This window comes from Pelecanus crispus, chromosome 2, assembly GCF_030463565.1.
Source record: "Pelecanus crispus isolate bPelCri1 chromosome 2, bPelCri1.pri, whole genome shotgun sequence".
In the NCBI taxonomy this organism is placed as follows: Eukaryota; Metazoa; Chordata; class Aves; order Pelecaniformes; family Pelecanidae; genus Pelecanus; species Pelecanus crispus.
Window position 1 is genome coordinate 50,150,329 of NC_134644.1, and position 144,179 is coordinate 50,294,507.

Here is a 144,179-nt window from a genome sequence, read left to right on the forward strand (position 1 = left end):
GCTACCTGCTGTGCCACTGACCAGCGCTAACCAAATAATTTTTTAAATTAACACTGCCTAGTAACATTTTCTTACAACTTAAAATGTTGGCTAACGGTAGGGTCCCCAAACATGAGATACAGGCAGCAAAGCTGACCGTAGCACACCTAAAATTTGGTGTAGCACATGCTCAGGGCAGTTGTTTAGTCCTGGAATCATATTTATGCCTCTGCATTTAGCCAAGCCAACTTTCCAATAGGATATATTCCCAAGGCTGACACTAAACCCCCTGCACTTTACATCACTTACATTCTGTTACAATCATTTAGTCCTTCTGCACTTCCTTCTCATTCTCCCAGAGAATAGGGACAAACAGCATCTCACTGTGACCCGATAAGAAACTTTAATTCTCCACATTTTTCCAAGCTGAAATGAAGATTTAGCAGCAACCTGATTTTAATAACATTTCTTCCGTTACATGAGATTTAAATAACCATAACTGGTATTTTTGAATTGGTTTCGTCTCAAAAGATTCCAGTTCCCTTTTACAGCCCAGCAGAGCCTTTGCTATTCTTGCACCAAGAAGTTGATAAGGGCAGTTCTGGGAGACAGAAAGGCCTTCTTAATGGTTCGTCCCTGGAGATGCTTGACTCCAAGTTCACTTTGAAGAACTAGTTTGTGGACTTCTTCAAAATTGCGGGCTGCTTGCTGTGGCACAAAAACTTTGCCACAAGCTTTGTTATTGATCTGAAAAAGAGAGACATGAAAACAAGAAAACCAGAGGTTACTAGACTGTTTTATACAATTTCATTTCCTGAACCCAATCCATCACATTATACGTGGGGAAAAAATGTGGATCAAACTCTCTTGTCTCCAACACCAATCTTTCTAAGTAGAAGATAAAACTCTCCATACTTCCCATCCCTCTACCATAAAATAAGAGAATGAAACTCTGACTCACAATACTCAAGGAAAATTGAAGAAGTGGCCATAGGAAGTCTTAGTTTTGAAGATAGCAAGCAGCGTGTGACTATGAAACGCAGCGATCTTTTACATTTAAAAATGCGATAGTTACAGAAGCTGAATAATGAGAGTGAACATAATGGTTTGTCAGGTGGGAATCTTGGTTTGTACATACTTCTAGGCTGCAATTTGGATTCTTTACAGCTAAGTGATTCCTTACTGAGATTCAAATGCAAGATTTAGTAAAATAAAAATGTTTGTGGCTGAAAAGATATCTGAAAGATTCATCATCACTCATTTTTAGAAAAATAGGCTTTAACTCATTGTATGTTGCATTCGTACTAAATGCATGACTCATTAAGCCAACACCGACCACAAAGACGACAGTTACTCATAAGGTAATGCTTTCCTCTGTGTGACTGGTTTTCAGAGCAGCTTCCATACTTGTTTTGCATCAGCAGGGCAGAATCATGTAAGTAAAATTGAGTAAGGCCATCAGTGGGAATCACCTTAATTTATAAAATGGTCTTATAAATCTTTTCTGTCATCCGGTAAGAGGCAGAGACTGTTACGAAGACTTACTGAGCACCTTTCTGGAATTGGCATAAAATTCATTATTACAAAAGCTTTCAGGTTTATACGGAGTACTTACAGTGGATTAATGAAAAGAATATCAATCCCACATTTTAGCAAATTAAATAATTTGAATAATTTTAATTCAGTTCAATCAAATTGCACAAACATCTGCTGCAGGTACTGCAGATCTTTGACCTTTAGACATCATTGTAACGAGTTTTCAGTCATCTAAAAGGAAAATATGTTGCTTCATACAGCTTGGACATAAAAACGCACACAGCTTGGTTTTCACCTGGATTTTATCCAGGATACATGTATGCAACATACCACGAATGAGAGAGACCTACTTCACTTACCTAGTTAGTATTTTATTGAAAATAAAATAAGCTGTGCAATTCTCAGAGAGAGGAAGTTGGGACAGATTTTTAAGGAACAAGATGAAGTCTCAAATGCAGCCGGGATGAGTCATTTCTGGTTTTTGACTAGACTTGACATCAGTTTGTGGTGATAATGTAGGTAGGCTTCTAACTATTCCTACATGCATCCATAATGTGGTATCATAAAAGGCTGGCTGTTTTAAACTTTGCCTTTAGCACCTTGTGCAAAGTAAATCCCTTGAAAAACACGGAAGAGTTCATTTTTAAAGCTTTTGTGAAAAATAAATACAGTAGTTCTTTTTGACAGGGCACCAGAGAAGAAATGCATTCCACAGGAAAAAGAAAATGGTAAAATCCAAACGGATACAGTTTTAGTGAGAATATAAAGCAAGTTTGTGAGCTCGCTGCTAGGACACACAGCCTGCAGTTCAAAACTATGCCTGCTTAGTTAAAATGTCATTCAGTGTCCTCCATGATGCAAATTAATATGTCCCAGTGGATGGATGTTGGCAGGGGGAAACTTGCCACAGCTAGCCTATTTGGTGCTGTTCTCAACAGAAAAGCCAAGCGATCTAAATCAACTTAGTAAATAAATGACTGCTAGCGGTTGTGTTTTCCTAGAAAGGTCAAGAAGTCTAGGCGACCTGACACTGTGTACCTTCCCACAGCACCTCTCCTCATCTTCCCACACCGCACTGTGAGCTGAGTCCAAAAATCCTATCAAACGGCAAATTTGTTATGATTTCAGCACATTTGCAGCATGGCTTTCATTGTATTGTCGGTACCATGATGTAAAGTCAAACGTATTAATGCCATTCTTAAAATAAGCGTCTGCAGATTTAATCACACGCTGTGCGTAACAAGCGTCCTATTCGCATAATCTTTTAGTTGAGGGGTTAGATTCTCAGCAGGACAAATACCTTCTGCTACGCCTCCATCTCTCTCTCTGTATCTCACTAGACCAGCATAACCTTTGGCAGCTCCAGGTAGAAGTGCCAGCACAAGCAACTTGGGTGCTGGCAGCCTTGTTTCACTGAAAAACCACGGCAAACTGCAAGAGGCAAACTGCAATAAATGAGGCTTGGGTCCTTTCTTCCCCTGAGGAAGGAAACTGTTGCTTTTTCCTTTCTTTTTTTTTTTAAACATTTGACATTTTAGACTATTTTGGATCTGGAGGAAGCTAGAGGGAACTAGAGAGGTTAAGAAAGATGAAATGAAATCACTAAGGCTGAAAAATAAACACCTGGAGGCTGCAGAGAGGAATTTTTAGTTCAACTGAAAATGTTTTTTTGCCATTGACACATAATCCTTCTGAGAAGTAAAAAGGAAAATAAGTATCTGTGTACTTTTAGGCCTTCCTCACACGCCAAAGCAAAAAAAAATGACACCAACTTTTTTTTATTTTATAAAAACATCAGTTATAAGACCACAGCTGCTAACAGTTCTGCACCACCTAGAGAATGTGAGGAATGCTAGTCAGAAGCGTGTTCACAGGATGAAATGCCCACCACATTCAGGTCAGATTTTTCACAGCATTGACAATATACGGTACGATTACAAATACTCAACTTTACAATAACATTTAGAGTAACACATACCATGTATATGCAGTGAATTTAAATGTCTGTCTTACAGGCAATCTGTATTTTATCAGCCAAGGATGCAGTGAGTTGGTTGCTTTTGCTGCTTTGGGTTAAATATGGAAAGACATAACTCCAGCACAGACAGGAAATAATGAAGTATTTTGTGTCAAGAGAAATAAAACCATAATGTCGCAGCAGGCAAATCCCTGGCAGCCCGAGGCAGTTTGATGACTTGAGAAGAATAGGGTTGTGGCCCAAAGACTCAGTGTGACTGTGCAGCCTTGTGAAGAGACACTGCCTCTTTGCAACTAACCAATTCTTCTGTATGTTGAGTGTTTCTTGGTTTAATGAGGGCAATTTATTTTTACAGCCATACAAAAACCTACAGTGTCCACAAGACTTTAAAATATTCACATTTATGATGGTTTCTCCCTGCTTTTCTGTATTTCCCTTTTGCTTTACTCTTACAGTAGAAAGCCAGGCACACCCCCGGCACTATTTTTAAGAATTATTCCCAGTTTGAAAAAGGAACTTGTTTCTCTGGTCTTCCAGTCACTTGCTTTCTCAGATCTAAGGAAGGTGTTTACATACATCATATTCTTCCATGAATATATGACTGAGAACATAGGGATTGCTTTTTCTCTTATTACAAGACTTCCACACAAGGCTATGGCTTTGACAAAGTCAACCAGGAAAAGAAACAAAAATAATTTTCATAATGGTTGTTTAAAGCGAAAGTAATTTTTATTCTTCTGTTTTCTTTTTTTGAGATGGAAGTTTTAACGTCAGCAGAAAAGTATCAGTGAGCTGTTGAAGCATTTTTATGTTCAGTTGTACGGTCTTAAAAACATTGAGTTCAGTTTTCCCTGTATTGCTGAAGTTTTTATTTTAAAGATATATTTTATAACATGTTTGCTTTAACCACAATTGCAAAGAAGTTTCTATAATTACACAATTTCTCATTCATGACTTCCTTATAAACTGAACACTGGAATTTAAGATGTTTGCTAACTGTGCTTGAAGGTGAAGGTTTATTTTAAGCTTGCAAAAAGTGATTATACTCAAGTGAAGATTTTTGTGGCTATATGACCTTTTTACTGGTATAAATACATACTTATCACTTCAGAAAAAAAGAAAGGAAAAAAAAGCAGTAAACCCACAGTGAGTATCAGGCTAAGTCTGCTATTAACCCCAGCTGGCACTTCAGTCCTTCTCCTTTGTTTGGGAAAAGATGCCAACTGAAAATTTCTTCCAAAAAGACATATTCTGTGGCCTTTGCTAAGCATGTATGTTGAACGTTAGAAAAATTGGATTTTACCGGCATTTCTCATTCTATTCCAGTGGACTGTGATTGAGATATCTGGCAAGATATTAAATTATTTGTAAAGATACTTTGATTAAGGAAATCTACAGCAACACAACTTCCCCTAAATCCAGCCAGTCTCTTCCCTCCTCAAAAAACCCAGCTGAACAAAAATAACTGAACTTACTCCTTCTACCCAAAGGAGCTAACATAATAAAATAGATAAAATACAGATAAAATGCATTGCTTCCGTTTCCCTTACACACATGTGGGCATGTGCGTGCACACACACACACACAGAGCATGCAGTTTTATGTGATGAAACGATATTTCTTCTACAGGCTCCATCTCATCCAATGTCGGGAAACAGGATAAGTTGAAACATTTAAGTTAAGTTAAAACATTTACATTTAGAATGTCTGCATGGTATATTAAATATATATTCTTTGGTGAGCAGTGAAAAAGGCAGGAGTCCTGCAGATCTAATAGTATGCAACTATGAGATCACAGACTACCATAATGCCTGAGCATGAAGCACTTGAATGGAAGTTGACCAGGAGCCAGTTGATGGAAGAGCTGAGACACTACTCATGGATCTCAGCCCCTGGATCCAAGCCCCCGAGTCTCTCTATGGCCTGCAGGGGCACTTGCTGCTGCTGTGCTCCATGTAATGACAAAGCTTAACGATGCTGAATACAGACTAGTTAATTAGAGACATAGGAAAAAAGACAGTAAAGTACACTGTGCATGTGCACGTACACATTTTGGAAAACCACAGGTTAACTAAATGTAGTTTCATGTCCACTCTTCTACTGAACTGCCAGCTCTTTCCCTAGACCACAAAGGTGTTAGAGCTCAAAGAGAAACTGGAATGCAGTTCTAAGTTTAGGAAAGATACCTGTTCTTCCTCCACCTCATTCCTGCAAATACACCCTGCTGAACTGTGCCAGAACTTCAGCCCGAGGCAGATGGGAAACATCACTTGGCAAAAATCACAGCAACTTAACCCAGCTTATGATAAGCTGTGTTAAGCAACCATAGCACTACAGGTACCACAAGAAATGTCACCTAATTATACATTTTTGTACAGGGCCAAGATCATAAAAGCACTGTCAGGCAAAAAATCTGAGGGACCTGTATTGCGATCACAGTTTTGACTGTACTGTCCTTGCTCACAGCTGCTCATTGGTCAGATCTCCACAGGTACTAATATGCAGTCACTCAAAAAGATTTATATTTAGATCGTCTCCCTTCCAGACTTGCTACATTTTTTCATTTAGGAATCCATTTTAATTACTCAGCACAATGGTAACTGCAGCTTCTATTCTATCTGACCTCTCATTGAGCCACCTAGGAAGTGAACTGACTTCCACAAGAGCTGAAGTTTTGTCCTCCTCTGAGCTCACAATGCATTAATTGACCACCACTGAAAATAAATGAAAACACTCTCACCAGAACAGACATCTCCACAACATCTGACGGCTGAAGGTACTCTGGGTCTACTTTGGGCCAGGACTGGTGCAGCACATCAGCATCCCAGTGATGATGCATACAAAGTTTATTCTGCATGTGTGCCAAACCTGGAAAATGAAACCAATCAAACATTCAGCTGTACTGTAAACAGTCGATCTTTGGAATTTGTTTGATAAGAAAGATCAGAATAAAGTTGACTTTAAACGTTAAGTCCCTCAGGAGGCAAGTCCCTCAGGAGGAAAAAACATTGTTTAGATTAGCATACAGCACATTATAAACAAGAAAGACATACATCTTTGAAGCGCTTGTTTTATACCATGTGTAGGGATGCTAACATGAACGTTGTGGGCACATTTTAGATTTGGACTAGCACTCCAAAACCTTGCCAAAAGCACAGGAGACCACTGTTGGTTATTTTGTAATAAATAAATTGTAATAAATAAATTGTAATACTGCAAAAGAAGCTGACCTCTACTTCTACAAGTCAATCATAATACTGCAGGTTTTTTTCAATAACACCACCAGTTTGATTAAAATTTTACTAACAACTCAATCAAAATGATACACAAGTATGGCTTATTATTTTAGCATCTGTAATACGCTGGGTAGTTTCTAAATTGCAAGTCAAGCTACTTGCAATTTTCTCATATTTTGTGAAGTATCTATTTTCTCACAAAGTAAAGGTGCTACATAAGAATGCCTTGCACAGCTTGCTCTCCTTCTTATGATACGTACATTCTGAAATACTTTATCGTTTGATTTTTTTTTTTTACAAAACCTCCTAAAATGGCTACAAATTATCTCCTTTTATTAAACAGGCTTTGCTCTCCCCAAGACAATTCATTCCTGATTTGTTTAAGTAATAGGAGAATAGGATGCAATTCATTCTGAAGCTTCATTCTCTAACTGAATAAAAGCTTCTGAGTGGGATTTATGTTGCTGTTTACTCCAGCTGTAGGACAAAATAAAAAGATTTCACTTGACAAGAGGCTGTCAAATATGATCAATATTGATGATGATTGCTCTTGTGATTCTCACAAAGCCAGGGGATTTTTAAATTAAAAACATTCTCTGTGTATGAATAAGAATACAGACTAAAGCTTTTTATAAGCCCATGCTTCATCCAGAACTGCAAAATGTATTTGAAATCTCATCTCACTTAGGGAAACTCCAGCAAGAGCATAGAGAGGACCCGTCGACACAAGATTCACTGCTGAGAATGAGGCACGTGAAGCTGTTCAAAACACAGCACAACGGCAGACATAGGAGCAAAACCAACCCATGCATAATACCTACACGAATTTACCTAGCTGGACTGTTTAGACTAATACAGTGAATAACAGCAAACAGAGACATAAAGAGAATGCAACTTCCTCCAGAAAAATGCGCAAGATTTTTGTCAGCACTTTTTCAGACAAAGCACTTTGGTAAAATGACACAGCCTTGCTTTTTGCTGAATGATTCAGAAACGGGCAGTGGGGCGGACTGGTGGGAGCCGCTTCTAATGGCAAGCAAGAACATGCACATTTCCTAAGAATAACAACTAAGCCACAATCTTATTAGGTTACTAATTGATTAAAACACTTTAATGGGTCTGGGTTTGTGTATTTTTTTTTTGCTCTTGCGACAGTAGCTCAGAAACCGAAAGAACAAAAGATAGGAACTCCAGCAGAAAAAAAATCGTTGCATTGGTGATTCATTATCACGTTGACTTTAAAGACAACAGCTGCTAGACTCTTCCCTTTTTGGCTTTTGAACATCCAGATGAGCTCATTTCTTTCCAAATGATCACATGCCTTGTGGCAGAAGCATGCATACTGGCCACTCCTTATTTTCCTGTTGAAGTGGATTGATTCTTCAAACTATTTAAAAAACACCTGATAGAAGTCAAGAGCATCTATCTACAAAAGCAAAATGAGGGTCACTTTTAATCCCCACGGAGGCTGTCAGTCCTAATAAACCTACTAATAAAAAAATTAAAATGTATTCCGAAGCAGATACAGTGTGACTAAGCACAATGTCTATCTTTTGGTTCGTTTTCTTGCTACAAAATGAGCTATGAGCTCATCTGTATTAAAAAAAAAGTGCAAAAGTCAACAGAACTAATTTCAGAAAACAGAATTTGACAGGAAACCAAAATGGTTTGAGTTATGTTGCCTGTTTGGCTTCCTGCCTTAATTCACATTTTGCGAGCTGTAGAACACAGAAAACGCAACAATTTGGTTTGCATTCTCTAAATGCAACACACACAAAACCAGAAACTTCATCGCTATGATCCAGAATGGCGATAGTCCACTTGTCAGGACCTAGGCAGAACCCTCCTCTAGCCTTCCCACTTGATTCTGAGATGTTACACAAAAGCGCTGTTTGAGAAGTTAAGACCTGACCATGTCACAGTCTTTCATTGTGAAAAAACCTGTTTTACTGTCTTACTGTATGGAAAGCGCCCAGTGAAGTGCACATTACGAAGCACCGTGCATTTTGCTTTATATTTTTTGACATATTTTGCTTTTATGGCTACATATTCTCTTGCAGACATAGGACAGAAAGCCACCTGAGTACCTTTTTACTTACTGTAAGCCGTTTACTTGTATGTACACATCTGTACAGGACAGATCAAGGACAACACTTGTGCTCAATCTGAAGCCCTGATCCTGCAATTGGATCTGGACTTTTACTGACTAGCAAGCTAATACTAAAACAAGGTTTCCCTAATGAGTAACTCACAGCACTGGAGCCCAAGTTAAAACACCAAGTTAAACACGTATATTACTGTAAATGAGAGACTTGAGAGAAGGAGGGGACAGGACAAGTCTAACAACATTTCAGCTCATGGCAACGTTTTATTAGCATTACATGAGTATTTCATACGCATAATACTTCCCCTAAGGTGCTATTTGGGGGAGAAGAGCAGATTCTCATTTTGAAGACATTTATGAAGGAAGAGGTGGAAACAGTCGTGTATCAGCAAGGTAAGTTAGGACAGCAAGGTAATTCTAGTCTTACAGAAAAAAAAGCATTAGGAAAAATCATCTGTAAAATTCCAGCAATGGTGTAGCTAGTTTGACACAAAATTTTGCAGGCAAGAGAAAAAGATGTGATTATGGAGTAAACTGAGTAATGGGACAAGGGCCAGCACAGAGAAGTTAACAAAGCAGAAAAGGCAAGGAGGATGGAAGTCCTAACAGGTGATAAAAGGAAGCTAATGAAGGCATCTGCAGCAACATCAGTATCAGAGTTTAGAACTACAGATTTTCCAACAGGAGGTATAAGAAGATCAGAGGGGCCAATATAAGGTGACTATGAGGATGCGTTATCCAAATGCTGATGGCTTTTGGATTTAGCAAACTCAAAACAATAGAAATCTGTGTTAAGTAAAAATCAACCACACTAGCAGACAAGCAGATAAAGTTTTTAAAAAGCTCAGAGCAGGCATGTGTAAGGGTAAGTGGCGATGCATTCTGGGTCAGTATCCTACTTGCCTCTGCAGCCTCTTCAAAGGACAAGATTGGTACCATGTTACTTTCTTCCTGATATGCTTTTTTACTACTCAATGAATCTTCCTATTTGACAGATTCAGGCAAGTTGTGTATCCAAAATACCCTTCCACAGCCCAGGAGGAATACGGCTCTCAGTCATATGTGAAATGGTCTGCAATCTCAAAGAAATGATAGCGATACGATAACAGCTGTTTCCAGACAGCTCTGAGAAAAACTGTATTGTACTGCTGGTATAGTAGTACAGAACTGGGTAAAGTCAGGAAAATTTACCTTTACTCAGTACAGTGCTAGGGGATTCATTGTGTATGTTCCCTACTGACAGATGTGGAGCACCAAGGAGGGTTGTGAAAAGCCTAGGTTACTAAAAGTTAAGTCTAGAATGTGTTTCCAATTCAGCAAACTCCATGTGAATCCTTAACCTTCTGAAAATGACCTGCCTTCCTCCATTTGTATGGACTTACTATCCTTCACTTGGGGTTATTACTCTCAGATGAAAAAAATATTTTTTTATTCCAAATCATGTTTCTTCTTGGATTTGTGAAGGGAGATTTTTGCATTCAGATTTTCAATTAAAATCTGCAACATCAATTAGCTTCTACTCAGCTCTATTCTTTACAGAAGCCTTCTTGAGCAAGGACTGAATTCAGAAGAAGAAATTCTTGCAATAGAGCTAATGCAATGACAGTTAAAATGTTGCTAGGATGATTATACTTTACAAATTCCAATAATTATATTTCATTTCAATACATTTTAAGATGTGTTTATCATCAGCGTATATCTTTCATGTGCCATCTCTAATAACAATTACATTTTTACAATTATAACTCACAATAAGCAGTTTCATATCCTTGTCTGGACAGCAAAATACTGTACTACTACAAACAAACTAAAAAAAAATACGTCTCAAATGGTGTCTGTATATTCCTCAGATACAAGGTTTCAGGAAGGAAACAGATTTCCTCATCCTGTTAGTGTTCATAAACTGCCAAGATATCAGCCGGATGAACTCTTCCCACGCTGAGGGGCTACAGTCGCTTTTTATGTTATTAAGCGATAAACCAGTGTATTCACTGCACAATTAAGACCATTAGGTTGACACACCAAAATACTGAAAACTCTTCTGCCTCTAAGCAGGAGAAAGAACTACTTCACACACAAAATATCAAAGCACTGGGTTACTATTATTCAGCTGCTGAGAGGTGAGGCACTTATCAAACAGCATTCAAGCAGCTTTTCCCTTCACTCAAACTGGAAATATTTACTGCCAGTACTGAAGTATGCTCTTTGTCCAGCTCACAAAGGGACCAAACTCTTCATTCCTACCTGATGCATGAAAACAAGATGGTCATGTATAAACTATACCCCATGGGAGAATAATTCTTCATCTGCAGAAGAACAAAAATAGCTGTATCTTGAATCTACCTAATTTTATTGTAATAGTACTTAAAAGTTGAACATTACATCAGAAGCATCCTTGGAATATCAAACTGAAATTCTGAGTTTGCAAAGTTTATCAACAAGCTAACAAAGAAAACATAGTGGGCTAAAAAGCTAAAATTTCAAATGAACTCTGATGCAAGTCCTACAGAGCAGGACAGTGTGATTACAATCAAAATTACTTGTACCACTGATGCTAGTCACTACGTAAAATGTCAAGCAAAGCATCTTTAATTAACACACTAAAATTATATTTGTAATTTTCCTAATATTTTCATTAGTTGGCAATCATTAGGATGGACTGATTTGGAGTTAAATCCAGCTGTAAAGAACTTTTTTGCTAATCAGGAGGATACCTACCTACATATTTATACACTTAGCCAAGTTTTAATTTTCAGAAGCTATTGTATTAGAAAACACAGATTTTCAATTTGTTTTTTTTACATTTCATTGTGATCTGTGTCAAATAGCTTTTAGATTGAAACAGAAAAAAATTAAAATGCAAAAAAGCATTTTTTGCTATTTAAATATAAATGCATTCAGAGTGCAAGTATTTAAGAAAGTTTGTTAGATACTTAAAATGTATCATATGTTTTGCAGTTAAACGTTATTTTTTTGAGCAAAGGAGAATATTTTATGTAATTACTGAATAAAACTAATGGTATCAGATAATTTTGGATGTCAGATTCTTCAAGATTTTAATATTTATAGATGCTAGCCTCTTATGCCTAGCTTTTTATTCCAAAATTAGAAAAGGAAAAAAGGTTGGTTGATTTTTTCCAATTTCCAGCACACCTGTCATTTAAACTGAAAAAATACTGTTTGCACCTGCAGAACAGCTTCCAGTTGTCAAAAGTTATTCTATTACCTCCACAAAGCCTCATTCCATTATTCCAGGTGCTTAGCCAGAAAGTTCTACAGTTCTGTGGCTTAATTGTCTTCAAATCCTTGGCAGAATTAACTTAATATAATACAATACATTAAGTCAGGGTCTTATTGTAAGTTGTCGTTATTTCACATTTAGTTTTAAATTCTATTGTAATTTCTTCTTAAATGTTTCTTGGTCATAATCAGTGATCAGCGAAGCATAAAAGGAGAGATTACAATGCAACAGTCAAAGTATTATTCATCCTGTGAAGCATAATGCAAACAGTCAAAATTAATTAGGATGCTCTTTTCTTCTCCCTCTTTTAAGGCTGTAGTAAAATTACTATTAGGCATATCTGACTGTAGTAAACTTTCTAATGAGAAACACTAATAAGAAAGCAAATCCTTTTTCTTCAAAAAAAGCTTAAATACACAAGGAAGTGTAATGTGGTTCAGAGATAACACAAGAAGTCACTGTTCCTATCCGCCTTCCTACTCAACTGTAAAATGATCTGTTTGATATAAACTACAGGGCTTCCAAATTTCCCAGTTTCATTTTCCCCTGTAGAAAGAAAAATGCCCCTTGTTTTAATCACTAAGTCAAACAAAATGTAAAAGCTGCATGCAAGTTATTTTAGAATGAAATGTCAGTATGTAATTAGAAATACGTTGCTTACGTGTTGTTTATTATTGGCATTACAATAGGAGACATTAGAGGCTTCCATCAAAGTGTGGGAGTGCACTGCTATAGGTGCTATTTATAGAGCTAATAATATACAAAGTCCTTTTCCTGACTAGTTTATGAGGGAGGAAGCAGCACCATCCCTACATTTAGATGCAAAGCTAAGGTACAAAAAGAGAGACTTACTCTTGCTGTGTATGGGGAACTAAAGCACAAAGAAAACTAAATAGAGTATTTAGAAAGCTTAATTTTATACTGAAATTATTTAAAATAAGAAAGCATCATCACCTATACATAATAAAGTTTAAAGAAATTGGTTACACCAGAAGAGCAAGAAGACTTGGTGGAACCAGAGGGCAATTCAGAACATGAACTTGGGGAATCTGTCTCTAGACTATAGTTGGACATTTTTCACCAGAAATCCCAATCCCAGGACAGAATTGCTAGATGTTGGCTATTTCAAAATAATATAGTCTTCTTACCACAACGCAGTAGTTAAATGCACATATGTTCTCCTGATAACATTGTTTAATAACTTTCATGTAGTGTAATGATGACCATGCTAAAAGCGATTGTGATTTTCATGTTTAGTCACAAAATTCTTCAGGCAATAATCACCACACAATGTTTTTGTATGCTAGTTGCACTGAATTACAATGCACAGTCTTTGGACCACACAAGCAAAATTTTATCTTTAAATGCAGACAGGAGCGGAGGACAATACACTCCCAATTTTTATTATGCTTCCTTTTCATCCTTACATCAGAGATCCAAAAAATGTTTATCGTTCTCATTCTCAAGTGATTTTAGTAGTAAGAAAAGACTTCCTTCTCTAGAATTCAACACATTACAGGATTAAGCTTTACATTTGACAAATTACATTAATTAAGACATCCTAGTTTTCTTTGTCATTTTATCAAACATATTTGATAATTCTGTATTCTTTAACGTATACTGGAATTTCAAGTTCACAAGGCATTGCATGTGTGAGTAATTAGCCTGGACCTCTTCTGCCTCCATCTCAGCCAATGCAGTAAACAAAGTTGTGGCAATTACTTCCATTTAAGTATCCTTTTTTTTTTTTTAATTAGATGGTACTTCATATTGTAAGAGAATATTGACCAGGAGTAGCTTTCTGCAGATGGATCATGCCTGATGCCACTTTCTATTCTAAACAATAAAGCTTTTATTAAGTCATCTTAAAAACATTGGAAACGAAAACACAGAAAAACACCCACTCTCCCTAATGTATTTTGCTGTTTCCAGAGTCTCTGCCCTATGTTATTGCTTTGAACAAGAGCAGCCTTTCTTTGGCAGTTAACATTATTACAGGGCCATGCACAGGTCTGAAATAGAAGCTATTAAGTAGCTCTGCTCTGTAAACACTTGAATGCAGAAAGTTTTAGGATGACAGCTGAAAATAAACCAGCATCCAAAAGCTAACATTAGGTCCAAAACCACATAGCAATTTGTGGCCAGTCTTAATGCAGAATATATTCCTATCTTCCCACATACATCTTGGGACTTCTCCCAATAAACCTTAAAAGCAACTGCTGAACTCCGTCATGCACATCCTTTATTTCACAGGCTTTAACTGTAGCAGCACCACGCAACTTAACCCACTCGGGATTCAGACCTCAAGGTTTACAGCTGTGACAGGTCTTAAAAAAGACTTCCTGTCTACCATTCCCACTCTCTGTGAGAGGTTAATTTGCAGCATAACATCCCTGAGTCTCTGGAGAATTTTACAAGATTGGCATTTTTATTGAACACTCCTTCAGTCTTTTTAGTATACAGCCCTCTGACATGGTCCTCTCTGCCTGAATTTCTGAAAGAAAATATCTGTAGTCCAAAGACTCTGAAACAGTTGCTTGAAAAAGGGCTGTTTCTAGTCTCACGTTCAGCTTTTAATACTTTACATACAGGAGCAGCTAGCAGCTGACATATGAATTCCTCATGCAAGTCCTGTCTTGAATTTTTCTTCCTTCTCCCTTTCTCTGCCTAGTACCAAGAAACCCACCTTTGTATGCAAAGGGAAAGAAACTAAAAGCAGACAGATCTGGGAACACCGTAAGTTTCAAGTTTGTTTAGGAACTATGACAGAAGATGACACGATTTGAGGGATAAGTGACACGTATTATGTTAACTTTTTGCCTTTTTTCCTGCAACATGAACAAAAAGTGTATTTCTAGAAATACCTTTCCACATCTCTGATGCAATGTGCGGAGCCATAGGTGCAACCATGATGCAGAGTGTAGCCAAAGCATCTTCAAATTCTGTGCTGTGGAGAACAAGAGGCCGAGAAGCTTGCTAAGCGAAAAGACAGAAGGAAAAGAAAATCAGTTGTTAATGTAAATATTCTGGGGTGTGTGTGGGAAAGTAGTTTAATTAAGAAGAAAATGCAGTAATAAAATCTAAAATCAATGTCTATGCTCAGGACAGCGTAATTTCGTAGTAAGTTAGAAATTTATGGAAAGTTCTGGCGAATTAAAATCACAACTCTTGGTCACAGAGTGTTCTCTTAACACTTGGAAGCTAATCCCAAAGAGGCTGGGGCTGATGCAGACCCTTGGGGATCTGCTCTGGTACATGAGTCTGAACACAGACTGTGTGGACAACTGTGGCTCTCAAAACCATTTTGTGTGCTGCCATTTCTAGATATGCAATCTCAGGCAAAATCAGTGCTATCTGAGAAGATGTGAAGTACTTGTATAAAAGAGTCAAACTGTGCTGAATGCTGCATGTTTTTTGTTGGGACAAGGTTCAGTTGTAGGGGATCCCAGAGTGGCTTAAGCTGAATTTAGTGACAAAATGAAGTTTTAGAGCTGAAGGAAGGTTTGGGAATGAAAAGTGCAGCACAGCCTTTTACATGTGATGTTCAGATTGCTTTAGTAAAGTGTGCAGCTTCTCTAGTACAGAAAATTTTCACTTTCTTGCAAAAGGTGCTAGGCTGACAAAATTTGAACCTTCATTCCTCTATTTATTGTATCTTAATAGAAAAGATATAGCACTAAAAGCAGCCAGGTAAACTTTTTCTTTCTTTGCCTGTTCTGACTCAGAAAGATTACATCCCATGGTAAGTTCGGATTCTGCATTTCTTTTGTAATTAGCCTCTCTAACATAACAGCACAGAAGAACGTCAATACATGTCAACTTATGAGAATTATTCAGTGGGTGTGATGAACTCCTGTTCCCATCTGCTAGAAAATTGTCCAAACTCAGTGATTTGTTTGACAGACCATGAATGTTGTCAGATGGCTTCTTCTTATCACTGGTACTAATGAGGTCAGTGCAAACTAGATTTGAGTAAGTTTTAGTAACTACTACCTGTTTTCTATACTTAATCTTCACCCGCCTCCCCACTTCCTCCTTTCAGATGGGACTGAAAGAGGAAGTGTCACTATGCTATATGGAACCTTGTTCTTGGAAGATACTGCACTGACTTCTTTGGTCAAGAAATATGTCAGTGGTCAAACATCTGGCTGTCCAAGGGATTTTTATTTTTTTATTTATTTTTTGACATTCACTCATCACCATCCACCAGCCCAAAATGCATATGAATCACCGAGCTAGCGATAAAGAACTATGTGTCACCTTCCCAACACCACACTGTATCCCAGACTTATGTTATTTCAGTATAGCACTTGTGCATGCCCTACTTCACTTTTCATTAAGTTCCTTGACTTTGCCAATAATGTCCTTGGAATCCATAAAGTATAAAATGGTTTTTCAACAAAGAAGCTGAAAAACCCAAATTTTAATTTGATTTCTGGTCTAGCTCACATTACCGTTATATGTCTGAGAGAATGCTCAACCAGATCTAAGAGTTGTAACAAAAATGAAGGTAACAGTTTATTATATTTGATCTATCACCACTGGCTGACAAACAACAATCTAAATAAAAAATGCTACAGACTTAAGTTATTTTTATGCTTGTTTGAAAAAGGGGAATTTGCAAACTCTGTTACTAGCAGACAGTTCAGTGGTGAAAGCTGTCTCTCAGGAATGTAAGGTTATGTGCAATTTTCCTTGTAAAGAATAACCCTTGAATGCTTGATAATTCTACAATGTACTACTATACCCAGCTACCTATGCAACTTGTTTAAAAACAGAAGAAAGAACAGAGCTAAACAAAATGTATCCTTTGAAATTACAGGATGCAGGAATAAACATCAGAACCTAGTGGCTCTAATACCGTCAAGCTCATCCTGCAAAACAATATATCTCAGGGTTACAGTGAGACTAGAACATGCTACTTTTGAACCAAATAGTTCCACCTAAGTCCACGAGGCTCTCGAGTTAGTAGCAATAGTAATGACTACAAACAACTTTTAGAATGCTGGACCTATAGTTTGGGCAGCTCCTGCTTTGTATAAAAAACTTACAGGAACAGGGTATGACAGAAAAAATACTTTCATTCATATCACATACTTACATGGAGTATGTTAGTGAGGCTCATCAATCGAGAAATAGCCGCATTGAACAAATGATCCTTTGTAAAGTACTCTGTTACCTTGTATTAAAAGAAAAGGTCTGTCACTAATTACTTAAAATTCTCAAACGTGGAGTACCTTACCTCTTACATGAAAATCACTTCGGCATGCAAACACATCATATATGCAACCACACATGTATATGGGAAAATAATAATCACATAAAAATTCAGTTGATTATCTCTCCGTCTGGTTCAGGTTTTTAAAAGCTTCAATCAATGCCAATTAGAACTGTGTATTAATAATCACCCTTTATTTTCTTTAATAAAATATCTTCCTTTTGCCCCTACAAGAGGCCTTCATATTTGTAAATCCAGTTACACTGTTGACAGCTTGTCCGTCCATTGCAAGATTGTACTTCTAACGTCCGTTAAAACACTTGGAAGGTCCCTCGCCACAGGATTTAAATCAGGAAAAGTTTTTATCCATAGAAAAATATTTTAAGTTAATTTTGCAGGTATTTATGTCTACTTCTGATAATTGAATTGACATTAATCACAGCATGAGACAACACATAAGAAGAGATGAACAATCATTTCAATAGTTTTTTTTAGGATATGCTAATATATTTTCTCCAACAACTGTTTTTCATTCTATATGAAACAGCAGGCATGATAACGAGGTGTGAAGCAAACAGATCAAAAGATCTTGTTAGGGGTAATCTGCATAACTTACCTATAGTTTTGCTACTGGAAATGGAGTTACTCCAAACCTACATTGGCAATATTTTAATGCCATAACACTTACTCCTTTAAAAGAGGCACAAAGCAGAGAAAGTTTACCAATGCAGATCTTACTATTTTGCAAGAGTTCTGTCCCATAAGATTTGCAGGTAAATAAAATTACTTATACAGAGAATAATTCACTTAAAAATTATTTTATGAGATACTCATGTGGGGAAAAAAACTTGGCTCTGTAAGTCAAGCATATGGTTTTAGCATGAGCAGCAACTTATTTAGCCATTTACAAAGTATGTAAGTGTTTCTTTTAACCTCAGATATCACCAGATTCTTCTGCTTCCAGATCTTTCTGGCTTCAGCCTTCTCTTTCTTATTTAGAAGCTCAGGATTGGGCATGGTCCCTGAAGTCCTTGCTTCAATAAGTTTGGTTACAAGTGTCCAGAGGCGCGTCTGCCATCTCTGAACACCTGGCATAGCATCAGCTGAGATTAATGAAAGATTGCAGAAACAAATTTCAGTTACAGTGAATGAAACCAAAACTTTAAAGAAAAGTAGAAAGGAAACTGAACACTAGAGTTAAACATTTTAAAAAAAAAACCTGTATTTTAAATGAAAAATGCCAATGCAGTTACAAATGCCTTTACAAATAACGCTGGGTGGCCTTAATGGAGAGAAATCAGTAAGATAAAACAAACGTATTTTTCTGCAATGACTTTAAAACATATATACAGCAAGGATATTTGCTAAATCTGTAAAATAACCCAATGTTACGTCAACGTTAGAATGCTCATCTTGTGTTTTAATGCCTCAACAAAACAGTTCTACATGCTTTCATTTTTCAAACTCATGGAAGAATACAAACATACATATATACACACACACATGCACACACTTTTTGTAAATTGAGAGATTTCTTCTAAAAGTGGATTTTAGAAATTACATATACTTTTGTTGCTACAGAGATGCTACTGTGCTAACGAGTCTAGGCTCTGATCCTTGGTACCATCTTTTGACACAGCTCAGTTTGGGATGGGGAGATTATAAAGCTGTTCACCCTGACCCTGCAGGCATCAGTCCTGCACTATGGATGCTCTAAGAATGTGTTTCTGTGACCTAGGGACCACGCTACAGAGAGACCCAAGCTACTGCTGCTCACAGCTAGGTCCTCCATATGGTGTGGTGCAGAGCCACTAGTGAAGGTATGGCTTGAGGTATGGCACTGATAAGGCTTTAGCTCTCTCTTCCAGATCTGTTGTGTTTCTACTAGACTGCACAGCACTACGTCACATTGCACTGCACAGTATCAACATATCCTAAGATGTCCCAACTGGCAAGAGCTTCCAGTTCTGCTCCAGTAAATGCGCTTGAAAAGACCACCAGGTCTACTACTAAACTGGGAGAAGTAAAAGACATGTGAGTGACTGTAATACAGGTGGATTATCTGTATAATTGCACTAGATAAAAGACTTCCTGCACATCTAGGAACAGTAAAATACAACCTGATTGACTATGTCTGCATGATCCTCATGAACTCTCACAGGTGGGACTGGGAGTATGATGCTCTCCCCAAACTTTCTATCTCCTGTTCATACCAGAAGCATGTAGATCATCTGGACACGGTAAGCTTGGCATTATCCAGATTGTAGTAATGGTGTAATAAGCTGCTGGGTAAGTTTGACCACATCTGGTCCTGCATAGTCTAGAATATTGCTTGCCCACACCAGGGGACAGGGGGAGGGACTTGACATGAGGCCCTGCCTACATGTCCACCACTGAAAAGACAAGGAATCTAGTCTGGAGGGCAATCCTCAAAAGGCCATCAAAACACAGCCAGTGAAGAGAAGGATCATGGCAACTGAGAACCAGTATTTAATACTCTCTGAATAAGACAATTTTCTGTATTGGGTTTGTGTGGCAAGGTTTTGGTAGCAGGGGGGCTACAGGGGTGGCTTCTGTGGGAAGCTGCTAGAAGCTTCCCCTATGTCCGACAGAGCCAATGCCAGCTGGCTCCAAGAATATGTGAAAAGACCGACTCTGCAGACACCAAGGTCAGTGAAGAAGGAGGGGGAGGAGGTGCTCCAGGCGCCGGAGCAGAGATTCCCCTGCAGCCCCTGGTGCAGACCATGGTGAGGCAGGCTGTGCCCCTGCAGCCCATGGAGGTCTGCAGTGGAGCAGATATCCACCTGCAGCCCGGGGAGGACCCCATGCTGGAGCAGGTGGATGTGCCCGAAGGAGGCTGTGACCCCGTGGGAAGCCCATGCTGGAGCAGGCTCCTGGCAGGACCTGTGGGCCCATGGAGAGAGGAGCCCACGCTGGAGCCCGTTTGCTGGCAGGACTTGTGACCCCGCGGGGGACCCACGCTGGAGCAGTCTGCTCCTGAAGGACTGCACCCCGTGGAAGGGACCCACGCTGGAGCAGTTCGTGAAGAACTGCAGCCCATGGGAAGGACTCACGTTGGATAAGTTCATGGAGGACTGTCTCTCATGGGAGGGACCCCATGCTGGAACAGGGGAAGAGTGTGAGGAGGAAGGAGCGGCTGAGATGACGTGTGATGAGCTGACTGCAACCCCCATTCCCTGTCCCCCTGCACTGCTCAGATGGGAAGGAAGTAGAGAAAATCAGGACTGAACTTCACCCTCTGGGGAAGGCAGGGGTGAGGGGAAGGTGTTTTAAAATTTTGTTTTATTTCTCATTACCCTACTCTGATTTTGATTGGCAATAAATTAAATTAATTTCCCCAAGTTGAGTCTGTTTCACCCGAGATGGTAACTGCTGTGTGATCTCCCTGTCCTCATCTCAACCCACAAGCCTTTCATCCTATTTTTCTCCCCCTGTCTAGTTGAGGAGAGGGGAGTGATAGAGCAGCTTGGTGGGCACCTGGCGTCCAGTCAAGATCAAACCCACCACAACTTGCTTGATTTCTTCAATTTAAATATTCATTCTTTTGCTATCATCAAGAAATTCAGGCCAAACCTTAAAGATTTAAGAGATGCTTTTCATCTACTTTCCATTTTTTTCCCCTGGAAATATCTTTAAGCTGCTAACATCTCCTTTTGTTCACGTTTTCCAATACTCTTTTAACATGACATGATTCTGAAATCTTTCTTTGTATTTCTCAAGTGGTAAACAGGTTGGTTTGAATGATTAAATGCATTTTTTCTAGGATTATACCTGCATGTGGTTAGCTTTCTTAAAGAACATTTAACCACCAAGCTCTACTATACTTCGCAACTGAGATTTTGTACCCACAATTCTCATACTAATTTGGTTATTGTATTTTCAAGATGGAAAAACACAGCAAAAAGATTGTGTATCACTGAATTAGCTGCTTCAGAGGGAATTATGTACCTGCGTACTCTTAGAGACTCAGGAATTACAGCTTGATTCCAAGCAGTTGGTTTTTTTTAAGAGACATTACCTCTTCATATGCCTAGCTCTGTACTGTTACAATTAGACTGTGACAGAAAGCCAACTGAGAAAGGTCAAATAGCGCACTCCTCCAGTACATACAACAGTGCAGTAATATGTAAATAAACACATATGAATGTAAAGGGTGACAGACACCAACTGAAATAATGCTTAGTGCAGGCTGAACTAAGTAGCAAGAAGCTAACACAAGAAAGAATGAAAAAATACACCTTTTTAAACCAGGCATGGCGTGTTTTATTAAAGCCTTATGCAATAAGAGGGCTAGATTTAAATGTATGCATAAGACTACATTAAAATGTATGAACTACAGTAGATAAAATAAATTAATATCTGTCAGCATGACAAATTGCATGATGGCAGTAAATAAGTATGTAGGAGGGTAAATCTTATCTTATTCAAGAAGTAAGCTCATAAAAATGTGATGGGTGTACAAATATAAGTTACTAGGAACTCTGATTATCTTCTAATGAGATTCTTCTGAGAAGTATTTCAAGGTCCAGCTTACAAAAGCCATTGCATACATGTGTAAATAAATGGAAATAATAAAAAATTGCAAAGTTTTATCTGTAATCTGATATGATTAAAAAAAAACTTATAATGAAGAAAATAATCTTAAAATAATCATTTTCAGCCAATCTATCATAGCTAATAAAAAAATAAGAGAATGAGGTTCAGGTTTGCACTCTATTATTTCAGAAGAAAATATCACTTGAGAAGTACTTTTCATACATGCTTTTAGCTTGAAAGAGGTAAGCTGCTTGCAATAATCTTGCAAGCTGCCTCTCAGTGACAGCTTTGTGACCCCCTCTCTTTTAAAAGAAACAAACAATAAAACCTGCTCATTATACTTTTTTGATTCAATTGTTCCAAAACTTGGGCATCAGGAACTGTATTAATTTTGTGTTTAAAATATAACACACTAGGAAAAAAAAAAAAAACCAAACAAACCAAACAACAGAAACAATCCAACTTACTTTTAGCATCCCACAAAATATCTTGTTCTGGAGGAGCAGCAAACAGGATATAAAGACGTAGGGTGTCAATGCCATACTCTTTCACTAATTCTTCAGGGTTTATTCCATTGTGCTTAGATTTGCTCATTTTTTCCCAAGCAACTTGGAGCTTCTCACCAGTTTTTAGGTAAACTGGTTCAGTTCCTAAATATTAAGACACACACAAAATATTAAACCAAATTTTGCTTGTTTGTAACAACAATTAATTTTGTACCCTAGTATAAGTAGTATAAGAAGAAACAACTATTTCTAGTAGCCTTTTTTTGTTTGTTTGTTTCCAAACAGTTTAAAGAGGAAAACCCATTGTAAATTTAATAACCCTTTTCCCTCCCAAATTTTTCCTACTTTCATGTTTTAACACAATTAATATCCCAATGCTTCCATTGCATCATGACAAAGTCTCTTTTTACTGTTCGGGAGCTGTATCTGGCACTCATCCTCTGTGCTACCTTGATAGCCCCTGAGACTTAAACATTGCTATAACCATGACATTTAAAACCTCCTCCTAGATAGGTGTACTGATTTGGTACAATTTTGACCTGCATTTAGCTTTTAGAAACACCAGATTTCAATTCATAGGTTTCAATTGCAATAAGTTACACTGACAAGAACCTGCCTTCTGTTGCATGAACTTCGAGATGGAAAGGGGCATTTACACTGATAAAGGTGCAACTGAGCAAAAACACCTGCTACGGAAAAGCCCTAGCTTTTCTGGAAGGAAATAGGATAGCAGACAGTGGTAAATGTAAGGTGTTTTTTGGTTTGTTTTTTCACTGGCTTATGGGGTTTGGGTGCAGGAGAAGAACAGTGAAAACAAGGTTGTGCAAGAGGAGTGCTTAAGGAAGGCAAATTCGACCAAGCCACTCTTGTTGCTACAGCTCCCCACAGAAGGGCTGCTGCTCCAGCTTACGCAGTGAAGGCACTGGACAGAACTTGAGAAACAGCACTTTTTCCTATCCCTGTGTTACACATGCCAAATATCTACTGAATACACTAACATATGTGTTAGCTTTGCCATGGTGTTTTTGTAGGTTGTCTTTTTGCTGGGACTACTAGCTCTGTTCAGCAAGTTGCTGAACACTGTCTTAACAAAATGGACTTCTGGTCCTTTGGACTACACTGGAGCTAAAATAACACCATAGCACTGTTTATGTGCTTGGACGCAAATAAAAGTTGCGGGATTAGTAGGGTCTCTGTGCACTCAGAGTGGATACGAATCCAAAACTCACAGAAGTTGCTCTCCAGTTTAAATATTACAAGGATTCATTTTCTCTTCAAAATTTTCCCAGCACTAAGACTTCTACACAAATTCAGTCCCTGACTTTCTGGATGCATCTGTGCTGCTTTTCCCATGCAGTCTCTCTTACCAGTGAGATCAACCTCCTCCCTCTTCAAACACTGGCCTGTTGTTGTTAGTCTGAATGTCCGATTCTTGATAAGACCTTGAACCAAGAGCTTATGGAAAGGCTCCCTAAGGATGGAAAGAAAAAGAAACTTGTCTGTTGAAAAGAGCTGTCAAAAGCATACTTTATGATAAGCCTCAGGTGTTGAGCCAATCAGGCACAATTATTTAATGAAACAAGAATTTCAAGTTGACTATACATAACTGGCTGTCACCTCAGAAAGAGTACTTTGTGCATTTATTCATGGTGGCTGGCTGGCAAGTATAAATATTTATTTGTATTCTGCACACATTCTTGCATCCTGATTTAGCACTGAGTTATTCTAACGTCACTTTTCAAATTAGCATATGGATAATACACAAAAGTTTCTTGGCCAGCTGTGCAATTTCACTAACTTCAAGTTAAATCCCCATTTGTAAAAGCGTTCAAGTACCTCGCCTCACTGTCTTACAAATATTTAGTTCTAGCTTCTCTCTGAGGAGCACAGCATTTTGAACAAATTAAAATCTCGCTGCGCATTCCTTTCTATAAACGGAGAAGACAGTTTCTCTAACATAAGCACTTGCATTCATTGCCCCTTTGCAGAACTAGCCATGAAGACCTAGCTGTAAGAAAAAAGTACACTAGAAAAATGGCAATGCTGGAAAGTTCACATGTCAGTGGACTGATTTTTTAGCATCTTGAACATTAAAACTTTACTTTTCTATCAAAATTTATATCAGGAAGAGTAAACTCTCATCAAATGTGTGTACGATAGAGCTAAAAAGAGCCTTAAAAGGACCCAAGCTAAGGGCAGTGGTGCACTCAGCAAGAAATAAAGTCTAAGTAAACACTGCTCTGGTTGACAGATACATTATTGCTGCCACCTCCTTTAACGATACTGCATTTCTAATTCATCATGTCAGATGTCTGTCATTGTTTTCACTGAAAAAAAAGACAACAAAATTAATCTCCAGAGGTTTTGGTCCCCACTCAATAGGTCAGGAAAGTAAGGCAGTTGTAACAGCAACCCCAAGAACACTAGGGGCCAGGGAGGAGGTATGGAGCTAGACCCAGAAGGCATACACAGTCTGGGGAGTCTTCTCATGGGATCCTCCAACACAAAGACATTGGTGGCCACCATTTTGGAGGACATGCTAATCAGTGCTGGTTACTACTGACTTGCATCTCCTAATGCTGGCATGTGTGCTCAACATTAAGCAATCTGAATCCTCCCTGCTTCCACCTAATGAAGCCCCATGTATTTACCAAAACAACTTATGTAAAAAGGATGCATCACTTATATTTACATATTTTTTTGAAAAGCTAGAATAAATCCATACATCTAAAGAAGAAAAAGTAAAAATAGGTTTCGACATTTTACTTCACACGTACAAAAAAAAATCATAATCCAACCCACTACTCACTTCTATGAAGTCATTTTAGTATTTTACATAAGGCAATATAAAACATATGGCAATTTATCTCATGATTTGAACCAGTGTAAATTATTTAATAATATAGTTAACATATTATTAAATTATATAATAATTATGCATGCTTTAACTGTATTAAAGCAAGTATCTTCCAAGTACTACTCTTTAAACCCTTTTGATGACTCTGAAGGAAGGAGATATCTGAAAGAAAAGCTTTAAACTGGGAAAGAGAAAGTGACATGCTTCATACTTTCTCTTCAGCATATTCATATCTGAACACGAGTTTCCTTCCTTGCATATTTTGTATGCTTTTAAATATTGTGCAAGTCCTGGCACATAGTCCATCATTCAGTCACAAAGCAGCACTAGTTTTTACCATGCCACCTGGTTTTATCAACAATGTTAAGTAAGAGTAGCAATTCAAGCATCTTTATAAATATTTTTCTAAACAATATTTCGTAAGTTGCCTGAAAAATCCTGTTGTTTAGAAAGAAATTAAAGGAACTGAAGGAGATGACAACTGAAGTAAAATTCAGACAGTACAAACAAGAAAAAGTATTTTAAAAATAGGAGGTAATAATTATCTAAAATCTGAAATAATTATCTCAAATTATCCAAGTGAATTAGAAGATGAAAATCAGGAACAAAAATCTTGTAATCCTATCATCAACAAATGGTGTAAAAATGCTTCAGGAGATAACTGTTCAGGATAAGTTTCCTCTACAAACTAAAGACATTACACCAAGGAAAAATAAAAAAGACTTTTTCTCCCTATCATTCAGACTTCAGTCTGGTTAAGATCTCAAACAGTTATTAAAATAGCTACACTTGCTGCTATCTAAAATAAAGCTAACGAGGTAGCCAGAACATCCAAATCAGATAGGGCTCTCCACTGGAAGTGATTTTTCAAGGAACACTTATTTTTAATGACAAAGAGTTAGTTCAGATCATACACCAAGTTATTAAAAGCTGAATGCAGGAACGAGCATTTCCTATTTTTGTTTATGCTGACAGAGGCTACAAAAATGCAATACAAAATACATTACCAAGTATGGGGAACACCCCCCGCCCCAGCCCTGCGTGTTCCTAGTGGGAGACCGCAGGAGAATGGAGACATGCCCAATATGAGAAAGCCAGAGCCTGTCTAATAAACACAGGGCTCAGAAACAAATTAAGCCCTGTACTGAATTTCTCCTGAAGTGCACAGTGATACTGCCAGTGTTGTGGTGGCTCCATCTCACGGTCACATGCAGAGTTACACTTCAATTTACATTAATAAAACCGCACACCTAAAACCTTCCCCTTCGAAGAAGAGGAAGGGGACTGCCAAGAAGCCACAGCACATCAGGTGTGATGCAATTCTGATCTAAATACTGCAGCACCCGCTCATGGCCTGGCATCATACCTGAGCCATACCACTGGGAACAACTGCAACTCAGCTGCGTTTGGACAGACGGACACTTCTAGCACAGCAAGCGAAGAGGTGGCTTGAGTTTCTTTGAATGCTCGATCACAGTTCAAGTTGTAAGGATGCTGGAACGGGACATGCCTTCACCTGCCCGTAAGTCTGTCTGCACCCACTCTGGAGCACGGGCGCCGTGGTCTCAGCTCTGTGCAGCTTTTGATCATGTTGTACGTCAGATAGCACCCCACCTGTCAAGTCTGTCTGACACCTCCAAGCAGGATCAGCTGTGCTAGCCATGAAGTGTGTAATCCATTTTTTTCCTTTCAGTAACGTTCATATACAGGTTCATTTCTATGAGACCAATCTCTCCATATAGGAGCACGCGATGGATGGAGGGGCAAGCGTGACTGACAGACCAGGACCTCCTGCTCAGTGCCATGTCCTTGGGCTCCTCGCTCTGCTTTGTGCAAGGTGTCTAGCGAGACTTTCAATCCAATTACAAATGACCTGGCTGGAAGGAATCTGTGAAGCCTTCAACAGTGATAAAGTGGATGCAGAAGAAGGGATAGCTCTAGTAAAGGAGCTCCCTGCATGTATTTGCATCCCACACTTCTAGAAAGGCTGAGAGAGCCTGATGCTGTGCCCAGGCAAGACAAGACCTTGGTCAGTCACTGTCAGCCGAATTCAGGTGCTTGCGAAACCTGCAGTTTTTGTAACAATCTGGCAATCCTGTAGAAGGCCGGAAGTGATTGGGGGATGTGGGAGCTGATCATTTTAGGCAGAAAAAAGATCAAACAATATTGAACATTCAGATTTTACACAGTCAATAGCTGAGTGCTTTTACTTAAAATCAACACTGGTGATAAAGTCCCTAATGAATGTAGAGAAGCTGTAACATCCTTCCTTTCCAGAATAAGGTATTTCTATCACACATCTTCTTTTATTCTGTAATGCAGCTATGTAAAAATAGTGCCTTCTCAACAGATTTACTCTCTACCACAGTCAAATCTGCTGACTTAATAGCAACAATAAACTTTTATTGCTTTATAATCCTTCAGAGAGTGTGCTAGGTTCCATTTACAATTATTCATCAGACAGAACTGATTACTAAAGTCTAGGGAAGAGCCAAATTCTGTGTAACTTGTACTTGCAGTAATACAGTTGAGCAGGTGTAACCAAGTGTGTCAGCACACGCTTGCCATGGTGGATTAAGCTGGAACAGATGAGGAGGTTGCTGACTTCAGCTGCTTACCTGGCCCCTCTCCCAGTGGTGGTCACAGCTGGGAGGGCTGACTGGCTTGTGAATTAATTCGAGAACTGATGCACTTTACAGAACAGACTGCTAAAACAAAATTACATCAATTTGGGCTTAATGTGTTGTCACATGTACCAATACCCAGAGGGTGCTATTTATTCTGCCTTGTCGTTACTGAGGAAATGAGCAGCACTTCCCACCATCTCTAGTTCAATGCATTAAAAAAACAAAACAAAACAACAACCATGCCCCATCTTCATGGGATATTTAAACTATATTGACACCTTTACAATTTTGGATGCCTATAAACATTGCATCTTCTATGAAAGCATGTGTGAAATCTGTAAATAAATGGCCTATAATATTTCTATTGTAATAATCATATGTGAAGAGATTGCTTTGAAAATCTAAACTATGAAAATTTTGAACTTCTGTTTTCAACCTCATTATTATATTAATAGACATTACTACAGAATTAAAGACTATCAGGAAATGTTTCAATAGATTTGAAAGTCAGCGGATAGAAGCCAAACAATGAAAATTTCCATGAAGAGAACCTATCAAAATGAAAAATTACTACAGATTAATAGGAGAATCATAAAAATTTGTCAGGATACTAGATAACACTTTAAATGGTGGCAGCTCTCATTAACTGAGATATAGCAGAATTTTACTAATTTAATCAGTGAACAAGATCTGAGCTACTAGAGAAAGATTGAAAACGCACAAGAGGGCAGTGTTTTTTAACATGTTAATGTTTTCCCTTGGAGCTGTGAGCTTCGATATCATGACTTTAAGCTTCCTAACAATAAGCTTGTTGTTTCTAATGACCCTTTTCAGATCTTTCAGACCAGCCCTTGAGCAGTCCTGACAGAAGACTGAGCAAAAGTGGCTTCTGACCAATGCTAAAACATATTTAAGACACGTGGTAATATTTATGAAGGAGCTGAGATTTCCATATCAAAACAAAATCCTAATTCGACTTCATGGCTTAAAAGCACCTAATGCTTTAAGTGCATAGACCTAAAGCAAGCAATTTTGTGCATGTTGATGAATTTGTTATAGTCATCTTGCATTCTGAACACACATATAAGCAGTACATATAACAGATCCGAGGGGCAATGCTGTAAGATATCTGCCCATGTGCAACAGTTCTTGAGAGTGTACATGGCCTCAAAGGAATTCTCCACAGTCTTGCAAACTACTTCTACAGAAAGCAATTTTGATCTTCTCTTGTTGTCACTAGACAGTCAGTGTTTCTTGAGCATTTTTTTTCGTTGAAGTTAAGAGGGTTTTTTCTGCAATTGACCATATTTAGACCACTCTAGGCACAGTGCTTTGGTGCAACTGCTCTGTCACAGCGCTTTGGTGCAACTGCTCTGTCACAGCAGAGTATGAACAAAACACATTCCAAATTCATACAGCTACAGAATCTCGGACTCTTAAAATAACATAGGTTGGAAGGGACCTTTGGAGGTCATTCGGTCCAACCTCTTCCTCACAGCAGCTCTAACTTCAGGTTGCTCAGGGTCTTGTCCAGCTGCATTTTGAAAATACCCAGTGATGGAGATCCCACAACCTCTCTGGTCAAACTGTTACAGTCTGACCAACTTCACTGTCAAAATTATTTTCTTTCTACCCAGTTGGACTTTGCTGCAATCTGTGACTGTTACTCTCTTCCTTTCTCTGTACATCTCTGAGAAGAGTCTGGTTCTGTCTTCTCTATAATCCTCCTGTACTAGACAGCAATTAGACTCCCTCCTTTGCTTTCTCCTCTCCAGGGTGAACACGCTCAACTCCCTTAGCCTCTCCTCGTATGACACAAGATTCAGCCCCTGACCATCTTAGTGCCCCTCCACTGGACCTTCCCCAGTTTGATAGTCCCACACATCGGGGGGCCTCAAAACTGGACACAGTATTCCAGATGTGACTTCCTGAGTGATGAGCAGAGAAAATCAAAGCTGGACATGCTTTTCCTAATGCAGCACAGTATACTCGCAGGCTTACTGCTGACTCACATCTAACTTGGTGTTCACCAAGACCCCTACAGCCCTTCTCTGTTGTGCTCCTCCTCACCGAGTTGGCCCAGCCCTGTCTGTTTCTGCGGGCAATCTGCCCCATGTACAGGACTCTGCATTTGCCTTTGTTGAACTTCCCGAGATTCCTGTCAGCACTTCAGACTAGCTCCTCAAATGTGCCAAAGTCCTTTGCATTGCAGCCCCGCCATCCAGAATATCAACAGCTTCTCCCAGCACGCAACGAACTTGCTGAGGGTGCACTTTGTTGCCCTGCCCAGGTTGTTGATGAAGATGTTAAATACAATTGGCCTCAGCAGTGACTCCTGAGCAATATCACTTGCAAACAGCTGCCAGTCAGACTTTGGACATTGACTCTTTGAGCCTGATGGTCCAGACGGTTTTTCCATCCATGCTGTAGACCACCCATTCAGTCTGCATCTCCCTAATCACATCCATTCAGTCCACATCTCCCTAATCAGACTACAAGGATGCCATGGGAGAACTTGTTAAGAGCCTTGTTAAAGGCATGGTAAAAGATATACACAGCTCTCTCCTCATCCACAGAGGGAACCATCTCACTATAGAAAGAAGGCAGATTATGTTGGGCATAATTTCTCTTGGTAAATCCACAGTGGCTACTCCCAGTCACCTTGTCTTTCATGTGCCCAAAAATTACTACCAGGATGATTTGCTTTAAAATATTCTTGGAGACCAATGCGAGGCTGACTGGCCCATAAGTACTTTGGATCATCCTTCTTGCATGTTCTTGAACATGAGTTTTGCATCTGCCTTTCTCCAGTCAACAGGGATGTTCCCTGACCACCATGACCTTTCAAAAACAATTGACAGCAGCCTCACAATGGTAAAGGCCAGCTCCTTCAGCACCCTTGGATACATCCCATTTGGCCCTTGTATGGACTTGTACATGTCTGGTTTACTTAAGTGACCCCTAACTCAATCCTACTCTACAGTGGGTAGTACCTAGCTCCCTCAAACTCTCCTACCAAGCACAAACCTTGACAGCAAAGGCCAAGGCAAAGACTGTCCTTTACTACTAGGCTCTTTGTCTGATTTTGTATCAGGCCAACACTTTCCTTGATGTTCCTGTCAATGCATCTGCAGAAGCTCTTCTTACTGCCTTCACATTCATCACCAGTTTCAATTCTAGATGAGCTATGGCCTTTTCTAATTCTACGCTGCCTATCCAGTTAATGCTTCCACATTCTTCCAGGGGTAGCTCAGCCTCCCTTCCCCTTTCCATGCACTTCTTTTAGTGCTTGAGCTCAGTCAGGAGGTCCCTTTTCAGTCAAGTCCATACCTCTTCATTTTCTTGCACACCAGAGTGGACTGCTTATTTTGCAAGCAAACATCCCCTTCCTTGTGGTCTCAGTTTACAGTGACAATACTTCAGCCACCATAGTTAATGTTGTTTTGGGAGGTGGAAGAATCTGACTAACAAAAGAACATTTTGCTGCTGTGTGTTACAGCTCCACTAGATGGCTGATAGATTAGGATTGTGAAGTCTTTTGTAGAACTGATAAGCCTGAAATTGCTTGCACGGAAAAGCTCTGAAATTCTCTGCTTAAAGGAATAGTGCCTATGACAGAAAGGATCTGCTTCAAGAGGCCCACTCTCTCAGAGAAAGAACAGCCTTCCTGCTGCAGGTGTGCAAGCTGGAGACAACAGGGTAAAACACAGGTACACAAATCATCCACATCCAAAATCTCAAGTACAGCTTTCACTGCAAACTATTTCGCAGGCAAGAATGAGTGATGAAAACGCATTTCCTGTTTTCATCAAATAATTAAGAAATAACTCAGGGAAATAGTCTGCTGGCTCCACTAACTAGTCCATCTTTTTCTGGCGCACAGCTACTTAAGTTCTAGTTTTGTAGCAAAACAGCTGCATTCAAGAGAGTTCAGTGCCATGTACCTGTACGTTCCTCTTTTACATCAAGTTTTTAGAGCAGATACTGGTAAAGAATGAACGCATACAAGTTGCCAGCTCAGAAATTAGTGAGCAGTTGCTCTCATGGGATCACTTGTTTTGACTCAATCTGTTCAAAAGTCTCTCGTGATGGGAGAACTGGACAGAGCATGTGGCAGTATTTCACTATTCTGACACTAGTATCCCCCCTGCGGAGGCACTCCTGTCATGGCATTTTAGGGTAAAAAAAGGGCAGAATTTCAGTGGAAATGGGGATGTCAAGCTGGGAACCTGAGAGGACAAAGAATAGATGAATCAGGTAACTCACCTTCCTGCCTCAAACTTTACCTCTAACCAAAACAGAGGATAATGAATCACAGAATCATAGAATCATTTAGGTTGGAAAAGACCTTTAAGATCATCCAGGCCAACCATTAACCTACACTACCAAGTCCACACTAAACCAATCAAGGGTAGACTAGACTAAACCATGTCCCAAAGTGCCACATCTACCCGTTTTTTGAACACTTCCAGGGATGGTGACTCCACCACCTCCCTGGGAAGCCGGTTCCAATGCTTGACTACCTTTTCCGTGAAGAAATTTTTCCTAATATCCAACCTAAACCTCCCCTGGTGCAGCTTGAGCCCATTTCCTCTCGTCCTATCGCTAACTACGTGGGAGACCAACACCCACCTCACTACAACCTCCTTTCAGGTAGTTATAGGGAGTGATAAGGTCTCCCCTCAGCCTCCTCTTCTCCAGACTAAACAACCCCAGTTCCCTCAGCCACTCCTCATAAGGCCTGTGCTCCAGACCCTTCACCAGCTTTGTTGCCCTTCTCTGAACACGCTCCAGCACCTCAATGTCTTTCTTGTATTGAGGGGCCCAAAACTGGACACAGTATTCCAGGTGCGGCCTCACCAGCGCCAAGTACAGGGGCACAATCACCTCCCTGCTCCTGCTGGCCACACTATTCCTGATACAAGCCAGGATGCTGTTGGCCGCTTTGGCCACCTGGGCACACTGCTGGCTCATGTTCAGCCAGCTGTCAACCAACACCCCCAGGTCCTTTCCAGCCAGGCAGCTTTCCAGGCACTCCTCCCCAAGCCTGTAGCGTTGCATGGGGTTGTTGTGACCCAAGTGCAGGACCCGGCACTTGGCCTTGTTGAACCTCATACAGTTGGCCTTGGCCCATCAGTCCAGCCTGTCCAGGTCCCTCTGCAGGGCCATCCTACCCTGCAGCAGAATTAGGCTATAGCAGCATTAGCAACAAGAGTAGTTAAAAGTAATTATATGAAAGTCATTAAATAAAAAATAAATTGACAGCAGATACATATACTGCCTTTGCTTATCAAGAACTGTTTTGCGCTGTTCAGCTCCAATACTGCAGTGAATTATAGTACTTATTTTTCGACATATGCATGGTTCCACTGAAATTAATGGTATTATTCTGCATGAAGTTACCTAATTTGAAATAATAGCACTACTCAGAATGCCTGAAGTTACTAGTTTACGCAAACTTCTGCAGGCTGAAAATCTACAGCAACATTTTATCATTTGCTCTGAGCCAGTTAATGCTCATGTAATAAAAATGCTATGTATGTATGCATACAGAAAATGCAACTGCCCGTGAGAAACCAAGTAGTTAGCCAAGACTGACAAGCAGGAAAAATCAGGCTTATTCAATGTAATGTTCTATCATAACAATGTCCACTAACACTCTTGCTAGTCAAATGAAATATGAAAGATTTTTATAGAAATATAGAAGGCTTACTTGTGTTTTGTCATCTTTAGGTCATGGCAAAAATGGCTGAAAAACCTCGCATAGAATAAGTGCATAACTGCATGCTCCTTTCCTCCGATGTACAAATCCACAGGCATCCAGTAGTCTGCTAAGTCATTATTAAAGGGCCTGAAAAAAACACAATTATAGAAAAAACACAATATGGAAAAGAAAGATCAGCTCTACTGAAGCAGCTCATCACACTTGACAGACACCACTATTTACTGAGAGCTATACATGTGTAATAAAACTTTTATTTTGCTATCAGATCGCTTTAATTTTTAAGAAGTGATATGCTTATTAAATTGTAGACCAAATTTTAATTGCCTCTGAAAAGAAGATCCACAAAAATATTATTTTCATATATTTTAGGGAAGCAACTAAGATTCCACATGCATTACTTGAGAAAGTGATGAAAATGTTTGCTTGCTCTTTAAATGATTTTTTCATAAATACCCTGTGGCTAGTCTTTAAATTTTTTAGTATTTATCAAGTTTTACATACAAATATATTACAGTGAAAGACAAAAGACATGCCCACTCAAAAACAGTTGATCTTTTTTTAATTAGAAGTTTGCATTGTTGCCATTAGGGGGCAATGAAGCAGTTTACTATAAGCCTGCAAAACATTTTGAAGTCAGATGGATCACCGTACTCCAACTGAAGGATGCTCTATGAATTTACAGTAAATTTGTCATTTAGAGCATATTTACTCTTGTCATTAGAGGTCACGTTCATGGTTTCCTAGCATTGCTTACCGCTTCATTAAATATTGTTATGTCTCCTGTAATGGGCTCCTGCCTTCAAAATACCATTTGTATGTATGTTCTTCTTTAATGTATGCTTTATGGCCCTGTTCTAACAAATGTACTTGTTTTGTCAGCTTGTTTGATTATTCCGTTTGTAATTTTTGTAATAGCAACACTTTTTTTCCTCCCAGATGAACCCAGAAGCAAATCATGGATCTGGGATTCATGTCTTTAGTGGAACAAATCAAAACTAACTTGTTCACAAGGTTCCAAAATCAACAGAGTAATTCTCCCAAATTCTAGACCTGTGAAATATGACTTATGGATATAAAGGGCTTACGTATACCCAGCTTAGCTAAAAAACCCCAAATAAATAAATCAAATGGAGGTAGCAATCTAATGCAGAAGACCATAAAAATGTTACTTCAATATAAACCAGATTTAGCTACACTAAGCTGTTACTTTGACAGCTGGATGTTACATCTGACTCTTTCATCTTCAACTTCTGGAAAAGTCCTTCTTATCCATGCACAAAAAAATATTTTAAACTGTCACTGGAGAGGAAGCAGTCTGCATAACTTAATATTAATAATAAATTCACAGTATCACTAGAAAATAATTAAAATTAATGTGAAATAAAAGTGTTCACAGAAGATATTCCTTTAGTTTAACTAAAATGGTGGTGCCAATATAAAAAGAATATAATTGGCCCAGCTATACTAAATCACTTGGTATGTAGTACCTACCCAGACACTGCTGTGGACAACAAAAAAATAAATAAATCCCCAAACAGCCCTACATGTCGTATCAATACCTAAAAAATGCAACTCTTTCTATCTTCCTCAGACTACATAGTAGAACTGTTCCACTAATTCCTCTTTGGAAAAACCAGTCCTATCAGCAGTGCTCCTACAGGCAGACTATGAAGCAGAAAACCAGCTAAATAACTATATCTATCTTCCCACACTCTCCATGCTGCAGCCACTAATACGCAGCACATGAAAAATCTCCTTTCATTAATTATGCATACAGTCGAAGTGCCGACACAGCAGGAACTTGCTGCGATGCCACTTGACTTTAGGTCTGCACACAAGGAAGTAGCAAGAGTTACCAGAATTCAAAAGGAGAGAAAGAAGGGTGTTGTTCTTGGCAGCTGGATGTTACACCAGACTATTCCTCTTCTTAGTGGTGGGAAAGTACTCTCTGTCCATGCACTGAAATACTCAGGGTATTGCCAACTTAGCACAGTCTCAGAGACAGTAATGGCCCACGGAGGTGGTGGAGTCACCATCCCTGGAAGTATTTAAAAAACGGGTAGATGTGGCACTTCGGGACATGGTTTAGTCTAGTCTACCCTTGATTGGCTTAGAGTAGACTTGGTAGTGTGGGTTAATGGTTGGACTGGATGATCTAAAGGTCTTTTCCAACCTAAACGATTCTATGATTCTATGGCAGGCTGTCATTCTTGATGGCATCCTCCAGTCAAGACTATCTTCAGCTCCTCAGCTGAACATTTCCTCCATGCCCTGCGCCATAATGCCCTTTCACGCAAACTTCTGCCCCTTGCCTCGTAGCTCCTGTGCTTACACAGTTGTGTCTGCACCTCCTGCTCTTCTAGATCTCCTGGCAAGGGAGCAACCAAATGCCACATTTTTAAAGCAATTCCTAGCCTACCCTGTGTCTACCCATGGGCACAAAATCAGGGCAGCCCAGGGGTTTACACCGCCTTCTGCAAAGGCAGCTAGAAGGACCAGAGCATCTGGCCTCTTCCTTCCCTTCCATGCTGTGAAGCGGGCTGGCCCAGCCGATGGCCCCGCGCCTGCAGCCCTCACCTGTCTGTGTTGTGAGGGTCGGTGTACCTCAGGTAGTACCAGGCGGAATCAACGAACGTGTCCATGGTATCGATTTCCCGCCGCGCTGCTGCCTTACACCTGAGCAAGAGAGAAGGAGAAAAACTATTCTTAGATAAGTGACAAGCTTGGACACAACCAACCGTGTATGTACAGCGTGGCCATGAAGACATTTAGATTGAAAACTGAATGGGTCTGAACAGTCTGAAGAGTGATATGTTCAGAAGCCCAACACAAGTAACAGGGCCAACTCTCCCCTTCCCTCTCCCTCCCAAACCAAACAAAATGCAAACCAAAAAGAAGCCTGAACAGCTATAAGATCCAGCAACAGCAGAAGACAGCACCACACTGGACAGCCCTCTCCACCCTATGTTCCTGGAATTTTTTAGAATTGCCATTTTAAAAGAAACAAAGCAAGTCTTAAAGCACAGACAAGCGTACTTTGCCATAAAGTTAATGGGAACTCAATATATCTAACACTCGTTAGGTACCAGCAGACAAATAATTTTATAAACATTCAGCAGATGGAGCAGGTGGTTGCCTCTGATTGTCTGTACAAAAAGGTCCTTGCAGATTCCATTTATCATCTCTAGAAAAAATGAACTTAGTTTAATTTCAGCTTTCACTGAGATGTAGCAAATCTCTTCCAGACCTTGCAGCACAATTTTAATTTGTGATTACTGCAAATCAATTTTGCTAGGAGTTATATTGGCAGCCCTGAGAAACATTTTTAAAATAAATTTTAGAAGCTCAGGTTACTTTCTGCTAGTGTCTCTCTGAATATAAATTATTTGTTTGTAGGAGCCAATAAACACATTTAATCAACCTGCACTTGTGGTAAACGATTCCTCTCTAAAACTCTTACTGTTAAAACAACGGCATTATTCTAATATAAACAAAACTTTGCAACCTGTGACAAACTTGCACATAAATACCACTGGCTATATGTAACAAATGGATGCAATTTATAAATGTATGTAAATGTAAATGTGTATATATGTATAATAAACATACGTAATATATGGGCACTGGCTATTTAATATTTTCCAACTGCACATTTAGTCTGTGATCAGGCTTGATAACTGAGCTGCAACATGTACCTGCCTGTCTGCCTGATACTTCAGCTTGGCTTGCTGAGGCAAGTTTAGCAGAGTATCACCAATTAATATTTTCCTTCTCTCTGTCTCTGCCCCAGTTTTTCTTTCAACAGGAATAATGTAGTAAAGAAATTTTACTTCTAACTGCTTTTTAATACAGAATACCCATTTCATTAAATTGTATATATAAGCAGAGACTTGTCCAATGTACAATAATACTGTATTACACTGAAACAGAATGCCTTTTCAGTCAAAAGCAAGAATACTTTACAGTCATTGAACCCTAATTATATCTGTTTCATGCCTCTGACGTTGCCTGTACTCTAAATGGACACGGCTCACTAAGACACAGACAGAATGGGCATCTTTCAAAATTTATACAACAGGCACAATACTATAATCTCATTAGACTATCTTCAGACAATTAACACAATTACCTGGACTTGTATAACAATGAAGAACTAGGGCATCTCCTCGCATTTATGATTGCTTACATTATTGTCACTCAAATACTCAGAGACTTTTGTATCTTTCCGTCTTGCTTTCCTTATTAATTCTAGATATTAAAAGCAACTAATGAAAAAACCCCTATTACTGGAGAGAAGGACTAAAGGAAGAGATGACGTAATTTCTCAGAGCAAGTTAAACCAAGGAAGACTGCAGACACAAAGGCAATAGCTCAAAGGATTTGAAACTGTAGCATACATATGGATGAGCAATACTGATGATAGCGGTCAAATAGGTGAGAACTAAGAGAATTAAAAAAAAAGTTAATTTCAGCACACACATATTAGGCTAAGAAACCAATCCTGTACGCTTTTATTTCTGACTAAACAAATGCCCTTGATTAACTTCTAAGTAGGGCAGCCACAATAAATATCCAGAAACCATAAGGATTTGCTATACATCAAAAGTACCTTGTTGCCTGGTAAACAACAAAACCATTTTTGAATTAAGGTCAGGAGGAAGCCAGGAGTGCAGACAGTGACTTTCAGTAACATCAGGAAAATTTTTCAGTTGAAATTAGGAATCGTAGACCAAGGCATTTCTAGGGATTTTACTAAACCTGTGGACCTTGTTTAGTAAGGCTGCCCTGCAAGAGTCACACTTTAAAATACACCAACTGTATGTAATTTAAATAGGCATATCTGAGAAGAAATTTTCTATGCAGGAACATGGAAGTAAATGTGTGTTTTACATAAAATACATGTTATCAACAAAGGTCAAAATACCCGTTCCCAGAGAACCACAGAACTGCTGTGTTTAAGCTACCTAATTAGAAACGAAAACCACGCTAATATTCTACCCTGCAAATGTTAAAATACAGTGAGATATTGCAAAACTGCTCATTATCAATGAGAGTCCATTTATAAGTCTGATTCCCCTGCCTGGCAGCCTGATAACGTACTTCCCATTTGGTCATCCTGTTAGCAGCAGCATTGTGTTGCACTGCTGATGAAAAACTTCTCCGGGATAACTTATGTTCTACCAGTCCTTCTGCAGAACCTGTATGCAAACTCCAGTGTACAGAGTGTCTAAGCAGCCCTCAAGATCAGACAACTGATTTTCATGACATCTCTCTCACTACTTGATTTAGGCTGTTTTATTTCTTAAACCGCTGGACTACAAACAATAAAGATTACAACACTGACAAGATGCCTATACTTACTATCTCCTTCAATCTGAATTATATGCTGTCATCTCTAGTACACAGTGAATGTGATTCTTCATGATAAGAATTATATAGCTGAGGAAACACTTTATTGTTGGACTATTGCTAAGAAAATGAACATGATGTTAGCTTCCTTAACAAAAGGAAATAATGCAATAATCGTTATAAGCTTTACATGAACTCTGCTGGTGAAAGATAATGAAAATTCTTGTAGTAAATGAAGTGAGAAGTACTGTTAAGAAATAGAGGGCACGGAGAAGATCATTCACTTTTTCCTTTTTTCTTTCTTCCAACTTAAAACCAGCAAGCTTTCAGCTTGTTTATGAAGAAATAGCAGTGGGTGTCTGTGTTGCAAAAAAGGAATTTTACAGAGTATGTAAGAAAAAAACCCAATGCTGGGTCAGACTAAACATCATTCTGGAGTGGTATCCTGGCTCAGAGTGGTCAGTTGTCAACACTTACAGAAAGAACACAGGAAACGGGCAGCTACAAAGAGATCTCTCCCAGTCTGCAGTAAATGCAGCACTGGCTTACCTTGGACAGGAACAGTTCACCCATTCTAGAGCTGTTTCTAAAGGTGAGGCTCCCTTTCCTGTGAAGGTGGTTACACTGGGCAACACCACAGGTAAGTCTTCATAAGGTACAGGGACAGTGCCACATGTCTGGCAGTGAATGATAGGAATAGGTGTTCCCCAGTAGCGCTGTCGAGATATTAACCAGTCTCTTAATTTGTCACTCGTTAGGTCTCCACCTATTCCTTTATTTTTGGCCTGCTGGGTAATAGCTTTTAACGCCTCCTGACGAGTCATGCCTGTGATCTGATTAAAAAAAGAGAGAAGCAGAAGAAGAAAGAAAAATGTGTATTTGCTGTCAGTGAAAATGCAAGAACAGACAAAAAAGTCACAAATGCAATTTCTGAGAGTCAAAGTTTATGAGCCTCATGTTAATTTTCCCCTTCCTGCTGCTTAACATCCTTCTATCCAAGAGACTATTCACATACCAATTACTTGATTCATTTAAACCCTCTAAATCAAAGCATAATGTTCTTGATGGCCTGAATAGAACAAGGCTGAGAAAGAGCCCTGTAGACCCCTTCAGCTTTTATTAGCAGATATTTGCATTTACTGCTGATATTTTAATCAACTGCTGTATGCTGAAACTTCCAGAACATCACCAACACAAGGTAGAGACTGAGGAAACATGGATGGTAAAACAGCTTTCTTTCTCCTGTGTTCATGTGGGGTTTTTCCGTTCTTGCTTTCAGATACATCTTAACCACTTAGACCCTACCTGTCATGTAATTCTATGAGCTTTGTGTCTGCTATCAAATGCATTTTTTCAAGAGCTATAACACCATATATATTTTATATTTAAATATAAGATTTCTATGTCACTTCAGGCAGATATGTTACCAGAAAGGCTTACGCCACATTTCAATGAATATGTGGAAGAAGGACTAATATATTAATATTTAGCTTAAAAATGTACTGAGATGATGAAATAAGAATCAACTTTTAACATAGGATCAATTATTCAGTTTCCATTACAAAACTCAGACCAATAGTGTAGCTGCTTCTCCGGCACAAAAGGAAAATAACCTCATTTTTTGCTACAGAAGAGCCAACATATTTCATCATTAAATTATTCCTAGAAATTTGGTAGCATAAGCCTGGCTTGATTCTTAAAAAAAAAAAAAAAGCCTTTAAACATACAAATCATTTGGCACTCTTGAGAAAACAGATTTAGTTTGCATTGTTACTGTAAGTTGGAAAGAACTCCATACTTATATACCTACCTCCCCAGAATTAATGACTTTCTCCAAACCATTTGGCAATGTTTCAGTGACTTCAGTGAAAGAAATACCCAGACTGTTAGCTACTGCAGCATCTTCTGCACTTGTACTAGGTATTCCTGGGGGGAGGGTGGTGGGGAGGGGGATTAAAAAAAAAAAAGAAAATTAGTTCTGGGATTGACTAACATGGATATCAATCATCAATTTGAGGATAAAATTTTTTATTTCTATGATACTCTTTTTATAATTACTCATGTTTGCCTAAAGGAGTTTAAAACTCTAAGAACAATAAAAATGTTTTAATGTTCTTTAAGCAGTGAAATTCAAGCAGCAATAATTACAATCACATTTTCTCAGTTTCTCTGTAATCCAAGTATTAATCAATGTGACACCACAGAAAAGGCTGAAAATTAGATGGTTCAGACAAAACATAAAAGTAAATCTGCAAAATTTGGATAAACAATAAAATTTTCAATATTATTATATTATCTAAATATAATATATTTAAACAGTACAAATTTAAAATCTGTTTGCTAATATGAGAAACAAATACTAAACCAACAACCCAAATAGTCCTCTTGTTTCAATAGTAAATTTAATCTTTTTCTAATTTCATAGTTTATCAAAACGTACCACAATACAACAGTCTCTAACATTACTATCCCTTTAACTTATTATGAAAGACATGATTTGTTTATAATCTCAGGAAAACAAGTAACATCTATTTTCTATTCAGAATATATCTACTTTGGAGAGCACTTCCTACTGCTGTTCAAATCAGTTATAGAAGTCACAGTATTTAAGGCCCCTGATGCTATCTTTCCCTTTGCATCTTATTATTTGGGTCAGTCACACATCTTGAATACAAGTTCCTCTTCTAAGCCATGTAGACTTTTTTTTATTATAGCAGTTTACCAGCACCATAGAATGACACATTATCTTTAAATATCTCTTACTCGTATTGATAGATGATGACATCTTCCCTCTGATTTTGCTGCGTGTATTTTGAAAGATACTTTGTTCTACTTTGGAGGACTACTTTACAGGGTGAGTTAAGAAATTTCTTAACTTTATTATCACATGTATTCTGAAATAACATTGAAATACTAACAGATTTATTATTCCCAGAGGGAGATACATCTTTCTGCATATTTTTTTTTCCTTTCAGTGAGAATTTATTTAATATTTTGAACAATCTTGCACAATTGCTGTCATCTTTAAAAGGCAAAGAAACTTACTTCAATAAGCCCATGCCAACATTAGGTTGATGAAAACTACAGACAAAAAATCTCAAAATATTTCTGAGCACATTAGAATTATTAACATACAAGCTACTTCATTCAAAACTGGTTTAACAATCATCTGTTCAGGCAATGAAATGCCTGCTATACATTAACTCTGTCAATATATGGAAGTTTGGAAGCAGATAACTAAAGAAAACCAAGCCAAACTGCCCTGTGACAAATAACTCCCTAACTAGCAAAATATGGAATCGCTATTTCACCTTTCCAGCAGATGCATGCTCTTGCCGTTTCAAGGCCCTATTATAGAATAATGTATGTATCTTAATTTTTCAGAGCCCTGCAGCCTGCAACAGGTGGCTTCACAATATGCTCTACAAATGGAGAAAAAGCAGGCCCCACTTTTTGGTCTTTCTTCTTTTGAAAAGTTGATGCTATTAATGTACACTCGCAAAGCTCAACAGCTGGCATCCAGAACGTCCTGGGAAGAGCTGGGCTGTTTCCAATAAACATAAGGCCAAGGTACGTGCCAGTGAGCAAGTTGGAAGCTTTTAATGAAATATATGATTAGGTATCTCAATTATTTGGCTTCTCTTACATGAGCAGAGGTTCTAGTTCTCAAAACCAGATTTATTCCTAAAGCGTAAGATGCGGGCATGTTGTAAGTAAGGTACAGAGCCCAAGCGAATAATTTCTATCAGCCTTGTGAGGGTCATCCAAGACATTTTTGCAGCATCAGCTGGTTTTATTCAGTCCAGCTGTTGTGCAGGAACAGCCAACATTGGCAGTGGTGTAGAGAAGAAAGAAGTAGCTCCAGGGCAGGAAAGAAGTATCAACAACAGGGAGGCAACAAAAGGCACTCAAGGGATAAGGATGTAGTGGAAAGGGGGAAGAGGAGATAAAGAACTATTTTCCTATTAGGACTGGCACAGAACATTACCTACTCATTGCAGCTGAGATGAGACCACAGCAAAACACAACAGTAAACAAAAAGCTTGGTGGGTGCTACTGATGAAGGCACAGTTTGCAGATTAAAATGGACACAATTTTTAAAAGTTAGTACAACTTCTAATTTTACTTAGAAGGACAGTCACACCATCTAACCATATGTATTTAACTGCCTAAGTTGAGGGGCTAGGTAAGACAAGCAGCTTCACAGGATGACTTTGAGAAGAGAAGCCCACTCCCGGCGATTCAGAGTATCCTCTAGCAATGCCCTTCCCCCTCTGTCTATGGATGCTCAATCCTAAATTAGGCACCTAAATTATGGGAATGCTTCCTTTAGAGATAAAGGGTCCAAGATAACTGTCCAAGACTACCTAAAAAGAGTTGTTACCTCTTCTGATTTATTTTACTGATCTCAAAACAAATATTATCAGATAAACTCGGAAGTTTTGTACATTTATGGTCTGAAACATTACTCTATAAGGATGCACATAATTTATGTAAACATAAGACAAAAAACAAGCTAGAAGTTTGGGTTGTTTGCAAAATGTTTATGTCAAACAATGGTACAGTTCTGTTTTGATTAAAGATGGTGAGAAACAGCCAAATACACATGCACTGCAGGTAATCAATCCTCCTAAGATATGCAGATCCTCAAATTTAGCTCATGAAAAGTACTAATTTTATAATATTTCAATTAAAATTTATCATCATGTAAATCTCTCCCCCAGACAGATTCCACACAGCTACTTTTCTCTTCGTTTTTCACTAATGAAGAACAGTAATGAAGAACAGGATTCCAAAGTCCAGAAGAGAGCCACCATGTTCAAAGATTTGCCGCAACAGTATCTGGTGCTCCAACACAGCAATTGAAAACTATACTATTTCACTTACACATTAAATGTCACATACCTATTTTAGTATCAAGAAAACTCTCAAAACTGTTTTTTGCTGAGATGACTACAGGAATCTCCTGATTGGTAAGCAAATTCACAGCTGTCACTGAAGTAAGCGAATCTGAAAACAAATGTAATGATCACAGTAAGTAAAATATGACATTCCTAAAAAGTTCAGATGTATTAAAATCTTCAGTAAGTCTGATAAATTTTCATGATTAGAAAGCATACTTACAACAAACACCTGAATAAAAACAGAGGAAGATTTGGACTATAATAAAAAAATAGCAAGTCCTTGACCACTATTTGTGTGCTGCAGAGTTGTATGAATTGGCTCTAGTAAGCCTTGAATTATATACTAGCAGACATTACAAAATTAAGCAAAAAAAAAATCCAGTTATTCAGATGAAACTGAAGGGGAGCATATATACTATGCTTATGATTTACTTTCTTACAGAAGAACTACAAAGCACGAGAAATATTGACCAGTGTAAAAAAAAAGAAACCTAAATAACCAATTGATTTCCAAACAGACTATTCATATTACAGATGAGGAACCTAATGTCCACAGGGAAAGGAAGAGAATAGAGGAGAGAATCAAGGGTGATAAACTGAAAATGATTTACAATGTGTAGCTTTGGTGGCTCAGCAAGAAGAAAATCAAACTTGAATACTCCAAGTTTTGAGGATTCAAACCCCAAATCTCAATTTGGACCTCTTTCTAACTTTTTCAGTGCCGTTAAGTTGATGATAATTAAAAGAATTAAATAATTAAAATAAAATACAGACTGCTAAGAGCTTCCTTCAACCCATCTTCATAGCTAAGCCGAGGAAAGTCTCAGTCTTGTATTGCTAGGCATAAAATCTGCTTGAAATACAGTAACAGCATTTTAGAGAATCAGGCTATTATATCTCAACAGTCTTGTTAACACAAACATTATTATTTATTTATTTCTGATTACTACTTTTTCAAGTCTCTGAGATACCCATATTCTAGATAAAATTTCTCACATTCAAACCACTGCACAGAGCTTTCCTCCTCTGTTTAAAAAAAAAAATGCACAAAAGGAGTCATTTCACTCTTCAAAAGCAACTAAGTAAAAAGCCTCCTGAACAGGATGCTGAGTGGGTAGGACAGTCTGCTTTTAAAAATAACTTCTCTCTTCCACCCAGCATTAATTTTGATTTTATGCTGAAACCCAAAATAATAACTCCAGTTTATGAAGGCACTCACTCTTTTGCTCATTTGCTCACATCATTACTGTAATAGCCATAAAGAGATGATACCACTGTTACAAATGTAAAAGAATGTATGCACAGTATTATAATGAGATAATGAACAATGTAAGGATCAAATCTTTGTCTCAGATACCTCACACTGACAAAACTAGAAGACTTACCAGATGCTAAATTAACATAAAATTTTCTAGGCTAAAAAAAATGAATGTTTGAAAACTGGTTGCTCGCCTCTATTTACATAATAATAGCCTAAAATACAGAGCTGTATTCCAAGAGTAAAGGTATTAGAACTTTAAGTTACTTTGGCATACAACATCATTTTTTTTCCTCTCCTAGAAACATAAAAACATACCGTCCTAATTATTTAAATGAGAACACAGTGAAGAAATGGAGTTACAAGACTATCTCTGCTGAAAAGAAAACAATTACAATTTTAATGTTACTAGTGAACATTTTACAAAAAATCTTGGTTAATGTGAAAATATAGTCTATCCAAGGCCATCAAAAATCTTTTTACTTAAGTGCCATTGTTGGCCCTTCATGTGTACCATGGCTGAAATGCAAATCTGAAAGTCCATGTAGAAATTCTTCTCCTTTATGTTCTCTTCTTTGGAAAATACTAGTCCGTGCCTTTGAAATGCTCAAGAAATAGTAAGAAATATCAGCCAATTTCAACTGATGAATGCATATATTTATGAGTAGCAGGAGTACACAACAATAGCAGAGTTACAATACTGGAATTGTGTCCACTTTAAAGCCTCTTTTTCAAGGTCTTATGGCTGTCATTATTCTGGATGAGAGTCCCTTAATTTAGCCCAACCAAAAGGTGAAGTTTATTGTTAACAGGCACAAAAAAAGCCTTTCAAGTATTTTCATGTAAAAATAATATAAAAAGTATATTGTAGTCCTTATTAAAACCAAGTATGGCACCTGTGTGGTTTGGCTTAAAGCACAAGATCCAACAAAGATGTAGGCATATATACGGATGTGCGTTTCTGGGGTTAGTGCTTTGATTTCGCTCAATTGTAAGAACTGCAAATTTCTTCCTTTGTTCCTTAATAAAAATTCTCCAAGCTTTACTCTGCTCTGAGACAAGGACTCTACATACTCACCACATTCAGGCTCCATTTTTTTCTGCTAGCAAGTGAACTTTATTAAGGTTATAGAAATTAAGCACTCAAAAATAAAGCAGGTGCTGTTCAACCATCACAATCTCCCACAAGGTTCCTGCTTCATTGCTGTTGATACATAGACAATGAAGCCACATGTTTACCAGTGAGGAAAAAGTAAATACTGAACACCAGCCTGAAGTGGAAAGAGAAATATTTAGTACATTTTGTATTTATTCTTATAATTTCCAGGTTTTCCAAAGAACAAAAAACTAGTAGGCCAGGGATGCTAAATAACTGGCAGAATTGGTGGTAGGAGCCTTCAGGAAACCAATCAACATCAATTAAAGAATTACTTCTTATTTGTATCCTCTGTACAAGTCAGGACCTGCCATAGGGCTACTCCGAATTTACTCCATCAGAATCTTGTATTAACTAAGGATCAGCACAGCAGAGTATTGTTTTGCTATCTATCAGTGATCCACTTTGCTATGTATTAATGATCTCTTGCCCTCTTTATATTCCCTACGACAGGAAGACATCATCGTTGGTGCAAGAGTTGGTTCTGCTGTCTTTGTGCTAATGACAAATTACCATATAGCCATGTGATTTTCCAATGGGCTGACATAGTCAGAGTTGGAGTATTCCCTTCTGGTACATGAGGAAACAAGAATCTGTTCCATTGCTTTTATATACTATGACGTTTTATAGCCATTATAAAAGGAAGAATTCTAAGGAAGCTGCTGTTACTGTATCTGAAGCCAGGACAGGCTGATGTGATAGTGTTTGACACATACAAAGAATCAAAAGACCTGTTCCCTCTCAACAGGAACAGCTCATGCTCAGCTTGACATGCATTCTCTGAAGATCATTCTCTAAAATTGTTACTCTTCTACAACAAAATGCAGTATAAGAAAAATCCCACCTTTCCCTGGGATGAACTCCCTCTGCAAGACTTCCTTGAGACTGCTATTCCCATGCAGCAGCCTGTGAGTCGGTAAGATATATAAATGGGAAGCTCCATAAATGGCTTCAGGCGTATAGGTATAAGCTGCTAGCTTCTCTTCTGTTACTGTACCATTAACCTGAAAAAGGGCAGAAAATATCCCAAATGAATTTATTTTTTTCTCCATTGGAAGCGCAGTGGTTTTAGACTCCCCTTCCTTTCTATGCAACTAACAAATACACATCACCCTGTAGAAATAAACAATTCTGAATATCAAAGCCAGATGCATTCCCACTATAGGGAGTTGCCAGAATCAAATCTTGACAAAATTTACTTTTAAGACCTTGAGAAAGTTGCTTTACACTCTTGCCTCGGTTTATCCAAATATATATAAAAATACTTGTATTCTAAAATCATATGTAATATTACATTGTGCTACTGAGCTAGATTCAATCCCTGGTTAACTAACCTGGAATCCTTCTATTCCCTTTTAATATGCATGCCCTGCTTCCAAGAAATGGAAATGAGATGTTACCTCTGAAATCTAAAAAGAATTTAAGATTTTTCTCAGCTACCAGGCTTTCCACCACACTTCCCTGATTAAGTCAATGCTGCAGCTTACGTACAGCAATAAAATAATAAAAGGTGGCGCAACATTAAAACAACTGGACATAAAATAAAGAGTAATAAACCCAGAAGACTGCTTAAGAATTATCACCCAGCACTATCAACAGGCTTTATATTTTAGGTCAATTAACTGTGGAGTGTATGGGGGTCTTAGAAGGTTTTACTACAACAGGTATTGATATACATTTTCAGAAACAATTGACAAAACCAACTTAAATACAAAAATGCACCTTCTAGTAGTGCGCAATTCAGAGATATTAAGAAAGTTTAAGCTGTCTCAATTTGAGGTTCGCAAAAATTCAGTATTTTAAAATAAGAAGTCACTTTTAAAATGTTAGACCAGAGTAAATGAGCACAATAAAGCTTTGAAGCCCAAGGGCTGAAATTCCACCAGGGTCTCTTAAAATCTCTCTGTCACTATCATATTCAAAAAGCCTTTTGTATCTCTTCAGAAGGACTTCAGATCTTACCATTTTTCTCTAGATAACTATAATTCTCTTACGGTTTCTCTTTCCTTCCTCTCCTTTCTTTCTATCCAGACTTCTCTGTAGCTCCATCACTACCTAATTGTCTGGTTTTCATTATTTTAATTACTGTAGGTAATAAATGAAATAATGGACAAGTGTCAGTAAAGTGGCTTGCCTGAGGTCAGCTTGGGTCTCACAGGGATGGTGCTGTGCGGAGCGGAGCTAAAGCCCAGGCAGATCCCAGCTGACTTGTGCACTGCCACTTGATACTGCTCTTGGTACTGCTCCCTTAAATGTCCTGGCTTTCAGGAATGCTTATTAGCTGGCATGTATTTTGGCACAAATACACACAGCCAATTTGCATCTGACATTGCACTTGAACACACAAACACTTTCCTAAGGAGGACAGCAGGGAGTATCTCTTCAACCCACAAGTGGTGTTCTTCAGGATCTGTGCTGGTCTGGGCATGAATATACAATAATCTCTTTTAGTAGGCTTCAAGCTTTTTAGATCTGAAAATCCATTCCCGTCACACATCTCAGGGGTTGGGGTTAGGCCAACCAAGACAGCAGCATTGAAACTTCTGACTTACCTTTAGTAAGAAGTCAAGAGAACATCCAACACAGTCACCTATCCAATTTGCTTGCATTTCTTTTATACCATACCACTCAGGGAGATCGGACAAAGCATCAAACATAGCCTGATGCAATAAAAGAAAGAATTAGAACATTCAGCTTTTGTAAGCATACAAATTAAGACTATGGGTTTAATTATAACTAACAGCAAAATGATAAGATGCTGGTATAAACATAGGAAGATGTGTTTTTATACTGCTGCTGCCCCAAATTCATCTTCGAGAACAGAATTAACATGGCACAAGCCAAAAGTATGACGACTCCAACAGAGATCCTGTTGTTATTAAAAGAGGCCTTCCTTTTGAGTGGACTAAACCTGAAACACAGAACAAAACCCTTAGATGAAAACAAACACAGGAACCATCCCCAATGGGTGTAAATTGTGGAACGCGTAAGTGACCTAATGAGCTGAACAAGACTACTGACACATAAGGATGTGCTTGCAGGTATGAAGCCTGCATTTGGATTAGTTGTTCTAGACAATAGCCTGGAGATGGCAGTCAGACAAAAGACACTTACATGTCCTAAAATTTTCAAGCTCTGACTTAAAATGGCAAAATAGAGTTTCCAGCTGCCTATCTGTTTTTCGTATTTCATATTGGCATTTTACAGGCTGTAAAATTGAGTGGGATCTTTAGGTGATATCAGTAAAAAAAAAACAAAACCCAAATGATAATAATAAGGGTTCATATTAAATTCAAAATATATATAATAATATTATAATAATATAACAAAAGTATAATACATTATGCAGCAGAGAAGAAATTAAGTGTTGGCTCCTTCATTAGCCATAATGTCCAACAGCCAGCCTGTAACTTCTATGTATATTTATACGCAGCAAGAGATATATCCATATATTTATATGTTTTCTGATGTGTGGCATAGAAGCATAACAGACTATTCCAAGTCAACTAATATTTGCCTAAACCATTTGAACATATGTGTTTAATAAAAGAAATCTATAAAAAAGGAGAAGACATACAAAGGGATAGATAACTCAAAGCTCATCTCATTTTTCACTTCATAACACTTCACATTTGTGTTATGAATACTCCATGACTGTCCAAAATCTTTACTTTGGCAGAAGTACAGCCAGAGGCATGAGTCACTCAGACAGATGGTGGATATGCTGAACAATTATAGTTAAAATCTAAGAATAAGGCAACATGTTGCCTTATTTTTCCTTCAGCTGTGACTCCCAACGTCAAATGTGCAAGCTCTTTATTACGTCATTAATTGCTAACAACCTGCAAGGATGGACAGTAGTTATTATGTGCTGCTCAAATTAAATAGTGGGTAGTTAGATAATTAGTGAATATACAACTCATTCTTTTTCAACTGTTGTATTTTACCTGCATTCTTAAATATTTTCAGAGTGAGATGCATAAAAAACATTATAAGGATTACCTTCTGGGTACTTGTTGTATATCTATCATTCAAAATACAACAAAGGTCATGTCCTTCATAAATCATAATATTACACCACCACTTGGGATTATTACTGCTTTCTAAGTCCTTAAGAATCAAATTCATTTTCTGATGACTTATAAATAAAAGAATGGTAAGGTTTTGGAAGGTTTTTAATCATACTGTAACTTTAATCAGTTGTAGCTCACAATTGCAAGTATACTATATCACAGAGAATTAAAAATTCTCATTATTCTTATTAATTTTAGTGTTCCAGAGACTACTGAGCTTTATCTGACATGAATAATCCATGTACATATATACCTACCAAAGCAGAACAAGTAACTGGAGATACATATCGATACAGAGATATATATACACACTACTTGGATACACTCTTTGTAAGAATTTATGCATTTTAGAAAGAATGAAATTGTGCCAACAGACACAGAACTGGCTGGACACATTAGCAGAGTTTTATAAATTCTCCTGCTTGGATATCCATCCTAATCTACATTACACTTTGCTGGCAGAAGCAGCTAAATGTGCATGTGCTCTACTGAAACTGTACAGTCTCTAATTGCTTGCCAGCAAAACTTTCTACATGTTTTTTCATGGCAGGATTAATACATCAAGATCCTTAATACCAGTGTGATAATGATTTTAAGTCTAGTTAGTTGGCCTTATTAGGAGCTATAGGCTACAGTTTGACTTAGCCCAATTCTTCTCTTGATAATATAATTGCTTCATGCAGCTAAATACAGTAAGAGCCAACTTAGCTTCACCTGAACAAAGATAACAAAACTTATTCTGCATGATGACACAGCCCAGCAGAGTTTGCAAACACAAACCCGTCACATATTCATAAGCACATGAACAGTAGTACAGCATGATAAAAAACCAACCAAACAAAAACTTAAAAAATTTTCAATATGGAAATATGATTCTCTGTTCTTTGTATTCAACACACTACTTTGGTTTCTTGTCAAGGCTACAAATAGCAGGTGAAGTAGAAAATGAACATGTAAAACACTACATAGTGTTACAGAGGCAAAAATATATAGTATGTATACTGCTGGCATGTTAGTGTTTCTGGATGGTAAATTAACCTAGGATACTCACTAAGAGGAAAGTAGAAAAACACATTAATTCTTACACACATTAATGCACTGTACATTCAAAATTCATCCGTGCAAATTAGGAGGTTTTTAAAAATTGCTTAAGGGAAACCCTTTTAAAAAACTTTTCACTGTCAAATCCAATTGCACTACACCCTGCAAAAACATACATCTATAAATATATGTTAAAAATATTATTAATTTTAAAGAGTTTTATGCAGCCTGCTTGGGTATACGAAACTCTTGAATTGAAGCTGACCAATGCTAGTGTAGAAATTCCTGAATATTATAAGCTAGTGTTTGAAAAGTTAAGTATTAACTCCACGAATTTTGCTTCCATGCTCTTTTTTAAAATCACTGCCATGTTTGGTAAAACAGCTTATGAATCATTAAAGTAGTCCCATGAATTCTGCTCCAATTATTATTTTGCAATTACTCACATGATTCCTTAAATAAAAATTCTGTCCCTTAAGGTCATGCACATAACTCCTAGTCATCTGTGCCCAAGTTTGTTAGCTAGGTAACACAGAAAAGACAATCAAGAAGAAGATTCCCAGCACAAAGGCAAATAAACAAAAGTAAAACCATGTTGGATTCTGCAAGGGACAAAGAACTACAGCAGCATTACAATCCAGTAAGCAGAGAGTGATAAACTTATCAAATAAATTCCATTTTCAAATTTCTGATGATTACTTAATAGTGAGAAACTTGGAAACATTAGGTAGCAGAGTCTTTGTACTTTCATTTTTCATGGCTCAGGAAGAGAAGATAAAACTTAAAATGCAAATGTCTAATTACAGGAGAAATTACTCCTATCTTAATTAAACACAAGTCAAGGTAAAACATAAATACATTTTGGCAGTCTTTCAGATATAAAGATAGACAGACCAGGAAAAAACTAAAGAAATCGAAGTTACATTCAGGGATGAGAATGACTTCAAGGCTCTTACACTTTTAGGAAAGTTTGACTTAAGTGCTGGAGAAGTTAAAGATTCAGGATAAACTAATGTTTCACAGGACTACTTTACTCTTTCAGAACACCTAGAAAATTCTGGCATAGCTAGAAGATGAAAGCCAACCAGTTCAGATGATCAGAGTCACAAAACCAAGACTGTGCTGAAAATTCATCACACACAACAATGACCAAGTCTGAAACTAGATGTTTCTAGAAACTAGAAAGCATCTGAAAGTGGAAAACTGATCTCACATATCCAGCTGTTTAGTCTGTTGAAGATTCACAGAGAAACAGAACTTCAGTTTAGCAATCTTCAGACAAGAAAAAGTACATAAAATCAAAGATCAGAAGTGCTTTATAATTTCCTAAGAGTATCTCAACTCCAAAAGTCCCCTTCCTCCTTGTAGCTCAAAGGAAGAGGATTCTGCTGGGCACCTAAAAAATTCAGAGTCTGACTTCGGGAACTACAATTTTTAGTATGATCAATGCCTGCCACTAATTTCATATTTAGTGAGAGGATTTCAACTCCTCCATGACAGTAAATGAAATAAAGTGAAAAATCTAAATATAAGCTATAAAGCCAAATGTTTACTCTTTTTTCAATGAAGACACTTTAATGAAATTTGACAAATTTGCAACATAACAAGACTAAAATAAAAAAGGTCAGCAAAAGGTTTCATTTCAAAAGCATTCAATTCATTAGCAAAATAAAATTGTCTTCTGCTAAATTAAAATAAAATTAAACAGCTTTGTTTCTGATGAAGAGTCAAAGAAATATTCAAGATCTGTTTAGATTAAAATGATATTCTTCACTTTATTTGATCAAGCTCCCAAAAGAGTAACCAAATATAAACTAAAGATTACACAAAATCATTTAATACAACTTAATATATTAACTAAAGTACAGGAAATTAAAGTTAGGCTGCCCACTGTTTTATTTTGCATTCTATTGCACAGTTCCAACTGTGATTATGCAGTACAGCTTCTGCTGGTATTTAATCTCTTCTTGTTTTGCTCTGTTTTTTTTTACCTTCAGTAGTTTCTGCCTGTGCTATCGTAGAGGTCACTCTTGACTCATTTCCCGTGTGTGAAGTATACTGAAAACATACATTAAAAAGGAGCAACAACACAGACACTGTGTGCACTTAAAATTCTTTCTTGTAAATGTCTGAACTGTCAGAGTTTTTCTCTTTCTTCACCGTAAAATTTGTGGTCAACAAACACCTTTGGTTTGACTATGTAGAACTGAGGCAAAGAAATGATTCCTCAAAAGCAAAAAATAAAGCCAGCATTCTTCTCCAGATTTGCTCTCCAGAGTTGTTCTCATTGTAGCAATTACCAAAGAGAAGACACTCCCTTTCCAATATAATGAAGCGTACCTCTGGGATAAATGAGTAATTGATTCCATAAATATAAAAGGTCTTTAAAACATTTGTTATCATTTTTAGTAGTACTGAGCATTCACTGTTTTGATTAATCTTATACCAACAGGAACTTAAATTTATGTTGCTGTAGCATCAAATGAGATGCTGCGTTTAAACTTAAGGTGAAAAGATCAGCCCGGTCTGGATATCCGCAAACAATTTTCTGTCTTGCCAAGCTGACAAAACAAGTGTCATTTTTTTATTAATGAAGTGCTAAGCAAGCTGTGGAGATGGTGCTTTTGGTCCCTGTCCAGGAGAGAGCTCTCAGCCTGACTCAAGAGGAAGAGTTTCAAAGCGAGGTTTATCAGGCCCACTCTGTTGGAAAAAGACAACTATGAGCTAGACCTCAAGTGTAGGAAGTGAAAAAAATCACACATAAAGCATGAAAAACTAGGAAAAGGCAGCATTTCTATTCTCCTCAATGATGAGGCATTACCTCATGCTATGAAATCCAAAGTACTGTCAAGGTCTTAACATCCTAAAACGCAGTACTTCAGTTTCGTTACATTTCATTACCATTCTGCTTAATATCTCAGAAATAAAATAGAAAATAAAAAATCAAGCAAAACACGATTACGTAAAACAATTCCAATTCTGTTCAGACCAGACAAAGGGGCTGTCAGATGCAGTGCAAACCCAGAGAAAAGCTGGAGAAGACCTGGTAGATCTTTTGTTGTTTTCCCTTCAGAAAGTTAGCACCATGCTAAACATCTAAGTTCCTGCGCTTCACAGAATGTGAGAAGCAGTTTTCTCTAAATATCTGGGGGGGGGGGGTGGGTGGGGGTGGTGTGGGGAAGAGTACTACTTATCTGTATGGCAACTGTAAATTAGCGTGGCAGAATTTTGTAGGCCCTGTCACTTTCCCCAGTATTTAAATTAAGCATACATATACTATCTTATTACTGTACAAAAAAGGGAGATGATTTAAGACAAAACTTGAAGTTTCAAAGTTGCTTCTATTTTATTTTGTTCAAAAAATATTATTTTCTGGTTATTTGGGTGATTTTTTAAAAGTAAAATATGAAAAAACATTGTATAAAATGAATTTAGGAAGAACAGGGACTATGCAAAGACTCACCTTACAGATTCACATCTGAGGACTCAGTTGACTGTGCATAAGAAAACCATAATAGCAATTTACAGGTACACACAGAAAATACTAACATTTACAGATAGATTTTTGCAATGAATCTGCCTACAGATTCAGCTGGGTAACCATAGCAACTAAATGTTTTAGCTTAAATATCTTAAATGCACAGACAACAATTTGAATAATAATGCCATCAGTTAAGGCATTATACTTTTATCAAAGAAATCTGTCCAAAGAAAAATGACAATTAAAATGTTCTTTAAAAATCCACAAAAGCTGCTAGACCATTTCATATGTGCTTCACAGTTTAAAAAATGGGTCATGATTATTTTATTACTTTACATAACCAAAATGCTTTTTGCTAAGCGTTTAAAGCATGGTCAATATTTTTGCCCTTTGAAAAAAATGTATTGCCAATGGTAAATTGCCATGTGAGCAAACACTGCTTTGTTTGTTTGCATTTTTTTATTTCAAGAAAGGACTATGAGCTGGTACAGTAACAATAAAGAAATCAAAGCAAATCCACAGAAGATGAATCCTCTGGACACAACAGAAATCTAAAGAATAGTGTGTGTAGGAATGAAACACTGACTCCTGTAAGACATGGGATGATTTCACAGCCCATTTCTGATCATGTAACTCCTTGTTGCTATTTGACTAGTAATTTAAGCATTGCAGATGAAGGTTACCCTTACTAGTATTTATTTTTATTAAGGCTGTGGGATACAGGAGAAAACATAAAATGATAAATGGGTGAAAGAGAGGAACACGGATGACTAGAAAGATCATCAATATGCAGTGTAAATAGGTTGAATAGTTACAACAAAATAATTTATGGATGCTCCAAGTAGAAAATACGTTGTACGCATACATATTCAGCCATTATTGCTAGCTGGTAATTTGCACGAAGAATTAAGAGATAGCAGATTCATTAAATGTATTTTAAATGGAACCTTGTCTATGAAACATGGTTATGAAATACAGACTTACATCTTCCTCTAAGCCTCACAGGAAAGGAGTTACCAGAAATAAAGCTTTTTTTCAAGATGCTTTTCCACTATGTCAACTTAAAGAAAACTCTGGGATAACTTCTGGAAGGAATAGGGAACAGATTTCCAGAGAGCCTTGTTGCAGAAAAAGGGCAAGGAAGGTGGAGCTTTCTGACATTTCATCTTGAATTTCTGTAAACTTTTCAGAAGAAATAACAGTCACCATGGAAGGTGCAAGCAAAAGGTGACCAGAATCAAATGGCTTTCCCCATGAGATACCAAAACCAGGTTAAGGCCCAAATGGAGAAAGATGAGTGGGAGAAGTAGAACACACTTAAAGAATACTAACCCTCTGAGTCTAAAAGTAGCCAAAGTGGGGAAAAAATACAAATCTTCCCCAAAAGGTGCAAGGATTAAATTACTATCAGCGAATCTCTTAGTGCCTCCCATTTTTTAATTTCAAAATAAAAAGTAGTGAAACTTCAGTGGATAACAGAAATCTAGCCATACAACTCACTGAAAGTCTGATCCACTTAGCTCTCTACCTTTTCCCAAACCTAGTAAGAACATCTCGCACAAAGAAGGAATAAATCTGCTCTGTGCCCATGAACTTGTACAAGCTGTGAGATACAGGAAACAGAGGGCCAGGTGAGTTCTGATACAAATTCTGGCAGTATGGCTCAAAGCCCTAAAAGCTACTCTACACTGACAGAAAACACAGGTCTTCAGAATGATTTTGACCACGTTAATCTGGCACCATCTTGCCTTAACCTTCTAGATACCTTCGAAAGAAGCAGAACTGGACAAAAGATGTTCAACAGGCAATTGACTCACAAATGGGGAATAAAGACCTCAGGGCTAGACAAGTTCTGAAAGGGCAAACTGCTATTTCTATTGTTTTTTCAATGCAAAAAAAGTTGACCATGGATTTGAAATCCCCAGTCCCATTAAGTTAATCTTTATAATGTCCTCTCAGATTTCCCATTTACAGGAGTCTGGCATATGGAGTATCATAAGTAACCTTCACCACCTAAGCCCAGCTTAGATAAAAATGCTCTCTACTACTGTAGCATCCTGAGCGTTCAGGTGCCTAAAAATAACTGCAGAGAAGGTACTATACACATATTCACGGCGAGCCCCAGACAACTGAAGACAAAGGGATGTAAGATCTGTAAAGAACCTGGTATTATTCTAGAGAGGTATGTTCATTGGCAAACTGTCAGGTAAGGATAAAAAAACCTAATTGTTGTACCCATTTATCATTAGAAGCACAAATATCTGAAGTCTCTGAACAGCAAAGACTTTCAGGAAAAGGAAGTTGTACTGGTGTGCTTCTGGTCCATGATGTAAGCCAGGAAAATCTCTTTATGGAAAGGAGTGTCTTCAGGATCAAGAGACATGAAATAATCCCCCCTGCTGAAGTGAAGGAATTATCACCGCTGATGTTATCATCTTAAAATCATATTAGTGATTAAATATCTTCAGCTTCTTAAAGTTAAAGACATGTCTCTATCCTCCACACCTATTAGGACTAGCTCTGTAAAATCTGGACCCTCCGCTCCAAGATGAAAGGCTCTGTAAACGATAAAGGTAAATGAACGTCTCTCAATAAAGCCTCGTCTCCTGGCAAGGGCTTTGGAAAAGAGGTGGGGAAGAAGGCTTGAGGAATAGGCTAGGAAGAGTGATTGCTGTAACCATGGTGTTCAACACTATGCTGTTTAAGACGACATGGATTCAGATCAACTGTCAACAGCCTGAATCCAAAGAAAGAGTACACAAAAGAAACAGATTTAGAAGGAAGGACTCATGTCTCTTACCACTCCTTGAAAAGTACTGGAATGACTACTATAAGGAGTGAAGAAATGTGTGCAAAGTTAAGTTTTGAGGCTAATTAGTCAAGATATTCAGAAACAGGAGCAAAAGTTGTGGCATTTAAGATCTGTAATTTGGCTTCCGCCAAAATGCTGTTGTGAAGCTTCCTAGTTATGTCAGTGTGGGCACAGAGTCTCTAAGAGATTGAAGTACTTGTCCAGTGTTTGCTCAGAGACAGTCTTCCTCCAATGGACAATCTTCAATTGCAGCTTGCAGTTCATGGGCCAAACAGTCTTCTTCAGAAAGTAAGACACAACGTGCTATGTTATCTAGCCTCTTGCAACTCGAAAGAAAAAAAATTAAGTCAGAAAAAAGGGACTTTATTTATCTTAATCTTCCAAAGCATGAAATCCATCTAATATTAGATATTGGTCTTAGAATAGCAGAGCCTGGTAATCTGCTATGCTTATTTGAAGGTTTGGGGAAAAAAAACCAAAAGACATTTTTTTCACCCTCTACAACCAAATGTTTAAAGCCCTTGCCAAAAGAAGCAGAGTGAGACTGTTCAAAATGTGCCAGAACCACAGCAATAAAAACAGGAGACAGTGGAGGGTGAGTAAAAAGGAAAATCCAAACCACCTGCTGATACTTGGTAGCATCTGTCACTGTACAAGAAGTGGGAGCACATGAAGGCAATGCTTGCCAAAGCACTTGAGCTGGGATCAATATGGCATCATCCATCGACCTGGTTGTCTAGCATAGACCCTACAGAATATCAATCATGCACAGAACAAAATTTTGGGAAACGTTTACAGACAACTGTAGAGTACTCAACTGTTCTCTGTAGTAATGCTTAAAGGTTTTGTAGAGGTCGATATAAATGTTCATCCCAAATGAAAAGCAGAAGCAGCTCTCATTCATGATGCCCCTAAGATGTTCAAGAACAAGGGGTTGTTTGCACTTTTGCCCTTCATGTAGGTAGGGGATTTGGTAGTGTCCTGAGGTGACATCTTTGGGGAGAAGATGAGGGGGTGCTGTGGAGGTGCAAGTTCCTTCTTGTCATCAGCTGAGCCTACTTACTGGAGAATGACATGTGGGAGACTTGATCATCCCAAGAGCTGATGCCTTTCCTGTAATGACATTTCTCAGGTCAGAGTCTAAAGACAAAAGATAAATCCTCCTCCCTAGAGGAGGGTGGAAATTGAACAAGAGGTAATAATCCTGTAAGCCCAGGGTGTTTTCAAGGTTACTGAAAAGCTCCTCAGTCTTGTCTTCTGGTCTTTATGAGTAAAAATTTAAGGCTGATTCACCCCTCTTAGAGGGAGATCAGTAAACAATGATTTGGTGCAAGCATGGATACAGTCCAGAAATACCAGTCACTATTTCCTACAACCTCTATAAAGACAATAGACAAAAGCTGTATCAGTAGAAACTCTAGTGAAGCTCTAGCCTCAAATTAAGGGAAGCAGTGAGTTGGGGCAGACCCTGAAATATCACAAAGGTGACCATGAAATCTGGTGACAAGAGCACCAAGAAAAAGCTCAGAACGTTACGACCATTTTGTGATTGTGCAGACATGCTCTGTTTTTCCTGCAGCTATAGCAAATGTTCCCTCCTTACTGCCAGAACAGGCAGCACAATCAGAAAACATGCATCTCAAGTACCCTCTCTGTATATGAGGAATCAAAGCATCAGGCAGAATATCTATGGTTTTTCTCTTCATTATAAATGGACCTAGAGTGAGACCTGGATTTTTTCTCCCTGGATGATGGTGGAAATTTGATCTCTTGAATCTGAGGCTCAGAAAGAGGGTCAAAGATAAATTTTTAATATTTTCTTGGGAATAACTTTCTCAATCTGTACTTGAAGTCTCAGTACACAGAACACTTGGATGGAATAAAAACTTCACCCAGACAAAACAGGAAGTCGATACTTTCATCTCAGAGAGCATAAAGCCAAAAATTTTGTTGAAGAATTCCTAGGTGTGGAAGCTATGCTGTCCCATCACAATCAAAATTTGAGCTCGTAACAAAAAAGGATGTTTAAATAACTTGAAAATATTTTTAAATTACAGACAATCAAATAGAGTAGGGTATGAAGTAAAGTATAATAGAAGGTCCAGATGATCTTCAGTAAAGAGCAGTTAATCATGAAGAACTATGCTGCAGACACACATGGAAATGAACGCTAGGTGACAGGCTGTACTCCATTGCTTATACCATGCCCATAAGTCCAACAGGTTGACTAGGCAAACAAGTTTCTAGTTCAAAAGATTGTACAGCGGTACACTCCAAATATGCAGAAAAGCACTTGATGGTAAATATGGGATGGGAATGCATGAATGCAGAATTCATTCATTCACCTTAATTTATGCTTTTTGATTTCTTCAAAATGTAATCCCACACCAATTACTTAGAATTCTTAAAGAGGTGAACAGAAAGACTTCAAGGATAATAATTTTTATATACACACATACAGAGATAGATCACATATATTATTATACTATTATATATTACACAAACATACATATATAAAGGACCACATTCAGCTTCAGGAATACTTCTGGATGAAAAGTCCAGTTGCATAAAACTTTTAAGTGCTAGCATAATTTCCAAAAACTGTATTCTCATACCTTTGCATAAGCAGTAGTTTTGATAAACCACTGTTTGAGGTATTTCTGTTCCACTTTTGCTCCTGAACGCCATGAGCAACCATTGTCATCCACCTGTTCATTAGCTAGAACAGTCTGATCCACTGGATCCCAATTAACCAAGGCCTAAAAAATTGCAGGAAGAAAAAATATTTTCAGCAGCTATTTCAAAACCAGAATCTTACTTTTCAGAGACCAAAAGAATTATCCAGAAACTTTCCTTGGGCCCCTGAGTTTTCTACATTTTTATAACATCCATTTGAATCAGTGACATGGACTCAACTGAAGATGTTTTGAATATTCATCTTCTCAGAACTCTCAGAACTCAAAAAACCCAAGAATGCAGTTGGCAGCGTTTGCTGATTGATCATGCTAGCAGGATAGGCTGACACTTGAATATTAAATAGGTAAATGTTCCAGTTGACTATACTGCAAACTACATAGTCTGATGCTTAAAAGCTGGCCATCACTAATCCAAAAGCATTGAGTCAGACTGAGGGGGATGAATAATCGAGGATCTCCAACTTGAGAGGACAGAATCACAAAGAAGTGTTATAGTGGTCAACTATATTTCAAGTGAAAGAGTTGATATTTTCTGCAAATAACTTCTGTCAACTGTGTGAATTACTTTTGGAATCATCCTTCCTTATCAATACAAGTACATTAAAGAAAATTTAAAGCAAAATAAATGTTGGTGTTCAACTCTACAAACCTTGTTTTTTGAGGGCTAACTGAAATACCAGGCACAACATACTGGGGAGGGACCAAAAATCAAACTCACCCCAAACAGTGCTGAACAATTTAGCCCATCATTTATCATAAAGGATCTAAGACCACAAAAGAATCCTAATGGTCAGTCCAGAAGTGGTATTCAATGCTAGACATTAACTTGAAAAAATGAACAGAAAGAAAAAGAAAATAATCAAAGTGATAAAGAAGAGTAATCCATTATTTTGAGTGTTATTCAGTATTTGAGCTAAATCAATGTTAAATCAGCCTGACTGAAAAACAGTAGCTGCAGCTCCATAGGGTTCTAATACATTAAACATTATTTGAAAATTTCAAATGCATTCTTTGGGTATGGGGAGGACTTAGTATTTCAATCTAAAAACTGATCACTGTCCTCATATTACTCACTTTACAGTTTATTTATCACTGATCACCTTCTGAAATGCCCCAGTTTGCAAACAACTGATATTGCTTAGTTTTAAATATGCTACATATTCTGAGAAATAGTAAATATCACAACCATTTTACAAATCTTATAGCGAGGAGGACAGCAGAAAGACAGATGCATGGATCCTCTTCCTTAGGAATACTGTTGCTGGTTTTGTTATCAGTGTGTGTGTGTGGGGTGTGTGCGCGCGTGCACGCATTTGCGCACAAAGTCTCATTACCTACATCGATTTATACAAAATTTATTATAATGAAATGAATGAAGGTCGTTCTTTGATAAAAACAAACTCACTTTCAAATGAAGCTTGTGTGAATTCAGTATATCACTGGAATTTAATCTTCTTACAGTTTGCCTACCTTTTATCCGTTACCTACCAATAACACCACACTGTTTTTTATAAAAGGCTTCTGAAAATCCATTGGGAAATTAAAAGCAATCAATAAATTCCACTATTACAGATCTATTTTCTAGACTTTCAGAACACACAACTTCTTCAGTAATGATACAACACATTATGAAGTTGGCTCTGAAGTAATGATCTTTAATTTATAAGTTCTGGAAAAAAACTCACACCACTACAAAGTTAAAATAACAGCTAAAAAGAGATAAATCAGATAATATTAAGTAGTAATAGCATGCCAGTTGTATAAAGCAGTACTAGCATATGTTTGTATTAAATTGGCTATAACTCAAAGTTGAGAAAAAATAGTGTTTCTGTTTTGATGACATTGGATCAAATTTATGATGAAAATTTTAGAATGTATCTGAACTGATCTATATGAGTAGCCAGAATGAAATTGTAAGACAGAAGACTTCATGCTGTGCAAAAGTACTGCCTAACAGGTAGGTCATATATTGCAGGTAGGCTGAAGGCATGGGGTAAATATATACTTTAAGTATATATGACTGTTTGAAGGGACCCAGGGTTATGGGCTATCTCTGCCATCTGTTTCCTGCCAAAAAGCAACTGGTTTATATCCACCAGAAATTACATCCCCTACAGACTGACAAAGGCTGATTTAAGTCCTCAAACTGATCCTTGACTCTTAAGAGGGAAGCAGATCCAATCACTGGTACCCAAGCACCTCCAGGATCCCACAGTACTGGGAGCCTGCATGCAATATTTGTTTTGTATTATCATCACTACTTTTAACAAAGCAGCAAGCCTTCTGCTTTTCAGATTCAGCTGGGATCACTTGTCAAGCAAACAAATTTACAGATAAAATTAAGTTTGTTATGACAAAGCTAGAGGCTTAATTTTTTATTACAAACACAGAAAATAATTACAGAAAAAAAAAAAAGAATACCCTCCCCCAAACCCAGCATGTTAGGACATAGCAAATACCGAATCTTTTTGCTGGTTGTCATTTAAGATCTCTGAATACATCTTGCCTATGGAAATTGGAGAAGTAGCTCAGTAACGCCCTGCCATTCCAAATGCTACCTTTCACCATCAGCCTCTTTCTCTGGGTTCAGAGAATAATTAGAGTACCTCCCTAATTATATCCTATGGAGTTACCTGGTTTCTATAGAATACAAATGAAACGTTGAAGCATATTTAAGAAATCTTAAGTTTCCATTTTAAGTTAGAAACATTCACTAAATTGCGGCTTTATTCAGGTGCAGCTGTTCCGGTATTTTGGAACTGTGTTGCCTTGGCTGTACAGACAGTTCTTTTCAATGCTCATTTAACATCTTTGTTTCACGACTCCTGCTTAAGAAGTGTCCTGGTTTCAGCTGGGAAAGAGTTAATTTTCTTCCTAGTAGCTGGCATAGTGCTGTGTTTTGGATTTAGGATGAGAAGAATGTTGATAACACACTGATGTTTTAGTTGTTGCTAAGTAGTGCTTACACTAGTCAAGGACTTTTTCAGCTTCCCATGCTCTGCCAGCTGCACAAGAAGCTGGGAGGGGGCACAGCCAGGACAGCTAGTCCAAGCTGGCCAAAGGGATATTCCATACCATGCGGCATCACGCTCAGCATATAAACTGGGGGGAGTTGGCTGGGGAGGCAGCAATCGCTGCTTGGGGACTGGCTGGGCACCAGTCAGCAGGTGGTGAGCGGTTGCATCACTTGTTTTTCCTGGGCTTTGTTTCTCCCTCTTGTTGTTCTTATTTTCATTACAATTTTATTATTATTACTATATTTCAATTATTAAACTGTTCTTATCTCAACCCACAAGTTTTCTTACTTTTGACCTTCCGACACTCTCCCCTATCCCACCGGGGGGGAAGGTGAGCAAGCGGCTGTGTGGTGCTTGGTTAGCAACTGGGGCTAAACCACAACAAGAAGTTAACTGAACTCTTCCCTTTCCAGATAGCCTGGTATATATTATTACAAAATATTATTAGGTCAATATTTTCTTAATGTACTCGAACAGAAAACCAGCTGTGATAGTCTTATAGTATCTAATATTTCTGTAATATTTTAGAGCTCACAAATAGGGTCCAGGAATTGGACAGTTAGGCACATAATGACCAACTATCCTATCTAATCCTACCAGTTCTAAGACTGCATCACAGTAATGTTACACAGTTAAATAATCTTGCTGCTGAAGAGACTCCTCATGATCACATTATCTTACATGTTTTCATGAGAGGGAAGTTAAGACCTACAAAATTTTGTATTAAAGCCATGAAATAAACTAATAGTAACTAATATATTCTGATCCTGCACTTCAATGTAAATCACTGACAATAAATGTTTCTGATTTGACTTGCTACAATACCCATTCATGTTAGTTAGTTACATATAAAATTTACTTATATATAAAATGCAGTTATATATAAAATTCATTATATTTTGCAGTGATTTAAAATCAATATAGTACAATAAATACCTATCCACTTAATTAATGTGAATGGACGATCCAGGAATGTGCCAGTGACGAGTGACTTGAGTTAGTGCACCTGCAGAGTATTAAAGGTCAAAGTTTGTACCTACCTCTTTTTGATACACTATTCCAGCTTCAAAAAGCTTAAGAAAGAGATATTGTGTCCATTTGTAGTACTCTGGTAAGCAAGTGGTTACTTCCTGCAGAAATTAAATAAAATAAAAATTCCTGAAGCTATTCTTAGTATTTTCTTATGGCATTTTAACTTAAACACTTAACTCAGGAGTTATAATACGTGCCACAGGGAAAACATAAATGCAATTTTGGGTGATGTTTGTAACGAGTGATATTCACCTGTACACAAAACCAGAGAACATGGGCTTTGTGTGGGTTTGATGTGCAAAGAAAAATTCCCCTGTTAACATGGAATGTAAGAACCCTGTAAAATCAATGCTGACAGATATAAGAACAGAAGATTAATGGAAATGACTACAGCTGCCTGACCAGGGAAACAGCAAAACTAGAAGAAAGTAGAACTCTATCAAAGAAGTCATCTTAGCCACGCTGCCTTTTCCTCTGTTGCTCAGCAATGAAAAGCAGGAACAGAGACTGTCGACTGTTCCGAGGCAGCTGGGAGCTGGCTGCAGAGAAGCAAGCAGCCTGGAGGAGATCCAGAAGGACAGCAGAACGGCACTGAGGAACCGAGGCTGCTGACAGATAGAGCGTGTGGGGCAGACAGGAAGGAACATGGGGTAAGACTCTAAACTTCAAGATGAAAGACTTGCAAAGGGTATCTCACAATCCAAGGTCAAATAAGCGACCATTTTAAAAGGCAAGCCAGCTCAAGGTAGGAGAATGCTCTGGGTTAACGTGTGGAGAAAAAGATGAGTTGTGAAAGAAGTCACAAATGAGGGGGATTGTTAAGAGGGAAATAAAGACAGATAAAAATAAAAGACAACGTAAGAAGAAGGAATGGGAGTTAAAGAGAACAGCAGCCAACAATATAATGGATACCTTTCTTTAAACTTGCAAATATTTTATAAGTTTTTAGTGAACTCCACTAATTAAAAAACAACCTACTCATCACCTGCTAACAAAGTTCCATATTCTTAAAAAAAACCAAACTGCATGTCAAATAAACATCTCAAAATGTAAAGATGACTGACTACAGGATTACACGATTACCATGACTCCCAATTTTCTCTACACACACACAGTGTTTTATGGGCACAATGGATACACATACACGTTCACCCACATATTTTAAAGTTTGGCCAAAGCGAAAACAACTGTGTAACACAGTATTTAAGCTCTAATTACATCATAAATATGTAATAATAAACAGATCACATTACCCTCCTCAACAGCTTTCCCGTTTAACTTGCACTTGTTTAAAGGACAAATGTTTCTACAAACGTACTGTTTGACCACATTTGTACTTATTGAAGTGGAAGATGACTCCTATGCTGAACTTCAAATCAACAGGAACTTCTCTGGCTTTTAGAGTGTTACAGGGTTGACAGCAAGCCACTGATAAAATTTATTCCGTTTGCAAATAGTTATCAACTACCTGAAATAGTTCTGAATGTGAAATATCTTTCACCCAGGCTTTCCTATCATCTAAGCCTCCCACTACACACGACATCAGCAATATCATCTGCTACTCAAATGACATCTGAAACACTCTAGCATAAAAATTTTATTCTTTTTCTACAACTTTATATTCCAGTGCTGAAATGTTGCTTTGAACAATTAATATGACCTTTGAATAGATATGCCTCAGAAGTGTGTATAAGAGGCTTTCAAGACCAGAAAGAGACATTTAATGGCAAGTTTTCAGCACAGCATGTGAAGACTTAGTCATGAAAAACAGCTGCTTGATTAAATCCCTGTGCTCTGCACTGAAAAAACACTTGATAAAAGTCCGACTTCCATCTTTACAACTACATACTCTCCAGTTAATCTTTTTTTTTTTCCCTTGCTTCTCCACACAGTGGAGTTGTTCTGCCAGTGTGATGCCACTACAGGCAACAGAGCTTCATCACTGTAGTATCAGAGACACAAAAAAAAGAGAGACAATCCCTTTTGGTACAATATAAAATTATGTGAGCAACAGGCAAACAGGTAAGCCAACTGCAGTGAGTTGTCAAAGAAAAACTAGTAAAATGGGCTGAGATTTGTCCTTTTGGTCCTGAATGGCAGATGTGTCAACTGCAACAGAGATGTCATTTCACAGTCTGAACAGGCACGTTTAGGACGCGGTACAGGCTAACTCCTGGGAACAGATTCTCATGTCCATGCTCTCTCATGAGTTGTAAATTGACATTTTTTAGAAAGAAATGCAGCAGACTGTTATCACTGAAGAAAACCTGTTGTGTGGTCACTGAGCTCCAAAAAGATCACCCAAGCTCATCATTTAACTTTACAACCATGAAGGCATGACATAACATTTGACGTTAACAAAAAAAAGAGAAATTACATCACTACCAAGTGAAATGAGCTGCTGATGACAAGCCAGCAACCTCCTGTCTATCTCAAAATGTGTTTTGTTTTTTTCCTACTGTTTAGCACATTAAGACTTACAGTGAAAAATAATTTTCCATGTATGCCAGTTACTGATCTTGATTAAATAAATGAAGTCTGGTAAAAGGTTTCCATTAGGCTGCTATCATGCTTAAATTAAGGTGAACGTTAACGTTTCTATTTATACTTTATGAGCATGGCAAAGATTTGCAATGCATTAACAGAACTGACTTAAATCAGAAATACAGAAAACCGTTTATAAAAGGATTTGCAAAATAGCACGATGGAGCCCTTCCACCCTGCCAAAAAACGTAACTTTCTGCTTCTCATTTGTGAGCCAAGCACTAGTGTAAGAGCATACATACAGAACCCCATATCATAAAGCAGCTCAGTGAATATATATATAAGCAGGGTATTAGCATATTTTCTCCAAAGATAAAATATATATTAAAAATCAGAACCCTTTTTACAAATATGAAATATGCTGCTCAGCTGTCCACTGCATGTTCTCTTCAGCGCTCTGTGACAGATTTAGTGACAACCCATCACCCCAGCATTTCAGAAGGTACCATGAAATGGGGGGGACAGCATCTCTGTCTTGCCCCAACCATTTTCCCTTTCCCTTTTGTCAGCTTGCTAGTTAAAAAAAGTATCTGATACTGTCACCAAAATGTGTCTTGATCATGGGTTGCTGCTACTGCTCCTTATTCCTACAGGAAGGACACTCAGTCATTAAAACAAATAATTACAATTAAAACAAACCATCTTTAAAAGTGGTATGCTTTTAGAAATAACAGGTATTGCCAAGGTATATAAGAGAAAGATCCCTACCCTTACCAAAAACTACCTTGCTTAATCCCTTTATCGCAGCACAGCAATCTGTTCCTTGCAAACAGCATGAGGGGTTAGTATCTTATTTATTTTTGCAACTAAATTCTCAGTTAGAGACTAAATACAGTATTACAATTTAGATTTGACAGCAGTGCGACTTAGGAAACAACCAGCTCATGTTAAGGTTAAAGGGCCAATCATTATTAAAAAATGTGATAAAAAACCTCCAGCTACCAAAAAATAAGGGAAAACCAACAGTAAGGAATCCTGGATAAACAAAAAAACCCCAAACTGGATGGAAGATTTTGGTCATTAATAAAAGAAAAACTAATTTTCAAATGCCTTGTTTTACAATTCATCATTTGTCCTAAATCAGTTCCATTCTTAAAACTTTCTGTTATGTAGCTCTGGACCTAAAACTGTTTTTTGTTTGTTTGTTTTTTAAGAAGGTTACATCTTCAAGCTACGTTCATGGCTATTTTTTTAAAATAAAAATAACATTTACAGGCTGCAAAAAAGTGTTTGTTTGTTGTAAGATCCACCAGACTTTGTGAATAACATATAACTAGACTAGAGAGAAGTAATATCCTAGTTCATTACGAATAATTTTATTCCTAGCACAGTCTTATGCTACTCTGAAGACAGCCATATTGCACTTGATACTTATTAAAAAGGGGATAAGGAGAAAAAGTCTGAATGGATTTTTTCAAAATCTATTTGGGAAGATTAAACAGTCTTTAATCTATTATTTGCCTATTTTGGTATTAAAGGGCATGTACCACCTTATCTGGAAGTATAATTATTTGATTTTCAGAGGTTTAGAGCTAGACCAAACTACATTTCTAAATTGATTTGCATATTTGTATTTCAAAGGCCCTTAGTTTCATGCTTTATTAGCTACAAATACAAATGTCATGCAGTGCCTGCATTTTAGAGCATAAATATCTTTCCTGCAAAAAAGTAGCCTTGTATCAATGGTTTCCTTTTTTATTTAATTACCAGTAGGGTGACTGATTATCAGTGATATGTGGATAAAAAAGAAAATTTAATAGGCAATGCTCTATCTACTGTTACAGTGTTATGCATGCTCAGGCAGTGCACAGGAATGACAACTTCAAAACTAAACAGAAAAATATCTGCACAAAGAAAATGTACCAAAGATTTCATCTTTTCTAATGTACAGAGCAGAAGGGGAAGATTACTCTTATGCAAAAAATTATGTCACTTGGCATGCATGAATTGAAAAGACTAAAAAATGTTGGCAGTACGAGCTACCTTCGGGAAGAAAGTTACAGATTGCTAATACGGTGGTGAACTGATGGCTTACTGGGAACATGCATTCAGTGTGTCAGCACTCCTGAGCAAAAGAAAGGAAAAATGTTATACACTGTCCATCTCTTGTTGCCAATGATATGAATCTTTGAAAATGATATTGCTTAATTCCCCTGAAAATCATGTTTAAAAGAAGTGGCAGGCAGTTTGCTATGCTGTCTGGGATGGTATTTTGGAGAAATCTGCTCACTAGGAATGCCCAAATTATTGTTATCTTAAAAACAAAACATAACCACAATGTTTTTTATTTTCCAGGTGTTTTTAATGTCTCTCAAAGACATTTCTTCCATCCTCAAACTGCAGCTTTTCAACCCTGGATCTGACAAACATGAATGCTCAGAATAGAAATGTTTTCTCTCTTATTTATTATTTTTTAAAAATCTCTCCCCAAAATCACACCATTTTCAGAGTGATTTAAAAATATAACATTTATTACTTGAGGCACTTAAAATACATGTTTCAGGGAAAAAATATCAGAGGCACTTAAAATACATGTTTCAGGGAAAAAATATCAGATCACTATTAGTATTCAAAAGTACTCTAAAGCAAAGTACTTACAGAGCTATTTTATGCGTTTAATTACATTTTTAGTTTGCTTACATTTTGTTTAGGAGAATAATTTTCAAGTGCCTTTGTAACCTGGCTTTCTGAAATAATCTAATTAGTTTTTAATAATGCCTTATTTGTGGTGCCTTACTGGTTAAGTAATTTCACTGACTGCCAGAACATATTTTGCATTTTGATTTGTAAGACAGAGAGAACAATGAAAAAAATCCAGACAAATAAAAGGAAACTTCTAGTATCCCAGGTGCACTGGGATTTGTTCATAATAATTTTACCAAGCAATAAAACTACAACTAGTCTTCACATTCCTGGACAGGACTTTCTTGAACACCCGACATGACTTTATAAGCAGCCAGCTTCTTCAGCACAGCTACATGCACAAGGTATTCAAAATGTATTTTTTATTATTTTCCCACTTTTTTTTCCCCCTTAACATTTGTAAAATGGTAAAATTTACTTAAGTTTCCTTCACGTCATCTAGGCATATAGTCTAAGCTGGCCACAGAGGACAGAGACAGTTAACATAAAAGGTTCACACTTTAAAAAGGCAATTCACCACACTAAAATAGGGATCTGAGGCAGGGGAATGGGTTCCCTCCAGCATATATTTGCTAGGTACTATGCTCTAGCACAATGAAGGAGCACATTTAAGCAACACCAATGAAATTAAATTAAAATCAAACTCCTGTTTTGTACAATAGTCTTGGCCAATTAGACTAACTTATATAACAAGTGTTTTTCTTGCATTTTTCATAGGAGTCACTAACGCTAGTGGGTTTGTTTGCGTTGTCACAGTATTTTGGAAGCCACTCATATCCATACAAATACAGGATAACAACAAAAAAATACTCCTTACCTCAAAGAGCTCACTTTTAAGATAAGCACCTGCACAGTGCAGTGCAGTGCTGTGCAAAGATGCTTCAGTTAGCCCAGGAGCAGTGCAGCTGAGGCAGTAAGATGCTCTGCCCAGCCTAATTAGCCTTGCAGAGAAGCAGGCTTTATCAGCCTGGAAAATACACTCTGCCACAGCTTAGCTGTTCTGCTTCCAGAGGTAGTTCTTTCATGGCTAGCTCAAATATCCGTGCATTCGGAGATCATGCAGTACAGATGTATTTTGGGCGTCATACATTTTTTGCAATGAATAAACACATCTATTTTTAATGGTTATCATTCAGGTCACTCTTACTTCAGATAGTAAGGCAGGCTTTCTAGGTAAAATAAAACTTAACTAATAAGCTAAGGAGTGAAAACTCCAAAATTCATTGTGTTTCAAGGAACACTTTTTAGCTGTTTTAAAAACTTACCTTTCAAAACCACAAACTATGTGTCCCTAAAGCATTCTAAATTATTTTAATTACACAACTGTTCAAGTTAGCTTAGTTGTACAGCATCGAAGCCCTTTCCACAAGTATTCAGAAACTTCTGAAAGTTTGTTAACCAAAACATGGTTTACTAGAAAAGTGAAGGTAACCCTCAAACAACAGGCATAGAGATGAGAAAATACCTTCGCGTGTGTACTTATACTTCCTGACATGGTTTTCAGTACTGCCAGTTCTCCATCCCTTCTTCAGAATGGAAGGGTTAAACAAAAGTCAATAGACAGAAGTGAATTTTCTCAATTTTCTTGAAAGGCACTCTGCAACATTCAGCTCTGTTGTGTTCCATAATACAGCCTACACATATGATTTCACTGTTTTAAAGTATTGCCTAATTATACATACAGAAAATCTCTGAGATACTAACAGTTTTAAATATAAGAAAATAATTGTCAAGAATATGTGCAGTAAACCTTCCACAACAAACCTTTTATTTTCAGAGCAACTTTTTGCCTATCAAGAAAACAAAAATCTTACTGAAAAGGCTTATACTGAAAATTTTGCCATATATATGACACAATGAAATATGGTTTTTAGATGTAAGACATACAAATAAACAACTTCACCTTCAAGATTAAAGAAAACAGATGGCAGGTCTCAGACTGCCAGAAAACAAATCCTTTTCCTTTCAGATCTACAATACTGCTATAAAAATCCAAGATTAGCATCTCCATCACTCTATTCAGAATCATATTAAGGTGATAAGCAACAGTTATTGCTGAGAATATAAAGGTAGTGACTGACTTTGATTCACTGGTAAATGCAATAACCTTGCAATTGCTTCAAAAATTAATTTCTTTTTTAGCTTGAAGATGACATTAGCTTTTGTCTGATCACATTGGCAAGGTTTTTAAGGCGAACACCTGATTCTCAAGCATTAGTGTTTTACATAAAACTTTCTATTTTCCAAAACGGTCACCATATGAACACCTACAAAAATGCAGACATATGCTTCAAATTTAGAATAACATACCAAACCACCATTTCAAGTTAGTAGCTTTAAACCCTTGAGTACATTATAAAAACATACACATTGAAAAAGCACTCCTCAAAACATATATACCTTAACACAAAAGCATGCTGCTTCATAAATATCTATTTAGACTATTGCCTAACTTCTAACACAAAGTTGCTACTTTGAAAGAGCCAGAAAAGCAGAGAAAACAATTGAAAAGCAAAACTGAAATTGCTTTAAAGAAAAGATTTTCCTAAACCTCGAGATTATCAGATGATGCCAGTATGTCAAAAGTAAGAGAAGTTTGATAAGAAGCTTGAGAAGCTCGATTTCCCACTTTTTTCAAGTGTAATCTTACAGTTTAACAACTTAAAATGGTCATTTTCAGAGACTTCTATATTTTCATAAATAAAATTCCATGTTTTTCAATGCTCCATCATACAATAAAGCAGCATCCCTTAAAAAAGAAAATCTTACCCTTTCCCATGTAAAAGACAGACCTAGTGCATCAAACTGTTCCCTCATGTGTTGAATATTACTGCAAAATAATAATAATAAAAAAATTATTAACTTCAAAATATTTCTATCATGAGATCATATTTAAAATCAGGTGCTTATAAAGTTCTGAGAAATCAAAAGCACTAACCTCTAAACACTCTTAACTCACTAACAGTGAAACTCAAGGAACTGTCAGAGCACTCATCTTACATAATAATTTTAAAAGTTCCTAGTGTATTCTGGTTCAATTTCAATGGCTGTGTGTACAAGACAATGATTTTTCTTCTCTTGATTTGAGCACAACTGAAAAGCAAATATGGCACTGCAGTTTGAGGGAAATGTTCCTGAAGCATAAATTCTCATTATTTTTAATTATCTTTACTGCAGCTGAGGCAAAGGGCACTCTGAAGTCTTCACAATGCACTAGGATATACTCCCACAATCAGCTTAATCCTGCTCTATTCTGGTAGTGCTATCCTGGTTGTCTTTTGCTTTGGCTCTGGTAATTGTGTGGCTATAGGATGAACTGAATCAGCTTACCCATTCAACTGAAGACTTGTCCTACAAAAAGTTCTCCAAAATGCCCCCCACCAGTCTTCTCGCTCCCCTCTGATCGTCAGGCTGATCACACCAATACTGTGGCCCCAAAATCAGCTGAGACAACACAAAGGAGGTGGTGGGAACATATATCCTGAGAGGTGACAAGGAACCCCTAAACTTCTGGTGGCAGCACAGCCATAGATAAACGTAAGTCAACTGCGAAACTGTAGAGCTAGACATTGCCCCAGATGGATTATATTCAAAGTGTAAAATAAGATACATCAGAATATACAGTGAAGCTTTAGTTTGAAAATGTACTAAATACAGTTTACTAAAATACTCACAACTACACTATATTAACTAGTGACCCGGTGTGAATTCATTCAGGAAATTCTTTTACGGACTCACAGCTTCCACTGGGAGAAACCATACTTTCAGTAGTACTGCTTACATTAAAGTCCCAATCAAAATGAACTGTACCAATAAAAAAATTTCAAATTCAAGTGTATTTTCACAAAGCTTCTGCCACTATACTAACTCTTACTAACAAACATTTCTGTGTGTTTTGTATAAGTAACTCTGTTTTCAATTTGGTTTATGTTTTTTTTCCTAACTTTGAGAATATAAGAAGTAATAGTCAATCGGAGCTCATTTTAAATCACCTCTTCAGAAAATTATGATGGTCGGAAATTTGGTTATTCACTCCTGAACCGAGTAAGTTGAAATGCTTACAGTGTGCCCCCTTTTACATGGGTGGCTGGCTCTGCTCCAGGGATGACTAAAACACATCAGGTTGCTATCACACCATCACAGCTTCACATTCAGTTCAGTCACCCCTGCTGCAGGCACGAGAAACATTCAGGACAGGGACAGTGGACAAAACAGGAGACAGAGATTACTTCAGTGGTCAGAATTTAAACTGCTGGTATGATGAACCAACTCCCTTTCTTAGCGTAATCAAAAAAATTGGTTACCGTACATAATTTTCCTATTTGGTTGTTATTATAATCAGTCTCAACGATGATGTGCTGACTTGTCTCAGTTTGTTGTTATAATATTATTATTTAACTCTTAAAACTAGACAATCACTCTTTTCAGTACTAAGGAAATTTTCAAAGCAAAATTTTCTTCCAGTATAAAACATTTTCTATTTGTAACTACTAGCTGAACTGCTTTAAGTGTATGGAACAACATGCACCTATTTAAGAAAAGAGAAAAATAGAAGAGCACAGAAAGTAGCAGAAGAGAATCACATTAGGCTGTGCCCTGCCGCATGCGTTTCGATGCGACCGAGACAAACAGCTCGGATGAGACGGGCTGAGCTGATACGGCACTTTGCTATTGCAGCCTCTCCGCCCCACATGCTCACTGCTTTCCTACTGAGCCAGTTCAGCTCAGCTGGCAGAACGGCTTGCTTCTGAGTGAGCAAGCTGAGTCAGTTCAACAAGATGTCCTACCAGTGCCAAAGCTAGTACAATAGGTGAGGAGGGACCACGTAGTAGAGAGGACGGGAAACCACTGACCCTTTTGTAGTCACAAGTACTTAATGTCAGCCTTGTTGTCTCAAAACTACAACCTTCACCTCTTTGTGCCTCATTTGTCGTGTAGGTAAGGATCACGGTAACCCTCCAGCTGGTGAAGATGGATATCAAGATAATCGTGTTAAAAATGAGGCACTCAGGTAAAACAGATACGTAGATTTGTTTTACAGCTGAGCTTCAGTAGGCTTATTGAAGGAAGACAGAAATCATCGATTTACTGACCATGCTACAATATAATTGATAGCCCACAACACACTGCAGAGTGATGTTTCAAACTCTCAAAAGAACAAAACAGGTTTTTGTGTCTTGATGGTAACTGGTTCTCACGCATATTCTCATCACAACCACACATGAAGGAAATTTTAAAAAATGAGCATAAGTAACTTGGAATTTGTGTGTAGTGCACTCATGCATTCTCCCTAAGTGAAATCAGCTGCCATCATATTTTAGCTGGAAAGCTATCAAGTCTCTTAACATGGGACCAGAAGCATGAAAAAAAAACTTAAAAGAAACAGCATTACCAAAGAAAGAAATGGATCAAGGTCCAAAAAGATACCACAGCTAGATTACTGTACCCAGTGCACAACAGCCAGTTTCACTGAAGACAACTAGTTTCCTAGTCATTTATAGATATTAATGTTTACTTATGTAACTTTCTACTCATTTTAAAGACTATTAGGGGAACACAACACCCAATTCTGCGGTCTAAAGCCCAAAATTTTCCCAGAAATCAGTAGCAATAATGGCTGCTTATCACTTTCCAAGACCCAGTCTCAAATGAAAAGAACTATCTTCTTCCTCTTTTGCACGGTACTGAAAACTCCTAGTAAATCTAAGCATGTAGCTCGTAATTTTCAACTGTGTATTCTATACTAAGATTTAACTCACCATAATGAAATTCTGATTTATTTTTTACTCACTGATATCGGTGTTTGGGAAATGTCACTCTTTCAATATTCTACCTTTTGACAAGTTTAAAGTAATTGAGATGAAAACCTTGGAAATCATCCTAATACATTTGTTTTTCGAAACAATCATCTGCACAGTCCCATAAAAACACTGGCAAATAACCCTGGTTCTCTCTGTACGTTCTTCTACACTGTTTTTGCTCTGTTTTGTTGGTTTATGGGAGCCACAGTACAGGTATTCACAGTGGAAATGCCATATTACTTAAATTACTTAAAAACTACCTTTGTGTCCAGCTTGCAGGGTGAAGGCCATGTTCAACTGCAGCATTTTCTGCTGGTAAACCAAATGCATCCCATCCCATTGGATTTATCACCTGTAAGCAAAAAGGAAAAACACAATCTAATGTAACTTTCTGGAATGGCATCAACAACATACACAGGCCTCTAAATAACAAATGCTGTTTTGCATCCAAATAATGAACAGTGTTTTGCATTTCAGCATTTGTTTTGTCTGAATTGAACATCTTCAAAACATGCCCACTATGGCTAGGTCTGTTTTAAAAGATGAATATGAAGCCTACTTGCTATCTACAATGTGATGTTAGAGGGAGCTTAAAGTATTACGTAATAAAACCTCATGACTATTTCAATACCAGGTTAACAATGACAAAAATCAATCCGTTGTAGATTTGCGTGGTGGTCAAAATTAGCAGTTGATGCTACTGCTAAACAGAATCAAATATTCAGCCTACAGAAGAAGAAGAAAGCAAGCAAAACTAATTGAACCGATGGTTCATTTGTACCTGATGTGTAGCTTACTTTTTTTCTTTTTGTTGAAGAAAAAAAAAAGAAAAATACCCCATGATAACCTTAAATCCAACAGATAAAATGAAGGGGATGGGGAAAACTGTTTTAGTCAAATTTTACTAAAATACCTTTTGTAAATACAGACTGCAGGACTGACAAATTGTATTTCATGACCACAAAATAAAGGTGGAAAAACATGTTTACTACAAAATATAATAGATAATTTCTGTTGAAATAGATATATATCTTTCCTATTAACATGCAAATTATTTAGAAAATAATCTAGCAATACAGTAAGTATTCAAAAAACCTGTTTAATAACCAGTGAAAGAAAGGCCAGTGCTTAAGATGTTGTCATTAAATACACTTACATATTGGATACCTAATAAAACGAATCCCATTTCTTACACTTACGAATGCGCTATATATTCAATAACTATGATTAAAGTTACACAAGTTTAACAACAGCAAAACATGATTGAGTAACATTTTACAGGTTGTAAGAAATCAAAATTTTTACCCCTAAAAATATAAAGAACTTGTTCTTTAGTGGTGTGTAAGCAAACAAGCAATAAGAAAGCAAGCCCAGCAATACTAATCTCATAAGCTATCTCCATGTGAAAAATCTGTTCGGTTCCAATGCATAAAAGCTACTTTTGTCACTGGTTTGAATTATTTTTATTCTTCTTTGCCACAACCTTCCAATCTTCTAACTTCAATGGGTTCTTTCATAAAAAATATTTTATAGACATGTTTATAAAGGTGCCCTAGGCACCAACTCAGTGTAAAAGCAACAGAATTCAACAGATGTGACTCCTCAGCATTCTTGTTTTCAATGCTGAGCTAAAACTAAACCTTCTGTATATCATTACTCTGCTGGTGCAGCAACAAAACCAAAGGTATTAACCTGTGATCAAGCCAGTACTGTAAGGGTCTATGCACAGCACATTTTTTATGTATAAATCTAACAGAAATCGGAATGCCATGCTGTGTTACAAATTTTCCCCATAATCAGACAGATTATTGTTCCTCGTATCATATTGTCAGAAAATGAAAGACTCAGGTTTCCTAACTCCCCACTTCCTCACATTATAAGCATTACATGGAAAATCTCATTTGGAGCCTAAACCACTTGCAAACACCCCGCTGAAGCACACCTCTCCCTCCCCCTTCTCCTCTCCCTCCCCCCACCAGTAATCAAAACTATTGATATAAAAGAGAAAAAAGAAAGGTAAACTTTGCATAAACTACAAATAGGACACACCAAAATACTAGTTTCTGCAGCTCAGGTCTTTTTGACCACTACTATTGCTGACCACCTGCCTCTGGACAGAAATGATGAAATAAACCAGATTTTCTTTTTTTGTGTATAATGCATATTTTCTCTTATTTAAACCCCATTTATTTAGAGAAATGCCCTACATTTGAAACCCTACAAATGCCTACTTTTACTACAACCTGATGCACATTAAGTGAGATTAAAAAACCTCCTCTTGATTAATTTTTGTAAAATCTGGCTTCCGAAGACGTCCTGGATAAAGACAGGCAGCCAAAAGCAAGGCACAATCTCATTCCTCGTGCTCATGAGCAAAAGGATGTGGGAAGAACAGCTTCACTACTGGCTACAGGCTCCCCAAAAGGGCTGACTGATGCTCCAGACAGCTAATGTGCAGACATTTTATCACTGTACCATCAGCACTAGCAGGAGTTATCTGCTCACACAGATCTTCCCAATTCTACCATGTATATTAAAAATATCATAGTGTATTCACTTATCACATTCAAAAGACAGTTCAATTTAACAACCAACAGCATTCCTCAAGTTAGAGGGCTGAAGAAATAGGCTAGTTCAAGTTTCAATCAGAAACCTGAATTTAAAGAGACATTAAAAATATCCTCAAATTAATCTCCAGGATAGATCTATTTATGTAGTTGCTATAGAGATGAATGTAACACGCACAGTGGTTTAGAAAATTATTTCAAGTTTATTGTCTCTTTTACTTCTCTACCGTGAATGGATTTGAAAGGTTTGTGAAATGCATTTGTCTAAACAATAGGTCAGCCGCTTCTGGCTGGAATGTATGTTACGTATCTACAGCTAAAATGCCACGGTCTCCAAGCAGCACTTGGCATTACATCTTAACTCTACTTAGCCAACATAAACCACAAGGCTGAGATTAACTATATAGTTCCGAAAAGCGTCAAAAATCTCAAAAGACATGGAAGGGGAGAAGAAAATATACTACTAACATGTCAGAAGTTGGCACAAAGAATAAAGGAACAGTTCAACAGTTCAAAACAAATTAAAAATAGGAAGAAAGCAATTTTGAAGACCAAAGGGTATTCCTTGTAGCTCCTTGATGGGTTGGTCATAGGCTAGCAGAAAACATGGCTGCTCCCTCCAGTATTTCAGACAAGCAGAAAAAAAGGAAAACAAGTCATCCACTTTCTTGAATGCTGGCTTGATTGCTTCTGACAGCAGTCTCTAAATCTTACGCAACTAAGGGATCAATTCGGCTCGCTAGAGTGACCAAGCAAGTTTCTCTGTACAGACAGTATTTTCTCTAAGCCACAAGAAGAAAGAAAAACAAATAGTGAACATATCTTGTACAGAGAGGAGGCCTGCATATGTCCGAGGATGTCTATATCTGGTAAAAGAAGGCAGGCTATAGTTTCAGTCGTTTTAAGACAGCAGAAGCCAGTACTATCTCCAAAGGCAGCTGTGTGTTTCTGGTCTTCACAATGAATTAGACAGGTAAATTCCTGGTTAAAACTACTAGGTTAGTCTTGAACACAGAGGGCTTAAGATCCTCAGAAGTTCACATGATCTGGCAGGATCAATCAGGAAAGACTGGCATTTTCTACCACTCAACATACTATGTTTTGCACAGGAATATGAAGTTGCAAGGAAGTGATTTATTAGTGTGTTTGGAACAAAGTGCTTGGTAACTACTAAGCAGTCTTTTCAGGGTATTATTAAAAAGGAAAACAATTGCATTTTGAAGCATTTTAGATCGCAAAGACTCTGACTTCGTATTAGCTCAAGGCATCGCTGTAAGAATCATTTCACGGCATGGTCAAAAATCTGTCATTAATGATGGCTGGAGCTCTTAATGTGGCTGTGGGATGAAGCAGAGGAAGACACAGTAACTCCATTAATTCATTTCTGAGATCTCAGCTCTTCCTTTCAGAGGATTTTCATCTATTCACTGCTGTAACAATCAGCCCATCACACTGACATTAGTATGCGAGATCAGCAGGTACTATATAACACAAAGCTGACAATGATCTCATAACACTGAGTTCTCTGCCTCCGTCAACATAACTAGGACAGACGATTCAGTGAATTTTCCATAGTGTTTGTAAGGAAACAAAGAACTTGTTTGCTCTCCTGATGTGCTCAGTATGTCTCAAAACTATGACCAGGGAGTTGACGTATCTTTCTTACATCCAGATCGATGCATTCTAAATTTTAAGACAGACACCAGAATCAGTGTCAAACATGCTTGTAAATAAATGTATTTATTTCAGAGAACGTGTGCTAAGAGAACCAAAAATGAAAACAAAGAGGTTTGCTGACAGATTAGTGATTTGAATCAATACAGCAAAGTCTACATTCCTGTCTCTAGTTACAGCCCCATGACACACTCAACATGAACTAACCAAAAAAGGTTGACAGAATAGGTGATCTGTGGTCACAAGTTCCAGCTGCCAGAAAACACCCCTGGCTCCAGCAGCAACTTTCTGTCATCCTTCGTGCACTTGATCTCACGGTTGTGCAACCACACACAAATGAGACAGTAAGGACACGTGGTTGGAGAGCGGAAAGGAGAGGATGGCTGCTCCTCCCACTGGCCACCCACAATTAGACTGAACATGTTGAAAATCTGATTTGTAAATCGACAGATTACAGGTACAACGCATTTTAAATACAAGACCTCCACCTGAATGCAGCCTAGATTGTCTTCTAAGTGTACTAGACAATAAACATCGTCACGCAGCAGCTAAAAATTACCACCACCACACAAAAAAACCCCAAGCAGACAAGGCACACCTGGAAATAGTTGAAAATTCATTATTTTTATCTAGTGTGTACATTTTAGCAAGGACTATTTCAATGATTCTCTGCAACAGAATGCTGCATATTTGCATTCTGATAAGGCGCTTTCAAATTAAAAAATAATCAACCCACACAGATTTCTATCAAAATATAACTCTGCTTACAAAATGCTCTCATTTATTTCTTGTTCTCACAAGATATAAAATATAAGAAATTATTCTACATCCACACAGTACTACAAACATTTAGAAAACAAAGGTGTCATTCGCCTCCCTAATCTCACACATTCTTGTATAACATAATCGTATTTAAAATAATATCTCATTTTCTCTCTCTTTCTTTCAAAATGAAACAGAGTGAGCTAATTAACACTTTCAGTACTTCCTACTGGAAAACTAAATTTAAATAAGATTCAATTCACACAGGATACTTGTAATACTTTCCACCTGGTTCATACCACAGAAAATAACCTGGCAAAAGGACATAACAGCCTCACACAGAAACGTGGTGGAGAATAGCAACTAACAATGATCGGAAAATGGAACTGTATTGAAATAATTCATCCTACTGGTGAATTAATTACAAAGTTTTAATTAAATTTTCCTGTGTTTCTTCAATACCATTCACGTTTGCAATTTCAAGAGTATTAAGATTCACTGCTGAAAGGGAAAACAATAAAAATACATCCAATTTAAAAAAAGACATTCTGGATAAAATGAAAATGCTCTTTAAGGCATTTTGGGGTATTGTGGAAATATCACTGACAATACTCCAATCCCATCTATCAGGAGCAGTTTAAGTATAAATTAAGAAATCTGATCTTACTGTACAGGAATTTCACCCTGAATTGTCCAATGATCATTCTCATTTCTGCACAACTTGCATATGACAGCCTCGCTGTGGTATCAATTACAATTCAAATTTTTATTAAAAAGATATCACAGGAACTATTGAACTGAATCACTCTCTGTTTACTGATTGCTAAGGGAATTATCCTCAGTCCTCTGAGAGGCACAAATTATCCACTTTGGAATTTATCAAAGACATGATAATGATAGCATGATAAAGCAGTGGTAAATACTTTTTCCCCAAGCAGACTGGAAATCTGCCATGCTGAAAACCACCATGAATATCTCTATAATTTGTACATGGCACTCGCAAATAATGAATAAGAAATCTCTTAACTTCTTACAAAACTCGTACATTTGAATTCACAACATGCATGTAAATTTACGGAGAAAACACAACCAGAAACTTCACAGCGCAGTTCTGGATTGGTTTACTAATAGATACAAAATGGTAATTTAAAATATATAAATTACTTTTTCATAGCATTTTTAAAGAAATATGTTTGTAATAAGATCTGTGACTAGAACTCGCCATACACAAAAATTGTTTTAATTGCACTTCAAGAAAAATGTTATCCTTAACACATTTTTGGAAGAGGCTAGCTCAGTGCATTCATGCTAAGTAATCTATATGGTTTACAGTTCCCACGCAGAGACTTCAAACTTCATCTTCAGTAATTAGAATGTAAACAACTTCTCTTACAACAGATGTACTCTACAAATCATTTACCGAGCAACCTAATCCAAGTGCATGACAGAGTTTGTTTCCCATGCACTGCCTACAGGTACTTGCGGAGTGTTCGAACAAGACAATGCTTCACTCGCCAGATGTTCAGGTAAAATGAACAGGACTTTACCACCCATTGGCACAATCAACGTGCTGGCCCCCGTTATCGATACAACTCTGGTGATTACCTCTGTACTGCAATACACGCATTCATGCGCCTCCCACTGAAAACTCTGCAAACCTTGTCACTCATCAGTACACCGAAAAAGTGACTGCCTATTGCGATGTTACCCTTGCATTAAATCCCACCCCTGCACACCATTTAATAAATGACCAGACAGTCATGTATTGCAGAAAAGGTTGCTGCTCATTAGGCAATCTGTTTGATTGCCCATTTTCAGTGTCATTAGTCACCAACATCATCTACGGCTTTATGTTGAAGCAGTATCTCTTCCAAAAACAAGGGGGAAAAAAAGAGCAACAAATATTTATTTTCCCACTTAAAATGCTGGTGAAGTACAGGTTCCTGGCAAATACCAGTAGAGTTTGGTGTGTATTATCCCTCTAGAATATTTTAATTGAAAGAAAATCAGATCCTATCCAGCTAGAAAAAGGAAATAATGTTCCATTTTAGAAAAAGCAAAAAACCCAGCATCCAAATGATTTAACATTTTCCCAGTTAAGATTTCAAACTACTTCCAATATGAAGAAATTACATGAATGCATTCCAAAGAATGGTTCCAATTTACTAAAGGAGCTTTAATCCCTTTCTAAAGGCATTTGAGTGTATCCTTACTTAAGTAGTATAACAAGACAATTCTTGCCTGTTCAGATTAAATCAGTATGAACCAATTTACTATTTTCTCATGAAGGCATTCTCTAAGAAAAATATCCCCACCTTATTCAACATGCATTACTCTCTTACTCAACCATATATTCTAGTCAACTATGTACACACTATATATATTTTCCCTGATATTTTCCCTCACTTTTTATTAGACAACAAATATACATTGTAGTCTGAAGTTTTCCCTGGACACCATAAGTCTGAATGGTTTTGCCTGTATTTTTCATGGTAACAGTCCATCATTCCTTGTTGCCTTACAAACACTTTCAATGTACCTATATTGCTTCTAGTACAGCTTTATGACTGGCTAACCAAGGTCAGTTCTATGTTTCTATGTAGAGATATAGTTCCTAAGATTATTTTCAATGACTCTTCCTTTTTGTTAGTTTGGAAATGATCGAAGCAATTACTGCTCAAAAGTCTTACCCTAAACTTGCCTTGAATACCTGAAATGCGTTCACTTCTACTTAGAATTTTGACTTGGGAAAAATTAGCAGTCCCTGAACTTTCAAACGTGCAATATTAAAGCTGAATTTCCAGGAAGGAAAAAAAAAATCAATAGAATAACTTCAAAATTATGCATACTAACATTGTTTGTTTCTAAAGCATTCTTTCTTTTTAAGTACTGAAGAATTCCAGTAATTCCCTGAATACAGGAAAACATTTTTCTTGGGTATATCAAATTTTATGTATTATGACATAACCATGTCATAGCCTATAACCACCACAATAAAGAAATCTTTAACAGATTGGACAACTGTGACAACAGCCAGAAAAAACATCTAGAGGCTGATAGATTAATTGCAAGGAGAAAATCAATTATAAAGACTTTACTTCTAAGTGATGGAGAAATTAGCATGGCTAATAAAGAAAAGGTTTTTTAAGGTAAATATAAGTTCCAGCAAGTTAATGTACATCACTAACACAATAGCCCTTAGTCTGACATACTCAGAAAATAATTTGAGATATCTTTAATGTCTGTTAATCATACATGAAGGTTAAATTCTGTGGCTGCCCACCTCTAGTCATAAATAGATGTTCAAAGTGGTTAACACAACAGAAGATATACATATTTATAGAAATTCAGGATATTCTACAGGTACTCTAATATCCTTCAAAGTCATTTTTACATGAAAAGTAAAAATAAGCTGAAATGCAAGATTTAAAAACTTTAAAAGACTTTTTAAACTTTTCTGGAAAAAACAGGCAATCGTGGAAATAAAATCTTGCTTTCATAGTGGCTCTCGTATTTCATTGCAACTACATTATCTTCTCATTTTCTCCAAAGGTTTCTACTAAAGGTGCTTACTTCCTTTGTGTTCAAAAACTAACACCTACATCCTACTGGATGTAGACAATTGTATTAACTTTATTTTAGCTAGCAGAAGCATGTTTTCATCTCTCTGAGCAAAAATCTAGTGGATTATCTCCACTGTTACTGATGAGAGATGAGCTATGTCCTGAAACAACATCTCCAGTGGTCTTAACGTCAAGCAAGAATCAAAGTCCCTTCAAGAGCCCATTTGGCTCAATTTTTTTAATGAGATCTAAGTTCTGGTCATTCAGAGATGTTAGGAAAGATTAGTGTTACAACATACATGGGGGGTTTTTTCCTCATTTTAAGGCTAAGGTAGTTACTTCTTTTTCCTGTAATTTTAAAGCATGAGAATACATTTCTGTAAAGCAATAGCACATATTCAGTGCACGGTATGTTCATCATTGGCATAAAATACCTAGTATTTGGAAAGGCAGCACACTGAATAATTCAGTGACAATACCTTTAAGAGTCTCATGGATGGTGATAAATCCAGGAAACATTGCACTTCTGCAGCACTTGAAGCAAGGAAATTGCACTTAGTACCACAACCAGCAACTAACATTTATTTCTCCATTTCACCTTCTTTGTACTCTTTTGAGGGTCTGATCCCTGTATTCTTGAACTGTTCCTTCTCTCTCGTACATTAGAGAGAATTCCTCAGTCTCATCCTAGATTCTTGCCTACAGCTATTTCTTTCCTTTTGTTCCCTGCCCTAAAATTGGGTATTCTCTTTCCATACTCCTCCTTCCTACTGTTTCCCAGATTCTTAACATTTTCCCCCTACCAAATGTCATCTTCCCCCTTAATATGGTTGTCACTCAGGCCACAATTCTCCCACACCTTCCTCACATCCTTCAAATTTTACCCTGCAGTCTTTACAGCCAAACACCAATTAGGATGCCACCTGTAGAATGCAGGGACTAGGCTCTCAGCTACACCTTCTACCTACCAGAGACACACAAGGGAGCGAGGGAGAAATTATGGCAGGTATGGGGCGGACTGGGAAAGAAAGGAACATGGAAGGGAAAGTGGGATTTCTCCTTGCAGATGTGGCAAGTAGTTAGTTTTAGCCTACTTTGTAGACTTGCACCCTCAGAAGCCAACGTTTCATACATACAAGCAAGGCTGAAATAAGCAACTCAAGGGGTCAGCCACTACAGAACAGAAATTTCTACAGTTACAGCCAGGTGACATGATGTGTGACGTGACTGCATTCATCTGACCTGAGATGAAGTCATGAGAATGGGTTTCCTCCAAGCTGGCACAGAGGACCAGGATGTCCCCTCCAAGTCTGGCAAAGGACATCAACCTTTTGTCAGGAGCGGAAGAGGTGAAAGCAGTCAATTTCTGTGGTGTCTCAGTTTCCTCTTGCCAGCTACACTTTTTTTTCCCCCATGGTCCCACCTAGACGGCAGTAGGGTCTTCAGTCTCCTCTCACAGAAATGGTGTGGCCCACACATCTAATCAACTCTGTGCTGTACATCGATTCAGATAGCTGATACAGCATCAGCTGTATCATTCGAAAAAGCTTCTAAAAACGTTATCAACCGTGAGTTCTGAACACCACCTGTTTTAAAAAAGTCTCCAATTTCAATATTCAAAGCTCCATGGGTCATTATCTATGCATTTGTAGCATATATTTCAACTAAGTCCTCACCTTCATGGAATTTGGAAAATACTAATTTCCTGACCAACTGTGACATTAAAACATCAAAAAGCCACACGGTCCTACTGCCGATCTTTTCTTACCTGCATCCCTCTCATTTTCTGGAACCGAGCTACTGCATCACTGATGGTGTAGACACGAACATGGCCCATGTGAAGCTTTCCAGAAGGATATGGGAACATAGAAAGCACATAAAATTTTGGTCTTGATTTCTAGAAAGAAAATTTTAGAAAGTTTTAACTACATGAGTTAGCATTTCACTTGAATAAACACATGCACACATTATAAACTACACAGTGCCATGAAACCATACCAGGTTCTGCTGGAACTGATCCAAGTGAGAACTGACAAAGTTCCTAGGATCACATTCTTTGGGGCTGTAAATGGAGATGTTTTACCAGACTTTGCTGCCATCTTATCAATTTATATTGATATTTATATGACACTTGAAAATTGTTTTTAATCAACTTTTACTCAACAAAAGATATATTAGCATAACTACAGCTTAACAAATCACCATTCCCTACCACGGTGTCTGTCACTGATTATCTATGTGCTCCCAATCTGTCCCACCAAAAAATGAAAACATGACAGATTAAGTGGTTTACTTTGTATTTACAACAAACATGAAGCTCACACAGGGCCAGTCACTTTTTGTCAGCTGAACTGCAGTAACTCACTGAGTGACTAACTCAATCATTTGCAATTGCATGAACATCCACTGAAGTGGAATTGCTCAGTTCCACTATGTATGCTCAGATCCAAAGACATCCTACAAGCAGTATCTTGCATAGTGAAAAGAAAGTAAAAATTTCATTTAGTTAAGTTTGAGTAAATTGACACAAGTTACAAAGAAACCAAACATTATCTCTCTCACATAAATTATTCCTAATACATCTTGGTTACCATTGAATTTATCATTGATATGTGCTTGATAAGTTCCTGCATTATTTTTCTTATGTTAGTAATGCAAAAAAAAAAACAGGGCAGCTTTCACTATTCTGAACCAAACTGTATTCATATTTATCAAATATTACTTCTTTATCGCTTTTGTCCAATAACAGCAAAATTAGAAATAATCTGAATACTTCATTGCAGCACTATACATTATTTGCCTTTTAATATGAGATGTTATTAACTTAACTTCACCTGTAAGGATAAAACAAAAATATCACTAAAAATACAATTCAGAACTTAGCATTTGTATGACATATATATGATACCTATGTATACATGTATTGTCAGATATTAAAGACACAAGCCTAAATGAATGATTTCCCTGCTACATGTACGCATACACACCGTTTTCACCTCAGTTTTCTTCCTTGGAAAAAGCAAGCCCCTTTTCTCTCTTCAACACTTTGACAGAATCAATTTTTTGTTGGAGAGGGGGCACATTTTAGGAAAGAAGAACAAACAAACATGAAAGGGCATAGAAACGTTTTATAGGTATGTGACTGAGCATAATTGTGAAGGGAAGAAGAGTCAGAGACTGAGATTACAATTGTTTTCAAGATCTTTTATTGCTTAGGAAAACTTTTTTTTCTGCAAGTCATTCATTATTTCTGAGACACTGTACACCGGAAAATATTCTTAAAAAATCATCTTCCCTTAACACAGATTTCAATGAGTGACAGTGTGTACTGTAATAGATTTGTCATAACCACTGGGAGAAAGATCTTTAGAAAATCAATTGTTTACAAAAGTTACGAACATAGAAGATGTTTCTTTTAATACTTTAAATAATAATTCCTAAATGTGCTATAATATACAAAGAAAGAATTGATTACTTAAAGACTTCCTATATTTACAAGCTCATGCTTTGCTGATTGTTTTTTTCCCTCAAGAATTTTTATTATTAGTTTTCCACCTATTTCATCAACTGTTTTTAATAATCTAATGTCATATAAAAGTATTTTCCCCTGAAATGTAATATACATCTCATCATTATAAGCCAACTGTACTAAGTAACTTTCAGTTAATTTCATTCTGAGAAAACAAAAATATCAAACATGTAATTTCCAAATTTCTCATAATGCTTACATCAGTTTCTGAAATTTTGCAGAACTGATCCTTTATTCTTGGAAGCCACCAATTTTCAACTCTTTTTCTTGTCTCCAACCCATAGTCTTTTTCCCATTTCCCTGTCTCACTGTAAATAGTTCTGACACAAGCAGGAACCAGTCTCCTCTGCCATTTAATTAATCCCAGGAAGCCATTTAGTTGTCTCTTCAAACATGACGAACAAGAGCCAACTCTCTGACAAACCAACTGCATTCTTAAGGTTATGGTATCTGAAAAAGACAAAAATATGTACTTCAGTCTACAATATAACAGGAATTTAGTGGTTATGCTTATACAGAAATTTGGTAGCTATGAAACATATTTTAGCTTGATTTAGATTACTTGGCTGTTTTCCATGGTACTTGCATTTTATTCCCACGTGTTTGAATTATAAAAGCATTTATTTTTTAGCCAGGAGAACTAACTGTGGCCCTTGCATGGAACAAAACTGTTCTGTTAGATTTCTTCTCTAATAAGATACAATTCTTGCATTCAATCTCCCATAAAAGCAGGATTAGTCAACTGAAGGTTCAAGAAATTCGGCTGACTGAACAGAATAAGATGGCTAAACGGTGACAAGAGGAAGCTGGATGAAATTATCCTGTAAAACTAGTAAATTTTTCATCACTGAAAAGAGATGGGGGAGGATGACTATAATTAGTACATTTCAACTAGATATTCTAAATTGAGTATTTTGCTAAGGGCTTCCTTGTCTGTATAGTTTTCTGCAAGAACTACATGAGAAACTTACACTGTTCAGACACGATAAAATTTAACAAGTCAAGCAATCCAGTTCTCTTTCAGCTAAGAATTCAGTTAAAAGAACTCCTCATATGCTTTAGAGTGAGTCTTCTAAAATAAAACTACTCAGATGTGAAAAAGATCAAACAGTCCACAAGTTTGGGATCGGTCTCAATAGTATATTTACAGATTTTACTTCCTACAGTAGGAAGTATGGCATTAAAAAAAACCCTACGCTGAGAAGATTTCTTCCTTATCTTCACCCCTAATTCCTCTCTTAAAAATCTTGTTTGTTTATTTATATCAATATTACCTATTGTCGTGGTTTAACCCCAGCCAGCAACTAAGCACCACACAGCCGCTTGCTCACTGCCCCCGCGGTGGGATAGGGAAGAGAATCGGAATGGTAAAAGTGAGAAAACTCATGGGTTCAGATAAAGACAGGTTAATAAGTAAAGCAAAAGCTGCGTGTGCAAGCAAAGCAAAACAAGGAATTCATGTGCTACTTCCCATGGCAGGCAGGTGTTCAGCCACCTCGAGGAAAGCAGGGCTCCATCACACGTAATGGTTACTTGGGAAGACAAACGCCATCACTCCGAACATCGCACGCTTCCTTCTTCTTCCCCCAGCTTTATATGCTGAGCATGACGTCATATGGTATGGAACATCCCTTTAGTCAGCTGTCCTGGCTGTGTCCCCTCTCAACTCTTGTGCACCCCCAGCCTACTCGCTGGTGGGGTGGGGTGAGAAGCAGCAAAGGCCTTGGCTCTGTGTAAGCACTGCTCAGCAGTAACCAAACCACCCCTGTATTATCAACACTGTTTTCAGCACAAATCCAAAACATAGCCCCATACTAGCTACTATGAAGAAAATTAACTCTATCCCAGCCAAAACCAGCACATTCTCCACCCCCTATTCCATACCATTTACGTGATGTTCAGGTCCCACACTGTCCGATACATCCTCATTAACCACCACTCCTCTTTCCATTCTTTGATATGACACAGATATCATTCCTTTAGACTATGGATCACGTCTGTGAAATGTCCATAAAATGAAATGTCCACTGAGTTAATTTAGTCCATGACTTTGGGCTCCATCTGTTATGGTGGTCACTCAGGACAGGAGAGGTGGTGTGTTGTGTGGAATGGTTGGGTTTTTTTCAAATTCTGGCCTATACACTTGACTGGTGTACCAAGTGAGCTATTTCAAGTAGTTCATAATTTTTCTTGCAGAGTTACATCAGTAAAAGCTCTGTGTAGAGAAACTCAGCCTAAGAAACAGTTTTATTTATTTCCCATATGATAGCAACATTATCAGTAGAAATAATTGCTGTACCACCTAAATTACATCCCCAGTATAGCTAGTGGGAGTTTTACTTCCTTAACATTCACCATGTATGCATACACAAGCCCTCATTGCCTGTATCATTACATATCTAAAGAGTTGCACCTTTTCGCTGTTACTTATCAAACAGGCTCTTTCAAACAATTTTCAATTTCATATTCATAAGTCATGCCAGTGCCCTGAATTTTTTGTTGCTAATCTCTAAAAGCTTTCATATTTGTAATTATAACAAATCCAGGACTGAACTCAGAATTCATGGTGCACATACACATGCATTATTCAGAAGACACCCAATTTCTCCCCTTCCATAACCTTACACTTCTTCACTCAGCTCAAAATTAGCAAAAACATTTCAGTACTTCACTGTTTTGCTTATTGTTAGGAATTACTTCCCTATTACTTATTTCTATTATTTTGATTTATTTTACAATAGAAATGAGCACTTCACTTTCTTACGGTAGGCCACTTTCAGCATTGCTGATTTACTCTCTATATTTTAAAACATGAATGCTACATACACGTGAATCCTTCGTTGAACACAGAAAGGAAAGACACAAGCTAGACCCTGCGCCTGCACACAGCTCAAGAGAAGCTCGCCTGCCAGGGCACATGTGGGTGACCTCAGGCCCTACAGGTCACGCGAGCAGGGGTCAGAGCAGTGGATGCGAGTGGGAAAGGAGCCACAGCCTGGGTCACACAGCATTAGAGCAAAGCTCGTTTAAACACATGGAATTCCAGGATGAGAGAGAGATCTGCAGTCTCCTTCCTGCTCCCAGACCCCCTCATGGACAAGATGCGATCATCAGCAAGTCACACGCTGGGCTAAGCAAGGACATGTAGCACGTGCAAGAGATGTGGCCCTAAGTGGTTTTGCCTTTCCAGGCTTGTATGCGTGGGATTAGGACAAGAAGGGTGCCTCTCCCCGCCCCAGTTATGGGCACCCCAGCCCAGTCCTGTCTGGATCTTTGAAGGCGCATGTTACAAGCCAAAACTGTCCAACTCTGCAAGGTGTGCCAGGAAGGGAGGGGATGGACTGACAGAGCAACAAAGGCTGAGACCCTGCTTTGGAAAGATGTAATAAGCACACAGGAGGCCTTTACTAAATAAAGGCACTGAAAATTGCTTGGTAGGGGCCAGCACATTTCACTCACCCTGCAAATGAGACAGGCAGTCAAATTTCTTTCTTTTCCCTGCGGCTCAAATTTGAATTAAAAAATTAAAGCAAAAATCCCTACACTTTTTCCCCCTGCAATTCATTAGCAAAAGCCCTGTGGGGCGCGGCCCGCTACTGGAGAAGCAGGCACAGGACCAGGCCGCTCCCTCAGCGGCCAAGAGCGAGCGGGAGAGCAGTCACGGCGAGGCGGGAGACTTGGGGAGGGGTGCTGCGGGGCACCGGGCCGCTGCGGGGCACCGGCTGCGAGGGGCTGCCCCGCCGGCAGCGGCACGGCGGGGGCAGCGAGGCCAACAGTGCGGGCGAGGGGAAGCGCGGAAAGGCGCAAGGCTGCGGGCACCGGAGACAAAGGCCGCCCGGGGGCGGAGGGGGTTGAGCGTGAGGAGAAGCAGAGGCAGGCGGCAGTTAGAGCCGTTGGGCTGACGCTCGCGGCCGCCGCGGGGACGGTTACCTGCGCGCGGGAGCCCGCCGCTGCGCCTTCACACGTCCTCAACTTCCCCAACTCGCCATGGGCGCCGCCATCTTGGTCTTATTTAGGGCGCGGGCGGCCGTGAAGCGCATGCGCCGCACCTCCTCCCCCGCCCCGCACCGCCTCCCGCGCATGCGCCGCGCCGCGGCGCATGCGCGGGAGGCAGTGCGGGGCCGGGGCGGCTGGCTGGCTTTTCGCCACCAAGGGCTGGCGACTTGGGCACCTGGCTCGGACAGCCCTAAAAACCGCAGGAAACCTCCTGTGTTTCTAAGTCCTGAGCCTCACCGTAGGCGCAATGGGAGGGAAGCGTGGGCCCTCCGAAACGGCAGCCTTTCCCAAGGCCGCCCCGGGTGTGCGATGCCTCCTTAGGCGGGATCCCCTCAGGGCCTGCGCTGAAAATGTGCCCTGCAAAATGTGGGGCAAAAGTTGAAATCTCAGCAGCGATAGACAGTTATTAACCTACTCGAGCTAGGTAGTGACGGCTTTAATTAATGGTTTTAGGCACAGTTACGCATTTTAGAAGACCGAACGGCACCCCAGCTCGGAGTACGTACGCTGCATTTGTACTTTACAAGGGCTTACCAAGATCATAGAATTATAGAATCGTTTACATTGGAAAAGACCTTTAAGATCATCCAGTCCAACCATTAACCTAACATTACCAAGTCCATTACTAAACCAATCAAGGGTAGAGTGGCAACCCCACCCCTCCTGGCTTGGTGGCTGGGTCATTTATAATGAAAGTTAAAACCAGGAATCATTAAGATTGGAAAGGGCCTCCAAGGTCATCATTCCAATCATCAACCCAACACCACCATGCCCACTAAACCATGTCACAAAGTGCCACGTCTACCCATTTTTTGAACACTTCCAGGGATGGTGACTCCACCACCTCCCTGGGAAGCCTGTTCCAATGCTTGACTACCCTCTCCATGAAGAAATTTTTCCTAATATCCAACCTAAACCTCCCCTGGCGCAGCTTGAGCCCATTTCTTGTCCTATCCTTATTTACTTGGGAGAAGAGACCAACACCCACCTCACTACAACCTCCTTTCAGGTAGTTGTAGAGAGCGATAAGGTCTCCCCTCAGCCTCCTCTTCTCCAGGCTAAACAACCCCAGATCCCTCAGCCGCTCCTCATAAGGCCTGTGCTCCAGACCCTTCACCAGCTTTGTTGCCCTTCTCTGAACACGCTCCAGCACCTCAATGTCTTTCTTGTACTGAGGGGCCCAAAACTGGACACAGTATTCCAGGTGCGGCCTCACCAGCGCAGTCTTTGCCTTGGGAATGGCAGCCTGGTAGCTTTGAAGTCCTCGGCCCCTAGGTCCTGCAGACGTTTCAGTAGGTGTTTGACGAGGAGGACAGAGGATGAAAGCAGGCTAGTCACTGGAGTAACACAAGAGCACTCCTAAGGGTCTGAAGGGTCTTGTGCTGGGCACCGTGAGGCTGAATTTGTCACTGTATATTTGTATTTCAGATATTTAACATGAAAACCTAGTAAATATAAAGATTACATTAACTGTGATTTATGTATAAGTTGCACAGTGTTTGATTAATTTTGCTCACCTCCACAGCATATACAGATAATCTGTAAAGTGACCATACAGTTTAGGGATAGATCTCAGTAGCATTTTGTCTTTTTATTTTATTTCCCTTCTGTATTTTTATTTTTTTAGAGGCAGATTCTGAAATAAAGCCAATAGTTGTTTTGTGATGTCATTTTGACTAATGAGAAAAAAAAGCAGAAGTCAATAATGACAATCTAGAGCAATGTAATTAATTCTACCTCTGGCTGGAAAACAACATCTTACCCAGTTGTAAACATTGTACAGTTCAGAGTTGTTTTTAATTACTGCAAGTAGCTTGTAGTAGCCTCCAAGGAAGAAGAAATACTACTTTTTTTTTTTTTTTTCCTGTGCATTGTGCCCTTTTGCTGCTGGCAACTGCTGATTCTTTTTAATTTTTAAACCTCCTTCTTCACCGTTGTGTTTCCAGCAGAGTTTAAACCAACACATTCTGTTTATACAATGCAATACCTACAGTAAGGTGAACCTTTTTGTACTCTAGAGATAGGGGCTTCTTATATGACTAAAAATAAGTATTTACTGAGTATAAGTTTTGTGCTTGGTTGTGTGTACCTGTCAAGTATGCTTAAATTACAACCTTTTCACTGCTGGGGTGGATTGACCCTGGCTGGACACCAGGTACCGACCAAAGCTGCTCTATCGCTCCCCTTCTCAACTGGACAGCAGAGAGAAAATATAACAAAAAGCTCGTGGGTCAAGATAAGGACAGGGAGATCACTCAGCTATTACCGTCAACAGGCAAAACAGACTTGACTTGGGGAAAATCAGTTTAATTTATTACCAGTCAAATCAGAGTAGGATAATGAGAAATAAAATCAAATCTTAGAACATCTTCCCCCCACCCCTCCCTTCTTCCCGGGCTCAACTTCACTCACAATTTTCTCTACCTCTTCCACCCAAGTGGCACAGGGGGATGGGGAATGGGAGTTGTGGTTCATCACATGTTGACTCTGCTGCTCCTTCCTCCTCAGGGGAGGACTCCTCACACTCTTCCCCTGCTCCAGCGTGGGGTCCCTCCCATGGGAGACAGGCCTACACGAACTTCTCCAATGTGGGTGCTTCCCACGGGCTGCAGTTCTTCACGAACTGCTCCAGCGTGGGTCCCTTCCACGGGGTGCAGTCCTTCAGGAGCAGACTGCTCCAGTGTGGGTCCCCTGCAGGGTCACAAGTCCTGCCAGCAAACCTGCTCCAGCGTGGGCTCCTCTCTCTCCATGGGCCCACAGGTCCTGCCAGGAGCCTGCTCCAGCATGAGCTTCCCACGGGGTCACAGCCTCCTTCGGGCACATCCACCTGCTCCAGCATGGGGTCCTCCCCAGGCTGCAGGTGGATATCTGCTCCACCACGGACCTCCATGGGCTGCAGGGGCACAGCCTGCCTCACCATGGTCTGCACCATGGGCTGCAGGGGAATCTCTGCTCCGGCGCCTGGAGCACATCCTCCCCCTCCTTCTCCACTGACCTTGGTGTCTGCAGAGTCGTTCCTCTCACATATTCTCACTTCTCTCTTCCGGCTGCTGTTGCACAGCATTTTTTTTCCCCTTCTTAAATATGTTATGCCAGAGGCGCTACCACTGTTGCTGATGGGCTTGGTCTTGGCCAGCGGTGGGTCTGTCTTGGAGCCAGCTGGCATTGGCTCTATCGGACATAGGGGAAGCTTGTAGCAGCTTCCCACAGAGGCCACCCCTGTAGTCCCCCCACTCCCAAAACCTTGCCATGCAAACCCAATACAACCGCAAAAACCGAGAGCAGCTCTGATGCTTACCCTGCTTATAAACTAGTACAGTTTCAGCAGGACTGTGCATAATTTTGCTTTGCTTTCCTGTTGATCTCCCTTTCAGCAAGCAATGGTGACTTTGGTCTAACAGACCTTCCCGTCCCTAATCTCTCTCTGAATTTGCTGCTGTGTGAGTTCCTGGTCTGGGGGGGAATGGGGCATTTTGCAGTGTCAGGGAACAGGCAGTGCGGTCCTCGGCTGAGACCCTGCCTCAGGTTAAATGAGAGCTCCTGACAAGCTGGGATATGTTTTAACATTGAAGGATGATTTCCCTCACACCAGCCCTGATCCCTGAGCTCTCCTGATTCATGTGGGGCCGTTCGAGGGCTTGTGTCCCTGCTAGCCCCCTGCCCTCCACAGGGGTTACTGCCTGGTAAAGAGAAACAGGTGAGCGAGCAGTGTATCCAACCCCTGTCTGGCCTATTAAGATGAACCCTTATTGAATTTAATTTTCGTTTGTATGGTGGGCTGTGAGCTATGGCAGCTTGCAGCTCTGACTCGTGATCCCTGTTGGATTCAGCTCAGGCACCTGAGAGGTTCCCACTTCCAAAGAGAAGGGACCTCACACGGAAGAGCTGGCTGTCCTTGTTTGCAAATGAAAACCTCTTTACTTTGTGTGTGTAGTGCTTTTCACCTTGACTGGGGACAACATGGTAGAGCTCAGAGTGAGTGGAGGCAGCAAAATAACGAGAGAATTATTTTATGTTGTCTTGAAAACATTTTGAAAGTCCAATCACTGTCTCAAATTTAGAATTATGATTTTTTTAAGTACATTTAAATCTCTGGGCTGTTGAAATATCTAACGTTAAACATATTGACCTATATTTCTCTAGGCCTGCCATCAAGATTATAGCTGATTGAGTCGTCAGACCTTTGTCTTGTCTTTTTAATCCAACCATTTCACTAAAATATTGCTTTCTCATCCTGACAATCTACTTATGTATTTCATTTTCTTGAAGCTGAGGATAATCTGTTTAGATTAGTACTAAATTAATCACAATCTTAAATGCCTCCAAAGAAGTTAGATGGATGCTATACACAGATGCAGACCCGCCACACCTCAGGAGTACTTGGGTTTGGGCCCATGTGGAGCCTCCAGCACTTCTCTCTTCACCATATTGTGTAACAACGCAAACTGGGCTTGGTTGAAGTCAGACATAGCTTGTGATACTGCTGAAATGGGTACTGCCAGAGGGGTTTATAAATGGGTGGAGGCACGGTATTTTGCCAAGTCTTGGCTATAGGTGCCACACTGCACCCACTATTTCCAAGAAATAAACTGGAGAAAAATTAAAAACCAAAGAATAAGATTTTCTATCATTCCTTATTTTCTTCTGGGAGGACTTGCTGGTATGATTTTGATTAGCTGCTAACAAAAAAAGCCAAGCACTTTCGACACAGGTTTGAACTGTGTGTTACTTCAGGACACGTAGAAGATGACTTCTGTCAAGACACTGCTGGGAACTTACTCTGAGAATATATTGAGCTCTTAATTTGTGTCACTTTCCCATTGATTTTCTTGAGCTTATTGTGCTGTCTGGATTCTGATAGTGAGGAAGGCAGCCAATATCAGGTGAAGCTAAACAAGGTGCAAGATTATCTGTAAACGGAAATTAAAACTGGGTGAGAAAAACTGAGACCAACCAGAAGCATACTCAGAAAGAAGAGCAAAGGTATTTTGAGCAGCATGATAATCCATGAAGATCAAAACCCAGATATACACTGTTATTTGGCATTTGGGCTTGTTTATTGGCTTACTCATGGTAAGAGTAGTAGTGAGTTGCCTATCTATTAAACACTAATTGTTTGGCATCACTGTTTTAAAAACACCGAGATCCCATGTCAGCAGTAAGTCCCAGAAATGGCAATGAATGATTGTCCCATGGTGTGAAGAGGACAGCTAAAAGCACACCAAAGCTTTCCTCCAAAATCAGATACTGACTTTTTTCTGTGGTCTGATCCAAATCTGCTAACCTCTCTGAGATATTTTCCTCATCCAGCAATCGGAGGTCAGATTTTCCTGTCTGCTGTGCCCTGTCTGCATGTTTGGATGGGTGGAAGGTTGGCCAAGTTGTGAAAGGAAGGTAATTCACCTGCTGTATGTATGACAAACATAAAAAGAACCAGAGAAAATGACCAGGGGTAATTATGCCCTTTTTAAAATGAGAGGGAACTTGAGATATCGCTGAAAATTACCGAGAGCTTAGAGGCTGCTATGCCTCTGCTTTGTTCTTTAATTTCTACACTCAAGAGTGTGCAGATGTGCCAGGGGCTTAAGCTAAAATGTCAAACTAGGAACGCCACAAATGATGGGTTGTATTGTAATGGGACAGGTACAAGAGATCCTCAGACTTTTCCAAACAGGGGACCTACCCCATTCTTCCATGATCCCCACCTTCCCCATGTGGGTTTTGCTTGTTAACCTGGGCTGTTTGCTCAGTCTCCTCTCATTATGGGGAATTAATGATATAATGACATTTGCATTTGCCTTAATAATAACTTTGGTAGTAAACTATTTTCCATAAGGCTGATATTCCCCTGTTTTCTTTTTTAGACTTTACACTAACTTGCTTGTTAGCATTTTTGTTAATCAACACAAAGCCTGGAGGTGAATAAGCAGTTAGGTAATTCATTAGTTCCTGCATGGGAAATGTGCAGAGGTGTCCCAGTTGTCTGTCGCTTAAATAGACATGCTTCCCAGATTTCCGTACAAATATAATTTTGACTTTGCTCATAGTTACCAGAATTGATGCTTGTGTTTCCTGTCATTGCTCTTTTGCTCAAACATCAACAATACATGACTAGTATTTTTCCATCCTCTTACAAAAAGAGGATTAAACAACAGCATTTGGAATACAAATTAATTTTTATTGCTTGCATACTTCAAATCCCAGTCCCATTTCATGTAATTAAAGAGTTTGCTTGTTTTTTTCCATTAAACTCCTTGAGAGTGGCTTTTGCTGCTGAGTTTCATTTTGCCTTTGTTTACATATACGTGTATTTAGTGGCTTTGCTTTAAAACACAAGGTCAGATAAAAAATGCGGGTGATTAGATTGCAGGGATGTGAAAAACAGCACTTGAGAATATAAAAAAGCAAGAAATTAATAGACTAAATAATAAAAAAAAAAACCTCTCAAAGCCATGTCTACCATCTGAGCCTGGATCTCCAAGGGAATAATTCTGAGTGACTCCATGAAGGTCAATAGAAGCTTCATTTTTGCAATAGATTTTATTTAAAAAGCCCTCAAATATTGTGGTAATGGAAGAACAAACTCTCGAATCAGATAGAAGAGGTAGAGTTATACTTTTGGGATAGAAAGGAATGGATTTGGACAAGAGCAGTCACATTACTAGGGGTGGAGCTCAACCTGCTCATAACAGGTATTACATGATAGAGTTGACATCCGCTCCAGCCTGGGACTGGCCTTGACGACAGAGGAGGTTCTTGTCACCCAAATCAATGCAGGTTCGTCATCACTTACACAATGCATCAATGGAAGAAGAGATCAGCTAATAAGGTGCCAGCAACCTTCCTCCCCGCCACCTGTGCTCAGTGACCAGGATGGCCCCGTCTGGTTGGAAAATCCATGAGCCTGTGCCTGTCCCTGTGCCACTCATTAAACCACTGAATGATACGGAAGGATTTTGAAAAGATGCAACAACCAGACTTAGTGGAATTGTATTTACCAGCATTGTTCTAGCAGGCTGATGTTGCCTCCTGAGCCTGGAGCTGGAACAAGGGGCTGAGTCCGTTTTGAGTCCCAGGTGAGCCTTATTCTGAGGGGATTTTGTGCAGCACCTGTATTGTGTTGGGTGTTTGCAGAGGGGTGCATTTAATCCAAAATGCATATCCTTGATGTTCCACACAAAGGTATCAGACCAATGTCTGTAACAGCAGCTTCTTACTGATTCAGACTAAAGTTTGTGAGTAGGTATTTACTAAAAAGCTCAGTGCAGCTTGGAAACTGTTGTATATGCATATTTATGTGTATGTGTTGTCTGTGTGTATATATAAAGACATAACATACATATGCACATACACATGCATATATGTGTGTTATATGTACATACATATAAATATGCCCCAGATGGAAGTAAATGTGATTTACCTCTTTTTTTTTTTTCCCTGTATTTCTACACATAGTATAAATACCAAAGGAGAAAGAATGATTAAATTATTCTCTCTAGTTAAACAGAAAACAAGAAAGGAGCCTGGGTTTACCAAGGGAACATGGTGTCAGAATAATCTGATAGCTTTCCTTAAATGAGATAATGGATTTTCCAAAATAGAAAATGTAGTAAATCTCATTTGGACTTTAGCAAAGCACTTGGTACACTCCTAAATGGGAAAATATCAATGAAGCAAAAGAAGATGAAGGTTAACAGAAGACACGAAAGGTGGGGAAGAACTGACTGATGGAAGAGGGCAGCAGAAAAGGAAGAAAAGAGAAGAGTCACGAAGCAAGTTACAGCAAGAGTTCCTCAAAGATCAATTTCAGGACCAGTGCTGGTAATATTTTCATTAAGTACATTAGCATATGAAGTTGCTGTGCTCTTGAAATCTGAAGGGAAGAAGACTATCATGTATTAAAACCTTTCTGCCTCTGACAGGTAGATAAATGGGAAGAAATGTTTGATTAGAACAGAATGTCAGGGCATGCACTTCAGGGTTAATGAGGAATTTCTTCTCTAAGGGAGACAAGAGATGACTCAAGCAGAGAGAACTCTAGGTGTCGTAGATGATCACAGGGTGACAATGAATCAACCACGGGATGAAGCCATGAAGAAGGTGTACATGCTCATAGCATACATCAGACAAGGTATTTCCAGCAGAAGGAGAAAGTTTCATTGTAGAAGGGATGGATGAACACACATCTGCAACACATCTGCTGTCACATTTCTGTAAGAAAGATGAATTAATCTGCAACCAGTGTAGAGAGGTACCACAAAGCATGTCATATAAGAGATGACATAAAGTGCTGCTTAGTCTAAAAAATAAAGGCTGTGGTAGGATACTGATTTGTTTCTACAAATATTTTGGTTGGCCTAATACCAGGAACAGAGAAGAGCTATTTAAGGAAAAGAATTAAAAAAACCCCAAGTCACCATATTACATTTAGACTGGAAAGCAAGAGCAGGTTCTCACTATCGAATCAGAGACGTCCTCTAACAACCTTCTGAAGAGTAGAAACAGCCTCCCCCTGCTAATAACTCTAGAAACTTTTAGGACAAAATTCAACCCATTAACAGAAAAATGAAAATAAATATAATAAATAAAAATTAAAAAAATTAACAGATGTGGCATGATCTCTGTGGAGAGCCAGGGCCTGGTCTAGGTTTGGTAATGCAGGTGGCCTCTTGATATACTGTAACTGGTCACTCAAGTCCTTACTTCCCTGGAAAGATTCTAAATTACCTTGTGAAGTAACATTTAAAATGGGAGCCTTGCTTGCTAGCAATTAGCTTGGAATCACAATGTAAGGCAGATACACATGTGCTATCCATCCTACAGTACAGCAGGAAACCTGAAGGTCTCATAGATGTAATGCGAAGTTGGCATTTCTGTAAATCACTTTCTGCTCCCCCTTCAAAACTCATTCTGCTTTCATAAAAATGAAAATTTAAGTTTCAACAGAGGGAAGGTTCTTTTGCACATTTTCCAGCAGAACTGCCTGCACGGCTTGCAGGCCTACCAGATGTACCGGATGAGCTCACTCAGCATTCCCCACTTGCATCAAAATGACTTGCTAGAGACAGGCAGGAGAGGATGTTCCATGCCTTCCTGGCCCAAAAAGCAGATTCAAGCAAAGGAGATGCAATTTCAGGACAGGATATACCTTGATTCATACTTTATTGACGTAAGAAAACCACTTATTCACTCAAGAATGACCTAAGCCCAGGAATGATGGTCATGGATGGTGACTCAACGCTGTTCCCCATCAGCATTTTTTTACAATTGAGCTGTGGCAGCTCCTTGCTGTTGGGGTGATAAAGCAGGTAGTGCAGCAAAGGACAAACAGACTGTTTTCTTCTGCCAGGACATTGTGCCCATATTATACCGAAGGTGGCCAGAGTGTGTGGGTGACTTTGTCCCCAGGCCAGTGAGGCGCTGCATGTGGGAGCCCCACCTAGGGCCCTGTGGAGCCCAACCCAGACATGGGGCTGGGGACAGTGTTCACCAGGGCCTATTTTAGCTGAGGAAGGCTTAGCAATAAGGGGGAAAGGTCATCCATTGGCAACACAGGGTACCTAAGCCGGACCCCTGCTCTCTCTGTTGACTACAGAAGGAGCTGAAGAAGGGAGCTGGCCTCCCTTAGGATAGCTTTTGTCGACACCTTGCTCAGCTGTGCCCTCTGGGCACGGTGGACTGTTGTAAAGATGTGGAGGCTGCAGGACATGTCTGCATTTTAAAATTAATGTTTTATGTTCCTTTACCAATCTGTTGCTTCTCGTGATGCCGGGACAAGGAGGAAAATCTGCAGAAAAGCCAACAGTGCATAAGAACAGCATGATAAATTGAGTGTGAGAAATTTCATGAAAGATTGAGTGTGATGTTTTGTCCAAATCTGTGTGCTGCACTCTACTGATACAGTAAGGACTCCATCATCAACAAACACAAGAGATGATACGTGGGAAAGTCCTAGGAGGAGTGAAGTTGCTAATAACCTGCTGTCAGAAGTCAGACTCTCAGCCCAGTAGCGAAGCAGAGGGAGCAAACAAGCTGGGCTGGGAGCCCCAGGTCCCAGAAAGGGTTCAGACCAGGTCTGGGAACGGTGAAGGCTGTTTAGCTGGGGGACCCCAAGCCGGACCAGCACAAGCATAACTGGACAACTGGACCCAGCAAGCCACTCTGTCAGGGAGGTTATGCACAGGGGAGAGAGGACGCCTGCTCACAGTCCAGGAGAGAGACTGTTCTGGTGCTTTGGGATATTGCATGTATTACAGCTGGGAAAGTTATGATGCTATTAAGATCCCCTGCTGTCTCATGCAATTGCAGATAACTTATATTCTTCATTAGCACTATTTGCAGCTCTGAGTCCTGGGGTTTTTTTAATTTAATTTTTAATTTAGTTTTCTTTGGAAAGGAAGAAAAACAAGATTGGTAAAGCATTGTGGATGCTGTTTGAAGTCTGGCAGTCTTTCCTAATAATCATCTACTATGATTTAACTTTTGTCCTTTTTTTTTTTTATATTTGTATTAATTTATTAATCTGACTATCAAACAGAGACATGTAATGCCATCTAAACTACAGAGATATTAAGATATTACATAGAATGGTCTTTGTTATTAGCTATAATGCATATGCTATTCAAATCCATTGGTACTAGATAGAAATCCTCTTGCTTCCCAATAATTAGATAACTAATAGGACGATTGAATGCTCTGGACCGCAATTCCTAAATACCAATTAACACCTCCTTTTCAGGATTTTATGTTATAAAACCTGCCACTCATTTTCTCTTTGTAGCTGAAATTATAGGAAAAGATGTCACAAAAACTGTAAGAAAGTGGAGTATATTGCTTCTTAATAGAAGATGTTTGAGATTCATATGATACATTTAGAAAAACAGAATACATTTTAAATGTTAAGTAGTTATATTTCAGCAATGTAAGACTTTTTACATGAGTGCAACTTTTCTTTTAACAGTTGAATCATAGAATGCTTTGGGTTGGAAGGGACCTCTAGAGATCATCTAGCCCAACCCCCCTGCAGGGAGCAGGGACATCATTAACTAGACCAGGTTGCTCAGAGCCCCATCCAACCTGACCTTGAATGTTTCTAGGGATGGGGCCTCCACTGCCTCTCTGGGCAACCTCTTCCAGTGCTTCACCAAGTGAGAGTGTCTCTTTGGAGAGTACGGCTCACTTTAGATTCTGTTGCCATAAATAAACTCAATAATGCCAAGTTATATTCTGGAATTCAAGGCAAGTTTTGCTTCTAGCTATGCAGACCTACAGGGAAGCTGAGGTGACAAGTCTGTGTGTCCTGGTGTTGTGTCCTACATGAGACGTACAGGGTTGCTTCAGTAGCCAAATGCCACTTTTTTTTAGTTCAGCTTGAACTTGTGAAAAAGAATTTGCATAAAGTGAACAAAATACCAAAACACCATTCAGGTACTCTGTATATACAGCCCATACAATCAGATTCCTACTTTCGATTCTTACTTCTAAAGGGTTTTTTGGACATATTTTTTCCTATTAACATTCCCTAGTCTAAGCAGAGCATGTAATGTTTGCAGTTTTTACGTATGTTTTGCAAACCCAATACTTAAACTGTTAACCTTATGCTAATTTAAATATTGTTTTCTACTCTTTAACATTCAAAAGCCCACTAGAGGAGTTAAGATTAGAAGGTAGCTTGACACCTAGAATCCTCAGCCCACAATAGCACTGCTTTTACATGAACGCAACACTGAGATTTCTTAAGGCCTGTCCAGGATTTTTAGTGCCTGTTCTTTATTAAGTGCTTTGCTGTATGTGGAGTAAAAATGGCCCATTATTTGTATAAAGAAGGATAGAAAAATTGAGGAGTACTTCCCACTTGCTTTCAGGCTTCCATTGAAGTACTCCTCACTTCTCTTCATCCTAAACCAAGGGCTTCTCCCATGCTTGCCTGCTTGCGGCTGAGGTGTTAATCCAACACAGGACGCTTCCCGCAGGACACTGTGGACAATCATTCAGCAGCAGTTTCTGGTCTGCAGGACACGCTGGAACTCACAGCATGCTGGGGAGCAGTGACACTGCCCGCGCGAGTGGCGGTACCCCTGTACATCCAGCGTCACAAACGTACGTTAGTGTACTGAGAGCGTTCTGTGACCTGGACTGATGCTGATGAAGGGTATTGAGTGATGACTCCAAAACATCTTCCTAGTGCAGTGGAGTTTCAGGGAGCTTCTCTGTGTGCTGAGGGAGCCTGGAGCTAGGAGCCAGCACAGACACTGGCTGCACAGATGTGTTGGGAGATGGTTACCACAGGCTGTTATAAGTCTATGACTTACCAAATTGCTGGTGGGAAACCAAATGTCAGTGCTTTCCTGATAGAAGTCTACCAAGTGACTGCACTACAGCTTACTCACAGGTTGAAAGCTGGTTAGTGGCTGCCTGTCTATCCATCTGAGCTTTGACAAAACTGGAGAACACCAAATAGAAAGAAAAATTTACATACCAACAACTTTCCAAAAATGTAGAAGGAGTGATGGAGAATTAGGTGGGTAAAAAGGTGTATAAGTTGTCTGCATCATGCCTTTAGATGTGCCATTAGAGAGAAGAAAAGTAATTCAATTTCTAATAAAAGTTTAGAAACTCTAAAATGGTTTGCAATGCATATGCAAAAGCTAATTCTGGGGCAGTGCTATGGCTCAGTATCTTGTGAAGTACCAGCTGCAAACTGAATGCGTTATATCCCCTAGGCAAGTAGACAGTCTTGGCTTTCTGATGATACAAAGCAATCCATTCCTGCCTTAATGCCTCCAAGGGTTCCTAACTTGAGCCAAACTCCGTTTCAGTGCTGTGGACTTGCTGTTTGGGGGCTGCAGGCAAGTGTAGTAGGGGCTGCAGGCAAGTGTAGTTTTTGGAGATTAAATTCACATTTTAGGAAAGAAAGAGAAACCTTTGTACATCTGGCATGTTGTTTTGTGTTTTAAAATTGTAGCTGTGCTTTGTAAAATGTTGGTGTGAGAAGCCACCATGTGGTGTGTACTTGTTGGTGCTCTTCGTTTTCCCAGGAGGAAAGTCAGGAGGCCAAAGGTGAATAACGGAGCTCATTAGAAATTTAGCTGGTTGGCTAATGACCTACTTTCTGAACTGAGTATAACAGAGAGTGCTTTTTGTTCCAGTCTCCTGGCTATCACATTGTTAAAACTGACCACCAGGCTTTGTGAAACAGTAGTCATCAAATTTCTGTTCTGAAGGATGTTCACTTCCTCATCACTACACATTCCTTTTCTATTTCCCTTCTTTTCCCCCAGAAGTTGGGAACACCAGCAGATTTTCCTGATCTGGAATTAAGCAATGGTCCAGGATTTTCTTGACTACAAATATCAAGAAATAGAGAAAGAAGTAAAGGGTTTTTCTTACATAAAGCCTTTTATTTAGATGCTGAGAAGGGGTAGCACAGTACACGATGCCTCAGAAACATGGATGCTTTACCCAACCCTGGCAGTAGTCTATGGGGTGATCTCACATTAGTTATTTCACTTCTGGGTTTCAAAAACTTACATCCCTCTTATCTCATCTTCAAGAGGTTCCCCATATCCAGTGACTTACAGCTGAAGTGTTGAGACTCCGTATAACTTAACAAGAAGAGAGTGAACTACTCTAAATTTAAAAGCTTTCCCGGAGTCTGCAGGAACACATGAATGCCTTTACCAGTCAGAGATTTGCAAAAGCAGTCTAGACTTTGTAAAAGCAGTTATTATTAGCATTAGGTCTCATCTGAAGTAATGTATTGGAAAACACCGTATACACAGCAAGGGGAAAAAGAAAAGATTCTCAGACATGACAGGAATTCCTTTATGCGCCGATCTTTGGTTTTGTAATCTGTAGGAACTAGTGTACAAATCAAAATGCCAGCCAGTCTCTTCTGGAAATCTGGATTCTCACAAAGATGAGCATGTAATGATAGTTTTGCTTTTGCCCAAATTGGCAGCTTTTCTGTCCCATTGTTTCCTACAGTCCCTCACCTCCTCATTGAGCTGCTGCAGGTGAAACTTTTCTCCTCTTAAACCATTTTGATGACTCTCTCCTTCTGATGTTCGTGATTAAAAAATATGATAGGAAGATGCCACCTTACAACAGAAGAGGCTCCCCCATGAATTATCCTCTATAGCTATAAACAAGCAGCGATGGTTTCTTCCCCAGAGTTTATAACTAGGTGAGGCAGACCAAAGGAAGCAGTGGTAATGTTTTTCCCACTAACGAATCCAGAACTCTAAGAGAGAGGATTTACAAGGTTTGTGCAGAGGAGATCAGTAGCAGACCTCAAAACTGAACCCAGATCCCCTGACATCCAGCCCCAGCTATAACTGTATGCCGCTGTTTCTTTGTGATTGCCAACACAGGGGTGTAAATCCAAGCAAGTGGTGCTGAGCACTTTCAGCTCCCACCGAAGTAAGTAGGACTCAGAGGTGCTCAGCCCCGTGCTGCCCTCGGCAGGAAGGCGGCACTGGTCCCGCTCAAGGCCAGCACTGGTTCAACCTCCACCACCCCCAGGCTCTGCTACCTGCCTGCGTCAGCCGCCTTCTCCCATTTCTCATGTCTCTCATCCACCAAACACACGTGTGGGAGTATCTAAATTAAAAATAGCAAGGCAGAAAAAAATGCTGTGCAGTCGGAGAGCTGATTTGCAGCTGAATTATTCATCCCCATGTATCCGTCTCATCCCAGGATGATAGTACCAGGGCTGCGCAGGTGCAGCCTGGCTCAGGGACTGGCAATGCCAAGGAGAGGCAAAAACCTTGCGGGCATCTGTCCCCTTGGTCCCTTGTCAGAAAGCTTAATTCCCCACTGGTCATCTCATCTGTCTTTTTATACCAACTGCCACATGAAAACACCTTAAAACACCGCCCCACTCCCCTCTACACTGCCTCCCTTCGCTTATGGCCCAATAACTGGACTGATGCAGCTCGGCTCTCACAAACCCAAACAACTGAATTACTCTAACCTTTTAGAAGGTTATTGGAACATCCTGTTCCATTAACAACAAACCCTAGTGCAGAAACACATGAAAAACCTGCTCCCATGCTTTTATTGGCCAGGAGTGAACCGGGGCGCTTTGGTGGGTTGCCAGCATGCGAAATTGCAATTTGTAAGAGACCATGAGTGATTTTCCCCATGTATCTGCAGGAGTGGCCCTTGGTTTTAATCAGCACTCTGGTATCTGTGATTGCAGTGCGCATTACAAAAATTGCTGGCTGTTAATTGTCACTTTTTCACAAGGAATTTTTGTAAATAACATTTTCATTCCCACAGAGAATCATTCAATTGGCAGAGCAACCATAAAAACCTCAGAAGTCAGAACATCCTGAGACATGAGGGAAGGACAAAAAAAAAAAAAAAAAAAAAAGATTTAACTTCAAAGTAGTCTTCACAGTTCCTGGCTGGCATCCTGCTTCCCTTGCCTGGTACAGCGTATTTGGCATGGCCTTCCTCACCACCATGGTCCTGGGCTGGAGCTTTGTGGGACCCTGCTCAGGCATCCTCCCCAAGGATCCAGCTCTGCTGTGAAACTCATGGTAACGTGAAATCTGAATGATATAATAATAAGGAAAAACTAGGTGTTTGGTAGTGCTGCTTTGCTTCTGGTAGACAAAACCTCCCTGTTTAACTGGTAATATAAGCGAGGTGTTAAAAGCTTGTATCACCCAAAATGCAGTTCAGCCCCAGACTCCCCTGGGCAACAAGGTATGGTTTCTATGTCTGTGTGCTTCTCTCCATTAGCTCTCCTGTCTGTGGGGTCCCAGCCCCATTTTTAACTTCCATGGTTTCTGTAGGTTACCTACATGGGTGTCACGTTCCCCATCTTATTCCTGCAACCTGGTTTCACATGCCACCAACTCATTGACAATCCAGCTGTGGCTGCTTTGGAGATGTGCCAGCACCTTAGCAAGCTAATCTTCCCCCACAAAACTTCAATAGCTTAATTCTGAACTATAGCAAATTGTAGTCCTTAGAAACAGGTAATGGAGACTTGAGTCCATGGAAGGACGGTCCCACCTCACTTTGCCACATCCATTCAAAAAGGAAGACAGCAATGGCTGCCGTAGCACCCTCCCTCCTCCTGTGGTCCAGCACATTTTTCCAGCTTCCAGCTCAGCCTGCGTCATTGCACAGGTGGAGCAGGAGACCCAGTTTGGCTTTGGATGTTAGCCAAAGTGACCAAGGGACTGAAGTGACCAAGAGAAATGGGAAGAAACTCAGCAGTTCTAAGTCAGGAATCGTCCAAGGAAGCACTTGCTACTCGGATAGAAACGCTACAATCTCTGTCTTAAGTTTTCTGACCTACTTCTGCAGCTCAGGGATACGGGAGACTGTGCCAGACATCAATCTGGGAGCTTGTCTCAGGGCTTCAGCTTTGCTTTCTTCTACTAGTTGGCACTCAGCAGCGTCATCCCTTCACTGCAGGGGCCTCTTTCTTCCCAGTGGGAGCTGCTGGGAGCAGCTCTGCTACTCATACACAGCCAGGCATCCTTCACTGGGATCTAAATGCCCAGGCTTGGGCACTTCCAGAGTACAGCCAGAAAGAAGCCCTCCAGTTTTCACAGCTCTCTATTGCTTTTGCTAGATTTTGTATCACCTTGTCTTTAGCTGATAAATCTCAGCTGGGAGGCAGCTGTTCACTAACCACTGAAATGGGGCCAATTTCTCCAAAAAGGACCATTCAGTGACAGTCCTGCTACTTTCTGTATTCATGCATATCCTCCATACACTTCATTTATGCAGCTAAACGTTAGCTTCATGTGAAGATCTGCTGAGCAGTGAAAGATAAAGCAGGCTGCAGAGAGGAGAAGAGAGCCAGGGAATGCTATTTGTGTGATGTCAAAAGAGCACCAGATTTTACTGTTGCCTCTGATGAAATGTTGAAGGGCAAGGTGAGAAAATGGAGATTTGTTAGCACTGTTCATAGTTCCTCCCTGGCTGAACTCACAAAACAGCAAGGACTAGGGAAAAGAGAGAATTCTGAGTGGCATTCATCTATATATTTAAGCATGAATCATTCTCCATCTATTGCAAAGCCTCTTTTTTTTTTAATGTAGTTGAATTTTCATGAAGGAATATATGAACTTTGGCTACAACAGATGTCATCTTGGAGGTGGTTTTTTTTTTTTTTTTTTTTAGTATCTGACTGTAGTCTCAGTATAATAGGCAATATTTGGCTTTCATCTTTCACCACTGCTAGCTATGAAATCCAGAGCAGATGATCATTAGCATGCATTACTTGAGAGGTACAGCACTCAGTGAGTCAGGGTACAGACCAAGAACTGATTGTTAAAGAAATTAAAAAATAATCTATTGAAGAACAGACACACTTGAGAGTACTGCAGTCTGTCCAGACTCCAAAGAGCCAGCGCACAGTGAAGATAGCTGTGGTAATGTGTTTCCCTAAAGCTTCCCTGAAAAGATGCAGGGAGAATTTGCTGGGAATGCAGTGGCCAGTGGGAACATGTCTGGGCTCTGCAAGGGAAGTTCTGGCAACGCGCTGCAATGGGATTATGGAGGGTGAGGCTGGATGGTGGCAGCTTTCAGCTCCAGGCTTGAATTTCTGTAGGAAAAGGAGCCACTCGCTGAGCTGAAAATGGCTGAGATGGCTGCTGGAGAGGGGAGCAAGAGCTGGCCAGAGTGCAGGCTGCTGGAGGCACCTTTTAACAGGCTGTTGAGGAGCGGGCTTCAGTTTTCACAGCCTGCCAGTGTGGACTGAACCACCTGCAACAGGGCGGCGGACTGTGGGATGTGCATGCTTGGAAACACGTGGAGAAGCGCTGAAGAGGCCATGCTCTGTGGCAGCATCCTCAGCCAGCGCCCAGCACCTGGGGGCTGCAGCTGAAACAGAGCCTTTTAGTAGCTCCCTGTGCAATTGCCCTGCTGAGCTTTCCTTCAAAACATTTAAATCTCTCCCGAACAACTGTCTTGGTGGCAGAGCCTAACCTCTGCCACGCTTTCTGGATGCTGGGAGTTCTTTGTTGCTATTATTATTCACCCTGCCCTTTATGTAGTGCCAACACTGCTGCTGATTTATCTGCTATATTTCAGGGCTTTTTTCAAGAGCCCAGTTTCCCTTGAGAATATTTCTCACTGATTTACGTGGGCTGTAGTGGAACAGGCCATTAGGGACAGAAATGGCCACACAACTGGCCTCAGCCTGCAGGCTGCCTAGAGAGCTGTGCTGTAAATGATTTATGAAAGAGCTGCCCCAGAGCTGTGGGTTTTGGGGCAAGGAAGGACAGGTTCAGCCAGCGCAGACTGTTTCTCTCTTCACCCAGAGTAATTATAGTTGACCAAACAGCTGGGATTTTTTACCACTTTTTTTGATTAGGTCATCACTTTGTAAAGAAATTCTTTTTGACAACTGATCATCATTTTCTTCCACTAAATTTCCACAAATTCCTCCCAACTCTCTCCCATACTGCATCATGCATGTGGTCCCTAGACTATGCCAGCAGCTAAATTTCTGTTGCTTTCACGCCTTTTGTAGCTTGGGGAAGTCACAAAAAAAACCCCAGACCAAAACTATCTGAAACTAGACTAATTTAAAAGCTCAGATTCTGCCATCTCATGCTCGTACCCAACAAAAAGTGCCCCTGAAGCCCATTCATCAGTAGAATTGATGGACGGAAGATGCTGTCCCCAGAGCAGAGCACAGGTAGCGCACAAGGACAGTGCCCCTTGGTTGGCTCCGCAGTTGCCTCCGCTCAGCAGACTCCCCTCTGCTTTGATCAGAGTTCCAGTGTGAAAACTTTTCCCTCTTTTATTTACTAGATTGGTGCCAGGAGATGCATACGGGTAAGAATGACAGCTTGGAAGATGGAAATTGATTTAGTTTATGTGTGTCCTGCTCGCAGAAATTAGAGGAATGCTTCACATTGTGTTCACTCCACTAGCTAAGACTACAAGAAGATTATTTTTCTTCCAAGGACTTTGTGAAGTACAATACTGCAGAAATGCCCTGCTGACTCCTGATCAAGGGTGGACAATGGACTGTCCGTGAGCTCTTGCCAACGGGATGGGGAGATGTAGGGCACAGAAAGATATTTTCTCTTTTTTCAGTGCCACAGTAGTGATTATTTCTCTGATCTGGAAGTCCAAGTTCCTAGATGTTTTGGGTGCCCCCATTAGAAAGCTGTAATTTTTAGAGGCAAGGTTGGCCCAGCCTTAAAACCAAATAGGAATCTTAAAAAACCCTCTCAAGTTGTTTCCCTCAGACAAACCAGAAACTAGGCACTTCTGCAAATGAAGGAGTTAATTCATCACACTGAGACTTAATGAAAGTACGACAGTAGAAGTAGGGGGTTAAATGGTGGCCCATTTACTGGTTATCATTTTCACAAATTATAACTAGTTGACCTTTTTATTGCCTTTCTAAGAGGTTCCTGCCCCATTTCTGCCCGCTGTCTCCTGGCCACAGCTCTCTGCCCTCTCAGTTGTGCCAAAGACTGAATTGGCGATCTTTTTATGGCCTGTCTCTAACAGAGGGGACAAAATCTCCTCCCCTTGGGGGTTTGTGGGAAAGGATGATAAGCGGCAGTTGCTGTTTGTCCCCAGTGTACTAGTGCCTGAGCAGCATTTACGAAGGTAACAGCCCTGCTGAACCTAAAGCAGGGGTGCAGCCGGGAGCTTGCTGAACTGCTCTGGAAATGGTCCCTTGAATTGGCGATGGCTGATCTGCCTCCAGGAGCAAATAAAAATATTTGATCCTATCAGTTTCTCTGCTGTGAGCTAGGGATGGATTATTTCAGATGGAAATGTAGCTTGAGCACAGAGCAGAAGTGACGTTTCTTTACTGTGTCCTGCAGCACCTGTGACATGAGGGGGCTGGGCAACAGCGACAAAGTCCTTTCATTAGAGAAGTATATTAAGAAGTTGGTGTCAATTTAATTGTCTCTTGGCAGCACAGAAGACCTAGTGCTAAGAGAGAGACAAAAAGAGCTGTCTTATGTTACTTTACTGATTATAAGCTCTGATTTACTCCCTTGGTTAGCGGTTTGCAAAAGAAGGTATGCTGTGCCATTCAGAGGATGTATAGAGGCTGCTCACGTTGGTCCTACAGGATAAAGAGAAGGTCTAATCCTGCCCCTTGATCTGACCCATGCTACTTTTCTTGTCCCATCTCAGTAGCCTGGGTGTCTGTGCCATTTCCCTGCCCCTTGCTATCACAGCTCCCCTCCACCATTTGAGCAAAAGGGAGGTTCACACCCCACCAGAGGTGAACAGGGCTGGGGCCATCAGCTGGAGACCCTCAAATCCTTTTAATTTGAGAGTCTCCAGCTGATGGCCCCAGCCAGTGGTCCCAGCACTGTTGTGGGACTGAGGTTCAAAAGCTGCATTCAAGCTGGGAGGGGATTAGCACCATGCTCCCTGCCCATGGTATTTGCCTTACAAAATAGTCACAGATGTGGGTTATTTTCTGCTACTAACTAGAAGAATAGTTTTAAAGCTACGTGTCACCCTCCTGTTTCACTTTTAAGAGACAGTGCTTATTTTTAGAAGAAATTACTCACAAACAGTAGGTTTTCCTGGTCATATCCGCTGATAGAAATGTCTCTATTGCAGATGGCAGCACGTATAATCCTCATGAGACAAATTTCCTGGAACTGAACAGAAGACAAAGTGAGTATCACAGCATCATTTAAGTAACTGTGCCTGTTTAGTAGAAAATCAGTCATCAATACAAAACAATTATTTAAAAAAGCAATGTCTCGGACATCCATTTTAAGTTGCACATAAACAGCTCAATCTTTCTCAAGCTATTTGCGGCTGCAGAAGCAAAATCAGGTAATGAAAACATTGTTTTGAACTGGGAATTAATGAACAAGTTACTAATCACGGACATGTTTCTTCACTGGCTCAGCTAGACACCCTCTGGTTTCTTTCCCTTCTTGAGCCACTATAGTAATGAGACAAAATGAAAGCTATTACTTTTTTGGGGAGTTATTAGTTCAGAACTAGCTTGCAAGCCAGCAGAAGAAAAATAGGGTCTCAAAGGGCCTCCTGTCAACTTTCTCCTTGTTCAAGCTGAGTGGACCGGCCATGAGCTTTCATAGATGGGCCATCAAATAACCAGAGAGAAACACTACAGCTCTAATAGGGCATGCTTATTGGTGAAGGGCAATGCCTGATGAACAAATGTCTTTCAGATTAGCGTTTGCTAGGTAAGGATATTGTAGGAAAAAATATATTGTACAAACAGGTTGAGGGAAAAAAAGTAGCAGAGAAATAAAACTGAGGTTTTGACTGTCCTGAGAGATGAGGACTATAATGCTGGTGTAAAAGGTTTTCGTATTTACCTTTTAATATTGCTTGGTAACTACAAACTCATGAAGAGTAGGAACCAAGAATACCCAAGCATGACCAGTGCATTTGAAAACAAAGTATTAGCCCAGGTGAAGTGTTTCAAAGTGATCTGCTTTTCAGTGGAAGGTATGTGGGTGGATTTACTGGTACAATAAAAAGGGAAAAAGGATTTAATTATGTCCGAGGTAGGTATTCTTCGTATCTCTAAAGAGACTCAGTCCTAAGGCCATTCTAGAACATAGCAGAGGGTGACGGAGGGAAAGCTTCACTTCTTTTCCTGTCTCTGTCTCAGCAGGTTGGGCATCTGCCTTTTTAATCCCACCTTCATATAGTGGAAGGGGTCCAAGACATTTCCTCCTTAGCTGCTCCGCTCTGTGTCCTTTCCCATCTGGGAAGCAAGAGGTGTTTGGGATACCACAGGTGAGCAAGACCACTCCCAATACATGTGTGATAATTACTAAAAACCTTTGGCAGCACAGTCTGCCGGCAGAGGAAATAAAACTAATATATTTATGCAAATCAGTATGTTCAGCATAGATCATACATGACCCAAAGACTCTTTTGGCTTTTTTAGGTTTAGTGTAGGTGGGTGGAAGCTTCCTCTGTGCCTCTGATAGAGCAGAAAGACTAATGACTCGGAGAGAAGGGAGGTAGGATGGACTGAACACACTGGATCAATCACTGGAGCATGGCCCTAAGGAATACCAGACACCTCAGGGATATGCTACTAGGAATGCAGTGGTGCCCTTCTTGTGCATGGGATAGAAGCTGCTATCATTTCTGTTACCTAGTTTGATAAAGGAGATAAACAGCTTTTTTACAACTTTTTAAAATTATTCATATTGTGAGTTACTAAACAACAACTGAGGCCATGTGGAATATGTAGGAATTGTATGAGACTGAAGTTATTGCACCTTTCTATGTAAAATAATTTCAACATCCCTCACACTGGTTATGTCCTTTGTCACTACAGTGAATTGCAAATGTTTGTAGATGTCTCCCTGTGTACATCTGTGCATATATTTGTTTATATAAAAGAACCATCTTCAAATGAGTTGCTGGTATTCAGCAGTTCTGGCTATGGGCTCAGTCTAGAAGGCTGGTGAATCTAAGCATGAATCTCTCTTCTCGATGTTTTCTATCACAAGGACATCTCACATTTTAACATACTGTATTCTTTGTGGGGTAAAGGCTGGGAAAGGGGACACGTGAGAATAATCCCTCAGTGCCTGAGCAAACCACAGCCAGCAGCCAGGAATGTGGAGGATGCCTGGTCTTCTTTCAGCATGCCTGCTTTCCTGGAAGAGGAATATTAAGTCCACAAACCACTAGCTCTGAAGGCACGCTGCCAGCTTGCATCTTTAGTATTACTCCAGTCATTTTAACAGAAAATATTCAATCGAAGCCTTCTGTATTGCATATATGGAAAAAGATCTCATCTGACCAATGCAATTCATCACCATTAGAAGGAATATGTATTAAATCTTATCTGGATACAAGCACCAACTGCAAAGCCCTTTATAAAACTCCTCTTTGTGACAAAAAGAGCAAATGTCCTCTTTCCAGTCTCTCATGTCACACTTGCTCTATACTTTCCCCCTGCCTCTTTCCCAGGCATTCATTTGTCCTCCAAAGGAGCTGTCTTTACTCAGCATTGCATCCATTGACCCACACAGAACTATGTGGTGGGCAAGTTTTAAGAAGGAATTCCTCACTTTTGGTAAAAGTTAGCGAAAAGAAGGTGAAATGCCTTTTCATACTTCTCTACCAGTCTAAGGGCAGAGAGAAATAATTTTTCTTTCATCTGCATTGAGCTCTTCCCCTATTCACACACGATAGATCCGTTTCCACGTTCTTGCAGTCATTCGAAATAAAGGTCCCCTCTTTACTTTCCAAAAGGCAGAAATACACCAACGGGCTGATGTGTATGGAAACTATTTTCTTTACCAGACCAGATCTATGTATAGGCAGAGCAGACCACCTTCCCACAGCCGAGCCTCCACGGCCTCTGCCGAGCCTCATCCATGGTGGGAAGGGCTGCATTTTGCCTACCCTGCTGGGAAGCCTCATGCCCTCATGTTTTTTATGGAAATGGTGAACTCAACCCATGGCACTTCTGAGGCCAGAGTGGCTCACTGCTCTTATATAAATGAGATATTACAAGGCACTCTTTCTGTGGCAATAGCAGCTCAGCTAGTCCACAGGTTACCTTACTATGCATTAATCATCCGTGCTTAAATTCCCCTGGCAGTTTGCATCACCACATGACAGTCTCTGGAAATGCAACCTTTAGTGTCAAAGCAGCCCCAAGCAACCCTCCGCACGCCTCTGATGAGCGAATCTGAATGTTTAGCAAGAGGAGTGACTGCAGAGTTTTCCCCTGACTCCCAAGCCCCAATTGCTACTGCGAAAATTAAACAGGCAGCAAAAAAGACCCACGAGTAATGCCGTGCATAGTTGCCATAAGGATAATAGCTGGCATTTGAGTCTCATTGGCCAGTTAAGGATAGCATCCACAGTGCCGGAGAGGTCACCATACCAGGCCTGGGATTTAGAAATGAGATTAGAGGCAGCTGTTCCATTATCAGTGTAAAGATGAAAGCTCAGGGTATAAAAATAAAATGCAACTGATCACCACTTTCCTCGGAGGCCGTAGCCAAATTCAAGCAGCAGCGGCAGCAGCGTGGCGTGCCCACTCTGCCTTTGTGGAGAGCGCTTGGAAGCGTGTCCCTCAGCCCCATGCGGTGGCTGCTGGTGTCTTCAGGGGAGCCTCCCAGTTGCCACCGCTTTGCAGCTCCCTGGAGAGATGTGCACTGGGGAGGATGGCTGCCCCTACAGAAAGGCTTTGGAAGAGCTTTGCTATTGAGTAAACAGTGGTGAATGATGTTTGGAGCTGGGATGAAGGGCGCTTGCTTTTTGTTTTAATTTCACAGTGTCATTTTTCTGTAGTGAAAAGCATCCAAGTAACTTGCAGGATGGGGAGAAGCATCCTTCATCTTGCTTCCAGCCTCCTTGTCAGAGGTGAACAGAGTGGGGCCAAACCGCTCCATGTCCAGGGTGATCTCCAAGTCCACAGTGCCAGGGAACAGCCACCACAGAAATGCTGAAAATCGTGCTGTATGGGCCAGTGCAGACATGGCTTCTCCTATGAAAACGAAAATGTAACTAACTGTCACAATGCAAACACAAAGCAAGCTATTAAAAAATGGCTGATCCTCGTATGCCTTCGTCCAGGTAAGCTGTTTTCTTTAGAGCATAATAAATCTTAACTGTTTCTACAAGCTGTCTCTGTACAAGGAGATGAGAAAAGAATACAAACCTTGGGCGAAAAATTTCAAAACCTTAATCCAAAGAAAGGGTACTCTTAAATACTGCTTATAATTTCAGCAGTATTTTATTAAACAATTATTAACATGTCATTTGTTTAGGAAAAGTCAGATTATTCAAACCAGCATATCTTAAAAATTTGTCTTCAATGAAAAATGTTTTCCCTCTGTGAATATATCAGATTGCCATCATCAAGTTGCACAGTGAAACATTTATTGTTGGCCCTCAACGTTTGAGATGTTGAGTTACATGTACTCTCTTAATTCTACCCCTTAGCCTGTATCACCATACTTTCATCAGCAGATACCACTGTTAATCATACAAAACAATATGCTGATATAATGTGTTCTTCAAGCATCGATATGCAGCTAGAATGGTTATGAATATCTACAAGGAATCATCTTCAGGAAAGGACCAAGCAATGAAAAACTTCATTCCCCGAAGTGATTACATCAGAAAGTTACAAGACCCTCAAAACTGTGGACTTTAATGACACCTTCCTTAACTACCGATGCCTGATTTGTTTTATATACAATCTGATCATCTGCCTTGAGAATGTATCACCACTAGTCATAAGTCATAAATATTTCACTGTGTAACTGGGGAGTGCTGGTTTTTTAGACAACTCAATAAATGATTACCAGATTTCTAGGTAATTGACTTTCTTTTAGCTGGCACTTAAGTAATTTATTAAAACAAAAATGTCAGGATTGTGTCAGGTAATTAGGAGAATGATACTTAATCCTCATTTTGGTTCAGTTCTTACACTGGCCTTCATTTACTTCACTTCTGAAAAATCATCAAATCTCTCATTCCCACATTTAATGATATGCAAACTGACATGGCTAAAATTATGTATTTGATCATTCTGTAAAACTCTGGAGTCCTCCGCCATGCTGCTGTTGGACAGCCGCAAAAAAACCTCAAGTACTTTCTATAAAATACCGTGAAGCTTTGTGGAGTGTGTGTTAATCTTTGGTCTGAACATCAGAACAAGCAGGGAATCAAGCAGAAAACAAAATGAAAATGTCAAGAGTGAGGAACCTCAGTCACTTAATTCTTCATAGACTCTTTCTTGCTCATAAATTAGATTTAGCAGAGTGTCTCGGTATGTAAAATATACATGAAAGAAAAGTCTCCTAACAGGATCGGCAATTGTAATCGTCCTCATTTACTTATTACTTTCAACTAGTGAGAAAATTGCAGGCAGAAGAACAGGACCATTACTAGAGGACTGGCAGATCTGCTGCACTCTTTGGCCATGACAGTAACTGTGTTATATCCCGGGAGAGGTATCATACTGAGAAGCAGGGGATCAAAATGTGCTTTCCTTTACTTTGGCCCCTGCTCAATTCAATGACCTTGTGCAGTTTAAATGGAGTGAAAATCTGTTTGCTTTGTATGCACAGCATGTACAAAAAAAAGTACCATAAACCAGCTGAACTCCCCAGGTTTGATTACCACTTGCATATTTATGCAAATCGTCCCAATGATTTCTGTGGAAGTGACACAAAGCAGAAGGGTTTCCTACAGTTCATCTTGGAGGGAGGGGGGTTCTTGTCTAATCACCCTGAATAGGTGAACATATCAAAATACTTGCTGACAGTGGAGTATATCATCTTTTCCACTGGACTGTGCCTGTCCTAATGAGTGCCTGCTTGCTCTCTCTCTGCAGAAAATGGTCTTCCCTGTACTAAACAGCACATTTAACACTGGCACTCGTCCAGAGCCTGGGGAATGTCAGCTGTATGCTCTGCCTCAGTTGCTTTCCTGCCAGGTAGACTGGTATATGTGATCAAGACTGTGCATCTTAAAATAGCGTGCTGGAGTCTGTGCTGCTCAGCACTCTCCAAATGTTAGCTAATTGTCACAGCAGCCCAACACAGCACACGCCTGGGACCCGCACTCTGCACTGATTAAGAATTCGCACACATGGGGAAGAGTGTGGGGGAGAAGGACAGCAAAAGGCAGCGATAAAGAAAAAGAAGATCAAATCAGACAGGCAAACAGGGGGAGAACAACTGGTAGATAGAGTTAGGAGTGTCAGGGATGAAGGCAGTAGCTCCCAGAGGATGCACGAGTGTTACAAGCTGGAGGACAGGGGACAAAGTGTTTGATTTCTCCTTGCTTGAGAGAGCAACTACTGCTGCAGCGTGATGCTCCTGCTGGTGCCAATGCACACGGTGGCCACTGAGGAAAAAGACCAGGAGACAACAAGACCAGCCTGTTCAGAGATGACAGCACACACTCTGACCTAAGGGATGACCTCCAAACAAAATGATGGCTTTCAATGAGAAACAGATAGGTCAGGCTGCAGGAAGAAACCAAGAAAAATGACAAATACATCTGCAGAGCCCCAGTGGGAGTCCAACACACATAGCCATGGCCAGTCACCTGCCTTCATGCCCTGCCTTCCCTTATGGGCAGAGAGCCCCCTGGAAAGCCTTCAGACACACCGCACTTTCAGTGTGCATCCCCTCTGGGCTTAGGAGTGAGGACACACACACATTGCAGGCTTTGTTCAGCCCAGGTTTAGGGCTGAGGTGTTGCAAGACCAGGCTTGCTAGATCTCCCATAACCCTGTGATTTCCTGCTCATCCATCCCATGCTCACCACAAAATGTTCAAAGCATCTTGTTTGAGAAGCTTTTCTCATCTGCCCTGTCAAAGATGTGCTACACACACTTGTAATGTCACACATTGGTGTAACTAGACTCTCACTAATAAATATTAAAGTTAGGCACGTAGTTAGTATCGAAAGGGGCATAAGTCCCAGCTTCATTCCATCTCTGGCACATAATATTTGGATTTTTGTGTTCTTGAAAAGCATAATTGCAAAACTCCCATTATCTTTCTACTGACTAAGCCATCATTTTGTTCAGATGCAGGCAGCAGAGTAGCCGATGAAGATGTCTGTGTTTCCAAGGAGTTAGCCCTTGAATTGGTGTGGAGAATATAAAATAGGCCTGAACAGCTAGAAGTTCTCCCCTAAAATCACCCTTTGAGAAGCCTGGCCAATTTTGCTTTATTACAGTGTTTTGCAAGAGTGAAATTAAGCTGCATAAGCACGATGGAGCAGGGAAGTCCTGCCTCACTGAAGAACTCCCCCACACACCTGTTCTTGTAGAAATTGAGAGAAAACTCTTAAAAGAGATGAAATACCAATCTGAAGCATGACATCATCAGATGTATCTCGCTTGCTCGCATAAGCTATGAGCAGGTTATGGTTACCTAGCAACTCTTGCAAGCAGCTCACTTCAGCGCCAAAGCATTAGGGTTTAAGTGGCAGATGCGTACCTGGCTCTAAAGTCCCGCTCTATTCATTGGCAGAACCTGCTGTTCAGTGGTAGTAATCAAAAAAAAAAGTCAGGAATATCATTAAAGACCTCCATTGCAGCCTCCAAAGCTAACTTCTTCGGCGGCCCACCCTGTTGTGGTACTGCATGGTAGATGACAGGCTTTTTCTCCAACAGAGTCCACCCTGAAAGGCAAGCTAGGAGATGCTGGTGAGACAAACGGGTAAGCAAGAGGGTACAGTGAGTGTCTCATAGCAAGGGTTGCTTTTAGATGACACCAGATGCCAATGTCCATAAATTTCCCTCTGCAGCTCTGTATTGATCCTAATCGCATGTGTCCAGCTAATGCACGCATTCTAGGAAGACAGCTGGTTTTAATTGGAAGGCACCAAGCACGGAGAAATCGACCATCTCCCGCATTCTGCAGCAGGGTGTCTGCAAGCTTCCCTGGGAGCAGCTGTGCAGATTCACCAGGAAAAATGTTGCGGAAAAGCCTGAGCAAACCAACTACCAGTATAACTGCTCCATAGGCATCAAAGATTTGCCACATACATTGGCATCTGCAGAGAAATGAGATACCTCCCATTTCTACGTGTCAGTGTACAAACTGTCTCATTTATGGGGCAGCTAAGAAATAGCCAAAATCTGCAGCAGATAAAGGGTGAACTGATTGCAGTCTATACTGAGTAGCTGAGGAAACACGAATTGCGTGAGCATGGTGTAATGCAATATATGATATTATTTATAATCTCATCAGGCTTTTCGTGCCTTCAACTGCTTCCTCTCCAGATTGTCATAGATTTATTTCTACATGACAGTCACAGCTTCTACTTAATATTAAGGTGCTTTTTGTTTTTGCTGTTGAAACTCTGCAATTTAGGAAATGCATCTATCTCTTATGTGTCTAGCCCTTTTGATGGACTGTTGTCAGTCAAGCCTTTCATTAAAAAAGAGGTAAGCCGTGATGTTCCTTCTGGCAATATTTTCATCACACTCTCCTCTCCTGCAAGCCTGTCCTCTTACAGGATATTGCAGTCTTGATTAAGATAGGGCCTGTGATGGGGTGATAAATACAGATGTAGATAAACTCCTCGGAGCAGGGCAGAGCAGCACAGAAGAGGAGCCTGGGAGGGGAGGGGGGCAGGCCCACTGGGGGCACCCACTGATACTGCTCCTGCTTGCCCACAGGTCTCTGGGGACCACCGGTGCTGGTGTACATGGGTGCACCTCCCTGTAGGAGGAGAGCCTTTTTGGTTTGCAGCAGGACCTGTATAAAGATAAGCTGTATCATTACAGGGCTCTGGTGGATGAGTTTGGAGTCATACAAGAGGTGGATGATGAGGAAGGAAACTATCCCCTGACCATGAGACCCAGTGGATTGGGCTTGTATTTCACCACAGTCAGCTCACAGCTGCATTGATGCTATTTTGATTACTTTCTTTGGGGGGGGGAAGAGGGATTTGCTCTGCATCTACAGATGTTAGTTCTCTGTCTACTGCTTTGGCATTAGTGTATCTGAAAAAGCTTAGTCCCCCACCCCGAAATGTTACACAGGTTTATATGAACAGTCTGAGACCCAGGAGCGAGGTGAGCTATTCATGAGCACACTGGCTAAGTTTTCTTCTTGTTAGTAGGTTCATAGGTGAAAATGCAGGAACTGCTGTCAAGGAGCAGGTGAACGGTCCACCTGTTACCATGTCACTGATTCTTCCATTCCCCAAGACTGTAAGAGGAAGACGATGAAAAACCAAATAGTAAACAAAGAGGAGATTTGCCTGCTAGCAGGGAAGGGAGGCTACTTCTTATCCTTATGCTAGTAACTTGACTTCTCTAGAGACACAGAAGCTTGTAACCTTACATTAGATGGGATAGAGAAAATATTAAACGAATACTTTAATAATTTATACAGACATCTAATCCTTTTATAGCCTTGCTAAGTTCTTTGCTTCAGTGGTTATTGTAGGAGGTTAACTGTACTGTCTATAAAATTGACTTCCTTTTATCAGATTTCAATTTGTTGCCTTTAAGTTAACATCTTGTTCTTGTGTTATATGGAAGACTAAAGAGCAGCACCCATTTTACCTTCTCCATGATGTGCATGGGGCGGCAGGGATATGACTCTGTCACGTCCTTCTTATCCATGCCCTCTCCAGATTCAGTGTTGCTGATTGTTCCAGCCTGTATTCGTGCAAACACTATTCCTGTGCACTAAGGCAGTCTTTCAAGATACCAGCTTCTCTTTTATCTGTCGTGGTTCTTTCAGTGTGGTGGTCAGAGCTGCAGGGCACTGGGGGAGGATGTGCCATCCAAGTCTCCCAGTTTAATGCTGTTGGGGTATCTACTTCTGCTCAGCTGCACTGGGGAGGACTGACTTCACCTGGTGAGGCTGGCAGAAATTTTGCTTCATTGACAAGACTATGGCTGGGTTCCCCTAGCAAATAGAAAAGTCAGAATGAATGCTGCTGTCCTGTCTAACGCCTTCAGCAATCCTAGAGAGGAAAGGGACTGATTGTTCTTCAGCCTTCCCTTTTTCTTCTCAACAAACTGTTAGGAAAGAGTAGGAGCTGCTAGAGAGATAACAAGAATAACAAAAATCCCTGCAGTGCAAGATGTGTGGAGGCTCGGAGAGTCGTGGTACCATCTGTGCCTGTCTATTTACAGCCAGAACAACTAACGCCCAACTAATGGTGAAGAGAAGCAGAGCATCATGTCATGGAGACAGCTCTCTAATCTTACATAAAAGCAGCTTTCTAAAAAGCCTGAAGTGATCACATGGAGAGAGGAACAGTCACAATTTACACTTACGAGGGTTTATTTCCGGAATGGTGGAAACACCTTTGTTTCAGCCACGTCCTTGGAACGATCTTCATCTGAGACTCCGAGGCAAGTTTGGTCAGAACTTTTTCAGCCACACAAAGTTTACTACACACAAAACATGGTGTTACAGATAGGTCCATGGTTACAGCAAAAGATCAGTAATGAGGGGGAAAGCAAGTAAGCTGTGAAAGCAATCTGCTTGTTTTTATTGAAAAAAAGATTTTTGTATTTGGTATGAGGGAATGAATGAGCTCTTCCCTTCATACTTTTCAATGAAAATATGTTTTGAAAACACATATATTTAGGCTGCAATTTTAAAAAAATCATCTTTGAAATATAAGGAAAACACAGAGTTAAATCCACTGTATTTACCTCTATGGAGTTGTCCTCGGGGATAATTTTAGACCCTGTGACTCAGTTTGACTCCTGCAGGGATAAGAGACTGGACTGGAAGAAAGTATTGTTTTCAGGTGAAATGGTTGCAGGAAATTATCCACCTAATGAACGGAGCTGGGTGCACAGGGAAGGGGCAGGGACATGGTGTATTCTGAAGCAGGAGACACACCCGGGGAAGGGAGAACCTGGGGACCAAAGAAAGTCCCAGATGAGGGAAATAAAAGGTAGAAAGGAAGCAAAAAGCATCTGGACTGGGGAAGTCCCTGTACAAGGGAAGAAAAGTGCTATGTCTATGGTTAAAAAAAAAAGTATATAGAAAAACAAATTAGGTTTCACTCAAACCTCAGCGTCAGAGGAACTGATACACGTAAAGAAGTCTCTAAAAATCAAAGACTTTTTCAGATTCGTAAAATGTATGGATTTAAGTGCTCAACTTTTGCCATTGGAAATTTTAGATGCTAATGATAAATAAACATCGACCTAAGTAACAGCTGAAGTTACAAACACTACCAGAAAGTGTGCTCAATTTGCTTGCTGTTCTGTCTCCATGGACTTCAGTGGAGCAGGGAATTACTCTCTCTGTCCCTTTATGGTTTTTTTTATTTCCTTATTTCCGAACAGATATCTAGACCTCTGAACACTCGCAAAATTATAATAAGAAAGGAATAAAACCCACAATACAAGAGAAGAACAAATGGTCACCACTGAGACGGTACACTCAGATATAGTCACACCCCAGTGCATAGAGGGAGTATGCCATTACCATTGTCTTAACAAAAGTTCTGGAAGAAAAGATGATCTTTTCAGTATTATGTTTGCTCACAGAAACAGGCTTCTGCAAGAGGTTGGTCTTTTTCCCTTCTGACTGTCAAGTTTCAAGTGATGAAGGAAAAATAACTCATTTTGCTGATAATTTGTGAGGCTATAGAAATGTTCTGTGACCATCCAAATTACTGCCTTGAAACATCTCTGGAGACTTCCACCAGCCTCTCAGTACTCTAATATGTGCAGCCCAAACCTGCTAATTAACAAAAGTGCCTCTGAAGATTGTACCACCAAATAGATGCAAATTACTCCTCTAATTTCGTTCTTCATTACATTCCTTGTTTCCTTTGATGCTGTAACACCTTTTTCTCCCCATGACAACACACTAGCGATGGTTGATAACATCTTGAAAGTAATTGCTAACATTTGAAATTTTATTTTTCAGCTTTAGTCTTGTAGGGACTTTTCTTTGACCATGTCTGGGGTTTCTTCCTACTCCTTCTTCAGCTTTCTCCAATCTTCCAAGGACTGATTCCTCTTTTCTCTGGAATTCCAGGACTCTTTGCTCTAGTTCTCTGCTTTTCCCCACCCCTGCTTCCTCCCCGCTCTTCCCCTCTGCCCCCCCCCCCCGCCCTTTTTTTGGCCAACTATGGCAAATAGTTATCAGAACAAATTATGCTGTTTCTAAATGGGGGAATGCCACCAAATTTAGTGGAGTTGAAGCATGGCTACATGGCTTCATCCTGTATTTTTTGTGAGGAGTTTATGCTCAGCTTCTCTGTGATATTTTAGGTAACAAATGCCCTTTGATATCAGAGTTGCATAAATACCTTTGGGGAAGTGGACCTCTGACAAGGATGCCAATGTAACTTGCCCGCATTGAGTAAGAAAATGCATGTTTGTTAGAAAAGGAATGGAAATAGAAAGAAATGCCCCAGCAGCTAGTCAAAAATAAGTTTATTTCTATATATAATAAGGACATATATATCTCAATATATAGGTATGGATATTACACATTCTTACAAAGACAATAAGATACTTTTATCTTTATATATGTCCTGTAGTTGTTGAATAGCAACAACATTTTCAACTCTTAGACAATTTTACATAAACCAAACTCCTAATAATAGGAAAATGAAGACATTTGGAATAATTTGTTTTTACATGAGCTATGAAAAGATGTCCTTGACTATCCAATTGTCTGCTTTTTACATATTTGGGTTCTTGGCAGTAATACATTTGGCATCCAGCAAATTTCTCTGCTTTTGGCATTTCTTGGTTGTTTCTCCTTTTGCAAGCCAAAGATAATGATAGTAACAACAGGAAAAGATTTGCACCTTTCATTTGTTAAAGTTCAAAATCAAGCTTGTTCCATAAAGGAAGCACAGGATGAACCACTGTGGCATAGCTACCCAGATCCCACATAGGAGTGTGATCAGAGGAACTGAATGTCCTACGTGGGCTAGAGCTAAAGAACATTTCAAATGCAGACACTCAAATAGTGCTATAATTTGTCTACGGAAGAGGTTGTGAAGACATTTCTTTGTTTAATGGACCATAATATATCAAGGATATGTTATAAATTAAGTAGCACTGACTTAGGTTTCAGTGTAATGCCAAAAATAAGTATACCAAGTACTCCTAGAATGGAGAGTGAAAATAAAAGCAGGACTTAATCTGATGGTAAAATGGGATATTACTGAATCCATCCAACTTAACAATTTAATCACTGAGTAAAAACAAAGTAATTGGTAACATGTACACTAAATAAGTGTTTATGCATACCACAGAAGAGGTGAAGGCAAGACGAGATGTCTTATTACCAGAATCAGCATAAAAAGCAGTATCTGGACTGCAGAAAATCATCACACAATTGTAATAGACATCCACTCAATGTTCAGGAAATCCCTTTAAATAGTGGCAAACATTTCTGGGTCATGAAGTTTTCCTGAGTATAGTCATAAACATGTAATATGGTATGACCACAAATGTCTGTCTTTTGGAGAATTGTAGGAAACTAGTTACCCTCCAGCACTGAAATCACAAATGAAGGTTTTCAACTCATAGCCCAGCCAGAGGAAATAGGTAGGCTCAAAATAGTAACTCAATCCTCCTTTCATTCTTCAGACATCCCTTAAGAACAACATGGAGGGGGGTGGGGTTGTCATTCATGCACAGAAGTCTTTGTCTTGGGTTAAAAAAACGGAATAAGCTCCTTAACCCTTCTGCATAGTCACGGAAGTCTGACTTCAAAGAGGTCTTCTTTAGAAAAAGGGCCATTGTTTTCCTCTGACTGTGGCAGAAACAGCCACTTTAACTAGGTAACGGAGGTAAGTCTTCTCACTGTAGACTGTGAGTCATTTAGCTTCTAAAGGAGAAATACTCAGGCCAGAAAATATACATATATATATATACACACACACACACACACACACATACATATATATGCACACACACATTTACTTTGCAAACAGCTGTACCATTCTTAGGACAAGAGGAAATGGGCTTAAGCTGCGCCAGGGGAGGTTTAGGTTGGAAATTAGGAAAAATTTCTTTACGGAAAGGGTGGTCAAGAATTGGAACAGGCTGCCCAGAGAGGTGGTGGAGTCACCATCCCTGGAAGTGTTTAAAAAATGGGTAGATGTGGCACTTCGGGACATGGTTTAGTCTAGTCTACCCTTGATTGGCTTAGAGTAGACTTGGTAGTGTGGGTTAATGGTTGGACGGATGATCTTAAAGGTCTTTTCCAACCTAAACGATTCTATGATTCTATGATTCCTGCTGCCTGTCACCACATCTGTGTTGAAGGTTGCCAACTGCCCCAGCTTTGCCAGTGGAAGGGACCTGGTGAATGCTCCCTCACCTGGTTCAGGAAAAAAAAAAATGTTGGTGGGATCATCTTGCTTTTAAGGATGAATATAAGCCAATAGTCACAGAGCAGATTAGGCAGAGCTGACAGCAGAGCGGTGGGCAGACAAACGGATACCTCCAGGTGGTGGGTAGCTGCGAGCCCCAGGAGAGCCACGAGCAGAATCAGTGTTGTCCTCAGGTGGCATCGCCAGAACCAGGAGAGAACATCTGCCCAGAGCTGTGGGCAGATATTGGTATCCTTGACTCAGAAGATGACTGCGAGCTCCCTGTACAGTTGGCAGCATCCTGACCACCCAGCAGTACTGACCCTGTTTGGAAAACTTCTCCAAGTCAAACCTGGAGCATTTGTAGTGATCTATTAAATCAAGCTGCTGATCTTTGCATGAACAGAGACGGAGAACTTGCATTAACCTCACCAGTAGTTCTGAATAAAAAAGGGCAATATCTAGTATGATACTCCACTCAGGAAAATCACGTTATATAATTATTTTTTTCAAAACTAAGGTATACCTACAGTGATCAGACAGGCTTTCATTGATTTCCCTATCCTTTCATATTTTCCCTTCAACTGAAATCAATGTAATTTCAGATTTGATTCCTGTGGTTTGCTGTTTGCATTTTTTAAAATCCATTGTTGAATTACAAGTGTTACCATGTAGGTTTCCTATTTACTAAACTATAAATAGAGATATTTTCTTGCTGTGTCCTGTGCAGTTACTGTAACTGCTCAAGGTTGAATGTTTGGTGGTGTTAATGGGAACTTTCCGGGGTGATATAAATATACAACAGGAGAATCACAATGTAGGAAAATCAAATGACCCCATCAAGAAATGCACAGATGTAGGCATTAGATTAGATAAATCTAAATATAGAATTAGCTTATTTCTTCATATCTGGTTCTGATGCAATACAAACAGGTGTGTCCAACGGCAGATATGAATGTGTGCTTAGTATATGTATTGTTTCCTCCTGTGAAGAAAGGGATTAAAGTTTAGGAGTGGGTCTAAAGAAGAGTATCAATGAATGGAAATGAGAGTCTAAATGCATTAGGAGGTTTGACATCAGGTTTGACATCACTGTTAGTACAGTGACAACTGTCTTAGGTTTCACAAACTCTCCCCATATTCCAAGATCAAAAGTAGAGACTTCATAAAGCCATTTTGTTAATGAGATTCCTACAGGTATTTGTAGGTCTTGTACACCCCGTTATGAGCTTTCCTTGAAGTTTCAGCTCCAGAAGTGCCCAAGTCTGAAAAATGGAAGTGAATTGATCACAGATGACACCTGCTGCTTACTCTCACCCTCTGAGTTTCACATACTTTCAAATAACACACAAAAAAATTTAGCCAGTAAAAATGGCACAGATGTAGTACAGGTTTTCCTTAAAAGATCTGCTTTCCTTAAAAGATCCTGCACAGAAATTCTGCTAGTCCCACCTGATGCTAGGCTCTGATTAACAGAAAGGTTCCCTGCTGTCTGTAAATCTGAAGCTAAACTTGAGATGAGTGGAGCTAAACTTGAGATGACTTTCCGAGGAAAACAGATTTCTATTTAGCTCATCTATAATACTAATTTCAAACAAAACAGATCTGGGATGAGGTCACAGTCTTCACCCTACAAGAGATTATTTCCATCTCCTTTTCTTTATTCCAGACCTGTCAATCCTCATGCAATGTGTTCCTCCTTCTCTGCAAAGGGCTCAGATATCACCACAGCTGTACAGCCTTTCTCCATTTTTGCGATACCCTGTACTGCATGCCCAGGTTGGCTTCATTGGAGCTTGGCAGAACAGCTGCTCTGACATCCTGGGCTGAGAGAAACGTAGTAGCAGTGGTCCATATGCACTGGGAGCTTCTTGGTGGGGCTTCATGCCCCTAAGAGCCTTGCTAAAACATACACGTCCCAGCTGCAGTGCTGCAACTTTTGTCATCCCATGGACCAACATATCCCTCACGTGACTTGATGCCTCTGCATGTGCCTCTAATGCAATCAATACTGCAGTGCCCTCACCAGTGACTCAGTGTACTTGTTTCTCCAGGAGGAAGAAAGGTTTCAAGCAGGCAGGAAACTAAAGCCACTCAGCATGACCACTTAACTGGGTAGGTAACTCTAAGCTCTTGACCAGTCCTCTGCAAATCGTGCTGCAAATATGTTCATCTACCTTGCTAAATTGGGGGCTTAATACCATTGAATTTCATATGAAAAACACAAATGGCAGCCACCTGAAAAAGGATCAGCCATAGAAGTGCTGAAATTTTAAGAAGTTCCTAAACCAGAATTTAGGCTTCACAGTCTGCTTTCTGCTAAGGTCACGTACCTGGGCAGTGTCATATTACAACCCTCCCTCTGCCATGAAATCCCCTAACTTCAGCAGAAGTTCCAAATCATCAACTGGAAATACACCCTGCTCTCCAGGGGCATCTCTCCCGGCCCTGGTGGCAAGACAAGCTCTTCCAACCGTAAGCCCTGTTCCCCATCGGGGCCCATTTCTGGCCCCAGTCAGTGCTCGGGAAGCCACCCCCAACCCAGTGCCCTGCACGGCTGGAGTGCCTTGCCCGGTTGCAGCAGGGACACCTCTAGCCCCGTGTGCCCTCCTGATGCTCCGTGCCAGCCCACAGCAAGGGCAGGGCAGCTCTAACCTGTGACTGTTGGCTCAGCAAGTGGAAAGCTGAGCTGCAGAATATCAGACAGGCAACAGGAGACCATAAGTATTTAAAAAGCCCTTGGAAATCAGCTACCGGGTCTTTTATTTTCAGCAGGGAGAGAATTATATGCCGTTATCTTCTTCCTCCTCTCACGCCAACATCGTGACACAAGGATGCCTACTGGTGCCACACCTGACCCAGAAGTGGAGAAGATCTAGTCCAAGCACATATAGTATCTGGCAACAGCATGAGCTGTTTTTACTTCTTACTTCCTCAGCCACCTTGGTTTTCCCCTTCCTTTTATGATTTTCTAGAAACGGGAAGCAGCCCCAGCTTAGTGCCCACTGAAAGTCAGCAAGTCTCAGGCCCTGAATAACTTTCTTGACAGGCAAAGATGTAGGAGGGTCTTCAGCTCCCCTGCCCTTTCCCCAGATTTTTTCATCTGACCCCTCTGCAGCAGCAAAGTCATCAGAGAAAATGAGGCAACAGGAACTAATTTAGATCATGAGAGTTTAGGAAGTTTAGGAGAGAGAAATAATTTGACAGGGGGAACAATCTGAATGGATTTAAAATTCTGCACCGTAATGGGCTGTGTGGGGGTGATGATTACTCCTGAGTGGTGGGGAAGTAGCCAAGCAAGAAGAGAAAGTCCAGCACAGCCACAGGTATTTCTGCTTCCCACATCTCCTGAGAGGTGCTCGCAAGGGAAGCCTTTCCAGCTGCTCATGCAGAGCACACACGTGCTGCAACTCATTGCTCCTTTAACAAGGAGGTCCTCTTGCAGAAAGGAGGGAGCATACATCACATTTGACTCTGCACACACCACAACCTCTGCATTTTCCATCCATATATTTACTGACTAAATGCTACAATGCTCCTGATGCCTTTCTCTTCTGCTTAAGAACTAATAGTTGGAGAAAACAAGCTTGCCTTTCCAGTGAGCTCAAAATATTCTGTCATTTCTGGGAGAAATCCCCAGTCTGTACCAACCCCCAAGCTCCAAAATGTAACAAAATAAATTAGCTCACGGTGAGCACTATTTTGAAGTGACTAGTTCATTATCTCCTTGCCTAGGGCAGAGGATTGATGGAAGGAAGAAAAGATCCAGATATTTTCTGGATTCTTCCTTGGGATAAGTTACAACTTTAATTAAAAATGCTGCCTGGGAAGATGGCTGAAGTGCAAAGGCTTTGTTGGTGCCCGGAATGGAAAAGTCTTTCTCATGGAAGGAGAGCTATGCACATGTAGTCTATGTATTGCTTTCTCTGTAGTCTATGTATTGCTTTCTCTGTCTTGATTTGGAACAGTAAACTGGAAATATATTTATCTGTTTACTTTTAAGGAGAAATTCAGGATTGTGCCTCTCATTCAGGGGGAAAAAAAAAACCACCACTGCTAAAAAACCAATGAGCTCACTCACTCTTTATCCACCATGGTGGGCGTTTCAGGTGCTGGGAGAAGCAGCGCTGGTCCACAAGCAGCCCCTACATCACCAAGCAGCTGCTGGCAAGGTCACAAAGACAAGGCTCTGCCCTTCTCCCCCTTCCCCACATGTACATCCAGCTCCACCTACGCAGCCCTCTCCTGCTCTGCAGTATAAACTGTCCTTTTGAGCGAGATTGGCTTCTGCAAAGAAACCAACACCAGGCTCTGGGATAAACAAACCATTTTGAGTGATTGCACATGTGCTGCAAGGAGCACCCAGTGATTTCATTTCAGTGCAACTCCCTGCTCGAGTCATGTGCAATATATGTGTTGTGTTAATTTGTGTTGATTTGGGGATCATTTTCTTCGCTTATAAGCATGGTATTTCTGAGTAGTACAAGCATCCGTCTGGGAATGGAGAATGGGCAGCACAGTCTTGCTCACCTTGAGTGCTGGTTTAATAGAACCAACAGCACTGTCACTCAAAAGACCCCTGAAGAAATTAAATAACATATATGAGGCAACAACTGCTATTTTTTTCTTAAAAAATGTCAAATGCATTTCCAATTTCTTAGTCCCTCAAAATGTTTTCATTGATTTCTGTCCTAAATCTGCTTTGCTGCTATCATCTGTTCCTTCACAGATAATGCAAACAGTCACAACTCCTCTCTACTGGGGCAGGATTGCTGGTAACCTTCCAGGGCATTCAGGATGTGACACTGATTCCTAGACTGATTCCCTCTGCTTATATACGTAATAAAGTTTGCTCCCCGTGGGCAGTAGTGATTACATTTGTGATAAGAATGCTTATTGCACTGGTTCTTCCTTCACCTAGGAGTGTATGCATTAGTGGCCATAGAAGTGCAATGCATACCTGCAAAACCCTTCATGTCATGAGGAGACAGTTGCCTTCACAAGCCCTCCTGTCCCTTGAGGCTTACTGGTTCCACATCCAGCAGCACATTGCTATCACAGAAGGCCCCAAGGTTGTTTCTGAAGCAAGACCAGTCAAATGGAGGTTTAAAAAATAGGAACTAAAATGTTGACCTCGCTTCTCATGAGGTGTCTTGAGTATGGCATTGGATTGTATTCACTTGCTTGGTCTGACAAGTAAGCTATAGTTATTTAATCTGCTGGATCTTCACAAGCTCAGGAATTCCATTCACATTCAGTTCACTTTACTAAATATGCTAGGAGGACAAAAACTATGTGGCCTAGGGCCAAATTCAGGAGACATGGGTACTGGAGACTGTTCCCCACTGTCATGGATGCTTGTGTGTAATGAGGGCTCCAGAAAGGGCTGTCTTCAGAAGGCCATATCAGCAAGTGGCTGACAAGTGGACAAGATACCTCTAGAAAAGCAATGGTGATATTAGGACTGGTAAATTCGTAACACAAGCATTAACGTTATACACTATATCCAAATTATCAACAGATCTGCTATATTGGGATGTCTTACAAAAACTGACTTGGCCTTCTTGGTAGCGTTAGGTTAATGGTTGGACTTGATGATCTTAAAGGTCTTTTCCAACATAAACGATTCTGTGATTCTATGATCCTTACAGATACTGGCACAGACTACTGCTTAATTGGGTCATTATTAGCAGTTTAGTGAGGATGCATTCAGCCACTCAGGTGGCAGTAGGTTACTAGCGTTTAGTGTTTAAATAGTTACAAAATCACAAGTTCTTGACTGTAAATACAGAAGATGTCACAGATTATGAAAGGGAATAATTGCAGGAAATCTCAGTTCAGTAAAATGTGACCTTCCAGGAACAGAATCTGTCTTGCATCTTACTCAGTACAGTATTTCCACTTCATTTTCTGGCTTTTTACACTGCTTAAGACAAAGGCATGTACTTATCTTTGAGGTATCACATTATCCACAAGAAGATTTAACCTAACAGAGTGTTATACTCTATCAGGCACAGCTCTTCCAGTGAAATATTGCTCCTTTCCATTCTGTAAGTCAATAGCAACCAAATACAAGATATTCTCTACCCTCTTTTCAAAACACAGACATAATTGATTCTATTTCCTTGAGACAACAAAGAGTGAAAATAAAAAGAAGCAGCCAAAATTCTTGAATTAGGTAAATTGGCTCAGGCTGCAAGTTTTAAAGCCTTTTAGTGTCCTGGGTCACTCAGTTAATACTGTACTGGACCAAAGCAGAGATAGGGAACTAATACAAAACTGAGCATTGGGTTCAGATTCTCAAAGACACCTCATTCAGCCTCCAGAGTTCAATTCTGATAAGCTCAGCCAGGAAAGGGCTAACTGGCTGAAGTTATGGAGCAACATAAAAAACTCTGTTCCTAACAAGCCCTTTGTATGTAAGGCAGCTTTAATTTGGTGTGGGGCACAGATGACACTGCAAAATGGTGGGAATACAGTTCAGAAAAATACAAGACTGAAGGGTCAAATTCTTTGCTTGGGATATGACTCCAATTTATGCCAAAACCCCTTTAAAGTGTTAGAGCTCTATAGCTCTATCATAGATTCTATATCATAGAATCGTTTAGGTTGGAAATAGGATGTCAGTAATAGACTACATAGCTTAAATTGTAGTTTGAATTGAATTTGGGGGAAGAAAGTCAAGGAGCAGAGAGAAAAGAGTTCTTATTTCATGGGAACGTATTCCTCCATTTCTCCATAATTGCTGCCTGCAAAGAGGCTCTTTCCCTTTCTGGTCAGACATCTGCTACTTGGCTGAGCAATACAAGTATTAAAGGCCCCTCCATAACTTCCCATCCAGTTCCGACCTTTGAACAAAGCTTCATGTCACAACACACATTAAAAGTGGAATAAATACCACATGATAAAGTGTTCAAATGATACATCTGAGAGACTGTAAAAGCAGTGTTGTCATCTTTAACCTGTTAAACCCAGGAGGTTTCAAAAGGTACACTGAAGAATGCTACTCCTAGCTCTGCCATACCATATCAGCTCTTGCCCTTCATCCTCTGCATTGTTGAGGTAAGAGCAACTAAGATAAATCTGTTTTGTTTTGTTCATAGGATAAGTACATGAGCCTTAGGTGAAGCATTGTCGTGGTCTAACCCCAGCCAGCAACTAAGCACCACACAGCCACTCGCTCACTCCCCCCGTCGTGGGATTGGGGAGAGAATCGGAAGGGTAAAAGTGAGAAAACTCATGGGTTCAGATAAAGACAGGTTAATAAGTAAAGCAAAAGCTGCGTGTGCAAGCAAAGCAAAACAAGGAATTCATGTGCTACTTCCCATGGCAGGCAGGTGTTCAGCCATCTCCAGGAAAGCAGGGCTCCATCACGCGTAATTGTTACTTGGGAAGACAAATGCCATCACTCCGAACGTCCCCCCCATTCCTTCTTCTTCCCCCAGCTTTATATGCTGAGCATGACGTCATATGGTATGGAACATCCTTTTGGTCAGTTGGGGTCAGCTGTCCTGGCTGTGTCCCCTCTCAACTCTTGTGCACCCCCAGCCTACTCGCTGGTGGGGTGTGGTGAGAAGCAGCAAAGGCCTTGGCTCTGTGCAAGCACTGCTCAGCAGTAACCAAACCACCCCTGTATTATCAACACTGTTTTCAGGACAAATCCAAAACATAGCCCCATACTAGCTACTATGAAGAAAATTAACTCTATCCCAGCCAAAACCAGCACAAGCATGCAGAAAATACCCATTTTATTTAATGATTTGTAAAGTCTAACAATCCAGAAGAACTGGGACAGCTTAGAACATGTTTCTGGATAACCTGGGCACCATTCTGCACCCTTCACTGGGGTAACAGCTAGTTGCTAGTTGCATAATTAATTTTTATCCTGCCCAGCTGCATGCAAAGGTTAAAAAAGATATAATTAGTCTCCTCTGTTCCCACCTCTGGCCCACACAAACCCTGTCTCTTATTCAACCTGTCATTGTTAGCAGTATTATCCAGGTCTCCTGAAGAGAGACAGCAATGAAAAGAAGTATGGTAATTTAACTCAGAATGATCTTTCCTTTGTAGTTTGCACATTACTTTTGCAGATACCTCTATTAATAACCTGTAGAAATCAGCTTCTATTTACGTAGCACTTTTCTTCTTGAAGGGTCTCTGAGTGCTTTGCTAACCTTAGGGATCATTTCATTCTTTCCTGACAAGTAAGGCTCAGTTTCACCTTTATGGCAAACTTCAGGCAAAGGGTGGGGAGAGAGGAATAGTGAGCCAACCCACTCCTGCAGAGCCCCCAGCTCCAAAAGTGGGCTGCTAGAGTCCAGCAAAAGTTCTTCTGCCCCATGCAGGTATTTTTATTCCAGTGTCTGAGGCTCACTTTGTCCTTCTCTCCCTGCCTCCCCTCTGGCTGCACAGAAGGATCTCCAGCAACCAAGGAGGTTCACACTGTTCTGTGTGGTGATGCTCCCAGTTCTCACTCCGTCAGCACTGAGCTCATCTTGAGCAATGTCTATGGTGTTAAATGAATTATTTATTCAATTTAATTAAGAAGTACTGGAAGCCTCTGGGAATGCTGGGGAGAGAAATCCTGCATGACTGTTACTGTTACTTCTCTACTTTTTTTTTGGACTACAGGGGCACCTACAGGCACCACGAAAAGTAATTCTCGTGCTAGGTGCTGTAGTGGTATCCACTGAGTTGTAGCTCAGTGTTATCCAGTTAAAGGACAAGAGGCAATAAGCACACACTGAAACACAGGAAATTCCATTTAAATATGGGTGGTCAAAGACTGGCACAGGTTGCCCAGAGAGGCAGTGGAGTCTCCATCCTTGGAGATATTCAAAACCTGACCAGACGTCGTCCTGAACAACCTGCTCTAGTTGACCTAGATTAGAGCAGGAAGGTTGGACAAAGTGGTCCAATGGTCCCTTCTAGCTCAAGCTATTCTGTGCTTCTGTACACCTACACAGAGCAAAATGCAGAACATAATCCCAGGTGCTTGCAGTCACAGGTTGAAGTTGGAGGAAGCAGTGGCAGAACGAAGCACCCTGTTCTGTCCAGTTACCAGACAGGTTGATCAAAAAATTAGGATTCAGTCCAGGGCCTATTCTGATGGGCCATCCACTAGACCATGCTGGGGACAAACCATGGAGGGCCAGGAACTGCCTCCCATTCAGAGCTCATTTGTTACAATGGGCTTCAAGATTGCTCAGTGCATGTCTGAGTCTGGCTTTTATAGAATACTCAATGGGAAAATGAAAGAGAAGTTTTCATGTGAACGTAGTATTATCTATATAATAAATATTTTATTAGATATTGTATAACTTTGGCAGTGCCAGGGTTATAATCTGTAAGTTTTTCTAGTGCCTTTTGTAACTTCTTTGCAGTGAGCTGAATGGATCCAGGTACAGTAATGCTACAGGTGTACCATTTATATAAACAATGATGGTCTTCTGTGCTGAGCTCCTGGAGCTGTTCGTTCAGTGCTGAAAGTCCCTGTGGGACTCTGGAGCAAATACTTTCTGTGAAGCAAATACTTTTTCAATGGATTTGACTTCAAAAGCAGCTTCCAGTATCTGAAAAACCTGACCCAAAAAATTACTACTGAAATCACAGAGAACACTGTTATTTCAGCAAAAGCCTGGCCATATTGCAATCAAATTTATGGTCTCAAGCCTCTGCACTCTTATGTGTCTTAATCAGAAATAACTCTGTCAAAATCAACAGGATGATGTTGATGTAAACCCTGTATTCAGAGAAAAAACTGGCCTTTTGAATGAATTGTTTAGCATTCATATCCATACCTCTTTGTAGCCCTAGCACATTGGAAACAGTATATTAGGAGAACTAGAACAATCTGACCATCTGTAAGTGACCAAGAGTAAAATCTCTACAAAAGATTTTTCTAACAATCCTAATAATCAGGGCGGTGTTAGGTGTGTAAATGAGCCAAAGGCCTAGTCTGCAAAGTTGACACAAAATGTAGCTTTGTTGAGATCAAACCATTCTGTGACAACCTGCCACCTTCCAGTTCAGTTTTCAATGATGTAACCCTCTCACCCTTTTAGTTTTGTTGTGATCTTGTAGAAATGCTTAGTTTAATAAAATATAACCACTTTTGATGTTAGTGCTTGATATTGCCTTTCGTATGTATTATCTTCCGTATTTTGTATTAAAAAATATTAGATAATATATAAACATAATATTGCAGATATGTGACATTTGATACATTAATTTGATGCAAACTCAAAGCAAAATTAATCAAGATAGTACGGTTGGCACAAAGTAGTTTTTGTTATTGACATGATAGTAGTAAGCCAACTCTTTAAAATCCATACAGTAATAGCTTAGAAACAAATTTCTTTAGAACTTTAATTTCCTGAGGAATTTAACTTTTCAGTTGTACTTCAGAATGTTTTTATATTCATTTATTTAGTGTCAGAATTGCCTGTGGAAGAGGCCTTAGTCTAAACCAGTTCTGATTATAGTAAATAAGAATTTTCACAAAAGAAACTCCACTGCTGTGAGACTGTTTTTGGACTTTGCCTTTGAAGATGCCACTTTCAAGCTCCTCTCTTCAGTAGTGACAGAAGAAATCCCAGTTCTGCTCTTGTGTCAAGTTTCCTTCCAGTACAAAGGACTGTCACAAGGCCTTCTGTGGCAGTTAAGCCTCAGATTCAAGTTACATGGACAATTTTGCTGGAATGATATAATTCGCTTTTACCACTGCAGAAATCTTTATAATGCATTATGTCAATGGTTGATGCTAAAGACACTATTTTGAATAAGAAAATAAGGCTAAATAATTAACCATATTCATCTTCACTAATCAGCAGAGCCTCAGTGAGTCCTGTTTATTAAACTCATTTTTGTTCCTTATGTGTGTGCTCAAGAGTATAAAATTATGGAACAAAAATAGCACCAGCATTTGTAAAATCTCTAGAGAAAACCAGCTACCGGTGTACTTGACAACAGGGAGAACAGCTGGAGAGTCTAATACCCACCTCCTCCAACCACATAGAAAACAAAAATTCTGGCAGACTGACTAAGGCTCCATACTTTTTCCTAACTTTGTCCCTATAACATGATTTTCTCTGTAAAACACAAATATCTTGATTTATTTTAATTTTTTTTTTTTTTTTTGGTTAACACGTGACACTAAGCTCGATATTTCCTCTTGTGCAATTACCAGTTTAACAAGCAACTACCTTCACTCAACATTTCTGCGTCTTCCTTCTTATCAACGCCGACATACCAAATCTGTCTTCCTATTTGTAGGCTAGCAGCAGCGAGAATAGAAATGAGATAAATATGTCTCTAAGCTGAAACTGTGCTCCTTGTCTCCTGGGACCAGCCATCCAGTATGTCCATTTAAGCAGAGTTGCTGGCAGAAAGAGAAAATAAACTATACTGGTCATTTTACATAGTGAGAGCCATCTAACTTGCAGTCCCAGTTACGCTGTTTCAGAACTGGTAGGTACAAATCACAGAAGAGGAGAACTGGGAGTACCGGTTCAGACACTGCAAGCAGAAAAACCATGCTGCCTGGGGAAAATTCTGTAACCTCTAAGCATGTGAGTCAAGGTCCAGCCTTCTGAGCAACAATCTGGCATCAGTAGAGTAGAAAACAAAAATTGTGCAGGGATGATAACAGACTGAAGTAGAAAACAGAGACGAAAGTCCAAGATCAATGACATTTTTTGAAACGTTATATTGTTATATTGTATATATTACATGGCACTGTACATAAAACTTAAGGCTCTGACATCCATTCAAAGATACCTCACAAGAAGCCATGATCAGTGGATTAGCATCTATCACTCTGTAGCACAGAGAAGCCATCTGTTTGATTAACTGTAGGCAGGAATATGCCTATCGGCAGACATCAGCGACAAGAGATACAAACCAAAATCAAACAGCAAAAGCATGAACAAAAGTTAAAGGAAAGGAAATTGAAGAACTTCTAAAACAGGATATTCAGGTAGTCCTACAGATCTGAGCAAACTGCTTCCCTGTCCTGAAAGAGGAAGATGCTCCTTTCTCTTCTGGCATTGTACTTGTACATACTCTGCAAAGCTGGGAAAACAGATTCTGATGTAACCTGCTGCTTGCAGACGCTACTGATCTGCCATGAGGAAGAAAATGTAGCCAGTGAGTATTTTATGGCAGGCATGAAAGCTAATTCAATATTCAGATATGCAGACAATACAATAGAAATAATATTCTCGTAAGGCATTAGGCTAATTAAAGTATTATAAACTCTCTATCAGATTATCCTCTTTATTCTAGTGGTCCACTGGTGTCAGCCTCCCTCACTGTCATTTCACATGGAAATCCCATAGAGACTAATTAAATTTTCCTGGCTTGCAATAAGAATACAGGGGATTATTTTTAAACCCTATTTTTACCTTTGCGGACAAGATGTGACCAAAAGCACAAACGTGCCTATGTTACCTTCTTATAACTGAGACTTCCTCTAGGGTTTGGGAAGTGTATACCAGAGCCTGGAAACCAGGGAACCATGGCATCTGTGCCGGCAGTTTATCAACTGCAGCAGGGTTAGCCTGGATAGACCATAGCATATGGGTATAGGTGAGAAGAGAATCTATGGCTTCATTCATAGCTAGAACTAGAGAAGAGAAGCCTGAATACGGTTATGACAGATTACCACCTACCAGTCTTTCTGAGAAGATAAAAAGGCAGTTGTCAGCTCTGGGTGCTCTACAGTGACAAAGTAAAAAGGGCCGAGGGCAAATGCAATGATGTGGGTGATGGATTCACATATAACATTAGAAAGTGTAGCATTTGACGTGATGGCTTGAGCAAGAGATCCCCCAGACTAATTTAAGATACACATCTTAGGGCTGATATGTGTCCCTCTTTAATTTGCAGAAGCAAGCCAAGACGTAGTAAAAACCCAGGCACACCTTTTAAACCTGATCAGTTCAGTGAAGAACCAGGCACATAATAACATCAGAGGCTATATTCCCTACTCGTTTTGTTATTATTAGTTCACGGAAAGAGTAGGTAATGCTGAGTGAATATCGATCTTTCAGAGAGCAAGCTGTTTGTACCGCATGTATTTTCTAAGTATCTCCTTCTGCTTCAGAACATTGGGAATATTTGCATGAAAATAGAAAATCTTTGGTTTTGAAGAGCCTGTGCTCTTCTGCTGCTTGTTCAACGCATCTGATTTAAAGGCTGAAACCTGCATTTGTTCTTACTTGTGTACCCCCGCATTAAGAACTCAGTCCTTGGTATGATACAGAATTGCATTTATGAGTGCAATGGTCCTGATGAAAGCAATCAGTCGCCTTGTTCATGTACTGACTTTGCTGGATTAGAACGAGAGTGCTTTGGAAGTTAGGAATTGAAGCTCTGACTCCCTTGACTTCCATGGAGCTACACCAGCTTAGCAAAGGTGTAAGAGAGATGTCTGAACACTAGTCTTGGGTTTTGAGTGCCTAATTATGGCTCAGACAATTGTTGCAATGTCATAGTGATTGTGGCCATTGCTGGGAAAATAAGTAGTGTGAACTAGCGAGTTCCCTAGAAACGAAGAACAATTTGTTTCCTTTTAAATCTGGTTCCTATCTAACCCAGAAACAGCTGACAGTTTTTCTGAATCTGCTAGTTGAAGCTCAGGCTGTCTGTTGCTCTGCAAATAATTATGATGCTGGACTGATGAGTGGAATGGGAAATGTAACCACCTTCTCTTTGATACCTTAGGACTGCTTCCCAGCTCAAGGAATGGGTGGGCATCAGGCTAGCTGTGTCTGCTTGGATTACTCAGCCCCACTCACTGGCACTGACACTTCTGGAAAGAGTTAATGTGGTTCTGCTGACTCACGGAGGCAAATGAATCTCTTTTCCCATTTTGATATACAGCAAAAGTGTCTCACCAGAGAAGGGACAGCAGGCAAGCGTTCCCAAACAGGGGCATGCATATGACTAGTATGCAGACCACCGCAAGTGGTACCCGAGTGCTGCTTGAGAACTCAAGGGTCTCCATTTCTGCACACCAACAGCTACAGCAGCTCTGGGAGCCCCAGTCTGAGGTGTTGATGCACAGTCTGGAGCCAGGGAGGAGTTTATTTTTTACTGCTAATTTTACTGATGATGTTGATACTGCTGCGCTTTAAATGTCACTGATTTGTCTCATGCAGCATCTCCAAAGTATCACAATTCGTCTCAGCTTGCTCTGCCAAAAGTCCTAGCCAAGGCCTATGCATCTTCCCTATTGTAATCTCCTCTCTGGCTAGAGCACCTGGAACTGTCTCAAGTTCATTCATTTGGGCACATCACTGAGTTTTCCACAGTTCTCTGCCATTTCTCCTCTTCTACTGCTGCAAATGCAAACTCCTTGTTCTCACTTTCAAAGCCTTTCACAATTCAATCCTGCCTCATACCAGTCCTGGTATTTGTTATCCTTCCACTGACCCTCGCTTTGTCGATTACAGCCCCCATTTTTGCTTCTCGACTCTACAGTTCCCTTTTTGACTGGAGACAAAAACCTGCAGTGAAACCAGTGAAGTCCCTGCTGTAGGCTCCTTTACCATGTCTCTGTCACATGTCACATAGTATTGAAGCACCAGCTGATAACAGCAAGGCAGAGGATGGTCATGGCTGCAGGTTGGCTGAGGAGCTGCACACAGAATCTGTATCACACCCTCTCCTTTGAACTCTGATTCTCATCTATTTGTTTTCTGGAAAAGGTCTTTAGGATATAGACTGTCATCAACAATGTCCTGTGTTTGTGTGTCTTCTATGCAGTATTGCTATGCAGGATTGCTTCCCGGTCCACATGTCTTGCAACTTCCCAGGGAAGCAGGATTTTATATTTTATAGCTGGGTTTTAAAGCCACAGCGAGACTGAGGCCACACTGGAAGCTCATGGGAGTGCCAAACCCACGTCTGCTAAGTGCAGACTAATACCAGACTTCTGCACCTGTCTCCCTTTTCTATACAGAGATAAATAACAGTAAAGGCGAGCCCCAGGGCCACGTTCAAAACAGGCTGGGAAACACTCAAAGTATTTGCAGAACTAAATGCTTTCCAGGGAGCTATTTTTCAATGTATTGTTGTAGTAAATGTTTAGATTTTCCAAAGACAAACTCATACAACAGTCATTAAGGAATGCTATTTTATGTACAAATATTTTGCAGAACAATTTAATATGTAATCACACAAAATGTTTTCACACTCCTAGTACCTCCACAGCATTGGCATTAAACAACTACTGCTTTAGCTGAAATCTCTTTTCCTTCAAGAATGGCTGCGACATGTCAGGGTTTGCCCCGAACCCCGGGAATCATTCAGATGTTCAGAACATCTGTGCTTCATGAACACACAAAGCTGGACACCTGGTCAAACCCACCCTACAATGGCCTTTAGCAACCTGGCAGAAAGTAGTCCTGAGTCCTGCAATGTGTACACTCAGGTGGGAACAAAGGTGTTAAACTGGCCTTTAATCCTATCTGAAGTTTCTTAAAAATTACTCAGGTTGGCGGTCTCTCCATTCTGCTGGCACAGACCATTTAATTTGGATTCATTATCTTTATCAACATATCAGATCCTAAATTTGCCAGTTTCAGCCAAGCTCCAACGCTGGATAGGTTTACTGGTGAAATAAATATGAGGCAAAATAGGTTATAGTTATAGTCAGGCTCCTGGCCAATAAAATTTAAAATAAGCAAGCATGGTAGTTACAAGATAAAATAAATGTAGTCCAGGACTGAATCTTGCCTAAGCTTTAGAAGTTCAGCTGGGAGGAAGTCTCACATGAGTGAGGGTCTTATTCAACCTGCAAGTGGGAACCTAAGCAAGAACGTGAATCCAGTCTTCCTAGAACACAGCTTCAGGTCAAAACCCATCTTAAAAACTTCATTGTATAAATGGAACACATGAAAGTACTGCATTCATCACTCTTTGTAGGCCAACTAGATCTAACCAACCCATACCATTTTTTTTTTTTCTATTTTGCGATTACTTCAAGCCAGTCTGGTCTTGTTTTAAGATCACCTTCAGCTGTGGAGGTGCAAAGTTTGCTCTCTGGACCACTTCTCTCTTACACCCATTTCCACTGATTCTTCTTTTCCTGTCATTTCGTTTTGATCTTTGTCTAAAAGCCTCAACTTATATAAAGCATGCTACAAAAAAAGCTCTGAAAGTCTATTAATACATTCCCTTTAGCATTCTCTGCATATATTTCACACTTATCTTTAGATTTGAAGCGGTCTTTTTAGTCTGTGCTAGCACACCACAGAGTCTAATGGAGTTCTGGACAAGAGCTCCTAAGTACTCCTCAAAACTCTCAGAGCCCTCATCCTGCAGGCCCTCTATCTTACTGATACCACCTGATGCTCTGAGCAAAGTTTTCCTGACTTCTAGCAATCATATTTGCAGCTGGATTAGACTTTGTAGTAATTGCCATGGGCAAGTGCTTCAGTACTTCTTTTGGATTCCTGACAGCAGTTGCTTTCTCTTGGTCCACACTCCATCAGTTGTGTGGTTTGCAGACCGCGGGAGCCCCACTAGAGTCCATCGTGACATGCAGTGGCTAAATAGCCCTAGCCTGGCCCTCACTGCTCAAAGCCTCTCACCTTCCCTGCCGCCCTGCCTTACTCCCTCAGCTGCACAGGTACAGCTTTTTGCAGGAGTGTGTGGTGATCTGGACAAGGGGTTAAAGATCAGGGTTAAGGTTGGGCTGAAAATGTTTACAATATTTTAATGAAACAGGGCATGTATATCAAAGGTATTTTACAACAGCAGTCGTCTGCCCCAGCTCTTTGACGTGGGTCATTTTATGGCTTCAGGGACATGTGTGTTTGTGTAACTGAGAGGGTGGTGTGGAGGCAATATCTGCTGCTGGTAGAAATGCATGTCAAATGATGAGCTTAGTGTCTTTGCTGAGATAGGTGTGTTGACTTCTCTGGGGAGATTATGCCCTTGTTCTCAGCCTGCTTGCCAACTGGCTGTTCCCTTTGTCTGGGCTTCTGACACTCATATAAAGAGTGGTACAAAACCCTGGCTTGTTCTGTGCAGCACATGATCTCTGTTTTCTACAGATCAATCTTTCTGACTTGATGTAGCAGTAGCAAGCTGCTTAGTCCAACCAGCTTCTCCTATCCGTTTCAGAAGCTTCAGTGGCCTCCTGGTGTTTCATCACAAATATTTTCTGACAAATCCACAAGAATACCAAGCAAGAAGAAGGAGAGCGAAGGTTCTGATCACTGCTCTCACAATCAAAGCAACGTGTTGGTGGGGCAGTATGAAGCATCCCTTAGCTCCTTCCTCAACCAGCAAACCACTGATTATCAATGACTCTTCAAGAGCATATTCCGCAGCCATCGTAAGATCAGCTCACTTCCTTACATTACTCTGAGATTCTCCCCCCACATCAGCTGTGAAACCATTAGTCAACCAAGCCTTCTAAATTATGTCACAAACATTCTTCTGCAGCTGGGAATAAGTATCTCTCTCAGAACAATCCCCAGGATGATTGGATCCTACTCCTTTTACAGAACTGAAACTGCTCTTTTCTGAAAGGAGTCAAGTACCAACTTCTTCCTCCTGACCCTGCCTCCCTCTTCAGCTGTTGACTGTGAAATTCTCCTTATCTACCTGGCACTTTTACAGAGATCAGTAATGCATCACTATACTTACTTGCTCCTAACATCTTTTTTCCTGTAATTGACAGTAGGTGTCTTTCCACAGAAAAATATCTCTGTGATGTTATAGCTGGGTATCCAACCCTTTACTCTGCTACTTTCCCATCTTCTCTCCCACATGCAACTCCTTTCAGAAATTAAAAACTCAAAAGCACGTCCTCTGTCAAGAAAAGTTCCACAGTTATTCCCTTCCCTCAGTGCAGATCAGCATACTTTTGCTGAATTGAGGAATTCTGCCTGAAGATCACAAGATTTTTCTTGAATCCAATTATGGATTT

General features: G+C 39.7%; 1 protein-coding gene across 1 annotated transcript; it reads right to left on the reverse strand.

Annotated features, from left to right (window-relative positions):
* Positions 1-546: 546 nt before the first annotated feature.
* On the reverse strand, positions 547-87,899 carry LARS2 (leucyl-tRNA synthetase 2, mitochondrial). The gene is made up of 20 exons (XM_075705735.1): positions 87,666-87,899; positions 85,706-85,834; positions 75,632-75,723; positions 72,340-72,400; positions 64,392-64,481; positions 60,254-60,397; positions 48,784-48,891; positions 47,076-47,235; positions 43,819-43,923; positions 40,724-40,839; positions 39,463-39,746; positions 36,142-36,240; positions 33,553-33,690; positions 23,723-23,826; positions 22,317-22,499; positions 18,226-18,395; positions 17,176-17,253; positions 14,939-15,050; positions 6,234-6,361; positions 547-726 (listed from the first exon to the last, which is right to left on the reverse strand). The coding sequence occupies exons 1-20, from the start codon at positions 87,897-87,899 to the stop codon at positions 547-549; spliced, it is 2,715 nt and encodes a 904-aa protein (XP_075561850.1).
* Positions 87,900-144,179: the final 56,280 nt, after the last annotated feature.

Excerpts from the sequence above, each read along its gene's own strand:
- LARS2 (XM_075705735.1), bottom strand. The coding sequence starts at position 87,899 with ATGCAGTTGGTTTGTCAGAGAGTTGGCTCTTGTTCGTCATGTTTGAAG. Across the intron at positions 39,747-40,723 it reads AAGTCATTAATTCTGGGGAG|ATCACAGGCATGACTCGTCA; the intron begins GTAGGTATATAA and ends TTTTTTAATCAG. Across the intron at positions 23,827-33,552 it reads CTAAAGATGACAAAACACAA|GGAGCCTTTCCATAAGCTCT; the intron begins GTAAGCCTTCTA and ends TTCCATCCTTAG.